The sequence below is a fragment of the Silene latifolia genome, chromosome X (assembly GCF_048544455.1).
Source record: "Silene latifolia isolate original U9 population chromosome X, ASM4854445v1, whole genome shotgun sequence".
NCBI classification, from domain to species: Eukaryota; Viridiplantae; Streptophyta; class Magnoliopsida; order Caryophyllales; family Caryophyllaceae; genus Silene; species Silene latifolia.
Genome location: NC_133537.1, coordinates 276,993,463 through 277,118,803, shown reverse-complemented (window position 1 = coordinate 277,118,803; position 125,341 = coordinate 276,993,463). Strand labels below are relative to the sequence as shown.

General features: G+C 41.2%; 3 protein-coding genes and 1 non-coding gene across 4 annotated transcripts; 3 read left to right on the top strand and 1 right to left on the bottom strand.

The window, feature by feature from the left end:
* Positions 1–20,587: 20,587 nt before the first annotated feature.
* LOC141625725 (small nucleolar RNA R71) lies at positions 20,588–20,696 on the bottom strand. The gene has a single exon (XR_012535491.1). It is a non-coding gene; the product is annotated as a small nucleolar RNA R71 (small nucleolar RNA).
* A 14,668-nt stretch (positions 20,697–35,364) lies between these two features.
* LOC141620163 (protein FAR1-RELATED SEQUENCE 5-like) lies at positions 35,365–43,973 on the top strand. The gene is made up of 3 exons (XM_074437103.1): positions 35,365–35,380; positions 35,638–36,691; positions 43,190–43,973. The coding sequence occupies exons 1-3, from the start codon at positions 35,365–35,367 to the stop codon at positions 43,971–43,973; spliced, it is 1,854 nt and encodes a 617-aa protein (XP_074293204.1).
* A 14,602-nt stretch (positions 43,974–58,575) lies between these two features.
* LOC141616798 (phospholipase A1-IIdelta-like) lies at positions 58,576–62,868 on the top strand. The gene is made up of 2 exons (XM_074433945.1): positions 58,576–59,186; positions 60,667–62,868. The coding sequence occupies exons 1-2, from the start codon at positions 58,667–58,669 to the stop codon at positions 61,395–61,397; spliced, it is 1,251 nt and encodes a 416-aa protein (XP_074290046.1). The 5' UTR covers positions 58,576–58,666; the 3' UTR covers positions 61,398–62,868.
* A 19,263-nt stretch (positions 62,869–82,131) lies between these two features.
* LOC141620161 (uncharacterized) lies at positions 82,132–84,691 on the top strand. Its single transcript, XM_074437102.1, has 4 exons — positions 82,132–82,425; positions 82,815–83,117; positions 83,505–83,942; positions 84,173–84,691. The coding sequence occupies exons 1-4, from the start codon at positions 82,132–82,134 to the stop codon at positions 84,689–84,691; spliced, it is 1,554 nt and encodes a 517-aa protein (XP_074293203.1).
* Positions 84,692–125,341: the final 40,650 nt, after the last annotated feature.

Below are 125,341 nucleotides of genomic sequence, written 5' to 3'. Positions count from 1 at the left end.
GTAAAGGAATAATCAACATCATAAATTAAGGGGAGAGTAAAGAAAGAGAAAGAGTAAAAAGAAGAATTACAGATTAAGAGATTCGGAAAAGAGAGCAAAACAAAGTAGCAGCCATTAAGAGAGGTAAAACAGTGTTTTAGAGTGTATGAGATGTAAAAATAAGTGTTTATGACCTAATCCCGACTTCCTTTATATAGGGAAGCGAGATTTTACAAACATAAACCTAATCACGGACTAACTAACCCGTGTATTAAAGCAAACTACTCGATCGGGCAACTTTATATCACTCGATCGAACAAATCCAAACTAAAACCTCTCGATCGAGGACTTTAGTTACTCGATCGAACACTATAAAAAATAAGCAATTCGATCGAGTAGAAAAAGGACTCGATCGAACAAGATTGTACTCGATCGAGTACTTTCCAGCGCACAATTCCTGCTTCGCGCACTGAGCTTCAAACGGCTGCCATTTCTTTTTTACTTGGCAAACAGGGCGTTTCCGGTGGCTTTGGAAAGCTAAGAGGACACGATTTCATCTCCAATTTGAATCAACTGAAAATCTATTGTATAACACGAGATATGGCTCTCCAAATTAGGCACTAGTAACTTGAAGTTCTTACTTTCCTCGCCTAGCTACCTTACTTCTTTGCGCATCACAATTAGTAGTTTCCAAGCTCCGACTCAACTCATATCCTAAATGCATGCATAGGGACATGTTTTAGACTTGATTATGCTCCTTTACGGATCATACCTACAAATAATACAAGAGAAACCAAAGTAGACAATTCGGGGGACATTTGTAGCTAAACACTACTAAATAAGCATAGGAATGCGTACAAATGAAGTATGAAATGTCTATATAAAATGCACGCATCAAGACTCTTGACTTGTGAATCCAGGAAATGTCGTGAGTGACTTCTAGTGTTTGGACTCACGGTGTTTGACCTTGACCTTAGACTCGAGTGTTGACTTTGACGGAGTGACATTTATGTGGTTGACTTGACTGACGGGATTGATGTCACGTGTTGATTCTAAGACGTGTTAGCCTCGAGTGTGTGAGTCAAGGTGTGGAAATGTTTAGATCCTAACTGAATTGGGGGTAGGGGGTCCAAGATGACGGTGTGACGCCTTAGGACTTGACTCAAATTTGAAAAGACCCAAAATGTAATGGAAGACGGGTTTATGATTCTGCTAGCACATAGTCGGTTTGAATTTTGATTCTAACTTAGCCCAATTGAATTTACATATTTACATTTACATGGTTTAAAAATATTTTGAATAAAACGTTTTTTGTTTTTTGGATTTTTTTTTGCGCGGGTTTTGAAATGGGTTTGAGGCCCAAAGTTTGACTCGACATTTGGACCGAGTTTCGGCTTATTTTGCACTATTTTGAAAATGTTTACATTTTGAAAAGGATTTTATTTTACAAAATTTCGTTATGGTTTCGTTTACAAAACGGTGATCACGTATATGATACAAACATATATATAGGCATTATAACGGTATGTTGAGTGCATTTAAAGGGTTTTGGCTTAAAAGATGGTTTGCCATACCAAGCAATCAAACCCTGGTCTGTGGAGAGGTCCGTGCCAAACAAGAGTAAGGTCGGTTCCTAGTCCATTTCCTCGAGTAATGAAAGCCCATGATACAAACATGAGTATGCACCATGGTATGGGTGACGTCAATCTCTATCCATCTTTAGGCCCAAATAAGAATTTGGACCGTCCAAACGGGACGATTGGTCGAATGGGTTAGGCTGGGCCTGGGGAGGTCGAATAAAACGACCTAAGAAGGTCGAGTAATGAAAACCGACAACTGTCTCATATAAATTATCCCCTAACCTTGTTCAATTTCACCCTGGGTAACACGTAAGTGTATCATCCCCAGCGGAGTCGCCAAACTGTGGACATGGGCCACGGAGGCGCTTGGGACAAGCGTTTGCATTTTGTGGAGTCGCGACCAATTTTTATGGGAAATTGGAACCGTTCGAATAGCTCGTGTCAAGTCGAGACACAATGTAGTGACATGAACACTAAGAACTCGTACCCTTAGCATTCTATGTCTAGAATGACTCTCGTGGATGCCAATGAACACGGATGTTCACAGAGATCTGGAGTAAGGGGTGAGGGTACGTATTAGGAATTCCTTTTACTGAACACCTAATCCCGCCCGCTTCGATACGGCCTCTACTAATGATTATGGAATTTATTCATATTTGATATATCGTCGATTATATGCATGCAATGCAACAAACAATAGATTATCCTAGCATGTGAATTAAACTATGTCGGTGAACAAAGAATTAGCAAACAATTGAGTCGAATTAGGAAGTTAGATTCATTACATGTGAATGGCAGATAAATAAATCATACAAGAACGATAAATAAGTAAATTATAATAAATTAATTACAATGGAATTACAATGGATAATTAAATTTGCGTCATAAACATGCCCAAAAGAGTTTTAGAAATAAAAGAAAAGAATAAATGAAATAAGGAAAATTAGAAAATTGGAAAATTGGAAAAATAAGAAAATTGAAAATTGATTTAAATAAGGAAATTAAAAGAAAATAGGAAATAAAATAGATTAGGAAAATAAAAATAAAGAAATAAAAATAAAATAGAATATATGGAAAATATGTCAGATTATGGAAAATATGTCGAATTATAGCGATAATAAGAATAATAGTTGATTAAAATCCTAATTAGAAACCCTACGTCAAAATAAAATGAGTTCAAAGGCAGAAAGCACCTCAGAACAGGCCCAACATCTGCTGCTGTGGACATGGCCCACCTGCGCGCCCAGCTCGATCTGTGGACGTGCAACGATCTTTGAAAGCCACGCTCGGCGGCGTAAAAATGCTTTTGACCGGATCGTTTTAGATCGGTCGGTTTCGTCTCGGCAAGGGTCTCGAAACGATTAGAGATGTTCGGAGTCGCCACCAAGCATTTGTGGGATGCTTGGAACCCGTTCGAATCCACTTTATACCTCGGTCAAACGAAGCACAAAGCAGGGTTTGACATAGGTACTAAAGATAAGGAGTTGTCGCTCTTTAGCATCCTATCTCTAGAATGACGCCCTGGATAAGGTCGTCCACTATCCAAAGTTTCTGAGTAAGAGGTGAAGGTACGTATTGGGAAGCCCTTTAATCAGACACCCAATCCCGCCCGCGGTAGGGCCTCTACTGATCGATCTTGGTTGGTTGAATGAAAAAGTTGATAAAACGGTTTAAACGCATGAATGCGCATCCATTGGTTTAATGTTTAAACCTAACATGTGAGAGCTTTCTATGTAGGTTGATTTAATCCAATTATCAAGTATAAGATGCGAGTTGGATTTAATGTTGATTTGCATGCAAGACGGAAATTAAACATCCATTTACCAAATTAGGTTTATGGTGCATAACGTGATCCATTTGACGGATAAAATGGTCATGAAATGTTATAAAAGTATGCAAAATAGGTTCAATTAGGGGACTAAATGTGCACAAATAATGTTCACATCAAAAAGACGGTTTGAGTTTGAGACGGCTCGGAAAACAATGTACTATTTTCCAAGATGGTTTTTGAAATTTTAAATTGTATGTTTTGAAAATCGAGTTTGAAATGTTTGAAAAGGTCTCGGGGATGGTGTATGGTCCTCGGGATCTCGAAAGTGTCTCGAGAAAAGGGTGTGTGCTTTTCTTGGGTTTTGAAAGAGCCATTGTCGGCGCGAAACGGGTTAAAATACGTGTCTAGACGCGGCGATTATAATGGCGTAAAAAGGTGTTTTGAAATGGTTGTAAAAAACCGGGTTTGAAAATCGTCATTACGACGGCCTAGGAAGGCATGTTGAAATTGTTATAAAAACCGGGTTTGAAAATCGTCATTACGACGGCCTAGAAAGGCGTGCTGAAATGGTTATAAAAATCGGGTTTGAAAATCGTCATTACTATAGCCTATAAAGGTGTGTTGAAATGGTTATAAAAACCGGGTTTGAAAATCGTCATTACGACGGCCTAGAAAGGCGTGTTGGAATGCAACGGTCGGCGAAAGACCGATGTTTGAAATGACCATTATAACGACGCAAAAGGGTGTTTTTGAAAGTTTGAAAATGACACGGAAGGACTTATGATCATATAGCACATAAGCACTCACAGTTTCATTATATTATGCATAATGTTGACACGGGTTTTGGCTTAAAAGGGTGGGTTACACACCAAGCAATCAAACCCCGATTTGCGAGAGTGATACCAATCCAAACAAAATGTGTAAGGAGGGTGCCCTAGCCTCGTGCTCGAAGGTGATGAAAGCTCTTTGACGAAACGGAAATGTGTAACGTCAACGGTATGCTTGACTCAATCGGGATTCGAAACGCAGGGATGAAAAAACTCACGCCGACGAGACGAGCTAATTGGTCGAAAAGGGTTAGGTTGTGGGCCCGGACAAGGAACCCGACCGTGGCCGTAATATTAATTAATGCATTCCAACCAAGACCTCGTTTGAGTCACACTATCTAGGGATCACAAAGACACAAGTGTCCTAGTTATCTCTAGCGGAGTCGCCAATCTGTGGACATGGCCCACCTGCGCGCCCAGCTCGATCTGTGGACGTGCAGCGGTCTTTTGAAAGCCACGCTCGAAGGCGTAAAAATGCTTTCGACCGGATCGTTTTAGATCGGTCGGTTTCATCTCGGCAAGGGTCTCGAAATGATTAAAGATGTTCGGAGTCGCCACCAAGCATTTGTGGGATGCTTGGAACCCGTTCGAATCCACTTTATACCTCGGTCAAACGAAGCACAAAGCAGGGTTTGACATAGGTACTAAAGATAAGGAATCGTCCCTCTTTAGCATCCTATCTCTAGAATGACTCTCGTACGCTCTGGATAAGGTCGTCCACTATCCAAAGTTTCTAAGTAAGAGGGGAAGGTACGTATTGGAAAGCCCTTTAATCAGACACTCAATCCCGCCCGCAGTAGGGCCTCTACGGATCGATCTTGGTTGGTTGAATGCAAAAGTTGATAAAACGGTTTAAATGCATGAATGCGCATCCATTGGTTTAAACCTAACATGTGAGAGCTTTCTATGTCGGTTGATTTAATCCAAGTATCAAGTATAATATGCGAGTTGGATTTAATGTTGATTTGCATGCAAGACGGAAATTAAACATCCATTTACCAAATTAGGTTTATGGTGCATAACGTGATCCATTTGTCTTAGTAAGGCGTTTTGCAAATACGGTGTTTGAATGAGCAAACTAGTCATCTGATCCATCCTGTATTCGGGTTAACCGAAGTCGGGATCGTCCTAGACTAGTGCTGGAAAGGGAACAGACCCTGCATCAGGCAGCAGGGAGAGGCGCGAGCCTATTGGCGATGCAAGAGGGTCTCCCCTGGTTTGAAAAATGGAAAAAAAGGAGTGGCATGTTTAGGCACGGGTCAGTCAACGATGGAAGACGTGTTATGACCATTGAAAAACGTTTATAAAACGTGTTGAAAAATGGGTATTTGGACCCGTTTTGGTTTGAAAGGGCCGTTTAGGCCGTCTTTGTGTTGATTTGAAGAACGAGACTTGAATAATCGTCATTGTTTTGGCGATATTCGATGTCGGGTTCGACTTTACAAGCTTGACATGAATAGTTTTGAAAATAATTATGAACTAATTGTATTAAGTTCATTTGAATATAATTAGTTGACATTTATCATCGTACTCGGGTTAAAATCCGACATGGTATATGGAACCAATGATGACTTTGTGTTGGTGACTAATACATTTATTTTGAAAATGTAAAGAAATGATGAAAGGCTTTAAAATACCCTTCAAAATGTAACTAAATGAAATAAAAGGTTTTAAAATACCTTTTATAATGTAATTAACCAACTATTATCACCGAAACACGGATTAAACCGTCATGGTATGAGGAACCAAGGGTTAAAAATGTTTTATGGTTGAAAACATGTAAAAATGGTTTGAAAATATTTGAAATGGTAAAACCGTTTACAAATATGAAAATGAAAATAAGGGAGATGAAGAGACCAAACACGGTTTGGACTTAAGGCTGGGCAGGGTCCTTTAGGCGCGAGCCTATCTGCTACGTAAGTAGCCTCTACCTCAACCAAAAATCCGGTTTTGGCTTATTCTTCCCATGTTTTGGACCATGTTATGCATGATTTAGCATGTTATAGTCATGAAACAAATGAAAATATGATAAAAGAATATTTTTACACCCTCTTACTTACATGCTAGGCTTATGCCGAGAAATCGACGTAAGTGTATCAACTCGTTTGGTCGGAAAACTCGGTTTAAAAACGTTTTGGTAAGTAAAAAGAGTGTTTTGTTAAATTTAGTGATGGTGTAGTGGTCGAGATGGTCGGTCAAGTGGTTTAATGCACGATGACGGTACCAAACAATGTGTAAGGCTTGTGTATACGATCGTAGGTCGTAAACACGTGTCGGATTGTGACTTAGGAAGTCGAGTTGAGAATTTTAAGGGAGAGATGAGGGGGCGGACACTCGCGTAACTCTCAAATGGTTGCATTTGAGGGGTATTTATAGGAAAATAAGTGGTTGTGTGAGTTTTGAGCGACGTGGCTACCTCGGCTGCTCAAAGAGGCGCGAGCCATGTAGCACGTCTTCGAGGTCTCTTGTCGCTTTCACACAAGTTCAATCATGATTTTTTCTATCCTAAGATTTAGATGAACATGTTTGGTACTTGACTATGTAAGATTCCGGGAAATCTTAACATAGAAGCATTTGAATGGTTTTGTTTTTTGTATTTGACTCGGTTTGACTCGTTGTTGGTGTCGGGATTTAAATTTTGAGTCGGTTTTTGGTCCAGTGTCGGCTTTGACTCTAGTTAGTGTCATTGCGACCCTGTCGTCATGCATTAAACACTCCAGGTACTTTTGGAAAGTTTTGAAATATTTTATTTTTAAAATCGTTTTATGTTTTTCGACGTAAAGTTGTACACAAACTGTCGATCAAACGCTGCGATTCCTAAGCATGTTGTAGTCCGATAATCATCGGGTGTTTGTTGGAGTCTCAGCAGATAGTGGGTATCTAAAGAGCCCCCACTTTGACTGAGGCTTGGACAGGGCGAAAGTCTAAGTAGAGCCCCCGGGTCAATCGAAGATTTGAACCTGGAGACCCAAGCGACGTCGAGGCGGCTCGAAAAGATTCAGGACAAGGACCTGCCGTCGGGAAGGGCGACACCAAGGCGACTCGAGGGTACGAGCCAGGGACCTGTCGTCGGGAACAGTTTAGAGTCTGTCGACTGTCCGTGCAGGTCATTTAAAGTCCGTTAGACTACGTACAAAGGCTCGCTAGCCATAAGAAGGAGTCATACCTGAGGCATCTTCGGTATATGTCCTTGAGTTGTGTCTTGTTTGAAGACAAAGGCTCGCCAGCTGTGGTGGAGGAGTCGTATCCGAGGCATCTTCGGGATACGTCCTCGATTTGTATTTTGTTTACGGACAAAGGCTCGCCAACTACTGTGGAGGAGTCGTACCCGAGGCATCTTCGGGATATGTCCTTGAGTTGTGTCTTGTTTGTGGACAAAGGCTCGCTAGCTGTGGTGGAGGGGTCGTATCCGAGGCATCTTTGGGATACGTCCTCGATTCGTATTTTGTTTGCGGACAAAAGCTCGCCAGCTGCTGTGGAGGAGTCGTACTCGAGGCATCTTCAGGATATGTCCTTGAGTTGCGTCTTGTTTGCAGATAAAGGCTCGCCAGCTGTGGTAGAGGAGTCGTATCCGAGGTATCTTCGGGATACGTCCTCGATTTTTATTTTGTTTGCGGACAAAGGCTCGCCAGCTGCTGTGCGTTGTAAGGCTCGCCAACCATTGTGCTTATATGAAGGGGTTGGCCAGCCGCTGTGCGTTATAAGGCTTACCAGCCACTGTCCGTATATGAAGGGGCTCGCTAGCCGCTGCGCGTTGTAAGGCTTGTTTTGAAATAGCGGGCTTCGTGAGAAAGCCCCCGACATTCCTGTGGGGGAATTTCGGTGTTTGTGTTGAACGTTTGAGGAGATAGTGGGTTTGGATCCCGCTACCTACTTGTTTGACAGATAGGGCTTGTGACGCCGTCGTGGAAATAGCGAATTTCGAATTTCACTATTATTGTTTTTGAAGTGAAATGGCGGTTTTAATCGCCGTTTGTTTGAATTTCGAAGAAATAGTGAATTTTGAATTTTCACTATTATTTTTGAAGTGGCGGTTTTAATTGTCGTCGTTTAAAATTTGAAGGAATAGTGAATTTCAAATTTTCACCATTATTTTTGAATTGAAATGACGGTCTTGGTCGCCATTTGTTTGAATTTTAGAGAAATAGTGAATTTTGAATTTTCACTATTATTTTTTTTGAAAATGAAACGGTAGTTTTGGTCGCCTTTGTTGAAGGTTGATAGTTTATGTAGGAAATTGGGCCCAAGCCCGAAATTCTGCTGGAAAAGTAAAGGGGAAGCCCCATTTAGGCGCGAGCATCTTGGCGAGGGAAGGAGGCTTCCCTTTTTTTTGTTAAAGACGCGGGAATGGGAAGCTCCCTATTCTCACTTCGTCTTCCTCACACAAACTCGAAAACCCGCGAAAAATCGCCATTGTTGGTCTTCTTGCTTGCTTGAGTTCGTGCCATTATCAACATGTCATCTCAAGGTATTTAATTCCTCTTGAATCCATTAGAATTTGTTGGTCTTTTTCATTGATTGAATTAGGGCGAAATATTACCCCCTCCAAATCGATTTGGGCATTTTTGATTGAGCCAATTTCGAGTGAAATTAATGATTGCATTAGGTTAGAGACCTGTTTAGGAGTATAGGGGTGCTTTTAGTTTGCATTTTGGTCCCCATTTCCGTCCTCTATGCTCGAAAAATGTGAGCGAGGCGAAGAAACCGTCTCATTTCACAATGTCAAGTTTATTTGCTTGAGTTATGTGCGCCACTAGGTTGTATTGTAGTCGGGGAAGACCGTGTTTGCCATTTCGGACCTTTGTTGGGTATTGTGGGCAAAATTGGAATTTTTGCCTTTTGTGACGGTCTTATGTCTGACAAAATAAGCGTCTGTTTTGGGCTTGAATTGAGTCAGTTTGCTTTGACATGGACCTTATTGGTAGTTTAGGCCGCTTTGAGACGTGGTAAAATCACGTTGCCTCGTTGTGGTCGTTTTTTGAAATTTTGACCTGTTTGCGCCGAAATTGGCGCAGAAATTGCCTTTTTGAGTTGTAGAATATATCCCATTGCATCGGGAACGTATTTTGGTTGCTGGCGGGCCTCGTGTGTGCCTTGAGGTGTCGTTTTTGTTGTTGTTGTTTTGGCTCGTCTTTTACTTGAAAAGAAGGGCGAGTCGTTTTTTGTGCGTTTTTTTGTAGATTGTTTTGTTTGGTTCGGTTTGGGCGGGATTGCCCTTGTTCTGCTTTGCAGTTTTTTTTTTTGGATTTGTCCATTTTATGCCGTCGTAATGCCGAAATTTCGGCTGACGTTCTTTGATTGTAGGAGAGTGCTCGGGACCTGTCGGGTCTATTGTTGCGACCCTAGAGGACCTGTTTGGGACAGGGCTGGTTAGTACTCCAGCAAGTGCGCCTGGCGTGACCGTGGAGGACGCTTCTGAGGAGGAGGGGCCCTCCGAGGAGGCCGTTAGGGCTTAGAGAGCCACTGAGGTTTGTGACGGACCCGTCGTTGGGGCTGTTGGTGCTGAGGGAGCAGCTGGGGCTCGGGAGGAGCCTGTTATTGAGGCTGCTCGTGTTGAGAGAGCTCAGACAGGGTCTAAGGCTGGTACCTCTGGGAGGAGGGTTACTAGGAGGAGGGCTCCTGGGCCGACCAGATGTGAGTTTCAGAACGTCGTTAGGGTCGTTGAGATGGCTCCTATCCGTCACGTGGAGTCTCGTGGTCAGAAGAGAAGGAGGGCAGAGACTGTTGAGGATGACGCTCATGTCGCGGGTTGGGAGGCTAGATAGGTTACAGCTCCGCGGGGGCTGAACCTACGGGCGGCGCCTGCTTGGGCCGAGGGCTTTGACGGTAGCCAGTTGTTGCTTCGGCTGGATAGACACATTTCCTACCGTGCGCACGAGGGCCTGGTGAGTCGTGTCACTTGATTGAACTTTCGTCATTTCTGACATTTCAGACCTGAATAGGTGTTCTGCCGTTGTTTGTTTTTGATTTCAGGAGATCGGCACCATGAGGACTTTCTCAGGCATCTCCACCTGTCTGGGTTTCTACGACGTTCTCCGAGCCGGTAAAAGGGGGTTGATAGAGAGGTCGGCCTTTGGGCCGTTGGTGGCTCCCTGGCGGGACATTCACAGGTCTTCGATTAGGTCGAACCAGTGTCTGATCCGTGCTATGTTAGATCGGTACTGGGATACGACGTCGTCGTTCCATTTGGAGCTTGGGGAGGTCGGTGTGACCTTAGAGGATTTTACCATGATATCTGGCCTTCCCTGTGGGGAGACACCTGTTGAGTTCTCGGAGACGCCGGAGAGAGTGTCTTCTCTCGCGGTTACTCGTCTGATCGGCAGTGCTTTGCTCGAGCCTTCCGACATCACTCCTTACTTGATCGCGAGCTCATACGTGAGGGATCACTTCAGGGGGAGAGCGGTGGGCTATGCTCTGGTGCCGTTGGCGAGTCCGGAGGCTGAGGCCAGAGCTGACGCGCAGGAGGCGCGGTTGTGGTTGTGGTACTTTTTGGGTACCACGTACTTTGGTGCCAAGGGTGAGCGCTTGTCGACCAAGGTGCTTCCTCTTCTTGCCGACCTCGACATTCTGGGTCAGTTTGACTGGGTTATGCCAGCTTTGGCGAGTTTCATCCGGTACTTGCACGCTGCGGTGCGCCCGGAGACGGTGGAAGATGGTAGTGCTCCTGCTTTGGTTGGTCCCGGCCTCATCTTGGGGGTACAAGCGTTTTTGTAGTTTTGAGTTTGATTTTGATTTTGGCAATTTTTGAAAAGATTGGCTGATTTGTGTTTGCTGTGTTTGGTTACAGGCTTGGTTGTATGCTTACTTCATCCCCCTGCGTCCGGGGACTACCGGTGGCGTCCCTTCGAGCTACCACGTTGTGAGGGCCTGGACGGTGGCTCGGAAGAATTCGACTAAGTCGACTTAAGAGGACTGCAGGCGTCGTGTAAACGCCCTTCGAGTTGCTGACGTAAGTTGTTGTCCCTTACTCCTCTTATTTTGTAGAAACAGATAGAGATATGATGACTAGGTAGCTTAGGAAGCCCCCAGTTAGCTGATTAGTTTTGCCTTGAGTACAGTTCGTCGGGTGGCCTTGGCAGCACTACAATGAGGTGTCGGCCGTTGTCAGGGAGCGTTTGCGGCCTCGCAGCTCCCAGCATTTGTACCTTGAGATAGCGATCGAGCCGGTTTGGTACCTGGGCGAGCGCTTAGCTTATCAGTGCTTTACTCATACTTTTGTGGTACCGGTCGATCCGCCTAGGGTGTTGTTCCAGGAGTCGACCCCCGACGAGGTTGAGGAGCACCTTCACGGTCAGGGTGGTGATGAGCTGTTGCGACGGAAGGTCGATTACGACACCTTCCGGTTGTCGAGGCTTGCCTGGTACCCGATCGAGGTATGTTTTCCTCTGTTCCGTTGTTTTCATTGCCTCTTTTGATAGGAGGATTTGTTACCTTTGATGTGGAGCCGAATTTTAGGGGATCGATGCGTTGATGAGGACTCAGCCCCCAGTTTTCCTGGCGGAGACAACCTTTCAGGGGCCGGGCGGTGAGGAGCTACAGCTGCACCTGCCAGAACCTGCGGTCGCTGAGGTGACCGACGTTGGCATGGGGTGGAGGTTGAGCGTCCTGAGGGTGAGTTCCTGATCCGAACATTCTTCTTCATTTATGTTTTGCCTTACATTGTATTGAAGGACCGTCTTGGTTGTAGGTGACGACCGCTAGTCATCAGGCTTTATGGCGGATGGCTAACCGGGGGAGGCACTTGCTGGTGACCTGGCTACGAGGGAGGCTCGGCTTGTTCACGTACTTTTTATATGTTGTTTTTGTGTATTTTTGTGTTGCATTTCACGTTTCTTAGATCTCAATGATCAGTATTGTGTTTTGCGGGGTACTGCGGATCCGGCGGAGCTTGCTCGGGTCCGGGCTGAGCTGGATGCAGCTAGGTCGATGATCAAGGCCCAGGGGTTGGGGATCACCAGTCGAGATAAGGAGTTGAGGCGTCGTGAGGACGCGTTGCGGAGCCGAGACGCGGAGATTGTCTCTCCCAGGGCTCAGTTGGCTGCGGCGAAGGAGCTTCGCGTCACGATGGAGTACGAGACGTTGGAGAGTTCTCCGGAGAGGGAGCCTGAGCAGATGGTGGTGTCTGCCTTGCCCGCGACTCCTCGTGAGACCGAGACTGGTCCGACGGAAGGTGCTGAGTAGTTGTAGTTGTTTGTCCGTGTCTTGGACTCTTGTTTGTTAATATTTACATTTTGCGTGAAGCGGTTTGTATATATGTGTTTTTGGATTGTGGTTTATTTTGTGATTTCGGCTTTTTTGTGTTGTGTTTCGGAGAAGCGCTGTTGGCTGTCAGTTCTCTTCTTGCTTCGTACTAGTTCCTGCATCGTTAATGTAGAAAACAGGCAACAGGTAGTACGTATGCATAAACGCAAACACGTAAAAAGCATTTGATTGAAAACAAAAATTAACCACGATGACTCAAAGTTAAAAATTGAAAATTGAAATTTGAAATGATATTTTGTAAATTCTGCGACAAGTCGTCACGTTTGGACTTCTCAAAAGGAATCGATTTGAAAATTTGAGCAATTAACTCGTGTCTTAAATTAAATTGCATCGAAATCGTTGAAATTGATTTGTAACTCGAAAAATTCTAACTCAAACCATCGGGGGTGAATTTTAGAATACATTTTTGCGAGTGTATTTGATTTGATTTTTGTGAGATCAAGGCTCGGATTTGTGAGTACTTGAAATTTTGAGGAAAACTGATGTCGTGTTATCAATTTTCGATTTTTTTTTGCTGGGAAAAGAGCGAAAAAGCGAAATTTTTTTTTTCGGAATTTTGACTGTCATGGAAACGATCCGTCGCGGATCGGGGCGACTAGCCCTTCCCCCTTAAAAAAAGGAAGAAAAATCTGTATGTTTAAAGCTGCATCATGGAAATCGTGTCGGATTTCGTAAAACGCGAAAACAAGGAAATCTGAGTGTGAGGAAACACAAAACGTCCTGGACCGTCCCAAAGAGGCGCGAGCATTCCGGCGAGAGGTTTGAGGTGTCAAGAGAAAACACAACTTGAAAGGGACAATTCAAGGTGGGAATCCTGAGAAGAGGCCCATAGATGCGCGAGCAGCTTGGCGATAGAAATCAGCCTCCCCTTTTTTCGGAAAAAAGGCGCTGATTGTTTTGTATAAATAGGGATGTTTGTGCTTCATTGTTTCATCATCCGAAACACAAAAAAACATCTCTAAAAAAAACTTCTTCTTCTTCCACAAAAAAATATTCATGCATGTCTTTGAGAATGCGTTGCGACAATGGTGCCGGGATTTGTCGCCTCCCGAAAAGTATCAACTCATTTGCATGGGAATTGGTCAATTGTTGGTGCTTTGTCAAGTCAAGGTGTAATCCTCATTTCTTGAAGCATGCTCTCGGTTTTGGGATTCGAAACATCATGTTTTCGTTTTCCCGAAAGGCGAAATTTGTCCTCTTGGCGAGGAAGTAGGAGCCATTGGTGGGTGGCCGGGTTGTGTTCTGGTGCTTCCTCCGGTTCGGTTGTGTTACAAGGAGAAATTACGTTCAATGTTGGGCTTGTCAAAAAACCGATTGGATGCCAATGTTTCCGAGGTGGCTAGGAGAAGGGCTCTTGCCTTTTGCCTTGTCCATGTATACCTCTTTGTTGATTTTTTGAAGAAGGAGGGGTCAAAATGCTATGGTAGCATGACCCTCATTTATGTTGTTGAGCAAATGGAGCATGGTAGAGATCCATCATGGTTGGTGCTTGGCGAGATCATCCAAGCTTTGGACAAGAAGGGTTCTTGTGGAGAAGCTCCCCCGTTTGGATATCCAAGGATCCTCCAAGTGTGGCTATTGGAGAGGCTAAGGTATGTAGAGCCTCCGGTTGATTCTTCCTCTTATTATTTCCGTCACCTTACCATGAGGAAGAATTTGTACTCGGACAGTTTTGCTTCCACCGAGCCCTATTGGGCCGCGAGATTGGCGGAGGAGGGTGGTCCTCATATCCGTTGGGTGGTGCCATGGTGGCACTTGAGGTCCTTCACGGGGTTGCCCACTTCGGGTGCTAGTCCTCGTTCTTTGATGGTGGTGGGTTTGAAAGTTGTTTCCTTCATTTATCCCGAAAGGCTCATGAGGCAAATGGGGCATCAACAAAAGGTGCCCGCTCAAGATATCCTTGTCCAAGAGAATGTTTTCCGGAACTCCGAGCTTGTGGAGGTCTTCGAAAGATGGTGGGCCACTCGACCGCTTTGGGAGGTACCAAACCCCGTTGCCACGACATGGGTGACTCCCGCTTATGTCAAATGGTCAAGAGCTCTTACCTTGAAGGAGAGGTCCAAATCCCGTAAGGACGAGGTTGTTGACTTGAAGTATCGAGAGGTTGGCAAGGCCAACCGTACCTTCTTTGAGGATTATGTTGATGGAGCTAGCCCGGATGTGATGAGGCCACCAAAGAGGAGAAGCTCGGGACCCAAAGATGTAGTGGGCTATACATGGGCTCGTTTTGGATCGAGCATGGGGTCTTGCAAAAGACCGGAGGCCCTCGCCGTTGTAGAACCGTTGAGGATCTGTTCCGAAGAGGAAGTTCATGTTAGGCGGGCTAACAAGAAAAACAAGGGGAAGATGTACCCCGAAGGAAAAGGCAAGGGTAGAATGGAAGAATGAAGACCTTCATTACCCACTTTATTATTATGTTGTATTAGTGTTGTGAGTTTTTATTATGTTGTATTAGCTATGTATTGTGTGTTTTGTGCTAGTTTTACTATGTGAGGTGTGTTAGTCGACACCTTAGCTTTGACAAGTTGTAGACTTGCCGAGCTTTATTTGTTGTTGAATTTGTAATTCCTCCCATTATTAATTAAATAAGAGGATTGCTTGTGTCAAAAGAAAATTGTGAACGCTTTTTTCTTCCATCCATTTTGTAAAGGCAATTCGGTTTGAATCGTCCTAAACATTTGCACTTAGGAAGTGGGATTTTTGTTGGAAGGTAGAAAGGCTTCTTTCTCGTATTTTGTGGGAAGGGGAATGTTTTTTCCTTTCTCTTTTTTTTGAAAGTTGATATGGGTGATTTTTTGTATGTGAGTAAACATAAAGGAGTTTTTTTTTATGGGGATGTATTTTTTTATTAGGGTATGGTTGTATCCTTCTTGTGTAAGAAAGGACTGTCTACGTATCCAACTAAAGAGGTGAAATCAAACCATGATCGTAGTTCAGGGAGTTTTTTGTAAACTTTGACTGGGTTTTGTGGTTGTATCCCTCATGTATAAGAGGGACTGCCTACGTATCCACCTGAAGAGGTGAAATCAAACCATGCTCGTAGTTCAGGGGTTTTTTTTGTTTTAGTGCAAATGGATGTTGCCTTTGACAGATCAAAGGGCATTCGAAACGGGCAAGGTGCCGCAACTTAGACTCGATAAAACATGCAATTTCAAATCAGAACACATTGAGGAACTTACCTTAAATGGGGTTAAGGTGGTCGCTAGTTGCAGAACTAGGGTGAGGTCGTTGGTTACTACGGTTCAAGGGTAGTATTTTTTGAGTTGGTCTAGGTTGGTCGGGTTTGTAAAATCCTCCCCGTCTAGGTCACTCAGTCTCACTGCGCCCCCCGAGAGTATTTTCTTGACCAGGTACGGTTCGGCCCAGTTGGTTTTGAATTTCCCCCTCGGATCGACGGGTAATGGTGCTCGAACCGACTTGAGGACCAAGTCACCTTCCTTGATGTCCCTGGGTTTAACCTTCTTGTTGAATGCCCGTTGTATATGTCGTTGGTATAGCTGGACGTTGTGTAAGGCGTTGAGCCGCCGTTCGTCTAGAAGTGTGAGTTGTTCATACCTTCGACGGGTTCATTCCGCCTGAGGAACCTGACTTTCTAGTAGGATGCGTAGAGAAGGGACCTCTAACTCTACCGGCTGAACTGCCTCCATACCATATGATAGGTAGAAGGGTGTGGCTCATGTCGGTGTTCGAATGGAGGTTCGGTATCCCCAAAGTGCGAATGGGAGTTTGCTCGGCCAATCGCGGTAGTTGTCTTGCATTTTCTTGATAATGGTGACAAGAGTTTTGTTCGCTGCCTCCACCGTTCGGTTGGTTTTGGGACGGTAGGGGGATGATCGGTGTCGTTTGATCTTGTATTTGTCCAGCAAGGCTTGTGTTTCCGCCCGGAAGTGAGAGCCTTGATCGCTGATGATTTCATGGGGTACCCTATATCTGCAGATAATATTGTTTTGGATAAACTTGGCCACCTGTTTAGCGGTCAAGACTGCATATGACTGCGCTTCTACCCATTTGGTGAAGTAGTCGATGGCGACGAGGACGAAGCAATGCCCCTTGGTGCCTATCGGGTTGACTTTCCCGATGATGTCGATGCCCCTGATTGAGAAAGGCCAGGGTGATGTCATGGTGTATAAAAGGGATTGTGGTATGTGTTGTATATTGGCGAAGATTTGGCAATTGTGGCAATGTTTGACGTAGTTACGGCAATCGGCTTCCATGGTGGTCCAGTCGTAGCCTAACCGCATGATCTTTCGGGTCAGCATCATTGCGCTCATGTGAGTGCCGCATTCTCCGTCGTGGACCTCTCCCATGACGTTTTTGGCTTTGTGATGGTCAATGCAAAGGAGGAAAATCCCTTGGGTCGTTCTTTTGTATAATTGGTCTTGGTTTATCACGAATTCTGATGCAAGTAAATGGATGGCTCTTTGTCCTCTTGGATCAGAGTTAGGAGGGAATTCGTTTTTGGTTTTGTAGTTGAGGATGGCTTGGTACCAGGGTTCATCATGGTTTTCCTCGTCGTTGTTGATGGCACAGATGTGAGCTGACTCGCTTCTTCTCTTGACACATAGGGGCATCGATGTCATGTCGTCAGGTATGTTGACGAGCGTGGCAAGTTTTGCTAGGGCATCAACAAATTGATTTTCCTCTCGTGGCAAGTGAAAGTAGTCGACTTGGTCGGTAAGAACTCGGCCTCTTGATTGATTTTTGCTCGGTAGGGAGCTAAGTTGTCGCTTCGGATTTTCCATGATCCGGACACCTGATTGATGATGAGTGAGGAATCGCCGTGGACCCTCAGTCTCTTGATGCCAAGTGTTATGGCTGCTTGTAGGCCGATGAGGAATGCTTCATATTCGGCGGCATTGTTGGTGACGGCAAAGTCTAGCTTGACTGAGATCGGAAAATGTTCCCTTTCGGGTGATATTAGAAGGATTCCTACCCTGAAGCCTCTCAGATTAGATGCGCCATCCAAGTATAGGTCCCATGCGTCGGAGTCGGCACAAAAGATGTCTTCGTCAGTAGTGACCATGTGTCGGTTGCTGGATCCTCGTGGACGGGATTTTCTGCTAGGAAATCGGCGACTGCCCTTCCCTTGATAACCTTGAGGGGTACGAACTTGAGATAAAATTCGGACAGCATGAGTGTCCATCTAGACAGCCTTCCGTTTAGTACGGGTTTTTCGAAGATGTATTTGACCGGATCCATCTTAGAATAGATGTGAACCGTGTAGCTGAGCATATAATGTCGCAGCTTCTTTGTTGACCATACTAGGGCAAGGTATGTCTTTTCCAGTTGGGTATACCTCGTCTCATACTCGATGAACTTCTTGCTGATGTAGTAGATGGCTCGTTCTTCGTCGTCGACTGTTTGTGCTAGCATAGCTCCCATGGCTGTGTCGGTGACAGTCAGGTACAGAGATAAGGGAATCCCCTGTTGCGATGGCATAAGGACATGAGGTTTGGATAGGATTTCCTTTATCCTGTCGAAGGCTCTTTGAAAGTCGTCGTCCCAATCGGTGTGATAGGAGGCGCAAAGTTTCTTGAAGATCGGTTCACAAATCATGGTGAGCTTAGCTATGAAGCGGCTGATGTATTGAACCTGACCAAGAAATCCCCGAATCTCCTTCTCGTTCTTAGGCCGAGGCATTTGCTGAAGGGCTTTGATTTTGGTTGGATCAATCTCAATGCCTCTTTTACTGACGATATGTCCCAAGAGTTTTCCGGAGATGACAACGAATGCACATTTCTGAGGATTTAGTCTCATGTTATATTTCCGCAGACGAGCGAAGAATTTCCGGAGGGCAATGATATGGCCGTTCCGTTCTTTTGATTTGACGATCATATAATCGACATATACCTCTACTTCCTTGTGCATCATATCATATGGGAGAGTGGTAGCGGTTCTTTGATAGGTAGCTTTGGCATTGATAAGATCGAAAGGCATGACCGTGTAGCAATATGTACCCCACTGTGCAGTTAATGCAGTCTTGTGCATGTCTTCCTCAGCCATTTTGATCTGGTTGTACCTAGCATACCCGTCCATGAATGATAAGAGGGCGTGCTCGGCGGTATTGTCCACCAGGATGTCAATATGTGGCAAAGGGAAATCGTCCTTTGGACTCGCCTTGTTCAGATCCCTGAAGTCGACGCAAACCCGAATTCTCCCGTCTTTCTTTGGTACAGGAACAATGTTGGCCTCCCAGTCAGAATATTCAGACACTTTGATGAAACCGGCCTTGAACTGTTTATCCAATTCTTCTTTGATTTTCAGGGCCAATTCTAGGCGCATTCGGCGCAGCTTTTGCTTCACGGGTTTAGCTCCGGCCTTAATGGGTATCCGATGTGATACGTGCATATTCTATACACTTTATCTGCGGTTTTGGCACGTATTTCCATGCATAATTGATAGCTTAAGGCTACTATTTCTCCCGAAACGGTTTACTTTGCATTTTCTATGATTTATTGTAGGAATGCGTGGAAGTAGGCTAAATCAAGCCGAGTTCGTCCTCCGGAAGCAAGTTTAAGGAAGCCAAGAAGAAGGAGGGTCGTATTCACTCACCTTGGGATGCGTGCAAAGGAGTGAAGCGTTTATTGGAAGCAACAAGGAGCTACTGCACAGCATATTCGGTCGATCGACAATGCTGTGAGGTCGATCGACCACTGGAGCTCAGTCAGAAGCTACTGTTCCGCGTAATCAGTTGATCGACCGTGCTGACCAGTCGATCGACCTGATTTCGAGCTGATAATTATTTCTCCGTGTTAGACTTTTAAAAGCCCAACTTGTAATTAACTTTGGGTATCTCTTTATCGAGAACGCAAAGAACTTTTAGGTTATGCTTTCATTCTGGAAAAAACTTAGTTTTCAGATCTAGCTTGAGACGGAAACCCTTGATTCGAATGCTTTGTCCTTGATATTCAATTAGTAAGCTTTTTATGCAATTCTTCCTCTTTCTTATTTTTCCTTGTTATTTTGATTTTTGTTTCATCAATTAATTTCAAAGAATTGAATTCTTCCCCTTCGTTTTAGTTAGATTCCATTATGTCAAATTTGTTCTTTATTATTAGTGTCGAAGTTAGAATAGTCATAATTATGCGTAGGTAATTTCTTTGATTGGGAACAAGGTGAGCCATGGTATTAAATTAGGATTGTTGTGTAGTATGAGTTCTTCCGTGTTGGTCTCGCTATCTTTTGATAGATTTCTTTGTTAGATTGAAAGATTGGTAATTTGATTTATCGTTAGATTTAGAATTTCTCTTGAGTGAAAGCTTTGATAAATTCTAGGGAATTATTAGACCGTGAGGTTATTTGAGCTTTGATCGAAAGACTAGCTTATCTTCCCTGAGACCGTATTATGAGACCTCTGCTGCTTAACTGACCTGTTATTTGCCATAGTGAACCGAAGTTCCCGATCCTCTTTTTATCTTGTTAAGAATATTCATTTTAGCAATTAGCCAGTTAATCAACCAAATTCAAAACCCCCCAATTTATTGTCACTTTCATAGACTGAAAAATAGCAAACAAAATCAACCTTGTCTCTCTGTGGTTCGACCCTTACTATCACTAGCTATAGTTTTAGTTTGGAATTATAAATTAAATTTTGGTACTAAACGACGGTATCAAATTTTGGCGCCGTTGTTGGGAGACGGTGTAATTCTATTTGCTTTATTTTAGTTTATTTTTCTTGTCTCAAGGAACTTTTGTTCCTTGAGGCCGTTGCTTACCTTTGCTTCTAGTTTTGCTTTTGCACAGTTAGAAGACAGGTTTTTGAGAGGAAGACTTGAGTACTCTCACTTTGGAAGTTATGGCTACGATATACGATAATTTTCAGCCAAAGGAGCACCACCTTCCAAAGGGGCGCCAGTTACCTACCCCTACTACCGGTAAATTCGAGTTTCGTTCCTCTTATATTGATTTAGTGGAACGGAATCAGTTCGCGGGTCTGCCAGATGAAGACCCCTTGAAACATATGGAAATTTTCACGGACTATTGCTGTTCAATACCTATACCGGAGGGGGTAACTCAAGATGAAGTAAAGGGGTTTATGTTCTTATACTCCTTGAAGGATTCGGCGCGAGATTGGTACCGCTACCTCGATAGGGTAGCAGCTGGAGTCACTGATTGGACATCTTTAGCATTAGCCTTCTACAAGAAGTACTTCCCGCTTTCAAAGACTGATGCCTTGAAGGGTAAAATCACGAGTTTTCAGCAAGGAGCCGACGAAGATTTTTGTGAAGCATGGGGACGTTTCAAACGTTTGGTCCGGGCTGTCCCTCATCATGGTTTCCAGCAATGGTATCTTTGCAACCTATTTTACAATGCTTTATATGATGATTACAAGGTCATTTTGGATGCAGCTGCTAATGGTAGGTTCCAAAATAATACCGGTCAAAGTAAAGGTTGGAACTGTAGGGTAATATCCGTATAAAACCCTTTCTATATAGGATTATAACGCAAATTTAATACGCGATTTATGGTCATAAAACGAAAATAACAAGGAAACGATAAAGATTAAGCAATAACCTCCGGTCCTAGTGCAATTCGGCAATGAGAGATCAAAGTAGATCTCCTCCTAATTGTTGCACCCAAGATTGTCCGAGAAATGCCCTTGTGCTAGAAGGAATCCTCTAATTGCCTTGCAATATTGAGAGGATTGTTTTGTGAGGTTTTGTTGGATGAGAGATCCGAATTTTGAGAGGCACTTTTCTCAAAACCCTAAATTTTTAGCAAATGAATGATTAGGTTTCAAGTGAGGAGAGAGCTCTCCTTTTGTCTCCTCTCATTCGGCCAAAACCGAGACCATCAAGGGGAAGTGGGCTTCCACTTCCTCTTGGTTTTAACTCGTGGTCCGGTCCGTTAAATTCTAAATGTATATGATGCGGTTTCATTATAAACTGTCATCGGTTATCGGATATTAAAGTATCAACTAATACCACGGATTAGTTGAATTATTAATACATGTCCGACAAAGACAATATCGTATAATTAATTCATCCAATATACATTAATCAAATATAAATCGCTTATATTTAATTTTACGAATTAACCGCTTAATTCGCCTCAGCCGTTATTATTTAATCCGTATTAAATAAAATATCTCAACATCACATTTTCGACTAATTACTAGTCAAATAACTCAGACTAACTGGTTAGTCAAATTTGGCATCTACATGACTGTATTTTCATACTGTCACATCTCTCAAACGTATCCTATAGGTGTGACTTTTAGGGACCAGTTGATCACCGCCATCTGTATGACAATAACGTCAAACTTATCTAGCAAGCCAACCGTTATTGATAAACGTGGACCAACTGATTATGATACAAAAGTATACCCTTTGATCCTTTTAGAGATTTATAAGTCCTTGCACTAACTGTAAAGGACACCAGCCCCAACAAGCTCCCACTTGTCCGTACAAGTGTATGTGCAATGACGTTATCCGCACTAACTGGAGGACACCACCTCCAACAAACTCCCACTTGTCCGTACAAGTGTATGTGCGATAACCGATTCTCATATTCATTTAAAATTTCTCCCACTCAATGTAAAACAATTTGCAGATTCGGATCCGCAAAGGTCGTATTTTACAATCGATCTGTATCTAGAGTGGTTTCCCCGACTAGAGAGTAACTTAACTGATAAAACGAATACGTATTCGAGCATGGCCATGCATTTCAGTTACAGCTCCTCGAGTGGCCCTGAGAAATATCGAGTACCTGATAAAGGCTGAATATTTCCTTCAACTCGAACTCCTTCCGATCTAAGCACAGCATGAAATGACCCAGAAACAATCTACTTGGCCCCCTGTTACGGATGACCGTGAGAAAGAAACCAAAGTCACCCAAAAACTGCCTTAGTCTCAAGAGACAGTCGATAGTCAAAAGAATCGACTCTTAGGATCACCATGGAGGTCCTATCCACGACCGGGCACCGAATGTTGTAAAACATTTAGGACTCCACGTTGATGTCACAATTGTGTCCTACGAGATATCCGTATAAATCGCCTCTGTGATTGGTCAGTCAACCTGTTGACTTATGGCTCGTTGAACCCACCATCAACCAACGTCACAAAATAATTACCTTGAGTTATCAGCTCACGTGGGTAATTAAGGACCATAAAATATAATGTTTGTTCAGTTCACTTTGTGGTGTTCAAAAATGTCGTACAAAACCACATGAAAAACAAAATATATATAAAAAATATCAAAACGATGATGTCGTATAGAGTACAAAAGAGGATGAATCTAATCCATAAAAGAGTACTACAACTTAGGAACACGTTTAATTCCCATGGAATTAACATGCCCTTCATGCTTATCTTGTAGTAATGGTTTAGTGAGAGGATCTGCTATGTTATCATCTGTAGCAATCTTTTCTATCACTACTTCCTTTTGCTCCACGTAATCTCGGATTAGATGAGCTTTCCGTTGTACATGTCTAGACTTGTTGCTAGACTTTGGCTCCTTAGCTTGGAAGATGGCACCTCTATTGTCGCAATAGATGGTGATCGGGTCATTCGAACTAGGCACTACAGATAGTCCATGTAAGAATTGACGCATCCATATCGCTTCCTTTGTGGCTTCGACGCGGCATAGTACTCGGACTCGGTCGTAGAATCTGTTTGTAACAGTTTGTTTGGAACTCTTCCAGTGATCATGCAGCGCCATTAAGAGTAAAAACGAATCCAGATTGAGATTTAGAGTCATCCCGATCCGTTTGGAAGCTAGCATCTGCGAATCCTGGGTTGCGCATAGCTTTTGTTCGCCTCCATAAGTCAATGCCCAATCTTTAGTCCTCCGTAGGTACTTAAGAATGTTCTTGATGCCATCCAATGTGATTCACCGGATGCTTTGTTGGAATCGACTTGTCATACTCAATCACGCATATGCCACGCCGGACGTGTGCATATCATGGCATACATGATTGATCCTATAGCCGAAGCATAAGGAATCCGTGTCATGCGCTCTTTCTCTTCCTGTCTCCGGTGACCGAGACTTGCTCAAATGCACCCCAGGAGCCATGGGAAGAAACCCCTTCTTGGAGTTAGTCATGCTGAATCTCTCTAGGACTTTGTCTATGTAAGACTCTGGTGAGAGATAACATCCGTCGTGATCTATCTCGATAGATACGGATGCCTAGAATTCTTTGTGCCTCTCCCAGATCTTTCATCTGGAAATGGTTTTTCAACCATACTTTCACCGAAGTTAAGAGAGGTATGTCATTCCCAATCAGGAGTATGTCATCGACATACAATATTAGGAAGACAATCTTGCTCCCACTCGACTTGATATAAAGACATGGTTCCTCGACCGATCGAGTAAATCCATTTTCTTTAATCACTTGGTCGAAGCGATGATTCCAACTCCGAGATGCTTGCTTAAGTCCATAAATGGAACGCTTAAGCTTGCACACTTTCTTAGGATGTTGTGGATCGATAAAACCTTCGGGTTGTACCATGTACAACTCTTCCTCCAAAAAGCCGTTTAAGAAGGCGGTTTTCACATCCATTTGCCAAATTTCATAGTCATGAAAGGCGGCAATCGCTAAGATAATCCGAATGGAACGCAGCATGACTACGGGTGCGAAAATTTCATCGTAGTGCAAACCTGGCACTTGGGTGAAAGCTTTAGCAACTAGTCGTGCTTTATAGATATCTTGTTGACCTTCCACAGAATGCTTTATCTTGTAAAGCCATTTGCATTGAAGGGGACGAACCTTAGCAGGTAAGTCAACAAGATCCCATACGTTGTTCTCATACATAGAGTCCATCTCGGATTGCATGGCCTCAAGCCATAGCTTTGAGTCGAAACTAGTCATGGCACCTTTATAGGTTGCGGGTTCACTACTCGTTAAGAGTAGAACGTCATCTATGTCATGTTCCTCGACCATACCAATGTATCTGTGCGGAGGAATAGAGACTCTTCCCGACCTCCTAGGTTCCTCAGAATATTCACCGCAAATGGGATTGAAGGAATTGGTTCCTCCAATGGTTGCTCGGTATTTGGTTCTGGAATCTCCGACAGGTCGAAGGTTCTATCACTCTTTGCATTCTCGAGAAATTCCTTCTCTAAGAATGTCGCACTAGCCGCAACAAAAACACGTTGTTCGGTTGGCGAATAGAAGTAATGACCAAGTGTTCCATTAGGATAACCTATAAAGTATGTCTTGACCGATCGCGGGCCGAGCTTATCCTCGTGTCTCCACTTGACATAAGCCTCGCAGCCCCAAACCCGTATAAAGGACAAGTTAGGGACCGTTCCCTTCCATAGTTCATATGGAGTCTTGTCAACAGACTTTAGACGGACTTCGGTTAAGTATTAGAGCAAAATGACAGAAGAGCATAACCCCACAATGAGTCAGGCAACACGGTGTGACTCATCATGGATCAAACCATATCAAGTAGTGTTCGATTTCTCCGTTCGGACACACCATTCAAATTGAGGTGTTCCAGGTGGAGTTAATCGTAGGGCAATCCCACGGTCCTTTAGGTGTTGATCAAACTCGTGAGAAAGATACTCGCCACCACGATCTGAACGTAGTGTTTTAATCTTTCTACCCAATAGGTTCTGTACCCTATTCTGGTATTCCTTGAATTTCTCAAAGGATTCACTTTTGTGCTTCATTAAGAAGACATAGCCATATCTACTTAAATCGTCCGTGAAAGTGATGAAATACCTATAGCCTTCTCGTGCGGTGATTGACATAGGTCCACATACATCCGTGTGTATGAGTCCTAATAGGTCGGCGATGCGCATTCCAACACCTTTGAAGGAAATACGAGTCATCTTACCGATGAGACATGATTCACACGTGCCAAATGATTGAAAATCAAAGGCCGAGATAGCTCCATTTTTAATGAGCTGTTTTACGCGTTTCTCATTAATGTGTCCCATACGGCAATGCCATAGATACGTTTGATCTTTGTCACCAACCTTTAACTTTTTATTCATTACGTGTAATATTTCGGTGGTCCGATCTAAAACATAAATTCCGTTCATGGAGACCGCCTTGCCATAAATCATATCGTGTAAAGAGAAAATGCAAGTATTATTCTCTATTACAAATGAAAAACCAAGTTTGTCAAGTGCGGCCGAAATAATGTTTTTCGAAAGACTAGGTACATAATAGCAGTCATATAATGACAACTCAAATCCGCTAGGAAGCTGGATCACATATGTCCCCTTTGAGATGGCAGCCACTCGTGCTCCATTCCCGACACGCAGTCCACCTCACCCTTTACGAGGGGTTCGATGTTTCGGAGCCCCCGCACATGATTACACAGATGAGAACCACAACCAGTATCAAGTACCTAAGTTCCGTAACTTGCGTGGTTAATCTCAATCATATGAATAAAACTAGAAGAAGAAGACATACCAACAAAGTTTAACACGACTGCCTTTTAAGTCCTCATGATAAACAGGACATGTACGCCTCCAATGCCCAGTCTTGTGGCAATGATGGCATTCCATGTTTTCATTCTTGCTCTTTGTCGCGCCTGATGAGGTGCTCGACTCACCAGGCCCACTCTTACCTGAACCCGACTTCTTAAACTTCGGTTTGCCTACTGCTAGGCCTGGCTGAACTTTGCCCTTACCCTTGCCCTTGTTTGACACAACGAGAACATCCTGTTTCATGCTCCCACTGAACTTCATGTCCTTCTCGGTGCCGTACGAGAAGGGAGTGCAGTTCGTGGGGACTTTTCTTCAAATCATTCATATAGTAATTCGCTCTAAATTGCGAAAAACCATCGTGGAGTGAGTGAAGCATGCGGTCAATAACAATGTTCTCGCTGATCTTACAATCAAAGGTCTCCAGCTTCTCGACATTCTCAATCATGCTGAGAATGTGTGGGCTAACCGGTTGGCCCATTTCGAGTCTCGCATCAAAGAAGCGAGTGGTATGCTCATAGGTCACGATTCTCGGTGCTTTCGAGAATTCCTTGGTGAGCGTGGTGAAAATCTTGTTTGCACCTTGGGCTATGAAGCGTTTCTGCAAATTGGGTTCCATTGCAAAAATGAGTACGTTTTTAATCGCACCCGCTTCCAAGGCGAAATCGTTATACTTGTCGATCTCGTTAACTCCGGTAGTGGGGCCTGGGTTTGACGGCATGGGCTCAAGCAGAAATCGAGCTTCCCGTCGCCAGCGGCAAGATTCCGTAATGCCGCCCTCCCGATCCGCGAAAGTTTGATCCATCATTCTTGATCGAGTTGACCGATTCATCCGATTCATGAAGATCCGAAGCCGGGACTCACGGTCCAATGTGGCACTTGGCATTGGGTCGTTCAAGTGACCAGCCATATTGTTATTTGCAGTTTATGTGAACGTGATCTACACTGAAAAAGAAAGAAAAACAAAAACGAAATAAGCAACTCATCGAGGTGATTTAAGTCTATTTATAATTCATTTTAATCATGTAGACTCATTGCACTTGTATAATTGATCTCCCTCAAGAATAATACAAGTGATCCCAAGACTCAATTTCGGTAAATTGATAAGCCAACTGTTTGGCTAGTTCTTCCGTAAAAGCTCTTGGTCGATAGATTTCTGGAAATCCTATCTATAGTCCACCATAATCACAGGATCGTACGAGTGACCATAGTGTTGAGATAAAATAAGTCAATCGGTTCCAACTTACCCGACGTAGAAGGGGTCATATTATGCCTACCGACGAAGAAGGGATTCATTGGAGTTTGACCTATAAAGACCGTTCTCAATTTTTGATTATACGAGGAAGATCCCATCAACTAAGTTTCAATTCATTTTAAGTGAACGAATAACTAGCAACTGCGTGAATGAATTAATTTAGATGATGGCTTAAATCGTGTGACATGAGAATGTCAAAGAAAACTAACTCGTGGCCTCTATATGTGTCAGTTTTCATGCAATTATTAGCTGGTTTGGTTTTTAGGCGGAAAATGATGCATACTATCGTTACGATAAAATAAATAAATGAATGCAATACGTAAATAAAAATTCCTAGTGTGGCCTATCCTAGTAAAAAGAACATAATACAACTTTGGAATCCACCGTTGGACCCGAAAAGCTTGTCTTGATGTTCCATCTTTGTCCATGTAGCGGGAGTGAGCATCCGGTCTCCTTCTTTAGTCTTCTCAAAATTACAATTAAAATTTACAAAATATAAACCTATTTACATTCTAAATAAAAACTGTAATTAAAAGAAATAAAGGGAGATACGAGATCTCAAAATACAACCAAGACCGTGTTCCATCATTACGGTAACACGTTCTACTAAGGCCACACTAAGTTACAACCGTTTGCAAAATAAAAAAATAAATACGTAATTAAAAGCATTCAAAATATATATAAAAACGATAAATAAAATGAATCAACTAAATTAAATTTATTCGTGACATAATTCCGTAATTATGTTAAATTTATCCAAACCACCAAAGATAATTAAAATTATGTGACAAAACCGCTTCATCAACTTAATTTTAATTCGTGATAATCCGTTACTTTAAATCGTTTTAAAGTAATTTGATTGTTCGTGGGTGAACCGTTTCACTATCAAGCGAGTGCATAATTCGTATTATGCAAAATTGGCCGAGAAAAAAAACAAAACAAATTTTTTTTTTTTTCTTTTACTGTTGGGCGTGAACAGTACCCGTAAAAAAAAATTTTTTTTTTTTTTATAAAATTGCTCATTGCCGTGAGCAAAAAGAAGGAAAAAAAAACAGCCGCTCAAAACGAGATCAAACAAGTGATCAAACAACAAAACGATTTGTAAAAACTCAATTGTAATTTAATCTAATCCGGATTAAAACAAAATTACAATTGACATGATCTTCACATATTGTTGTAATTATCGTTTAAAACAACAATTCGCAAAGAACAAAAGGAATACAAATCAGAAAATCGACAAGGATACAACCGTGTAAACTGGACACGGTTTCCTATGCAAAAACAGGCCGTGGCACATAAAAAAAAATGCCGAGACCAACATGCCACACGGTTTATCAAAAATTTTATACAAAAATTATCGATTTGATAAAAACCAATTGCGATATCACCTAATCCGTATAGAAATGAAATAGCAATTGATAGATCTCTAACATATTACAATGAATATCGATTACAAAATAATATGCAAAGATCAAATCGACAACAAAAACAAGAACATGGCACGAATTCCAAGAAAATCAGCCGTGTAAACAAAAGGACACGGTTTTCAAAGAAAAAAAAAATCGTGCAATCAAAAAAAATTCTGCCGTGTGGAATTTTGTATAAAAAAATTAATCGATCCATTTCGTTTGATGAAAAACACATAGAAAATTTACGTGGCCTCGCTCTGATACCACTTGTAGGGTAATATCCGTATAAAACCCTTTCTATATAGGATTATAACGCAAATTTAATACGCGATTTATGGTCATAAAACGAAAATAACAAGGAAACGATAAAGATTAAGCAATAACCTCCGGTCCTAGTGCAATTCAGCAATGAGAGATCAAAGTAGATCTCCTCCTAATTGTTGCACCCAAGATTGTCCGAGAAATGCCCTTGTGCTAGAAGGAATCCTCTAATTGCCTTGCAATATTGAGAGGATTGTTTTGTGAGGTTTTGTTGGATGAGAGATCCGAATTTTGAGAGGCACTTTTCTCAAAACCCTAAATTTTTAACAAATGAATGATTAGGTTTCAAGTGAGGAGAGAGCTCTCCTTTTGTCTCCTCTCATTCGGCCAAAACCGAGACCATCAAGGGGAAGTGGGCTTCCACTTCCTCTTGGTTTTAACTCGTGGTCCGGTCCGTTAAATTCTAAATGTATATGATGCGGTTTCATTATAAACTGTCATCGGTTATCGGATATTAAAGTATCAACTAATACCACGGATTAGTTGAATTATTAATACATGTCCGACAAAGACAATATCGTATAATTAATTCATCCAATATACATTAATCAAATATAAATCGCTTATATTTAATTTTACGAATTAACCGCTTAATTCGCCTCAGCCGTTATTATTTAATCCGTATTAAATATAATATCTCAACATCACATTTTGACTAATTACTAGTCAAATAACTCGGACTAACCGGTTAGTCAAATTTGGCATCTACATGACTGTATTTTCATACTGTCACATCTCTCAAACGTATCCTATAGGTGTGACTTTTAGGGACCAGTTGATCACCGCCATCTGTATGACAATAACGTCAAACTTATCTAGCAAGCCAACCGTTATTGATAAACGTGGACCAACTGATTATGATACAAAAGTATACCCTTTGATCCTTTTAGAGATTTATAAGTCCTTGCACTAATCAGTAAGGACACCAGCCCCAACAGAACACCATTGAGGAGATGGCGGTCCATAAAGCGAGTTTGGAAGTTCACGTGGAAAGTCACGAAAGCAAAGTGAAGAAATGACTGCCGTTATGACACTTATGACTTCCATTTCTACCCGTCTCGAGAAGCTCGAGACTTCAAGCTTCCAAGGAGAAAGTCGAAATTCTGTTCAAAACTCGGATGAGATCGAGAAGTTAAGAGAGATGGTCCAACTCCTTTTGGTTCAAGTGGCGAATATGGAAGCGTAGGGATTGAGTCCTCACGGAATTTTGTGAAACAATTGGAGAATATGGAGGCTAAGCAAGCCGCTAATTCTTCAAGCAAATGTGAAGGGCCGGTTGAGACGATCAATGCCATCAATCTCAGAAGTGGCCTTTCTTATGAAAGTCCCGACAAGCCAAAGGAAGACTCGGGAAATGATGAAGAAGCTCGTTTGAATTCTGATGCAAAAACGAGTCTGAATGCCAGTACTGTTGGTCGATCGACCAACATTCCCAGTCGATCGACTGAATTGTCAGACAAAATAGTTTCTGGTCAGAAACTATTCACACCTAGCACATCCATCGATCGACCAACATCCTCGATCGATCGATCGAGATACTGATGACGTTAATTACGACAGAACTGCTTCACGCCCGGCTTACTTGGTCGATCGACCACCCATACCGATCGATCGACCGATCTCCAAAGCGGATGCAAATCCGTCAACTAGTTTGCATGATTCGTCACTCATTGATGATTTGACGGGGTTTTAAACCTACGGGCCGAAGGTTACTTGATCCTACGGCCAGTGTTGCAGTCCCGTATCCGGAGCGTTTGAAGGCTACCAAGCTGGAGCGTAAGTTTGGTAAGTTTCTGGAGATGGTCCAGAATCTCGAGGTAACGGTTCCTTTCACTGATTTAATTACCCGGGTACCCTCTTACGCTAAATTTATGAAAGATATTTTGAATCGTAAGAGAAATTTTCGTGATGATGGTAATGTTGCGTTTGTGGAGGAATGTAATGCTCTTTCACAAGTTAATGTGCCACCTAAATTAAAGGACCCGGGTAGTTTTTCAATTCCTTGCACTATAGGTAACCACGTAATTGGAAAGGCCCTTTGTGACTTAGGGGCCAGTGTTAGTGTCATGCCGTATTCTATTTGCGAAAGGCTAAACATTGGTAGACTTAAGGTGACCGATATTACCGTTCAAATGGCAAATAGATCGACTGAGAGACCTATAGGTGTTCTAGAGGATGTACCCGTTCGAGTGGGTAAGTTTTTTATTCTGTCGATTTCGTTGTTTTGGACATTGCGAGAGGATAGTCGATACCTATTATTTTAGGCAGACCGTTCTTACATACAAATTGGGCCGTGATAGATGTCAAACGCGGAACCATCACCTTAGAGGTAGGGGATGACACCATTGAGTTCAGTCTTGCTCACAAGGCAACTGAACCCGCTGATGAGGATACGTGTTATTCCATTGATATTGTTGACAGGGTTGTTACTTGTAATTGGAGGGAATCCTTAGCCAAGGATCCCTTAGCTGATCTAACCCATTTAGATGAGTGTGCAGGTAATACAGTGGAGAATGCTTTGAGGAGCCAGATGCTTTGGTTGCCTCAATGGAGAGCTACGAGCTCAATGAAGAAGAAGATGAGATGCTTTTAAGCCTGGCCAACGATAACTTGGTGAACACTTGCTACACCATTGAAGCTGATTCTGTCTATGCTGTAGAGGTAAAGGTACCGGAGCGTAAGCCACTTCCTCCTAATCTTAAGTATGTTTTTCTAGATGATACGGAGCAGTACCCAGCTATTGTTAGCTCTAAGCTCAATGATGACCAGCTGTCTGCTTTGATGTGTGTACTTAAGAAAAACAGGAAGGCTTTGGGTTACTCTCTGGATGACATTAAGGGCATCAGCCCCGATGTTTGTATGCATAGGATAGAGCTGGAAGAGGGCCACAAGCCTTACAGACAGGGTCAACGCAAGTTGAACCCGAAGATGCAGGAAGTTGTTATGGCTGAGGTGATGAAACTACTTGATGCAGGTATTATTTATACAGTTGGCAACTCCAAGTGGGTTAGCCCAGTTCAGGTGGTCCCGAAGAAAGGAGGGACTACCGTGGTTAAAAATGATAAAAATGAATTAATACCAACTCGAGTAGTGACAGGGTGGCGGATGTGCATTGATTATAGACAGTTGAATGCCGCCACCAAGAAAGACCATTTCCCCCTCCCTTTTGTTGACCAAATGACTGAACGACTTGCTTCTAACAAATTTTTCTGTTTTCTAGACGGATATTCGGGTTCTTTCGGATCCCTATTCATCCGACGATCGGAGTAAGACTACTTTCACCTGTCCACAGGGTGTTTTTGCGTATCGTAGAATGCCTTTCGGATTGTGTAACGCCCCTGCTACCTTTCAGAGGTGCATGATGGGGATTTTTTCTGATTATATAGAGAATATTATGGAAGTATTCATGGATGATTTCTCAGTTTATGGCAGTGACTTTGATCGTTGTTTAGCTAACCTTGATAAAGTCATGCAGCGTTGTATAGATGTTAATCTTGTTTTAAACTGGGAAAAGTGTCAGTTTATGGTCAATGAGGGAGTTGTGTTAGGGCATCTAATTTCTGATAAAGGTATACATGTTGACAAGGCAAAGGTGCAGGTGATTGAGCAATTACCTCCTCCCGTGAATGTTAAAGGAGTGAGGAGTTTCCTTGGTCACGCTGGTTTCTACCGGCGTTTCATTAAGGATTTTTCAAAAATTGCTAAACCACTTACACAATTGCTCCTTAAGGATGTTTGTCTTTTAATTTACTTGATGAGTGCCATGTCGCTTTTAACGAGTTAAAGGAGGCCCTAGTTTCTGCGCCAATCATTCAAATTACTTTGATTGGGACCTCCCATTTGAGATCATGTGTGATGCCAGCGATTATGCGATCGGTGCGATCTTTGGGACAAATGAAAGAATAAAGCTTTGAATGCCATATACTATGCGAGCCGAACTCGGATGAGGCTCAAGTCAACTATTTCACCACCGAGAAAGAGTTTCTAGTCATTGTTTTTGCCTTAGACAAATTTCGGTCTTATTTGTTAGGTTCTAAGGTTATTGTTTATACTGACCATGCAGTGTTGAAGACTCTTTTTATTAAGAAAGATGCGAAGCCGAGGCTTTTGAGGTGGATACTCCTTTTGCAGGAGTTTGATTTGGAGATCAGAGATAAGAAAGGAGCAGAGAATGTGGTAGCTGACCACCTATCTCGTCTGCCGCTGACAGAAAGGGAGGATTTGTTGCCTATTAATGATTCTTTTCCTGATGAGAGTTTGTTAGCAATTACTACTTCAGGGTCTTATCCACCTCCGTGGTTTGCTGATTTTGCTAACTTTGCTGTGACAGGTAGGATACCACCCGAGCTTTCATGGCAGCAGAAGAAGCGGTTTGCCTATGATGCTAGACAGTATTTTTGGGATGATCCTTATGTTTTCAAGGAATGTGCAGACGGTCTCATCCGGAGATGCGTACCTCAGTGGGAGGTGAAGGATATCCTAGAGGCTTGCCACTCTTCTGCTTATGGTGGTCATCACGGTCCGTCCAGGACCGTAGCTAAGGTACTCCAATCTGGTTTCTATTGGCCAACTTTACATGCAGATTGTCGCAATTTTGTTGCTGAGTGCGATGCTTGTCAAAGATCGGGGAATATTTCCAAGAGACATGAGATGCCACAGGTAGGCATTCTTGAGGTTGAGATTTTCGATGTCTGGGGCATTGATTATCAAGGACCTTTTCCGAGCAGTCAAGGTAATAAATATATCCTCGTAGCTGTAGATTATGTATCCAAATGGGTGGAAGCTATTGCTACTCCCCATTGCGATGCAAAGGCCGTGATTAAATTGTTTAAAAAGATTATTTTCCCTCGTTTTGGTGTCCCTCGGGTTGTCATTAGCGATGGGGGAATGCATTTTAAAGAGAAACAACTTAGTGCTTTATTGACTAAATTCGGTGTCCAACATCGTAGAGGTTTGGGGTATCATCCCCAAACTAGTGGTCAGGTTGAGGTTTCTAACAGAGAATTGAAAGAAGTCTTAGCTAAAGTTGTTTCTAAATCACGGAAAGATTGGAGTCTTAAGTTAGCTGATGTCTTATGGGCTTATAGAACTGCGTTTAAAACGCCAATCGGGATGTCACCATACCGATTGATTTATGGTAAGACATGTCATTTACCTGTCGAGTTAGAGCGTAAGTCTTGGTGGGCTATTTGTGATTTGAATTTGGATCCTAACCTCTCTCATGAGAAACGCATGACACAAAATTGAATGAGCTAGAGGAATTTAGGTCTTGGGCCTATGACAATGCAAGGATCTACAAGGAGAAATCAAAGCGCTGGCACGACAAGAGAATCATCAAGCGCGAGTTCCATATTGGCTATAAGGTACTTCTCTTTAACGCTCGTATCCGTTTATTTCCTGGTAAGCTGAAATCCAGGTGGACCGGCTCCTATACGGTCACAGCTGTCACAAAGTTCGGATCAGTTGAATTTGAGACCTCTGCTGGAGAAAGGTTCAAGGTAAATGGCCAATATGTGAAGCACTATCATGGATCAGATGCATATGTTGGGAAGGTCGAGGTTTTGTACTTCGATCCGCTATCAGATGATGAAAAGTGAGGTAACAAGGTCGTGCGGGACCTCTTAAACCAGCGCTAACTGGGAGGCAACCCAGGTTGTAATTTTTTGTAACTTAGGAAATTTATTTTGTCATTTCAATTAATTTGAACTTTGAGTTTTTGTTTTACTTGTTTGTCTTTTTCTTTAATCCCCTTTAATTGGCAATTTCTTGGTTTGGGGAAAATTGTACGCCTTTGATAATTTCTGCAGGAATTTATTTTATGCAAAGTGCGTAAGTGGTACTGGATTTTTGCGAGAGAAAGACAGGAAGTTATGATGGCAAAATGAATTTTGACGAATTTAAGTCCATTTGCCAGTTCAAATAGTCGATCGACTAGGAGGTTCAGTCGATCGACTGAAGCGAGGAGAACAGAGGCTACTGTGTATAGGGAAGTGGTCGATCGGCTGGGTAAAATAGTTGATCGACCACCAAGGAGAGTCCAGAAGCTACTGCGCAGGTATTTTGGTCGATCGACCGAGCAAAGTGGTCGATCGACCACTCTGCGGGATCAGATTACAACTGAAAAAGGGGAGTTTTGCTCATTCACTTGTTCATTCTCACAAACACAAACTTTTAAGCAAACCCTATTTCTCTCCCTATTTTCGCGATTTCTCTGCATTTTCGACCTTAATCTCTTCCTTTCTTGCTTTAATCTTCAAGGTTTCTTCAAGGTAAGTCTCTAATCTCATTCCTATGCCCTATTCTCGATTTTATTGTGGTTGTTGTGCAAAACTTTCTGAATTTTGTGCTTGTGAGATGAAAAATCGATTTGGGGAAATCGAATTTTGGGTTTGATTTCTTATCATCCTTGTACTTTAATTGCTTAGTCTACTCTTTCCCCCTTGTTTTTCAACGCAAATAAGCAGTTAGGACGTGTTTTAAGCCGTTTCCCCCAATTTATTCGAAACCCTAATTCGCTTCCAGGTCTGATCTTGATTCGGGTTTCCAGAAATTGACATTGCTAAAGGGTTTTTCGTTGCTTATGGGCTGTTTTGCAGGTAACAATAATGACAAAGGGAAAAGAGCCAATGCAAGAGGGACAATCGAGCCAAAGGCCTGCTAAGCGGCCACGCGGACCACCCCTGATGATAGAATCCACTACGGATAGTCTACCTGACTATCCGCAGGTTATCTTTGCTAAACCTATTCAGCGCGCTAAATTTTCCTTCTTTGTTTCGAATTTGGTGTACGACATACCTCTGTAACATACCTTGTTTATTCTCTGATTGTTTTTTTTTACCTTTACATTATTCAGAGGTTCAATCTTGTCGTGAATCTGTTTTTACCCCAACCTGCACATCACATCCAACAGCAATACATCCACTTCAATTGAGCTACACTCCTGGTGGTAGTGAGAGATGTACTAGACTAGTTGAGGAGTCATTCACACCTAAACTGAAAATGCAGTTTGTTGACTTTGATTCAGCAATGTGTTTTTTTGTGGTATATGCAATTTCCTTTGGGTTTGAGCCAAGGCTGTATACTACAAAACGTACCCGTGGTGGTGAATTACTGAGGAAGTCTATTGTTTGTAATCGTCAAGGATACAGAGAGAATAAAAATAAACTAAAGTGTCCTGTTACAAATGTTGAGAAAGATTCTACTGTTAAGCCTTATGTTTCAAGGAATGTTAAAATTACTAGGATTGGGTGTCCAGCAATGATGAGGGTTGAAGCGACGGGGGGTGGAGGTTGTAGAGTTGATCAATTTGTTGCTTTCCATAATCACCGTCTTCTCTCTATTAACGACAAAGAGTTCCAGAAAGTTGTAAGGAAACTTTCCTGTTTCCAAAAAAAAATCATTGATAATTCAAAGTTGCAGCTGGGGGCGTCCATTAGTTTTCAGCAATGCAAAGAATATGCAGATGGTTATGCTAATGTTGGAGCAACTTTGACAGATTTTAAGAATTTTGCTAGGGATGTCAAATGTTTTATAGGGTTAAAGGATGTAACTCTCTTTGTTAATCATCTTGAAGAGCTAGCAAAAATTAAACCTGGTTTCTACTTTGCACATGAGATTGATGATCAGAAGTGTTTAAGCAGGGTGTTTTGGTCAGATGCTGAGTCTAGGAAGAACTATGCTGAGTTTGGTGATGCTGTTAGCTTTGATGCTACATACGGAACTAATAAATATGGTATTATTTTCACTCCGTTTACTGGAGTTGATCACCACAAACGGTCTGTCACATTTGCTTGTAGTTTGCTTGATCATGAGAATAAAGACTCCTTTACATGGTGTTTCAAAAAGTTTTTGGATTGTATGGGTCAAAAGGAGCCTTTATGTATCGTAACAGATCAAGATGCTGGGATGTTACTTGCTGATGCGGTCGTTTCTACACCAAAAATAAAATACCTAAGTACTACTAACAGAAGTCAGCGGTAAGTAGGGTCGATCTCCACAGGGAGGCGGTGTACTATCTATTTGTCCGTTTATCTGTCTAAATGTCACAATGCTGGGGTTTGATTGAATTAACTATACTAATGATTTAGGCAAGGGAAATGAATAAATAGTAAGAGAAAGAAGTATGCTAAGAGTCGGTCCACCGTGGCAGCTATTAGATCTATTATATCAGGAATATTAAGGCGATTAGACTATTGATAGGAAGAGCTATGGTCGTCACCTTTCGGTCCTTAAACCGCCCTAGAGCGTAAACAGCTTAACTTTCGCCCTCACTGCTATACCCTATTGTAATTAAGCAAGCCTTCCCTTCCAATCTTTCGATCTAGGTCGGGGTTAACTAGATTTATGGTCTCCTGCATGCATTCATTCGACCGGATAACAGTTAAAGTGCCTAATACAATTCCTACCGCAAGGCTAATCTATTTAATACAGTTAAAGCATCGCTACCACGGCTTCCCTAATCCTAACATACTAGGGGATTTAGCTATGCATGATAAAATAAACAAGAACAATAATAAAAGAAGAAATAAACATTAAAAAGTGAATAAGGGGAGAAGAATTACAAATTAAGCGATCCTAAATAAGAGAACAAAGTAACAGTGTATAGAGAAAAGGGAGAAAAGCAACGTGATCCCCGGATTATTGGATGATTGCAAATGACAACCCTTACTCCTATTTATAAGAAATTAGGAGTAGGATTAAACCTAATGACGGAAAATAACTAAAAAGCCCAGCCCGTCATCAATATCCACTCGATCGACCACTTAAATCACTCGATCGAGTGAACTTGACTCAGAATGTACTTCGATCGACCAAGAAGGGTGCTCGATCGAGTAAGGCTATACAGAACCGGTCGATCGAGTAGGAACACAACTCGATCGATCGATTATTCAACCTAAAACCACTCGATCGACCAAGAATGTCTTCGATCGAGTGATAATTGACTTCAAAGACTTGTATTTCTCGTTAATTTGCCTTTGACTTATCCTTTTAGTGCCCGAAACACCTTCACGCATCCCAAGACAGCAATATTTCCCGCTCCAAATCTACTCTTTCTCCAAATGCATGCAAAATGGACGGTAAATGACTTGATTTCGCTACTTTCTGGTTCATTCCTGCAATTAAGACATAATAACCCAAAGTAGCATATTCGGGGCATTTCGTAGCATAAAACCACGATAAAAGCATAGAAATACGTGCATAAAATAGGCTAAAAAGGCTATATAAAATGCACGTATCAAATCTCCCCAAACCAAACCTTTACTCGTCCCCGAGTAAACTCAAAACTAAACGCTAATGGAACGGAAAATAACTCGTAGCTAGCTACAAATGCCCGCTTAAGCCAATTTAATGCAAGCAAACTAACACTTATAGCTAACAGTCAAATGCAAACGAGTTATAGGATGTTTATAATAAAGCTGAACCGTCGACCTTGCAAGACCTTTAAAATTGGACTCTCACGGGTCACTCTTTCTCTCATGAAGCAAAGGGCGAACATATATGTAAGAGAGAAAGAAGAATAGTCGCTCACCTAAACTACGACCCACATAACATGCATGCAACTAATATGATAGACAATTCTAGCTACCGAACATACATTCCAACCAACAAGGTCCCACACAAACCCGAGGGCTTACAAAAATATGGTAAAGTGAGGCAATGGGTAAGAAAAGGCAAAACATTTATGGGAATGTGGAGGTATAGGTGATCAAGCTAGTACCTAAACAAAACCATATATCGGCATCCGATTCTAACTCAATTATGAATTAAGCACATGCCCTTCAGTTGGCATAAAATCTCACCAAACCCAACTGCAGACACTCCTCAAATGATATAAGATAGAACATAGGAGCAGAAACCGTCAACCATTTTTAAACATCTTTTTCTTTTCTTTTTCTATTTATTTTTCGGTTTCTTCATTCTTCACATCATTTTTTTTTCTTCCTTTTTTTTTTCTTTTCATTTCATTTTTTCACTTTCATTCTTTTTCACGTCTTTTTTTCCTCATCCTCCCTTTCTTCATAGATACCAACTCCGAATCAACAGAATATGCGCCAACATTTGATGCAATGAAATATATACCGCAAAACAACAATCTAAACTAGCTTGACAAGGCAGGCTAAATTTGGATGTAGCTAAGGGTCAACTGGCAAATTTGGCTAATGTGGAGTTTATGGGTAAAAATGAAAGAAAGGGAAAATGTAAGCACCTCCCTGCATGTGACACCAACCACTAACCCGAATGTATGACGACAAAAAGCAATTGAATTTCATATACGTGCAAATTGATGATACATGTTATGCAAGGAGTAACTACTCACAATCCTACATGAAACTGGTCATAAATGACACCAGTTTATACGGCTCTAATTCCTTAGAAATTATAAGTAGGTTGCCAAAATTTCAGGTCAAGTCTATTCGTTCAGCTAAATTTAACATTAACTCGTAGATATGCAAAAGACAAAGCTAAAAGATAACAGTTCAATGCAAGGCTTAAGCAAAAAGACAAATAATAGTGCAATTTCATCATGGGAATCGACCGTTCCGACTCAACCTATATGAAAAAATAAACATGAAATTTTTTTTGAATTTTAACAATTTTTCTAATTTTTATTGAAATTTTTTTTTTGAATTTTAACGAAAGTAAACAACAATGCAAACATAAAATTAAACGTGATAACTGAAATGCAGTAAAAACAATATGCAGACACAGATATGGATGCATAACCTCCCCAAACCAAACCGTACAATGCCCCTATAGTACCAAAACAAGGAAAGGAAATGCAAACTAAAAGAGAAAGAGAGTAAAAGCGGGAAACTTACAAGATAGCGCGAAATAAGGGGACCTCCCCAAACCGACCATGAAATGGGAGGTTGCTAAGGGCCCGGAAAACCGTCTCAGGAAGCTAATCCAAGTCAAATACACTCGATATCCGTCCAACAGTGGTCGATCGAGTGAGTGGGCATCCAAGAACAACTCGATCGAATGGTGATGTGGTCGATCGAGTGGTTTTGTTTCTGCAGTGGTCGATCGAAAGGATTGACTGCTCGATCGAGAAGATCTCTCAGCTAAAGTGCTCGATCGAGTAGAATGACTACTCGATCGACTGTCCTCGATGTAATTCCTGCAAAATGGAACTAAAACAGCCCGCAAACTAACAAAAACAAGCTTACTGAGATAGTTTTATGGTATAAGAACCATTTATTACAACTGAAATTGAATAAAAACAAAATAAAATCTCCGGGTTGCCTCCCGGGTAGCGCTAGCTTCAGTCAGTCCCAAATCGACCTTCTTTTTCTTCGAGCCTTCTAATTAATCACGATCAAAACAGCTCAAAGCGCGCAAAGATCAAATCATACATCTGCGCATGTGCTACACAAAAGCATAAGTAGCACAAAAGTGGAATAGCAAGGTAGGAAATAAAGATATGTAAACATTTAAGTCTAACAAATTTCCTATGGGCGCTCCTAAATTTATCCACCAAATAAAGGAGCGCGGGAGCGATTGTCAATAAAGTAGGGCTCCATTTCAGATTGACAAAATTGAGACGACAGGGATGGTGAATAATTGCTAATTTATTCGTCCACATGGGAGGGGGTAAAACATTAAAAGGAAAAACATGAATCGATTTGGCGGTACAAACAATAATAAAATTACCATTTACTACCTCAAAGTTGGTTGCTCTCCATGACGGAATCACTGACAAGGGAATGTAATACCTCATCCGTGCTAGGAGCAATTGCCGACTCACCTGTCCCTTCGTCGCCCTCGAATTTGTCCCGTAAATCTCAGCCTCAAGCGCATCCAGCTCGGCTTTGAATAAGGGGGATTCACCGTAACCGTTATCATCGTCAAAGTCGTCATCCAAATCAAGCCTAAATGACGAATTACAGCTCCCAATGGCCAAATCAGTCGATCGAGCAGAGTTATTACTCGATCGACCAATCTCTTTCCGCAATTCACTCGATCGAGTGGCAGAATCACTCGATCGAGAACTATCCTCCTGCATTCCACTCGATCGAGCAAGTTCTTCTGGAAAGTCACTCGATCGACCAATAATTGTCACTCGATCGAGTGATTCCTCCCGTCTGTACTGTTGAAATCTTCGCGTGGGGTAGTGAAATATGATAGGAACTCGTCGTCCGAGTCATAGAAGTCATCCTCATCATTGGGCAACATGGTTTCCTCAGAGAAAAACCGCTCTCAAAGAAGGTAAACCTCTTCTTCTTGCATCTCACCGCTAACCGAGCTATTTGTGACTCCAGTTCGGGGATTCGAGCGTCCATATATCTATCACTCTCTTGCATTTGTGATACAAGCATTCTCATCAAATATAGTCGACTCCGCGATCTCTTCTCTCTCCATCTCACCGCTAATTGAGCAACTGCAGACTCGAGCTCATCAAATCGCGAGACATATTCTTGCACTTGGAATGCAAGTTCCTCCATCAAGAATTTCAGCTCCGCAAGGTCTTCTTCTTGTATATCAGGGGAATCTTGTTGCGGTGGCCATTGATAGGGCGGATGTGGCGGCACAACTACAGCTGCATTGTGCTCGAGCAGAACCACATCTCCCGCGGTAAATCACCGTCTGTTCCATAAAATGGGACATCGGTGGTGGGTCAAAGGTACTCAAGCCTTCCCTTTGACTATCTTTCACCTAGAACTGTCTAGGTAGTACCTGTAAGGCCTATCAAAACAGCACTAAACAAAAGATTAAAACGGCCTCAAGGGAAAAATCCCTTGAGGCTAAAGACAGATAAAATTAAACAAATAAATAAATAGATTGCCTCCCCGGCAACGGCGCCAAAATTTGATGCGGTCGTTTCTACACCAAAAATAAAATACCTAAGTACTACTAACAGAAGTCAGCGGTAAGTAGGGTCGATCTCCACAGGGAGGCGGTGTACTATCTATTTGTCCGTTTATCTGTCTAAATGTCACAATGCTGGGGTTTGATTGAATTAACTATACTAATGATTTAGGCAAGGGAAATGAATAAATAGTAAGAGAAAGAAGTATGCTAAGAGTCGGTCCACCGTGGCAGCTATTAGATCTATTATATCAGGAATATTAAGGCGATTAGACTATTGATAGGAAGAGCTATGGTCGTCACCTTTCGGTCCTTAAACCGCCCTAGAGCGTAAACAGCTTAACTTTCGCCCTCACTGCTATACCCTATTGTAATTAAGCAAGCCTTCCCTTCCAATCTTTCGATCTAGGTCGGGGTTAACTAGATTTATGGTCTCCTGCATGCATTCATTCGACCGGATAACAGTTAAAGTGACTAATACAATTCCTACCGCAAGGCTAATCTATTTAATACAGTTAAAGCATCGCTACCACGGCTTCCCTAATCCTAACATACTAGGGGATTTAGCTATGCATGATAAAATAAACAAGAACAATAATAAAAGAAGAAATAAACATTAAAAAGTGAATAAGGGGAGAAGAATTACTGAAATTAAGCGATCCGGAAATAAGAGAACAAAGTAACAGTGTATAGAGAAAAGGGAGAAAAGCAACGTGATCCCCGGATTATTGGATGATTGCAAATGACAACCCTTACTCCTATTTATAAGAAATTAGGAGTAGGATTAAACCTAATGACGGAAAATAACTAAAAAGCCCAGCCCGTCATCAATATCCACTCGATCGACCACTTAAATCACTCGATCGAGTGAACTTGACTCAGAAATAACTCGATCGACCAAGAAGGGTGCTCGATCGAGTAAGGCTATACAGGAACTGGTCGATCGAGTAGGAACACAACTCGATCGACTGATTATTCAACCTAAAACCACTCGATCGACCAAGAATGTCTTCGATCGAGTGATAATTGACTTCAGCAGCTTGTATTTCTCGTTAATTTGCCTTTGACTTATCCTTTTAGTGCCCGAAACACCTTCACGCATCCCAAGACAGCAATATTTCCCGCTCCAAATCTACTCTTTCTCCAAATGCATGCAAAATGGACGGTAAATGACTTGATTTCGCTACTTTCTGGTTCATTCCTGCAATTAAGACATAATAACCCAAAGTAGCATATTCGGGGCATTTCGTAGCATAAAACCACGATAAAAGCATAGAAATACGTGCATAAAATAGGCTAAAAAGACTATATAAAATGCACGTATCACTTGCTATTCCAAATGTTTTTAAAACAGCCCGCCACCGTTTTTGTATGTGGCATATTATGGAAAAAGTTAGTTCTAAAGTAGGTGCAATCACATGCAAAGAGACTGATTTTCTCTCTCGTTTGCATTCGGTTGTTTGGGATTCTACTTTAGAACCAAAAGAGTTTGAAGAGAAGTGGCTTGCAGTTATGAATGACTTCAACCTTGTTGGCCATAAATGACTTTCAAGCATGTATCGTGATAAGCACCGTTGGATCCCTGCCTATTTTAGAGACATGCCAATGGGAGGGCTGTTAAGAACAACTCAGAGACCCGAGAGTTCAAATTCCTTCTATAAGCGTTATCAGACTCATTTTGGAACTTTGGTTGAATTTTGGATGCGGTTTGAAACTGCCATGGAACAACAGCGTTATTTGCAAAATGTCATGATAAGGACAAGGAGCACAGCTTTACTCACCACTGCGGTGGCTACTAAAATTGAGTTACATGCTGCATCTGTCTACACCTATAAAGTGTTTTATGATGTTCAAGTTGAATTGAAGAACACTTCTTCTTGCGGCCTTGCTGGTATGCCTGTAAATGGGGACGTTTGTGTATATGACATTAATGATGAGTTGAGATATTCTACATTCCAGGTTTCATATAATGTCGCAACACAAGAGGTTAATTGCAGTTGCAAACTTTTTGAAAGTAAAGGTTTACTTTGCAGGCATGTATTTTGGGTTTTCTTAGCTAATCTCCTTAAAAGCATTCCTTCCAAATTCATCGTTCCTCGTTGGTGTAAGGCTTCATATAGAAACCCTTTCTCAATTCTTCCTAGCAATATCATAGAGGACTGTGACCCTCCTGATGTTATCAAGATGGAGATTTCTAATGTTTGGTCAGAGTTCTATTCGACAATCGGTGTTGCAAAAAGCTTGCCTGTTGATCGCATCAAAGAATTAGCTGCTCTTTTGAAGTCTTTTAGAGAAGAATTCAGTCCTTCGTCCTCATCAGAGGTATTATCCAAGGAGAAAGAGATAGAGCAACTTTTGGGTTTTACAAGTTCTTCATAAGTGACGATCTTACCACGCAAACAAGTCAGGAACAAGGGTAGCGGCAAAAGGCTTTTGTCCAGCAGGAACGAGTCGATAGCAAAAGCACAGAAGCCTAAAAGACTTTTCGCCTGCTGCAAACAGATGGCTAACCATGACAAACGCAATTGCCCTCAAAAGGAACTAGATGATGTATTCTCTCTTACATTTTATCTAATTATCTTGCTTTTTTTTCAGATTAATTTTCATTGTTACTGTGATTAACATCATTTTACTGTTGGTTTTCTTCACAGGCAACTTCAGAAGATGATGATGCTGTTTGACTGATGCTGTTGCACTTGTGGAATTAGTGATGATCAACATGGACATTAATATAATTCAATTTTAACATTACTTTATGTTTTTTGTATTCTTCATATTTTAGGTTATAAGAAAATACAGTCCTATCAAACGATTATTATGATTTTTTGAGACATACAGTTTTATATCTACACAGTTTTTTGGAAACTATGATGCTTGCTGTAATAGTACTTGAGACAATGTCATTGTGATTCTCAATAACATCATTCTAACGTTACTATAACATATTCAAAGTGTTGCTGCAACAGACACTGTTGATTGTTTCCTTTTACTTTTCCAAGGTAATCATGCTGTTTCACTGTAATATCATCAAACTGTTACTAAAACATCATAATACAACTACTGTAACAACATTTAGAATGTCAATGTGATGATTTTGGCAGCAAAATCACTGTACTTGAGACAATGTCATTGTGATTCTCAATTACGTCATTCTAACGTTACTATAACATATTCAAAGTGTTGCTTTTAATGCACAATCGCTGATTGTTTCCTTTTACTTTTCCAAGGTAATCATGCTTTTTTCACCGTAATATCATCAAACTGTTACTAAAACATCATAATACAACTACTGTAACAACATTTAGAATGTCAATGTGATGATTTTGGCAGCAAAATCACTGTACTTGAGACAATGTCATTGTGATTCTCAATAACATCATTCTAACGTTACTATAACATATTTAAAGTGTTGCTGCAACAGACACTATTTATTTTTCATTTTTATTTTCTAGGTAATCCCGCTGTTCCACTGTAACATCATCAAACTGTTACTACAACATCATAATACAACTACTGTAACAGAAATATTAATGATGTTACTGTAACAGGCATTGTTACAATAACATCATCAACCTGTAAGTATAACATGCTAACACAATTACTGTTTTGATTGAAAATGCTCGAAGTGAACACGTGCTGGAAATGCTGGTTTAATTCACAATAACATCATTAATTCAATACTGTAACAATAAAACACAATTACCATAACAATCTGTTTTAACTACTTTAACATATGTTCTCCAGAACACATTTACAAAATGCATCAAAATGAATTAACTTCATTTCTTTCCAGCATCTCCACCTTCTACTTTTTTCTTTTTTGGATAGCCTTCTCTCCTTGCTGCTTGTTTCACTCTCCTCCCATACGTTGCAAATATTTGTGGACTTGAATGTAGCACAGGAATCTCAGTTACGTTGGGATTTGTTGCAACAAGTTCAGTGTTGTCATTGTTCTTCTCAGTCACTTCATCCCTTCTACGCTTAATTTCTATCCACATATCTTCTTTTTTACTTTTTAATGCATTCACCTTTGCAGTAACTTCAGCTCGCTTCTCATTTATGTCTGCCAAGACCAATGATGCTGCCATTTTAGCACAAAATATGCGCCTTGTAATCTTCTTGCCCAGTTGAGATTCATACGGTTCCCCCTCGTATGCAATCATGTGCATCATTAAAAAACATCCTGATTCCTAGTCAGTGGCATCATGTGTCCGCCATGGCAATTTTGTCTCAAAGATAGGGAATCCTGCTATTGCCTCTCCATCCTTCACTCCTTTACTTTCCAAGTAATCACTGAGTACACCAGCCTACATCAAACAAGACAACACTCTTTTAATTAGTCTTTTAAAACTGTCACAAAGTGTTATTTGAATATTTGAATGTGCGAATAGATATTGACACATACCACTACTCTTGTAATATTATAAACATTGCTATCCTTCCATGATTTATGAATCACGCTGTCGAGTACATCCACCCTCTTGCTTGACATGTCGACACACATGCAAAAGTAGTGTCTTTCGGGATAAAAATCAGTTCTGCCTCAAGATTTCATTCTGAGTTATCAGCTATAAACCTATCCCAACACTCATACACACTGTTAGCTTGTGTATCAACCTGTGTACCATTGGATTCTCTTTCAACCAGAGCATTGATGTCCTCCTGATATATTAATAACAAGTCAAATGAATGCACATTCATTCACAATAACAGACTTACTCAATCACTGTAACATACATGCATAATCACAAGAATAGATTAAAGATGATCGATGACTACTTACCATGTGATTTATTCCAAAAAACATAAGTGTTTTTGTGCCTTTCTCAGTGTGTGCTATGTTATTCAGTAGCATAGCCCAATATTCTACGACATTTTGATTTAGATGTACTATTGGCATCAACGTTTGTATATCTTCTCTTGTTAAACTCTTTTATGCATTATACACCACCACAGACTCTCTATGTCCAAAAAAAATTACCAGTTAACAGCTTACATGTGTAATTACATTCCCTTTTACAGTAGATAGGATTCAATTTTTAATACCTTTGATCAAATATGTAGTCATCCAGAAAGCAATAATCAGCCACTTCCTTCCTCGTAATCAATATCAATGAGAAACGCGATTTATTATTTCTCATAAATCTTGACACAAGAATAAAATTAGGTTCTGGTTCTCCGCAGATAATATATGCGCACCAATGCCATCTCGATGCTCCCTTTATTCGATCGCCTAAGACTGACATAGGTGTCTTCAGATAGTCATCACAGCTGTTCTGTTTTTTTGCTTTTGGTGTTGACCATAATCGTTCTTGTTCAAGTCCTGTTTTCAGTTCATGCAAATAATATTACTTACAAGTCGCAAAACGTTTGGAATATAACATGTATCCAAAGAGTTTCTACAAGACCCTTACTCTTTGCTTCCTCTTCAGCCTTTTTCCTACGCTGCTCAACAAGCACAGGCAGTAAAGCTTTTCTTTCAGTCTTGATTTCTTCAACCTTCTCCATCAGTTTATCTCTTGTACTATTAAGGTCACTCATCACAAGTATTGCAAATATCTCTGCCCGATATACAATCCTCGTTGTCGCATTTCCAAGGTCACAATCAAATAGCTTACCAACGTAAAACAACATGTGAAACATCATAAACACTCCACAGTCGACATTGTCATGCAATTCTGTACACTTCCACTTGAATTGCACATTTCTCATTGAAAAACTTTTAACCATTTCGCCCTTTTGAACACCATTTTCATCTAGAAATGCTCCAAACATATGGGCCTGCTTTACAATAATACACATTCAGATACTGTAAACACATTCAGATACTCAGTTCTAAGCTTACAACAATATATCAAATTGCAGTTGCAAAAGCCACTAGAAAACGTACTGTTATCATTGCCATGTCGACATACTCATTTTCTGTAAAGACCCCTCCATACTCTCTGTTGTCTAAGTAGTCAATCTTCTTGTCAATGAAATTTATACAAGCACAAAAAAAGTGCTTATTAAATATCATTGGAATGAATACCTACGAAAACATCAAGAAACAAGCTTTTTAGATATTGGCAGTCATACATTCTTATAGTTTCTTATTGAAAAAGTTTGAAACTATTTTTTCTTACCATGTCAGAATCCAAATTCAATGGACTTTTGCAACACTTGCACCATCCTCTCCATGCATTAAATATTTCTTCCACATATCCTGCCCTTTTATCATCTTCTATTGTCAATAAGCTAATGATTTGTTCCTGAAAATTGAAAGCTTAAATGTTGTCATTATGCTTACCAAAGATAAACATACTATTTCAATTACTATAACATATACATTCCTTCGAGTAACATACAATATAATTACCAGTATAACATACTTCTACAGTTACTATAACATATATAACCCTTCAGAATAACATACCATATGATTAATTCCCAAGTATAATCTGTAGGGTTCATCAGTCAGCACCCTCTTGACAATCAGTTCATTAAGCCTAATTGACCAACATTCTATGACTGATGTTGTTATCAACTCATCGACCATCATACTTTTTGCATCATCCTTTGACAGAAAGTGCAGCAATCCAAATATTGCTAATCTCACTGTAAAAAAAAAAAAAAAAAAAAAAAAAAAAAAAGGAAGTTGTAATATGCAAATGTATATCATACAAATATAGAAAATATATACGAATGTAAAAAGTTGAGTTGTATACTTACTCATTGTTGTAGTTGTGGTCAGTTAGGTAACAGTAGTCTACTACCTCCTTTCTTTGTCGAAGAAGAGGCGTCATCAACTCACTATGTTCAATCATGTACTCCGACAACAGAATTGTCTCCTCTTCTGCATGTCCACATACCAGTGAACATCCGAAATCATAATCGACTACATCCATGCATTCTTCTTCTCTATTTGTGTGTAGTAGATATGAATGCTTATCAGTTGTTCTGTCTTCGGTGGCATCTGAATCTCCATTTGCTGGTTCTTCCACGTTTGTTATAGTTGGAGTCTCTGCCATGTCTCTATACTCATTCCCATGGTCAGACTCTTAGCTGAAGTCGCTGCTGTTTGTATTCTGTGAATTCAGCAAATCCCCTTTGTCTGTTGTCCCCTCATTCAATGTTTTTTTAGCAGCAGGGTTTACGGCCTCCTTGGCTATGTTTAAAACAATCTCTTCTATGCCTTTTGCAATATTCTGTGGTGACTCGTTTGCCTTTGTAGCATTCTGTTGTTCTTCATCTAAGGACTTGTTGTATGCATTAATTAATTCTTCTCACTCTTCAAAAGAAGGTATATCAAGGCTTTGGGCATGTTTCGTCCTCTTCACCAACTCGTCCATATAAGCATGGTACACGGGATTCTTGTATAGTTGCTGAGTTTGTATTGGAGCAACTGGGGTACTCGATTCTGCATTGCTTTTATCAGGCACACCTGTTTCCGACCCTACTTTTCGCTTGAATATCTGCATACGTTCAACATTTCTTGCATGGAAAAGGTCAGAATCCCTTTTCATCTCGAGGAAGAGAAAATGAATGTCCTGTATTACATTACAAGTAAGAATTATAAGTACTACTGTTTTTTAAGTTTTCAAAAGAATTAGCATTAAAAATGATTTTTACAATAACTATTATGTTCTGAACTTACATCAATGGCCTTCTTCTTTAACTGTTCGTCTGATTCAATTCCTGGAGGCAGTTCCATTGCTACATACACTTTCCCTCTCTCAAATCCAGTTTTCTGACTCCCATCTTTTTTTCCCCTTACTTGCGAAACAGTTTCTGATTTTTGCAGACAGATTGGATATTTTGTCTTTGTCATTGTCCCATCTCCCAAGTATCCTACAGCTTTCTCATCACCAACTCTTTTCTTCAACTTTGCATCTGTCCAATGTTGTATTAATGGAAGTTCAGTTGGTTGTACTTCTCCTCTAAACTCGATTCTATGCATGTATGCCAGCATGAGGAACATAGTGCATCCGTAAAGACTCTTACTACCACCTTTAAACTCTTCCACTGCTTTAACCAATTTCTGAAACACATACTTGCACCAATCTAAATCTTTGATTTTTGCAACATGTTGGACAGCGTTAAGCAGCTTGAAATCTAGGATATGACTTGTGTTAGGTGCTAAGAATGTGCACATACTGTAGACCACAAACATCCGCTTGAAGTCATCTCCACTCTCAGTTGTTTGCTTTAACCTTTTAGATAACTGGTTCATCTTGATCATCTCTGTTGTGCCTCCTAATCCGAACCTTTGGCGCCATTGTTCTTTTAAAGGCTCCTCTGCTGACTATTTACAACGACCAATCGGTGTAAATTCCACTTCATTACCTTGCCTAGGTAACATGAAAAAGTCATGGATATCATCCTTTTTCAGAATAAACTCCTTTGTACCAGAAGCTTTGAACAGGAAGCTGTTGTGGTTGAATGCCTTTATCACCCATTTTATTATCCCCTTTGGGAATTCGGTTATTTTCAATTCTAACAGGCCCCCAAAACCAATCTCTTTAACTGCTTGTTTTTGTTCATCTGTGAGATTGTTAATAATTTCGACCAAAGTTGTTGATCGACATTTAACTACAAATTCAACAGGCCTGCAACACAAACTATACATGTTACAAAAAAGTAAATAAACAACAACAACAACAACAACAACAACAACAACAACAACAACAACAACAACAACAACAACAACAACAACAACAACAACAACAACGACGACGACGACGACGACGACGACGACGACAACGACAACGACAACGACAACAACGACAACAACAACAACAACAACAACAACAACAACAACAACAACAACAACAACAACAACAACAACAACAACAACAACAACAACAACAACAACAACAACAACAACAACAACAACAACAATTTATTCATGTAAATCAAATTACAGAAACAACAAATTCACTCACTGTAACATGCAATAATACTAATGTAATGACACATTGAATAACAAGAATGAACACATTGCTTAACAACAAATCGAATAAATATTTCTTCAGTATAACATTCCTATCCATTTCTATGACAGTTTACAGATACAATTACACATTCCACTTTCCAAATAGAAACTATAACATACATATTTCTTCAGTATAACATTCCTATCCATTTCTATGATAGTTTACAAATTAGGTTACCCGTGTAAACAACATCAACAGTTCATTAATATAACATACATAATCATTTACTAGAACTTAATGAAGAATAGAAACACTACATACTTTTGTTTCCTTTTAGGCTTTTCAGCGTGGTCAACAACGTCTTTCTCCATATTGTTTGCTTTCAATTCATTACCAACATTCTTCTTCAAAGTCACCTTTAGTTTCTTCGCATTAGTAGTAGGAACTTCATCGTCTACATCCTTGTTTTTTCTTTTCCCCTTTTTCGTTTTAGGGCTTGAATCTACTTTTTTACTCGTTTTCTTCATTATACTTCTTCGATTCCTGCATTTTTTTATTAACATTGCTTCAATTCATCATCGTGTATACAAACTACCATTGTTACATACCATTATTGAAGTAGAAAACAACAAAATAATATCACAATACTAAAATTAAAATGATAAAACTTATCACTACTACAGATACAGGCTATAACAACGGTCAAAAACCGTTGTTATATAAAAAAGCGGACGTTGTTAAAGCGTTCGTTGTAAAAGGTTTTAACAACGGTTGGTTTTCTTAAGGAAACCGTTGTGAAAAATATTAACAACGGTTTTAAGTATAAAAACCCGTTGTGGAAAGTGTGACTCAATTTTGGGGGGAAAGTTATAACAACGGGTTTGAATATACAAAACCGTTGTTATAACTAAAGACAACGGGTTGTTTGTAAATAACCGTTGTTGTTTGTTCTTAAAAAATAAAAAAAAATTAAATTAAATATTACTAGATGCATGTATAATTACGGCTCGTTAGAATTCCGATGCATGCAGAATATCCCTTAATAAATTAATTACCAACAGTTTTGAAAAAACTTATAAATGTGACTAGCTATAAATATTAAAGCATCATTTACTAACATTCATTAATTGAAACAACATGGCAATGAACCCTAATTTTATCAACAACGAAGAATGGCTTACACAAACGATTGAAGATGATGGGAAGGTTCTCGCCGGGCTTCCCGCCGATCAACACCCATTAATCAAAGCATCCCTTGAACATCAACGGAATTATTGGATTAAGAGGCGTGAAGCAGTCCGGCTTGTCAACAAAATATGAAGCCTCATCATCATCATCATCTTCATACCCTCGTCGGCCTGTTACTCGCAACTTGGCTGCAGCCAGAGATATGTTGAGTTGTACTCTTCCAACCTTATCTCCACATGCAAGTCGTGTCCTTGCATATATTCAATCTGTTATTGCAAAATATGAAGCCAATGACCCGGAAGTTAGCGGTATACCAGAGTGGCGTGATTGGTGGCGAGTTGAGAAGCGCTTTTTACGCTTAACCGGGTTGTTCCTAACTTATTATACATCTTTTGATTTCGATAATTCTTTGTAATGTATTTGGTTTAAAATTAAATGAAATGATCATTTTGAAAGTGTTGAGTTATGCTTGTTTGATTTGCTTCCATTTTTTGAACTCCATAGATCGGTCATCATCAAGATCCAGTTATTACCGCCATCATCTCAGGCATATGAACGGACAATATGGAATGAGAAGGGTTAGTAATAAGATTTGAAGCATTGAGAGATATGATGATGCTGATTATGGCACAACTTCCTAACATATATATTAATTAAAAAACAACTCAACCCACACATTGCTTAGTATAAATACATTGCATTATCTCAACTAACATGCATTTCCATTATCTCAATATATTCTCCAAACCCTAACTGCTAAAACAAACTCCAAATAAATTAACCATCTCCTTAATCTTTCAAAACAAACTCCAAACTCCAACAAAATGAATGATATCATCCTTAAGACTCTTACTATGCTCGATCCGATCAAGGACGCCAAAGAAGATGGCTTGACGGAGCAAAGAAAGAAATGGCAGCCTGACTATATGACGATATAGCGGATCTTTGAACGGAACCTAATGGTCGATAAAAACACATACATGGAAATGAAATAATTAGAAAAATAAAATAATGACGATGAAACAAACCTGATAATTACAGAACGTACGTAAAGAGACGATGAAATCAACAGTGACGGCGAGAAGATAAAGCGACGATGAGAAAGAGAGAAAGAGACGATGAGAAAGTGTGTGTTTTGTGTTTGTGTTTGGTCTTTCTTTGGGTTTGTGTTTGTGTATTAAGGTTTGTGTTTTGTGGCTGCAGCAGACTTGTGTTTGTGTGGTTTATAGTATGAAAGGTATTGACAACGGTTATTAAACAACAACCGTTGTGAAATATGTTTTAACAACGGTTGTAAAAAACACCCGTTGTTAAATAAGTTTTAACAACGGGTTTCAAAAATAACCGTTGTGAATACTTTTCACTAACTTTGTGCCAATTTTGCGCCAAATTATTAACAACGGTTGTTCATGTGTGACCCGTTGTTAAAACGAATAACAACGGTTTTTATAACCATACCCGTTGTAATTGATTTTAGTAAAATTCGTGCCATACATTCTACAACGTCTATTGTGATTTTCGTGAATAATCGTTGTTAAAGGGGCGTTGTAGTTGCCTGGATTTGTAGTAGTGTATATACACCATGAAAAGGAGATTTGAATTTCAATTATACCTATTATTGAGTGATATCAACGATTATTGTTCTTGATTTTTGAAGCAACTGATGATTTTAATTTTTTTGATTGTTATAACGGTGTATTGGTGATATTTTTTGAGGAAAACGGTTGACAGATGTTTGAAGAGGAGAGAGAAAGTAAAAAAATTGGAAATTTTGAAACATGAGTCGGATCCCATTTGTATATATATATATATATATATATATATATATATATATATATATATATATATATATATATATATATATATACGTATAATACCATACTAACTACTCATATATATACACTTACCCCTTATCCACTCATCCTAACCTTATCCACATAAAATTACATCACAATCCACCATCAAATTAGAAGAGAAAAAGAAGAGAGAAAAGAGAGAAAATGAAAATGAAGATTTTGTCCCTCCGCCTCGAGATCGTAAGGTAAAACCGTCTTAAACTTGTTTATATATTATTTAATTAATACCGTTGACCCGCCTCGACATTGGCTCACGTCTGACTGTCATTGACCACCCCTTTGACTATTGTTGACCACCTAAAACGGGTTGACCGAACTAGATCTAGGGTTTTAGGTTGTTGTGGTGTGACCGTCTTACCGTGATTGACTTGGGTTGGGGTGGTTGTGTCGTGGGTTGAGTGGAGGCCGTAGTGGAGGTCGTGGGTGGTGGTTTAAGGGGCGGCAAGTGGTGGTAAACGGGTTGTTTTTGGGAGATGTCGAGTTGTGTGTGGTTGTTGTTGATTATTATTGTTATTGTCGTATGGGTGTGGTTGGGCTCGGTTCTAGTGGTGGTCAAGGGTGCTGGGCAGGACCACGGTGTACCGTGGCTAGGTGGTGGTACGAATGGCGGTGGTGGTTTGGTGGTGTTTGAAAGGGGGGGTGGGGTGCCGTGTATGTGTGTGTGTGTGTGTGTATGTGTCGAATGGGGGTGTTGGTGGGGCGGTTGTTAGGTTGTTGTTGCCGCTGCCTTGGTCGGCCGTGGGTGGCTGTGTGGTGGCCCACGATGGTGGGCCATGGTGGTGGTATTGAGTGGTTGTTGACCTTGAGTCTTAAGACGGGTTTTGGCTAGTTTTAAGACGGGATTTGTTTATTTAATTTTGTATTTAATTTAATTAGAATTAGTGATTATCGTATTTTAATTATCTTGTTTAGGAGATGGTTTTATGAGATGGTTTAATGAGACGGATCTTACTTGTGTTGAGTAGCTTTGGAGATTTGTTAAAAGGTAGGTTTATCCTACTCAGTTTCACAGTTGTATTTATTTATTAAATGAGTCTCTTGTCATTCATTTGCATTGAGTGAGTCGTATTGCATGTTGTTGGTTATGATGACTCGAGGAGTCGGGATATTTGTGATACTGGTATTTGTGACGTGTTTGGCATGTCTGTGGTGCATTGCATATTATGTATTGTGATGACTGTATATGTTGGAGGTTGTTGTTGTTATGGAGACGTAAGACGGTTGGGAGACAGTCTTAAGCTTGAGTCGCCTCTTGGAGCTTCCCACTCCAAGACGGATGTGCACATTAATGGCTTGAGTTACGGAGGGACTCGTGTGGTTGAGACACGACGTCTGGCAGGGGATCCGGGTGGCTTCCGGACTCGGTACGTCTGGGCGTGTCCCAGTACCGGTTTGTGGTTGTTGGTATGTCTAGGCATGTCCCGGTACCAGTGTGGTTGTCGGTATGTCTGCGCGTGTCCCGGTACCGTGGAGGTGATCGTTGGATAGCGTGTCATTCATTTCATAGTCATGTTGCTTATTCACACACTTGAGTCGTGTCACACTTTATTTATTGAAACTGACGTTAGTGTGTCTGTGTAATTGTCACCTATTTCCGGAGTGGCCTGTGTCGATCCATATGATATTTCCGATCATATGAGGAGTAGGTTAAGTACAGGTTTTTCTTGTAGACGTGATCGGGATTCGGGTCGCGCTACGGACTTTGGAGTCGAGTACTTAGCCACTAGGTGGATGATATAGTCCTAGACGAGTTGTATTTCATTTATCTTTTGTTTGCGTTTATGATTTGTAATCACTAAACTTATTCATATATAATAAACGTTTCTTGATTTTATCTCTGATTTACAGCCTTGGAAAACCGAGATGGTAACATCTCCCAATTACCTTGGCCCAGTAAGAAGGGGTGTTACAATAAAGATCAACAAGGGAATTTAGAAATAGTTTTAAATGACGAAAGAATAAAGAGGTATAATAAAATAAGGTAATAACAAAATTTTTGCGAAATTTACAGCCCAGAAATTGGCACTCGGTCGAGTGCTGAGTTCACTCGGTCGAGTGCCAGTCTACTCGGTCGAGTGCCCTCTCCACTCGGTCGAGTAGCTCACTTCCAGAAATTTTCAAGTTTCTGGAAATTGGTCCACTCGGTCGAGTGGTAGGGTTCACTCGGTCGAGTGACTGATACTCGGTCAAGTACTAGCTCGCACTCGGTTAAGTGCCTCTCCATGGTTTGCAATTTCTGACTAAGAATTAATATTCTTATACTAACGACTACTTTACCAACAACTATTACAAATCACACTCTAACTGTAGCATTAATGAAATCCAATATAGATGCGGTAATAGCATTCCAAAGGACGGGGCTAGTGCCCCTCACAGACCAACACGTAACAACCACTTCCAAAACACGTTACACATTACTCTTTTTCATCCAAAATTTTCACATATTAACATGTACAAAATGAATAACTACCTCATGCAAGAATCCTATCAACTGGCTACAATACACATGCAATTTAAGGCTTTAAACTCATCATATTGAAGCACGTAACGCTCATACAATTAAATTTACTTCACATGAAACAATCCTTTATCCATATAACATATATCTCACTCAAGTGAATATTTCCATTCCATCATTTCAACTATCACACATTATCATATACCAATGAAAGGTTATATCAAGCAAAAAGAGAAATCTATAAACTCGTATCAACACATAAAACCACGTCATGCGATGACTTGCCAACTTAACATTACACACATGAAATCACACAACATTGTAATTCACGTTTCCCGACTCATAACCACTCACGTACTGACAAACCGAAACAATAGGATCTAGTTTTGAAATGAAGGATCCTTCTCACCCAAAACCGACCTCATATTATACTCACCTCGGGTTCATTTTATTAGACACTCCTAGATTCATTTTGGTTCATTGGTTTAGGTTCCAAATCGTCACTCTGATACCACTTTGTAACACCCCCTTCTTACCCGGCCAAGGTAATTGGGAGATGTTACCGTCTCAGTTTCTCGAGGGAGTGAAATCGGAATTACAATTAAGAAACTTCATTAAATAAATAACATGTCTAGTTATTACAAACATAAACTAATGAATAAATGAAATACAACTCGTTTATGACTATGTCATCTATGCTACACGACTCGACTCCGAGTCCAAGGCGTGACCCCAAATCCCGATCACGTCAACAAGCAAAACTTGTACTTAACCTGCTCCCCATATGATCGGAATATCATATGGATTGGCACAGGCCAACCCAAAAATAGGTTACATAGACACACAAACGTCAGTTTCAATAAATAAAGTGTGACACGACTCAAGTGTGTGAATATGCAACATGACTATGATAAGAATGACACGCTATCCAACGTCCACCTCCACAGTACCGGGACACGCCCACACATACCGACAACCACACTGGTACCGGAACACGCCAGACATACCAACAACCACAAACAGGTACTTGGACACGCCCAGACGTACCGGGTCCGGAAGCCAACCGGATCCCCTGCCAGACGTTGTATCTTACCCACACGAGTCTCTCCGTAACTCAAGCCATTAATGTGCACATCCCTCTTGGAGTGGGAAGCTCCAAGAGGCGATTCAAGCATAAGACGGTCTCCCAACCGCGCGTTACGTCTCCATAACAACAAGTAATCCACTATGTCGTCCGACATACAACACAATACAATAAATGCAAGATACCGTATAACATACCAATTACCGACTCATTCAATACAATTAACCAATATCATGTTATAATGCAATGACCATAAAAATACGACTCACATGACCAATTAAATATATTAAAACTGAGTAGTATTAACCTACCTTTTCGTAAGCCCCATAAGCAAATCCAAATCCAATAATAATACCGCTTCATAAAACCGTCACCTAATTAAAGTAATTAAATACGTTTAATTACTAACAAATTAAATTAAATACGAATTCGATTAATTAAAACCGTCTTAAAACTACCCAAAACCACCACCATAGCCCGCCAACGTGGCCACCTTCCCCCACCCTCGACCATGGTGGCCAACCGCTACCATAGCCACCCCAAGGCGGCAGCCACGAGGCCACCACCAGCCGCAACAACAACCAGCAACACACCATTCGACGCCCCATCTTTACACGCGAAATACCAACAAAACAGCCACCATAACGCCACCACCGTGGGCCACCTTCACGCCACCCCTGGTTATTGTGGTCAGCGACCCTAGGCGACCACCACCTTCACCCCCAAACACCAGCATCGGCGACAACAAGCCGCAACAACAACCACGACACAACCACAACACAACCCGTACACCCTCTCTTTGCCACTCGATTCCGCCACCTACAACCACCCAACCCACCAACCAAGACCACCATGGAATTCTCCTAACAACCCACGACACAACCATCCAAACCCCAGCCTGATAAGATCACGTTTTGGTGGTTAAAAATCCATCTTAAGACGGTCGCACAAAACAACCCATACACATGTATAAAACTCGGTCAAACCCAGATTTGGGTGGTCAATGGCAGTCAACGGGTGGTCAAAGACGGGTCAAGGACGGGTCAAGGTCGGGGTCTATGGTATAAATTAATTAGGATAAAGGACGGTATTACCTTACGATCTCGAGGCGGGGTGACGGAATCTCCAAATCTCCTCTTCTTCTCTTCTCCCTTATCCTTTATGTGGATTTTATGAGATTTTGTGACTGGTTAAGGGTGGATAAGTGTATATAAGGTGAGTGTAGTATGATAGGTGGATTTTATCAGATTTTGTGACTGGTTAAGGGTGGATAAGTGTATATAAGGTGAGTGTAGTATGATAGGTGGAGTGTATAAATACATGTATTATCAATTATTATTATTATCATTATTATTTATATTATTCCGTCTCATACATAATTCGTAAAAAAATACAATATAATACAATATAATATAATATATATAATTATACATAATTCGTATAAAATACAATAATTCGGATATAAAACCAAAAAATATCCTCCAAATTTCCCATTATATTGACAAACCACCTCCCCACATTCCCTTCAAAAAGTCTCCCTATCCAAACTCCCAAAGTCCTACATCTGATCTATGGCCGATCAACAAGAACTCGGACAACATCCAGACGGCCCCACATGGACCGAACTCCTAGGGTCCCACAACTGGCACAACCTCCTGGACCCACTCAACGATGAACTCCGCCACCTCATCATCCGATGTGGTGACTTATGCCAGGTCACATACGACACCTTCATCAACGACACGAACTCGTCCTACTGCGGCTGCAGCCGCTACGCTAAGTCTGATCTTCTTCATAAGACGGCTTTTCCGGGTGGGTCCGACAAGTATGACGTAGTGGGGTTTTTGTACGCGACAGCGAGGGTGAGCGTACACGAGGCCTTCCTGCTCAAGTCTATGTCAAGGGAGAAGTGGGATAGGGAGTCTAATTGGATCGGGTTTATCGCGGTATCGAATGATGCAGCTAGTGAGGAGATGGGGAGAAGGGAGATTTATGTGGCTTGGAGAGGGACTACTAGGAATTATGAGTGGATTGATGTTCTTGGTGCTAAACTTCAGTCTGCTAACCTTCTTTTACGTGACTCCAATCATCGTAAGCTCTTTATTATACATTTACTTCCTTTGTCCCAATGATTTGATTAATATATCTGGCTCAATAAATATAAAATATAAACAAATAAATGAGACTCAAGTTATATTTCATACACATGTTGACACAAGTCTCATAACACAGTATACATACGTACAAATTACAAAGTATTCCGTACTCCATAATAATCAAGGTAGGATAAAATGAATTTACTTTTAAGGCTGATGCAAGTGGAAATCACTCATTTTGCCTGAAATATCTTGTTATCAAACTAAATTTTAAATAAATGCAGAGTATAACTTTCAATTGAACATATTTATTTTGGGCTCGGTTATAACTCCATGGTATATTTTGATATCAATTGGTCTTTTTTAAGACGAATGTAACTGTTTAATATTAAAACTAGTTAAATAGAAAGGACACGCTTTTTGATAGTTCGTAGACAATATGCCTTTATTGTATCTATCATATTTAAGCTGGTTTACGTCTTAAACAAAAATTTGTAATTTAATGTATAAAATTTGTGATCCGGGTTATGAGTATATACAGATGCAACTAGGGATGGCAATGGACCGGATCTGGATAGGGTCCGATAGGATCCAGATCCATATCCGTCACGCCAACGTTGGATCTATATCCGACCCATATCCGGCGGATCCAAATTTTCCAGATCCATATCCAGATCCATTTTCAAATAAGTGGATCCATATCCAACCCACATCCACGGGGTCCGAAAAATTAGGATCCATATCCTACTCATCAAGGTCCGGATCCGCGGATCTGGATAAGGTCCAGGATCCGTTGCCATCACTAGATGCAACCTACTCATAAAAGTGATTTATTACCGTGTCTTGGACTCTGGCGCATATAAAGGTATCAGAAATAGTTCATTTGACATAGGTGATATACTATATAGGTACATGGCCAATGATAGAAGTATACAGAGTTTAGTATAATTGCTATTGCATAAAGCATAATGTTGCAATCAGCATTCAATGAAATGAATATTCGATAGCATAAAGGAATAAACTTTAAGAATATGGTGTACAGAGTTATAGGGGAAAGTCAATGTAATTGAGTTGGTGGTAGTGGTTAATTGCTAATTTTCATTTAGATGACTTTATGTAATCTTTAATCTGATTACATTTTTATGGTAAAATGTTACCATTAAAATCGAGTCACATTTAACTGTAAATGGGTCAAATATGACGTCTGAATCTTTCAACCAAAAATGATTATTTGAAGGAAGACCTTCTAGTGGTTAACAACCTTATTCATGATTTGCTGTCATCACAAATTATAGAATGAGATAGTTTCACAATTGTTACTCATGATCGAGACGGTCCCTTTATTTAAAAAAGTCATTCATTTACGTTGTTAAAATAAATCACCACTTTTTAAACTTAGAATATTTTATATATGCTTACTCCTCTGGATTGGATTTATTTTCTCTATTGTATCTACTTACGTACTTCATCAACAGATAATGGGAACCGAGACGATGATGACGACGACGATCACCACAATTCACCCAAAGTAATGAGGGGTTGGCTTACATTATACACATCCGATGATCCCAAATCTCCCTTCACTAAACTCAGCGCAAGATCCCAACTTTTAACCAAAATCAAACAATTAATCGACCAATACAAACATGAAAACCTTAGCATAACATTCACTGGCCATAGCTTGGGAGCAACATTATCAGTCGTAAGTGCCTTCGACATAGTCGAAAATCTAACGACCGAGATTCCGGTTACAGCCATTGTTTTCGGGTGCCCCAAAGTAGGTAATCAAAGCTTCAAGGAAAGATTCAATTCCCACCGAAACCTCAAAGTCCTCCACGTAAAAAATACCATTGATTTGATCCCGCATTACCCACCAGGGCTTTTGCATTATGTTCACTTAGGAGTTGAGCTCGAGATTGACACGAGGAAGTCCGATTACCTTAAGCCGTCGAGGAAGACGGACGATGTTCATAATTTGCAAGGAATGCTACATATAGTAAATGGTTGGCATGGGGTTCATAGAGAGTTTAAGCTAGTGATACCAAGGAGTATTGCATTGGTTAATAAATCATGTGATTTTCTAAAGGAAGAATGTTTGGTTCCAGGTTGTTGGTGGGTTGAGAAGAACAAAGGAATGGTTTTGAATGAGTTTGGAGATTGGGTTTTGACTAAGCCTGAGAAGGATCCCGTTCCTGAATTTGACTAAGTGTACCTTTTTTTTTTGAGGAAGAATTTGACAAAGTAAATTTGGTTGTTTTTGGAGTGGCTTGTTTGTCTTGGTAACTATGGTAAGTATCCAATTATGCCTTTTGAAGTTTTAATAAATCCGTGTGTACTGTGTGTATGTGTGGATTAGTCTCATATATTGTGTAAATGGCTGAATGAACTATTTTATACATGTAAATCACATATTATATGTAGTACTCATCTTGTGATTGACTATTAAACACACTCTCCTTATTGCACCTTTAATGATAAAACCATAATATGATGTTTAATTCATTGATAATAAGCCACATACCGATCAATTTGGATCCTTTCCATTACTTCCCCTCTCCATGTTCTCTTAACGGTCTAGATATTATACTAAAACGATCTAACGGTCACAACTGATAACTTTTAGTAATAGATGGTGTTGTGTAGAAATAATATATAAAATAAATCTATTAAAGGTAATGGAGAGGATCCCAACTCGTCAAGGACAGGGCATCCAAAGGCAATCTTGAACTTGCTGGCGGAGGTGGTCTTGTTCGCAATAAAAGAGTAAACTTCGTTTCCACTTTTGCTTTCTCGTGTGGTATCTGCACATCTGTGAAGCCCGAGCTCTTGGCGCTGGTTACGTGTTTGCAGTTCGCGAAGGATCTCAATGACCCTAAACTTTTATTACATGTGGATAATAGTACCCGTGTCTTGTCAATGATGATAACCTGACTAGTTGTAGCATACGCCCCTTAATTAACGGATGCAAATCTCTTATTCATTCGGAAGGTGATGCGTGAATTTTATATAAGGTTTTTACCTCATTTTTACACGTATTTCTGTGTTATTTACGTGGCATCTAGCTACAAATGCCCCCGAATAGTCTACTTTGGTTTGTCTTGTGTAAATTGCAGGTACAGACCAGAAATGAGCAAAATCGAGCTTAAACTTGTCCTATTTGCATGCATTTTGGAGAATAAGGAATCGGAGCCCGAAATCTTTCACTTAGAGATGCGTGAAGTAGCCTCGGAAGGTGCCAAGGAGTTCACACGTGCTAATATAGCTCGATCGACCAGTTTTGCTACACTATATGATCGATCGAATGCTTTATCCATCAAGATTCACTCGATCGAGCTTTGGTGTCGATCGAGATAGCTGTTACAAGGAATACTCGATCAAACTCCATCTTCATTCGATCGAGAGGATTTTCAAGGCTTGTCCTCGATCGAGTGGTTTCATTTCACTCGATCGAGAGACTCTATGTTTTATGCGAGTTTTGGGCTATTTTCGAGTAGGCTTTTGTAATTAGGAATATATGTATGACGGCAGGACAACTTATGTAGCTCTCTCTCTTCTCTTCCTCACTTTGATACTTTTACCTCTCTACTTCCGATACTCTTCTCTTAGAACCCTAACTTGGATTGCTTGTATTTGTTACTATTACTCCTTTCTTAATCTTAATCCATTATTGCTCTTTATTGTTTTCTCCTCTTTAATCTTTAATTGTTATCATTAATCTCTCTTTATCCTTGTTATCATGCTTAATCTTTATTGCTTATGTATTGTTGTTACCTTTTTAATGACTATGCGTAGCTAATTCACCCTTGCTAAGACATAGGGGAGCCATGATCTTAAGGAATTTGTGAATTAAGTGATTAGGTTTAATGCGAAATTGATCCATGTTGTTAATTGCTACATTTAATTGTTCTTGTCTAATTGAGTCGACGCAATTAGTTAATAAATCACGGTACACCTTGACCTAGATCGGAAGTTTAGAAAGGGTAAGACCAGTAACGAACATTAGGGCACTTTAGTGAAGGCGGAAGCTAAGTTATTAGTGTTTTAGGGCGAATTGAGACCGGAAGGAGATATTCATTACTCTGTAGATTAAACTTGCATTGACTTGAGACCTTAGATTATGTTACTTGAGAATCGTGGTGAACCGATTGTCTTAGTTGCTTTCTCTCTATTTGTTTACTTTCTACTCTTTTACTCTCTTTCTCTCTTTTGACTTTGTTAGTTTAGAACAAACAATTAAAAACCCCCAAGAACTGGTTACCTTGACGGACTTAGTTAAGCCGACATTTTCCCATCTCCCTGTGGAGATCGACCCTACTTGCCACTGACTTCTGTTGGTAGTAATAGGTATTTATTATTGGTACCTGATGACGGTATCAAATTTTGGCGCCGTTGCCGGGGAGGTGGCGTAATTTTGTTGCTTTTATTAAGTTCGTCTCTCATCTCAAGACATTTATTCCTTGAGATTGATCTCATATTTTTCCAAGTTCTTAATTAGTTTTGCAGGAAATCTGTTCTAAAAGAGAACATCGTCATACCTGCTTTGCTGTGGACTCTATTTGCTAAGATGCCGAATATCGCCAGTCATTCAGAACCTACGGTGGATTCTCTTCCTAAAGGTTTCTTGTTACCCACTACTGATTCGGGGACCTTTGGGATCCACCCATCTTATATACAGCTGGTTGAGAGAAATCTCTTCAGGGCGGTACCTGGGGAAAATCCTTGCAAGCACATAGAGCTCTTTACAGAATACTGCTCCACCATTCCTTTAGCTGTTGGGGTGACGCGGGATATAGTTAAAGGAGTCGTTTTCCCTTTCTCCTTGACTGATGATGCCCGGGAGTGGTTGAGAGATTTGGACAGGGAAGCTGCCGGTGTAACTGACTGGAATTCCCTTGCTCTAGCCTTTTATAGACGATATTTTCCCACCACAGCGCACTAATGCGCTGAGAGCTCAAATTACTGCATTTGAGCAATTACCTACTGAAGATTTGAATCGGGCTTGGACTAGGTTCAACAGGCTCGTCCGATCTGTAGACTGTACCTCATCATGGTTTTAAGCGTTGGTTCTTATGTACCCAATTCTACAATGGGTTGTATCCTGACCAGAGAGCTATTCTTGATAATGCGGCCAAGGGGAGGTTCCAGAAAAACGTAGAGGATGATCAAGGATGGCACCTTATTGAGGAAATGGCCATCCACGTTGCCGAATATGGAAATCCTCGAGGAAGTAGGTATGTAAATGAGTTGGTGGTAGCTGAAGTGGAAAGTCCTAGTGGAAGGTTAAGCAGTCCGGAGATTTTACAAGCTACGGGTGTGCGTGAACAAGTTTGTGCCATAACTGAGCTGGAGGTAGTTTGTGGTAGATGTGGTACGGAGGGGCATGACCCTATTACTTGTATGGCGGATGTAGAGCGCGTCCATACCTATCAAAAGTTCAAGCAAGGATTTCTATTCTCTAAGCTATATGAAGATTTGACAACAACAAGTACTTCTAGCCCTTCTGAACCAATACCACAACCGATTGATTCATCATCTACAGATGGAGAGCTCGCTGAATTGAAGTCACTAGTGCTAAACTTAACACTACAATTTGGCCAGAAGTCCGATAAAAGTGACAATGCTATAGTAGAATTGCGAGATCAAGTGGTGCGGCTTTCACTCACGCAAAGTCAAGTGAATTATTCACCTCCATGCGACCCGGTCAATGCCATAAATCTCCGAAGCGGTCTTACTTATGATGGACCAAAAATGTCGGAAGACGGGGCTGTGACAGCTAATAATACCCCGGATAATGATTGGGAGGAGTTAATTGACGATATCCCTGCTGAATATCATCCTGCAGCTCGATCGAGTGATCTTTCAACTCGATCGAGTGATTTATCCTCCCAAAGTACTCGATCGAACATAATACCTGCTCGATCGAGAAGTGCCCTATTTGAAGGATTCGATCGAGGAGTTAATTCCCCTCGATCGAGTAACCTGCCAGAAAATACTGTTCGATCGAGTGATTCTGGAACTCGATCGAAAGCTGCTGGAATTGAAGAACTCGATCGAGAGGTGTACATTCCTCGATCGATTAATTTTCCTGATAAAACTGTTCGATCGAGTGGTAACAATGCTCGATCGAGCACCTGTACCAGCGGAGCTTCAACGTCAAAGCCTAATTCCGCTACCGTGACATCTTCCCCTGCTGTGGAGGTGCCACGTTCTGATAAAGGTAAAGAGAAGGTCGCGGGCCCGCTTATTGCTATCAGGGTTCCTTATCCCGGACGTCTGAAAGATGCTAAGGTCGAGCGACAGTACGGTAAGTTTGTGGACGTGGTCAAGAATCTTCTGGTAACCGTCCCTTTTACTGAACTTATTACCCAGGTACCCACTTACGCAAAATTTATGAAAGACATTGTGACGCGTAAGAGGGAGCTTAGCGAATTCGAGACTGTTGCATTTATGGAAGAGTCTAGTAATTTACTTCTTAATAAGGCTCCACCTAAAATGAAAGACCCGGGTAGTTTCTCTATTACCTGTACCATAGGCAATAAAGTGATAGACAAGGCTCTTTGTGACGTAGGAGCCAGTGTCAGTGTCATGCCCTTTTCTGTCTGCAAGAAGCTTAATATGGGTCACCTTAAAATGACTAAAATTACATTATAGATGGCTGATAGATCTGTAAGACGACCCTTGGGTATCTTAGAGGACGTGCCTGTCAAAGTAGGCAAGTTCTTTATACCAGTGGACTTTGTTGTTTTAGACATAGCTGAGGATACCCGGACCCCAATTATACTAGGAAGACCATTCTTATGTACAGCTGGGGCCATTATTGATGTCAAACAAGGGCGTTTGACTCTTGCAGTAGGGGATGACGCGATCACTTTTAGTCTGCCTAGTACACTTGCTCGGCCAATGATAGAGGATACTTGTTATTCTGTTGATATTGTTAACGAGTCTGTTTATGACTTCTGGTCGGGTTCTTTATAAAGGATCCACTAGAAGCTTTGATGCTTTTCGATGAGTGTGCAGATAACCCAGATAACAATATGCTGTGTTGGATATGCTTGAAGCTGCTTTAGATGAGCGTGAACTCACCGACGCTGAAGGAGAGAGAGTGGAACAAATGATTAATACTCTTTGCGCCATAGAGTTAAAGGTACCTGAGCGTAAGTCTCTTCCTTCTCATCTTAAATATGCTTTCTTAGATGATAGAGAGCAATATCCAGTTACTATTAGTGCTAAGCTTGACGATGATCAGCTAATTGCTTTGTTAGCTGTGCTTAAGAAAAACATGAAAGCTATGGGTTATTCTTTGGATGACATCAATGGGATTAGTCCCGATATCTGTATGCACAGGATTGAGCTTGAGGAGGATCACAAACCTTGCAGACAGGGTCAGCGCCGGCCGAACCAAAAGATGCAAGATGTTGTGATGGCTGAGGTAATGAAGCTGCTTGACGCAGGTATTATCTATTCTGTTGGTCATTCTAAGTGGGTGAGTCCAGTTCAGATAGTTCCTAAGAAAGGAGGGACTACTGTGGTCAAGAATGACAAAAACGAGTTGATACCTACTAGAGTAGTAACTGGTTGGCGGATGTGTATAGACTATAGACAGCTGAATGCCGCCACAAAGAAAGATCACTTTCCCCTTCCTTTCATTGATCAAATGGTAGAAAGGTTAGCTTCTCATAAGTTTTTTCGTTATCTAGACGGATACTCAGGGTTCTTTCAGATCCCTATTAATCCAGATGATCAGAAAAAGACTACTTTTACTTGTCCTCAATGTGTTTTTGCTTATCGCAGGATACCTTTTGGTCTATGTAATGCCCCTACTACCTTTCAAAGGTGCATGATGGGAATATTTTTTGAGTATATAGAGTCTATTATGGAAGTCTTTATGGACGACTTTAGTGTCTATGGAAGTGACTTTGCTAACTGTCAGTCTAACCTTGATAAAGTGTTGCAGCGCTACATTGAGGTTAATCTTGTGCTTAATTGGGAGAAGTGCCACTTTATGGTCAACGAGGGAGTTGTCTTAGGGCACTTAGTTTCTGACAGGGGTATTGAGGTTAACAAAGCAAAGGTGCAAGTAATTCAGCAATTACCTCTTCCTGTTAATGTCAAAGGAGTGAGGAGTTTCCTTGGTCATGCTGGCTTTTATCGCCGGATTATTAAGGACTTTTCAGAAATTGCTAAACCACTTACACAGCTGTTGCTTAAGGATGCCCCCTTTGCATTTACTGATAAGTGTCTTTCTGCTTTTAACAGGTTGAAGCAGGCCTTGATTTCGGCGCCGATTATACAGCCTCCCGACTGGTATTTGCCGTTTGAGATTATGTGCGACGCTAGTGACTATGCACTAGGAGCGGTGCTAGGCCAGAGGAAAGACAAGGCTTTGAATGCAATCTACTATGCGAGCCGAACTCTGGATGAGGCTCAAGTGAAGTACACCACCACTGAGAAAGAGCTGCTAGCCGTGGTTTATGCGCTAGAAAAACTTCGTTCTTAACTGATAGGGTCAGAAGTTACTGTTTTTACTGACCATGCATCGCTGAGACACCTTCTGGCTAAGAAGGAAGCTAAACCACGGCTGTTAAGATGGATACTCCTTCTCCAGGAGTTTGATTTGTAGATCAAGGTTAAGAAGGGTGCTGAGAACGTAGTAGTTGATCATCTGTCGCGACTATCACAGCAAGAGGGAGAAGATTCTTTACCAATTGATGATTCTTTTCCCGATGATTCATTATTTGCTGTTTTGTCTTCTATTATTAACCATGACCCTTGGTATGCATATTTAGCTAATTATGTTGTTAGTGGCGCGCTGCCACCTAACCTTTTTTATCAGCAGAGGAAGCGTTTTCTCTATAACGCTAAGTAGTATTTCTGAGATGATCCTTATTTATTTAAGGAGTATGCAGACGGTTTCTACAGACGGTGTATTCCACAGTAGGAGACCAAGGCAATATTGGAGGGCTGTCATTCATCCTCTTATGGTGGTCACCACGGTCCATCGCGCACCGTGGCTAAGGTACTTCAGTCTGGTTTTTATTGGCTTACTTTGTTTGCTGATGCTAAGGTTTTTGTTTCAGCTTGTGATGCTTGCCAACGCTCCGGGAATATTTCTAAGAGACATGAGATGCCACAAAATGGTATCCTAGAGGTCGAGGTTTTTGATGTCTGGGGCATCGATTTCCAAGGACCCTTCCCGTCTAGCAAATGTAACAGGTATATCTTGGTAGTTGTAGATTATGTGTCTAAGTGGGTGGAGGCGATTGATTCACCTAATTGTGATGCCAAGACCGTGATTAAAATGTTGAAAAAGGTTATATTTCCCCGATTTGGTGTCCCTAGGGTCGTTATTAGTGATTGGGGAATGCATTTTAAAGAAAAGAAACTAACTTCTATTTTGTCTAAGGTTGGTGTCCAACACCGGCACGGTTTGGGGTATCATCCCCAAACTAGTAGGCAAGTTGAGCTCTCTGATCGAGAGATTAAAGAGATTTTAGCTAAGGTAGTTTCTAAATCATGAAAATATTGGAGTCTTAAACTGGAAGATACATTATGGGCTTATCGGACTGCCTTTAAAACACCGATTGGTGCATCACCATATCGGCTAGTTTATGGGAAGTCCTGTCATTTACTTGTTGAGTTAGAATGTAAGGCTTGTTGGGTTATTCGTGAACTTAACTTTGATCCTAAGTTGTGTGGTCAAAACCGTTTATTGCAGCTAGATGAACTGGAGGAGTTTAGGCTAAATGCCTATGATAGCTCATGCATCTACAAAGAGAAGACGAAGAGATGACACGACAAACGGATCATACCTCGAGAATTTCATGTCGGGCAGAAGGTGTTGCTGTTTAATGCCCGACTGCGCTTATTTCCTGGCAAGCTGAAGTTCAGGTGGAGTGGCCCTTATACAGTGACAGCTGTCACTAAATTTGGGTCCGTCGAGTTAGAAAGTTCTGAGGGCAATAGGTTCAAGGTAAATGGACAATATGTGAAGAATTACCATGAAGCAAATGATGCAGATAACCGAGTTGAAGTCCTGTACTTCGAAAATCCTGATGAGCCAGCTAATTGAAGCCAGAAAGGTCGTGCGGGACCTCTTAAACCTGCGCTATCTGGGAGGCAACCCGGACTATTTTGTTGTACTTTCATTTGAACTTGTTATTTCATTTTATGTTGTGTGTTTAAACTCTAAACGCTGAACTTGTGCCACTCGTGTTAGTCTTGTACTCCTTTTGTGCGATTTTGCAGGTGATTGGCTCGATCGAGTGGTTTTTTCACTCGATCGAACACTTTTGCTGGAATATCTGCTCGATCGAACAACTGATGCTTTCTATCGAATCCCTACAAATCCACACTTATCGATCGAGTACCCCATCTTATCGGTCGAGCACTTCTGGCACCTTATCTACTCGATCGAACATCTATGAACCTCTCGACCGAGTTCTGCTACCATATCTCGCCTGCTGCGATGCTACTAGGCTATACCTGACCGTCCATGTTCATGGTCGGTTTGGGGAGGTCCCTCATTTACGTTGTCTTGTAAGTTTTCTGACTCCCGTTCTCCTTTTCTCTTTAGTTTGCATTTCTTTCCCTATTTTTGGTACAATGAGGACATTGTACAGTTTGGTTTGGGGAGGTATGCATCCATATCTGTGTCTGTATGATTTGTTGCATTTCAGTTTGCACGTTTATTTATTTTCGCCTGAATTGTTGTTCTATTTCAAACTTAATAATCCAGTTTCACGTTTATTATTGCATTTAGGTTGAGTCATAACGATTAAACTTTTACGCTACTTTGAGTCCCTTTACCCTTACCTTGCATATTCTTGACATTTTGTTGGCATGGTAATGTGCATAATCTACGAGTTTTTGTTTCACTTTTATCTGAACGAATATACTTGACTCATATATTGGCAAGCTACATTTACATTCTAAGGTTAGAGCATAATAAACTGGTGACATTCATGACCGGTTTCATATAGGATGTGAGTAGTACTCTCTATAAGTCATGTAACATCAATTTGCATAAACATGAATTCAGTCTGCTTGATACCTGTATGCATTCGGTCTGTGGTTGGTGACACATGTTAGGAGCGGCAATTCCCTTTATTTCATTCTACCCATGAGCTCCACATAGCCAAATTGCCCATTTTGTCCTATATAGCTACAATCTATAATTTTGCCTACCCTAGCCGAGATAGTAATAGTAGCTGTTGGGAATGTTTCATTGCAATTTAGTTACATATCTGATTTGAGAAGTTAGTGGAAATACTGAAGAGAATGGAAAAATATGAATGAAAAAAAAAAGTTGTGAAAAATTCAAAAAGAATGTGAAAAGAAAAAAAAAAAAAAAGATTATGAAAAAATCATGAGCCAAAAGTATTATGTTGTGTTTTACGCTCCCATATTTTATTTGTATCATATGGGGAGTTAACAATTTCATGGTGGTTAGTGAGTTGTGTGCTGCAATTTAGCACTGTTTTGTTTTGATATATTGAGTATGAAGTTGGGATGTGTTTCTAATTTGGATCCGTTGTTGCTGCTAACTCCACATCTCCAGATTCATTATAGCCCCTTCTTACCCATTACCTCACTTACCCAAATGTAAGTCCTCGGTATGTGTCTTGGTCATTAGTTGGTTGGAATGCATATGTACGGTAGTAGAGACTTTATTCATGTTAGTCTGCATGCACGCTCTTATAGGTCGAGTTAAGTGAGTGTCTTTACTTCTTTTTATCTCTTACTTATATACTCACCCCGTGCCTAATTTGTGTGATGAGCGACCCGTGAGAGTCCGATATTTATGAGTCTTGCAAGGTCGATGGTTCAGTAGTTTGAAACATTGATTTAACTCGTTTGCACTTACCTATTGCCACTTTGTCAGTTGTTGCATTAACCCGGTTTGGGTGGGTGATTTGTAGCTGATGAGTTGGTCTCGTTCCGTTAGTTGTCTTTAGTTGCATTCATAGTTTGCTTGGGGACAAGCAAAGGTTTGGTTTGGGGAGATTTGATGCGTGTATTTTATATAAGGTTTTTACCTCATTTTTACACGCATTTCTGTTTTATTTACGTGGCATCTAGCTACAAATGCCTCCGAATAGTCTACTTTGGTTTGTCTTGTGTAAATTGCAGGTACAGACCAGAAAGGAGCAAAAGTGAGCCTAAACTTGTCCTATTCGCATGCATTTTGGAGAATAATGAATCGGAGCCCGGAATCTTTCCCTTAGAGATATGTGAAGTAGCCTCGGAAGGTGCCAAGGAATTCACACGTGCTAATATAGCTCGATCGACCAGTTTTGCTACACTATATGGTCGATCAAATGCTTTATCCATCAAGATTCACTCGATCGAGCTTTGCTGTTACTCAATCGAGATAGCTGTTACAAGGAATACTCGATCGATCTCCATCTTCATTCGATCGAGAGGATTTTCAAGGCTTGTCCTCGATCGAGTGGTTTCATTTCACTCGATCAAGAGACTCTGTGTTTTATGCGAGTTTTGGGCTATTTTCGAGTAGGCTTTTGTAATTAGGAATATATGTATGACGGCAGGAGAACTTATGCAACTCTCTCTCTTATCTTCCTCGCTTTGATACTTTTACCTCTCTACTTCCGATACTCTTCTCTTAGAACCCTAACTTGGATTGCTTGTATTTGGTACTATTACTCCTTTCTTAATCTTAATCCATTATTGCTCTTTATTATTTTCTCCTCTTTAATCTTTAATTGTTATCATTAATCTCTCTTTATCCTTGTTATCATGCTTAATCTTTATTGCTTATGTATTGTTGTTACCTTTTTAATGACTATGCGTAGCTAATTCACCCTTGCTAAGACATAGGGGAGCCATGATCTTAAGGAATTTGTGAATTAAATGATTAGGTTTAATGCGAAATTGATCCATATTGTTAATCGCTACATTTAATTGTTCTTGTCTAATTGAGTCGACGCAATTAGTTAATAAATCACGGTACACCTTGACCTAGATCGGAAGATTGGAAAGGGTAAGACCTGTAGCGAACATTAGGGCACTTTAGTGAGAGCGGAAGCTAAGTTATTAGTGTTTTAGGGCGAATTGAGACCGGAAGGAGATATTCATTGCTCTGTAGATTAAACTTGCATTGACCCGAGACCTTAGATTACGTTACTGGAGAATCGTGGTGAACCGATTGTCTTAGCTGCTTTCTCTCTATTTGTTTACTTTCTACACTTTTACTCTCTTTCTCTCTTTTGACCTTGTTAGTTTAGAACAAACAATTAAAAACCCCCAAGAATTGGTTACCTTGACGGACTTAGTTAAGCCGACATTTTCCCATGTCCCTGTGGAGATCGACCCTACTTGTCACTGACTTCTGTTGGTAGTAATAGGTATTTATTTTTGGTACCTGACGACGGTATCAGAAGGTTGGGAGGTGAAGATTGAGCACACCTTAGAGAGGCGAACAGAGAGCCACAAATTGATTAGCTAACTACGGAGTTTCTTCTTCGACTGAAATACTTGTTGATGATTACTCATTGTTGGCGCCTAATTTAGTTAGTGTACTAAATTTATTATTTTAAGGGTATGTGGGTCTCATAACTAAAGAATAAAGTTATTGCGCCTAAGTCAAGTTAGTCCAAGATCGAAGACAAATGGAATCCAAGAAGACCGAGAAGACCAAGAAGTCCAAAAGGTAGAACGTTGGGCTAAGGAGCATGATAAGCGCCCATATGAAGCTTAAAAAAGACTCGGCGGTTTACTAACCGCCTCCCAATAAGGAGTAGTTTGCAAGAAGCCGGATGACGCCTATATAAGGAGATATCTCATTCAAGCAAACAACAACTCAAACAACAACAACAACAACAACAACAACAACTACAACTACAACTTAGTCTATCTTTAGATTAGTCTCTTAGGCGTAGCATAATTAGCGTTAGAAGTAGAAGTAGAAGTAGCACGGCGAGCCCATCCGATCATGGTGGTAATCAACCATCTATCCTTTAGTTTTTAATTTAGCATCCACAAGTACTCTTGTGAAGACTCTAGTTGATGTTGTGTTATTGGAATCTTCTTGATATAAAAATATCGTTGGAAATTCCTGTGTTTAAGTTTGAGAACTATATCATTCATTGTTGAGCGCTAAATTATTATAAGTAATTTAGCGCTGTTTATTATATTACGCATCTACAACCGTGGCTTGAACCCTTGGATTCAAGGGTAGATCACAAAGTGTAGGAGGGTAGTTACGACCTCCAAGGTACCTTAAGGTACTAATCTTGTTTTCACACAAACAAGTTTTTGGCGACCATAGTGGGAGGATTAAGATAATTGATCCTTCTAATATATTAAATCTCATATTATAGTTGGAAATGTACTCAACTAGATCTAAATCTAGAATGAGAGAAGCGGACGATCAAAGTAAGGGACAAGATGCCCATTCTGAAAGAACATATTTATACAAAGTATCTAACAATGATTCATTGGAGATTTTCCATGAAAGGAACATGGAAAGTCCTCATTCTAGGTCTACTGCTAATGATGAATTTCTTAATGCACATGTAGAGTCTGATCACGCTAGAAGCATGTCGGATGACATAAATTATGCAAATAAGCGTTATCTACGTAAACTACATAAGAAGTATACAGGATCTTTGAATAATGTGTCGATCGAAGTTAGAAAGGCCATGAGAAATGATTTCCATGAACATTATCGGCTTCTAACTCAAGAAAATGCTAGATTTTTCACAAATATTGCGAGATCAATTGCTGAAAATCTTGAAGATAATCAATCAAGGGAATTAGTAAGGATGTTAAAAGAGATGAAAAAACTCTCAACCGCTACTAAAAGGGTTTTATCGCGCGATATCACCAAAGAGGTTATTAGCCAATTACAGCCATTGATAGATAAACATAACAGCTTAAATGAGCGGTTATGCAGATTATTGGATGATGGATTCCAAGAGATGAATGCACGGATTAACAAAGGATAACATATTAGGGGCGATCCTAGAACCATTAACATTGGTTGTAGTGAGCCTAGATCACGAAATCCTTTAACTACTCATTCAAGAGTATATGAAGCACCATATGGACCGTCTGGCGTCAGAAACCGGATATTTGAATATGGTGAATCATGAAGACATTTGGGCAATAAACAAAATGTAAATGGACATCAGCGTCGTGTGCCTGTTGATTGAGGTGTTGATTACAATGGTACTCATTCACAGGGCTAGCATTTGATGTTATTAGGATGGCGCCTAATCAAGGCGGGTTTCATACACCCAGAGCACAACCCTTAGCATGGAATGGGAAGGGGGAGGGGGGGCTTGAACCTCCATTAGGTTATCCTCCTAGGGATAACTGCGCCCAACTTCCACCGTTTATGAGCGATTAGACGGGTAATAGGTGGACCTCAGAGCCTCAGGATTTTAGATATCAGGCGCATGTTGGTAATGGTATTGGACACAATGATCCATGTTTCCATAGGCAGAACCTAGAACCTTAGCCAGGCGGGCCGTAACAATCCCTACGCCAGAGCAGGAGGGAATCCAGGCAACCCATTTTATCAATATCCCCCTGGTCAATTTCCTAATCACGGACAAGCCTATGGTGGTAATCCGATGCCATTTATGGCGCAAGTTAAACTTATGATAGAAAATTATATGAACGCCGGAAACCGAAGGAATCAAAGGATTTGTCATGAGAAACCGTATCTTGAGTGGGTGGATAGACGATATCCATATCCTCCAGGATATAAGATTCCCAATTTTACTTTATTTTATGGAGATGGGAAGTCTCCACCATGGAACATTTGACTAGATTTACTAGCCAATGTAGAGAGGCTGCAAATAATGACTATTTGAAACTAAGATTGTTTCCTAGTTCATTAACTTAAACAACATTTAGTTGGTATGTTCATTTAGCGCCGAATTACATCCCTGATTGGGAGGGATGAAAAATCAGTTCCATAATCTTTTCACTAGAATTGATCATGGGATAACCATAAGTGATGTAACAAGGATACAACAGAGGACGGGAGAACCTGTCGATGAGTATTTAACTAGATTAAGATGCTATTTGAATTTACCAGAGGGGGCATTCATAAGAATTCCTCAGGATGGTCTTGTAATTCCTTTTAGGAATTGCTTTGATGGTATCATTTTTAGAAATTTTATGGAACTAACGGAATTAGTTAGTAAATATGAGAAAGTATTGAGTGAAGAAAGTCAACAACGTCATGACGCGTTCAACTGTGTTACCATTGAAGAAGAGGATGATTTATGTGAAGTTAATATAGCAGAAATCTCAAAAGGGCCTCCTTTTCAATGTGCACCATTAGAGAAGAAAGAGGTTTCTGCTAGTAGGGACTTGAAAAATACTAAAAAGTGTCTCTACACCTTTGACATAACCAAAGGGGAAGAAATTTTTAGACACCTGCATGCGAATAACATTATTAAAATGAAAGGGAATCATAAAATTCCTTCAGCGTAGGAGGTTAAGGGAAAACCTTTCTGTTTATGACACAATGCTAGATTTCATGCTACCAATAATTGTTTTGTGTTTAGAAATGTTTTGCAGGATTTAATTGATACTGGTCAGATTTTGTTTTCAAGTGGTGACAGTGTTAAAACAGATGATGATCCGTTTTCCGTATTAATCTTCGAATGTAATATGTTTGATATCAAATCAACAATTCCAAATGGTGATTGGCAGGAGGAGAGAGCATAGCGTTTGTTTGACCATTTGGTGGATAAGCGTTTGTTGGTTTTTCCGAAAGTGGACAACGTGGAGATGATACTGGAGTTTTGTCGTGGAACCCACTTCAAACAATACTTATAAACTCAACTACTATGTAGCTAGCGATCGAGGTCGAACACGAAGATGGTGGGGTTAGATTTGGTATAAGTCTTTGCCTCATTTTAGTTTAGTCTAGCACGCAACATGTGAATGAATACTACTCTAACATACTAGGCTAGAACATGAAGTAAACACACGCACAAGCACTTAAAACAAAGAGTGGAGAAGCTAGGGTTTTCGGGTTCGTCTAGGTAGAGAGAGAGAGATACAAAGGTCTACGAGAAATAGGTCACGATAATGGTTGAGGAATTACGCCTAATTTCTTAGTCCCCTTAAGTTCGTTAACAAGTTATCACTTGGTTATGACAAACTCATTTCAATCATGACATAAAGACCATCCAATAACATGAGCACTAAGATAGGCCAAACATGTTAAGGAAAAGTTCAAACTTTCATTTAAACAATTCGACAAACACTTCATATCCATGAGAGTAAAGAGCAATTAGTCACCCAAATCAAAGTATTAAGTCAAGGAATCGAGGCTAGTTTCCTAGTCACCTTAAGCTCGCCATAAAACTTTCATACTATGTCAAACTCATCACATATATGCTATCAAACACTCTTATTACTCTCATGTAAAGAAATGTTAAGCAAAATTCAAAGAAAGGTATGAACTTTCATTCACCCATTTCATCGAACACCTTCAATGCAAGTATGTAAAGACTCGATTTTTAACCCATATTCAAATGTAAACAATTCATTATCATCCCTCATGTTTACCCAAACTCCCCCTTAAACCCTAGACATAATCTACTCAAACATGTTTAACACAAATAACACAATTAACACAATACTAACCATGCTAAACATAGTTAGTACCAAGATTCAACAAACAAAACAAGATAAGAGGAATGAAATAACTTGTAAATAAAGAGGGATTAAACTAATTAAATTAACAAACAACAATAACATGAAATTAAACATAACTAAATTAAAAAAAATTCAAACTTTAATAGAATTAACTATCAAATTAAATATGAATTAATAAATTGAAATAACAATAATAAGAGAAGGAATAAGAGAAATATACCAAACTTGAATTAAATGGGCAAATGAACATAGATCTTCAAAACCGATTACAAAAGATCAAAACTTTAAATGAAAGTAATTAACTAATTAAATCCTAAATAAACTTGAGAAGAGACAATAAATGAGATGGGTTTTATTTGAGATCTAATTTCTACCTACTGCATACTCTTTTCTATCATCAAGTTGCCCGTCTAATGTGTTGTGTGGTCTGCGTCCTTTTATATCAAAATGGGCCTCAAATGAAACGACTGTTCAACTAGGTTGCACGGACACGGCAACTTTCCAGCCCATACGTGTCGGACACCGTGTCCGTGTCGGATACGGCAAAAAACGTGTCGGACACGCCATAAACCGTGTCTCCGGTTTTATTTTAATCCAAGAAGTGTCGGACACGGTCCAATTTGCTTAGACACGGTCCGTTTTACACGGACACGCCAAATTAGCTATTCAAACAAAATCACCCAGTGATATTCACGACATCAGCATTGCACCATTTGGGTTTTCCAAATCATCTTGTTCTCTCACAATACACGTAAACACCGTCGCGACCAACAAATGACCTCCTTCGCCGTCCATGGCTCGCCGCTGGCTGGCCACTGCTCATCGGGTTTGATTTCCACTGCTCACAGGCAATCAATTTTGACCCACTTTCATTAATGAAAAGAATACCAATTATAGGGTTTTTTTAGATATAAAACATTCAGATTTAAAGAAAAAAAGGCTTAATGGGTTTGAGATCACAATTAATCAAAATAATTGTGATTTGGGGATGACGATGTAATCTGGGTAGGAGCCATGATATATTGTTAATAACGATGTGTAATTTGGGGATGACGATGGATGATGATGTTGATTATGATTTAGAGGAGGTTGATTATGATTTTTAGGGGTGATGGTGTTGGTTTGGGAAATGATTTGAGGAAGGAAGTAATAGAATATGTACGGTATAGTGGGAGATTATGAGGTTAATTGAGTATTCATGGTTAACCGTTTAAACCACATGATTCATTTTTCTTTTTTCCCTTTTTTTTTTTTTTGTATAAGGATAGACTTATAATGTTGGAGTAATCCTTTGTGGAGATTTGTAATTTTACCTCTTTGTGGTCTTTAAATGACCACATTTTAGAGATTGGTTATAATGTTCTTCAAATTCTTTTTATTTTAATATGTATATTGATTTTTTTATGTCGTGTCCGTGTCCTAAAATTTTTGGATTGCCGTGTCGCGTGTCCGTGTCGTGTCCGTGTCCCGTGTCCGTGTCCGTTTTCGTGCAACCTAGCTGTTCAAATGGAACAAAACGCAGAAAACGTTAGCAAGGTTAATGAGGGGTAGGAATGACTTTTTGCCTTTCTATTTCTTCAAAACGCAATTACTCAAGTACTCCCAATCATTCTGACGAGATCATGAAATAAGTTGAATTCAATTCACACATCAGACAATCACGCATAGCTTCGCCTTCGAAAACGGAAAAGTCAGCAACTTTGGGGTCGGGTCCGATGATGATTGAGGACAACTGGTGATTGATAGTTGTTGAACTGAGATGATTGTGGTGGTTGAATTAAGGAGGCGCGTCGACGGGTATATATTGCTACTGGTTGTGCACCATGGTGGTCGACGGAGTGTAGGACGGAGATGGGTTGCCGTCGTGGTGGATTTAGGAGAGGGGACGGACTGCTCCTGTTTGTTCTGGTGTGTGACGACAGAGAGAATGAGAAGTAGCAGGTGATTGTGGCGGTGGAAACTGGTTGAAGATGGCGGTGCTTGCTGAAATGGTGACCGCTGCTGTGGTGGTGCGATCTGGGTTTGAAGAAGATGAAGGTGGCAACGGATTTGGGTAGAGACGGAGGAGAGGCAACGACTGGTTTTTGTCGAAGTGGGTGTTTGTGGTTGCATTGGTTGATAATGGAGGTTGGTAGAGCTTTGTTGTTCAATTGGCAGTCATGGATTAGTTTATGTGTGAGTGTTGAATGAAAGTGGTGAGTTATTTGATGATGATCAGGTGGTGTTCCGGGCTGATGCTGGTTGTAGTAGTCAGAGGTAGCAAAGGGGAAACAGAGTGAATGGTGCTGGTGCTGGTACTGGTATTTGTGCAAGAACAGCAAGAAGGTGTGGTACAATGGTGATGGCAATGTGGTGGTTAGTAATGGGTTTAGAAGGATGGCAGGGAATGAAATGGGATTTGGCATGGTTAACTTCGACTTGGCTAAGGCCTTTTTGCATTGACTTGGCTTCATCCGACTACTATGATGTCGCCTTGATCCCGTATTATCTACACATTAAATTATTAAAATAATAATAATATGAATAATATATTAAAAACCCGACTCCTTATTAAATCAAACTAATACAACTAATTATTATAAATTAGTAATTAAGATGAGCTATTTAATCAAATAAGCACGCAAAATCGAGTCGGAATGAAGTATAAATGAGGTGTAAAATACGACTAAAATACTACTCATCGGGAGATGAAAGGAATTTGCAAGTGGCACATGACTGAACTTCACACCACAGATAAGTGTCAGACTTTTCGGGCCTTTGTAGCAAAATTCGTCCAGAATGGGAAAGTTACATTGCTTCCGCCTGTCGGAGAAGCTCTAGATTTAGCCAACGAAGGCAAAATCTTAGAAGCAGTAAAGGGGAAACCTAGTAGGGCTGATGAAGGGTCTGCGCCTAAATCTTATAAGGAGGTTGTGGAGGCGGATCCTAGTCATGCACGTTTGATCCAATGCAAGAAGAATTTGCAGAGGAACATGTGTTTAAGTTGTGCTGATATGCTGCACTTTGAGCTTGTTCGAACTCAAGCTATTGCAAATGATCCTAAATGGGTGTCGGCTTATGAGCGTCGGACAGTAAAAAGGATTAGAGCCCTGGAAAATGTGGGTCCCAGTAAAGGATCTAAGGGAATGCAGTCCCTTGAATTCGTCAGGAAACCTCTCAGTGATTTAAGAAATCAAATGAATGAACCTGAAGGAAAAGGTGTTCTTGTTACTAAGAGCTAAAAGAAGAAGCATGCTAAGGTATTGGCGGCGAACGCTAGGGCTAAGGTGGAGATGCAGTTAATGCAAGAGGCAATGGTAGCAGACATTCGGGTTCAGGATCAAGAAGCTGCGAAGAAGGAACATAGCACTAGTATAGAGGCTTGTGTTAATGCCATCGATAAGTTGAGCGATCATGTAATGAGTGCTGGCAAGGAATATGAGGACTTAAAGGGGCTTCTCAGAATCTGAGTTGGATTTGTTGGTGACTGATGAAGATTTACAGCCAATTCAATTTGGTACTTTGGACCCAGATACGATGGAATATATGATGGTGACTATGTTGCCAAAGGAGTTTAGCGCAAAAGGGTCATTGTCAGTAAGTTCAGATTCGTCAGGATCAGGTATTTTTGATTGTTTAATTGCAAGTAATTTCATTCGTAATGATGCTCTGGATAGGGATTTGACTGGCCAGGAAGTGAATGGTATAATTAAGGCTTTATTCGTACGCGGGGGTGTGGATAATGACCATTGTAAACCTTTATATATTAAAGTCAAATTGGAAAATCGTGTGGTTAGTAGATCCTCATTGATAATGGGGCTACCGCTAACATTGTCCCTATCGCTATTCTTCAGTTGGTTGGAAAAAACAGAAAAGGATATAACTCCTTGTAAAGTGTCCGTGACTAGTTTCGCTGGAACCACGAAATGTTGTGAGGAAAAGATATCACTGGCCATTAAAGTAGGATCGTGTACAAAAACAATGCCTTTTTATGTGGTTAGAAGTATAACTACTTATAATGTCTTGTTGGGAAGGAGTTGGTTGCATAAAACCTATATTATTCCTTCCTCATTACATCAATTATTAGTTATGTGGAATGGTAGAAAATATGAGATTATTTACTCTGATATTCCTACTGTCGAAATAAGTGTCACTAACTTAGGAAATGATTTTAAGGAACAGACATTAGATCCGCGAGTGGAAGTGCTTGATCAATGGCAAATACTAGATGTTGAAGAGCATAACTTCTTCGATAAAATTCAAGAAATTCGCATAGAAGAATTAGAGGACATTCCCGAAGAAGGTCCAGCAGTAGCAGGAGGCGCTCAGGAATTGAGCTTATTGTCATTTAATACTAGAATGTAGTAATTGCTATGTATTCTCTTTTTCTAAAATTATTGTAATGACTTTTGAATTCAATAACAATTGCAATTTAGAAAATAATGATTCTTCCATAGAAATAGTTGATGATTAATGTCCGAATAAAAATGGGCAAAGTAGTAAAAGTACATCATTAACATGGGTAGAAAGACCATGGGTAAAGAATAATGATATTAGAAAGGAATCACAAGATCCTTTAGAGGAAGTGAATTTATGAACCGAAGGAGCGTCTATATTTACATATATGAGCCAAAACTTATCATATATTGAAAAAGAGGTGATGAAAACAATTATGTTCGAATACAGAGATTGTTTCGCTCGGGAACATCATGAGATGCCTGCCGTTGATTTAAGTATCGCTAGACATCGTTTGCCGATTAAACCCGGTTGGAAACCAGTAATTCAACAGCCAAGAAGAATGTCGTCAGAAGTTATTCAGGCTGTTAAAGATGAGGTTGGTAAGCTTCTAAAAGCAAAGTTTATTCGCCCAGTGAAATATGTAGAGTGGATTGCCAATATCGTTCCAGTCATTAAGAAGAATGAGAAGAATAGAGTGTGCATTAATTTTCGAGATTTGAATAAGGTCACTCCTAAGGATGAGTACCCTATGCCTTTGGCTGATGTACTTATTGATGCCACTACAAGGCATAAGTATCTAACTTTATTGGACAGATACGATGGGTATTACCAGATAAAGATTGAGGAGAAAGACTGTTATAAGACAACGTTCAGGTGTCCTGGTTCCTTAGGAACGTTTGAATGGGCAGGGTGGTTATGCCATTCGGATTAAAGAATGCTGGTGCCACGTATTAGCGAACTATGAATTGATTTTTTATGATTTAATAGGGGATTCAATGGCCATCTAAATTGATGTTGTTGTTGTCAAATCCAATGAATTTGATGAACATTTGTTTCATCTTCGACAAGCATTTGAAAGGATGAGGAAGTTCAATCTTAAAATGAATCCTTTGAAGTGTGTTTTCGGTGTTAGCGCAGGAAATTTCCTTGGATTTTTGATTCATCAACGGGGAATTAAAATTGACAATAATAAGGCTAAAGCAGTGATAAATGCTAAACCGCCTTCAAATAAAACGGAGTTGCAACGATTCCTGGGGCAAGTAACTTATGTTAGACGATTTATTGCCAATTTAGCTGGAAAGACTAAAGTTTTCTCTCCGTTGTTGCAATTGAAAAAGGAAGATGCTTTTGTTTGGAACAACAGCCATCAAGAGGCATTTGATTAAATTAAGAAATATTTAATTAATCCACCTGTTCTAATTTCTCCAAAAAAATGAAAAACGCTTAGGCTTTATTTGTCGGCCGCCGACCAGTCAATTGGTTGCATGTTATCTCAGAAGAATGAGCAAGGCTTTGAAGAAGTAGTATTTTACTTATGCCGAGTCCTCCAAGAAACGGAGCAGTGTTATACTTATTTGGAAAAGGTGTATTTAAGTCTTATGACGCATCGGTTAAATAACGACATTATTGTATGGCTCATATTATAGAAATAGTATCAGCGATGGATGTGATGAAGCATATGTTGTCAGAACCTTTATTGAAAGGACGTTTAAGTAAATGGAGTATTCATTTACTTCAATTTGATTTGGTTTATATTCGACAGAGAGCGATGAAAGGTCAGGTATTAGTTGATTTTCTTATCGAGCACCCTTCTTTTGGTATAGAAACAAGTGATAATAATAGCGGTACTCCCTGGGAAATGTATTTTGATGGATCGTTCACCTCAAATGGCTCAGGTGTGGGTGTTGTTATTTCATCTCCTAAAGGAAGAGAATGGAAATTAACTGTAACTTTCCATGGTCAAGGTACTAATAATAAAGTGGAATATGAGACACTTATAACTGGTTTGGAGAAGTTAATCGAACTGGGCGCCCTCTATGTTCGAATTTTAGGTGATTCCCAACTTGTAATAAACCAAGTTAATGGTTTATTTAAATGTAAATCTTTACCATTGTCACAATATCTTCAGAGAGTTGAAGATTTGTTAATACATTTTAGAAGAATTGAATGCGTTCATGTGTTAAGAGCCAATTAGTTGGCTCAGTTTGCTTCTCGGTATAACTTGGAAGATTTTGATGTGTTAACGAATGTGGAGAGTTGAGAAAGGATTTTTCTTGTAAAGGAAGATACTTTTACAGCAGAAATTTGTAAGGTTGATATTTTGGAGTAACCTTTGGATTGGCGAACTGACATTTTAAGTTTTTTAAATAGTTCGTCTCAAAACGGTTTGAATCCTAAGCTTCGAAAGTAAGCCTTTGGATACTGTTTACTTGATGTCATCCTTTATAAAAAGGATCATCAAGGAGTTTTATTGAAATATTTAGGCGTTGATGATGCTTTACTCGTCATGGAAGAGGTTCATGAAGGTGTTTGTGGAGCTCATCAGTCTGGACCAAAGATGCGATGGTTGATTCATTGTCATGGTTTTTACTGGCCTTCTATTTTAGAAAATTGCGTGACATATGCAAAAGGTTGTAAGTCGTGTCAGCGATACGGTCAGGTTAGTAGGGCTCCTGCTAATGATTTAAAGCCTATTATAAAGCCATGGCCTTTCTGTTGTTGGGCAATGGATATGATTGGTGAAATTACCCTACCTTCGTCCAAAGGACATAAGTATGTAGTGGTCGTTACTGGTTACTTCACTAACTGGGTTGAAGCAAAACCTTTTAGAACTGTGAAGACACAAGATTTAGTGGACTTTTTGAAGGAGTTTACCTTTATCCGCTTTGGAGTGCCATAAAGTGTTACAGTTGACCAAGCTCTTGTATGTAATGGGCCACCTATGCAAAAATTTACTACTCAATTTGGGGTGAAACTATTAAATTCTTCTCCATATTATGCTCAGGCAAATGGACAAGCTGAATCTACGAATAAGTTGATTAAGGCTGGGATTTCTAAAATGATTTATAACAATCCTAGATCTTGGCATGACAAGTTAATTTATACGTTGTGGGCTTATAGACTATAGGGCATACTCCTTATCAGTTAATCTTTGGCCATGATGCTGTGATTCTAGCTGAGGTTATTGTAGAATCTACTCCGATTTTGTCTCAAAATTCGATGGATTTAGGTTACTATGTTGAATCTATGAATATTGCTAACTTAGATATTGAACATCTAAGAGAGCAGGCGTTTACGAATTTATTGCGGAATAAGATCAAGTCAGCCAAAACATATAATGCTAGGGTTAAGGCTAAATATTTTCTAGAAGGGGATTTAGTATGGAAAGTGATCTTGCTAGAGGGGCATAAGGATCATTTCTATGGAAAATGGTCGCCTATATGGGAAGGACCGTTTAAGGTTGATAAAGTCTTTTCAGGAAATGCGTATGGCCTGCAAAACTTTGATGGAACACAATTCAAAAGAGGCATAAATGGCAAATTTTTGAAGTTCTATCATCCCACTATTTGGGAAAAGTACGCAGCAAATATTAAAGCACAATATGCAGAGATTTGGGATAACATGGGGGCGTTACACTGATTATATAGAATCAGCCCTTAGAATGTTTGGCTTGACAAACAAAAGCCAAGAAACTTGAGATCTCGTCGTTAAGGGACTGGGAGCGCGAATTACATTGGTTCTTCATTTCGTCTAGCTGTTTCTTAATTAAGGAAACATGTTGCTGGCTTTTCTCAATCTGAGCTCGAATTAGATGGGCTTGTTGGCCAAGCGATGAAGGTAGCATTGATAGACCTTTTGACACAGCTTGGCGTTGAGCTTCTATCTCAGTGAGGGCCTTTTCCGCATCGCCTATTTTTTTATCAAGTTCCTCAATTTGGCATTCATGTTGACGCTGAGCATCGAATGTTGAGGTTACTTGAAAACAGAGGATTTGCGTAGACACAGTGTCAGCATAGAGTATTTCATGAAGATGTTCATATCTGTCAAAGTCGCCAAGCGCCGACGCTTGTAATTGACTTATCTTTTCAACATAACTCTGAACTCGTGCGTGGAAGGGAGAAGAACTTCCTGATACTTGGCATAGTTTATGGAGTTGTTGGAGTAGTTCCCTGTTGGTTGGTAGTAATGCTAAACATTCTAACTTTATAATAATGGGAAACGCTGAAGGCGAACTTATCATTTTCTCAGCCATAATTAGTGATTGCACAAGCTATGACAATGCCACCGGTGTAAGCTTCCCAAGAGTATTTTCTTGGGGGGTGCTTTCAGGAGGAGATGGCGTTTAAACCACTTCAGTCTCTTTGAAAGAGTCTTCTCCTAAAGAACGAAGAATAACTTGAAAGGTTTGGGAATCTGATGTTGATTGTTCAGGTACAACATCATCTGCAATCATGGTTACAACAAGGTCCCTTTGAATTGCCTCGCTTGAATTTGTGGCCGCATGAATGGGAGGTGATACCCTTGAAATAGCTTGAAAGCTTTGCACTTGTGGGGTTAGTATGAGTTGTTCCACAGCAACAAAGCGTTTTTCTCGAGCCAGATTGATCACCCTCCTCATAGGGGGGGGGGGGGGGGTTTGCGTTGCTTGCTTCGTTACAATGACTTGAGCACAAGGTCGTTGCTCCAATTCTTGGCTTAGAACAGTCATAGAAGAAGGGGTTATTTGACCCTAATCAACAATCTCAATCACTTGGGTGGTTGGAGCCTGGGAATTATCAGGTGCAAGATCAGTGACTTTTTGCTTTTTGGGGCTTTTCCTGGAGGTGGTTCGGCCGCCTCGTTTTGTAAGAAGGGGTTTTTCCTCAGTAGTTTCATCTGAGTTTTCTCGTTGGAGGGGTTCTTCTTCCTCTGCTTCGGCGATGGTAAGGATCACTTTCATCTTGGGAACGAAGGTTGATGAAGGAATATTGAACTTCCGTGGGAAGTCAAAAGGAATGTTAAGCTCCGGGATGGTGGGTGTTGGGGATAAAATTTACAATTTTATCAATTGACACGTGGCATGGATTAACTGGGCAGAATCATGGCGCAAGGATCGCTGACGTGGCGACAGGAGGACCACCAGATTATTTTGAAGAAACACACACAAATGATATGCGTAAAATATGGCAGGAGAAGGAGTCAAAGTAACTATTCCCTACTTTTCAGGTAACGGCTCCTGGATCCTAGGAGCCTGACCCGGAGGAGCCTGCTGCAGCCAAAACCCTAGAAGGACAACTATAAAAGGGAGGAGCATACGTTTGAAGAGAGATCATTCTCTGGCCAATTATTAAAAAGAAACACCATTGTATTTCCTTACTTGCTACGAAAATCTTGAAAGTCATAGTGAAAATAATTGGCGGGATTCCGACTCCCCCCGCGGTTGTTCCCACAACGGGTTTTCCGCGTCACCAAAATTCTTGCGTGTCATACTTTTCATTTCGTTATTTTTTACCTTTGCTCATCGATTTCTTTACTTGTTCGAAGTCACAAACGATCACTTTGACCCCCACAGATTAATATCTAACTGGTAAATTTTTACCCAAAATAATTTGGCGCCCACCGTGGGGCCTCAGTGATCAATCTCTCATAAAGTTGAAATTAAGCAGTCCGTCGTCATCATGTCCGGAGCCGCGCAAGTTCGTCCAAAGACCTAGGGGTATCCTCTCAATCTTCCTGGGGAAGATCTCTTCCAAAGAAGCGCAGATCACTCACCACATCGTCGCCCCGGTCCGATGGCCTCGTTCAAATGCCGCATCCCCCGAAAGCCATGCCACCACCTTTCAAGCCACCCCAAGCGCCTAAGGCGTCGCAAAAGACCAGCAGACACTGTTACGAGATCCAAGCAGGGAAAACAGGTCAGAGACCCGATCCAGCGATCGCATCCGGAGGAATCCATCGCCAGACCGCATCGGAGGAGTCCCAAAGAAGTCGAGCCTCATCACTGGACCCGATGCGAGTGGTATTGGAAGGAATGGATACCCTGCACCGAGCCATCGAAAGCCCGAGGAAGGACAACCAAGACCTCGGGAGCCGATCGCAATGCGACCAGTCCGGACCTCGCCACTGCGCCGCTCCACCTTCCGAGGCCCCAGTTTCAGTCACCAGCGCGGGCCCCAGGCAGATCCCATCAGAGCTGATCACTAGACTGGATCTTGAAGGAGTACCACCCAGAGGAGCCATCGAGCCCAGTGGATTAGGATTCCTGTCTTTTGATCGACCATTCAGCTTGCAGCCCAACCCCGGTAGTGCTCGTCTAATAGTCACTGAACTAACTCGCAACTTTTTGCAGAACACCCCTCCAAAGGTGGCGGGATGGAATCCAGGACCCAAAGATCGGCATGAGGAACCCAAAGAAGCGGACATTTCTCGGAGGAACCCGGGTGGGAGGAACCTCTCCTCAACATGCACCAGAGTGGCAACCAGGAACCATCATCCACGCAACACCTTTGGCAAGTCACCAGTGCATCAATTCCCGGAGGAGCCTGGTTGGGAGGTACATCTGTTGGCTCTTTTCCGCCTGTCTCTAACCCTCTTGCAGGAACAGGCAGCTTGCTGGAACAGCAATACCAGGAGTTGAGGGACCTGATGTACAGGATTCCTGGTGTAGCGCGACCCCCGGAGAAGGTAACACGAGATAGCTACGCAGATTCCCCTTTCGTGGATGACATAGCCCTTGTCGGTGTCCCAAAAGGATGCGTGCCGCCAGCCATGACGCTTTACGACGAAACCACGGATCCTCTTGACCATATCAACCACTACAAGCAAAAGATGATGGTGATCACCGCGACAGGCTCCTTGAAAGAAGCCTGTATGTGTAAAGGGTTTGGATCCACCCTGTCCGAGCAGACCTTGCAATGGTTCGTCACCGCCGAATGTAGTATAACTCGCTTCGCCGACTTAGTCAATGCCTTCCACCAGCAGGTTTGCAGCCAAAGGCACACTTTAAAAACAAACCAAATGACCAGCACGGATAGTGCAGGGACCTGAGGAGGCCACCAGAGATTTCCTGAACAGGTTCAACAAAGAAAAGGTGGCAATTCCCCGGTGCGACATAGCCACAGCCATAGAAGCTTTTCGCCAAGGGCTTCGCCAGGATTCAGACTTGTATAAAGACCTGACCAAATACCCATGCACTACCTTCGAGGAGGTGCAGACAAAGGCAATTGCAGTCATGCGGCTGGAAGAAGACTCAGGGCCCAGGAGAGCAGCTTATGGCACAGATCCGATCTCCAGAAAGGCACCTTTGGAGAAGCAGAATGAAAGAGCCAAACCCTACAGCAAACCTGTGAACAAAGTATCAGAGGGCCCAGGAGGAAAGAACAACTCAGAGCCACCTCCGAATGTAAGTGAGTATAAATTCTCGACCAATCTTGCAGGAGTACTCAAGGCCCTAAAGGAGATCCGGGGAGTCAGATGGCCCAGGAAGCGGACTGACGAGCGTCCTAACGATAAGAGAGACTCCAGTAAAAGGTGCGAGTATCATGATGACATCGGCCATGACACCGACGAATGCTACACCTTGAGAAAGGAAGTCAAATTCCAGTACGATCAAGGAAACCTGGACCACCTATTGCCAGGAGGCTCCACCAAAGTTCATTCCACTAACCAGGTTCTGCCTACTCCTCCACCTGTGTGCACTAGAATTGTGAACGTTATTACAGGAGGCTCGGAGCCATGCGGCCTAACTTATTCAAAGACCAAAAGACACGCCACACAAACCAAAGGAGATAAGCGAGTCTTCCCGCAGTCGTCACCGCCAGACCTCCCCGCATCACCTCCGATGAAACAGACGCACAAAATGCCCCGGAACAACACCACGACGCTCTGATCATCACCCTCCCCATAGGAAACTGTGAGGTACGGAAGATCCTGGTGGACACAGGAAGCTCCGTCAACCTGATTATGCTGGAAACACTGAAGGTCATGGGGTTCAGCGAGAAGGACTTAACGACGAAAGAGGTACCTCTAGTCGGTTTTAGTGGTGAAACGAAGCACTCTCTGGGAGAAATCGTCATCCCAACCTATGCCAAAGGAGTCAACAAGCAGGTAAGATACTTGGTTATCGATGGGCCCTCTACTTACAATGTGATTCTTGGCAGGCCCTGGATCCACGAAATGAAGGCGGTACCTTCAACTTACCACCAATGCCTGAAATTCCCAACGCCTTGGGGAGTGCAAGAGATACGTGGGGATCAGGAGGAAGCTAAGAATTGCTACAAGATAGCCCTAAAACCAACAGCCAGACCGCCAGCATAGCAATTACAGAGCCAGAGCATCCAGGAAGAATACGTCGAGCCACCTCAGGCAGAGCTAGACGAGATCAGCCTGGATGAGCTGCAACCAGAACGAACCATACTCATCGGGTCAGAATGCACAGGTATAGATCCAAGTATCATAACACACAAGCTGAGTGTGGACCCAAGCTATAAGCCTATCCAGCAGAAGAGGAGGAAGATTGCTCCAGAAAGGAACCAGGTCATAAACCAGGAGGTAGACAACCCGCTCGTTTCTTTGGAAAAATCGGGAAGTAAAGTACCCTAATGGCTGTCTAATGTGGTGGTAGTCCCGAAAAAGAATGGCAAATGGAGGGTTTGTGTCGATTTTACGGACCTAAATAAAGCTTGCCCTAAAGACCCGTTCCCGCTGCCGCATATAGACGCTATGGTGGATGCCACAGCAGGCCACGAAATGCTCACATTCCTGGATGCTTGGAGTGGCTACAACCAGATCAAGATGCACCCGGATGATCAAGAGAAAACAAGATTCGTGTCGAGCGAGGTATCTATTGTTATAACGTGATGCCCTTTGGTCTAAAGAATGCAGTTTCCACCTACCAAATGGTAAACACTATGTTCAAAGAGCAAATAGGCTGCACCATGGAGGTATACATCGACGACATGGTGGTGAAATCAAAGCAAGCCGCCCAAAGACGTTGAACATCCTGTCGACACTTTCAAAGACTCGAGAAAATATGAAATGAAGTCAATCCTCGAAATGCACTTTCGAGTCTCCATGGGGAAGTTCCTGGGATATATGGTCACCCAGGAGGGGGATAGAAGCCAAGACCGATCAAATCAAGGCCATACTCCACTAGAATCACCTCAAAAGCCGAAGGACGTGCAAATCGGCCGACGGACGGGTAGCCGCTTCCGAACAGGTTCATAGCAAGGTCCTCGATGATGCAGGTTATTTTATGACATCCTAAGGAAGAGCCAGAAGTTCGAGTGGACGGAGGAGCATGAGGCAGCACTCAGCGAGCTGAAACGATATCTGAGCACTCCACCACTCCTATCAAAGCCAGAACCCGAAGAGCCCTTGTCTTTGTACCTCTCGGTAACGGAGGTGGCTGTCGGTGCGATGCTAGTTCGAGAGCAAGAAGGTATACAAAGATCCAAAGATACTATGTCGGTAAGTCCCCGCTACCCGCAGAGACCAGTACACCTCACTTGAAAAACTTGTACTTGCGCTGGTCACAACCTCCTATAAGTTGCGACCTTATTTTGAATCCCATACTATCTCTGTGGTAACTAACTACCCTCTTAAGACTATAATGAGGAAACCGAGTTATCGGAAGAATGGCCAAGTGGTCCATCCACCCGAGTGGCTACGATCCGAAATTCGAACCTCGGACAAAGAATCAAGTCCCGTGCTCGCGGACTTTGTCTCCGACTTTTCCCCTTCCCTCCAGGTGCAGGCCGAGAAGGAAATCCTCACTCTGGAGGAGGACAAAGGGGAGCAGATGTGGGAGCTGAATGTGGACGGAGCTTCCAACGTAAAGGGAGCAGGAGTTGGCTTGGTCCTTAAGTCACCCCAAGGGGACCTGCTGGTCCAGGCAGTTCGATGTGAATTCAAAGCCACCAACAACGAGGCAGAATATGAAGCCTTGATCTTGGGTCTACAAATGCTCTGGACTTAAAAATCGTGCACCTCCGGTATACAAATGACTCCCAACTCATCGTGAACCATGTAAATAACTCTTATACCGCTAGGGACCCCACTATGATGGCCTACCTGGAAATAGCGCAAGCGCTGAAACTCAGGTTCCAGACTTTCAACATCAAGCAAATCCCCAGGGACCAGAACGTGGAGGCTGATGCCCTAGCTGCCCTGGGGGCAACATTCAAGTCAGGTACAATCTCTACCATACCCATCGTCCACGTACTGGAACCTGCAATATCAAAAGCAGAACAAGACAACGAAAGCACAGCAGGCTCACCACAATCATAGGGAAAAGGGGTGTTAGCAAACACCACCAGCCAGGAGGAGGCTGCAGATTGGAGAAAGCCTTATCAAGATTGGTTGCAGAATGACACACTTCCAGCAGACAAAAAAGAGGTAAGAAGCTTTAAAATACGAGCTTCCAGATTTGTGCTGATTGATGGTGTCTTGTTCAGGAAATCCCTCGCAGGACCCTACCTGAGGTGCGTGGATAAGGATGAAGCCCAGTCGTTCTACATGCTATCCACAGGTGGTGAATGTGGAAACCATGCGGGGGCGGAGCCTCGTCAACAAGGCCCTCGGCGGGGGTACTTCGGCCCACGATGCGCAAGGATGCTATGGAATACGCGAAAAATGCGATGCTGTCAAAGGCATGCGCGATCGACCACCATCCTGCGAACCTCTCGCATCCAGATTATTTCTCCCCGGCCTTTTATGAAATGGGGAATGGACATAGTGGGACCGCTGCCCAAGGCACCAGGAAACAAGGTCTACATGCTTGCCATGACGACTACTTCTCCAAATGGATAGAGGCGAGAATCATTCTCCCAAGTTACCGAGGCCAGGTGATATCTTTTATTAAACGCAACATCATCTGTAGGTTTGGTATTCCATCCGAAATAATATGCGATAATGGGTCTCGGTTTATCGGCGGTAAGAAGAAAGCATTTTGTGCTAGTTGGAACATTTCATTGCGAAGTCTACTCCCAGGAACCCTCGGTCAATGGTCAAAGCGAGTCCAAAGAATAAAATCATAGTGGAGAACCCGAGAAAGAAGCTGGAGGAAATTGGGGGTAAATGGGCGGAGGAGCTACCACTAGTCCCGTGGGCCGACAGACCACCCCTAAAGTAGCAACAGGGCAAACTCCCTTCACTGGTGTTCGGGTCAAGCGATTATCCCTTCAGAGGTTAGGGTTCCTACCCACGATACGGGTGCCTGACGAGGAGCGGAACCGGTGGAAATGGCAAGCGCTTAGACACGGTGGATGAGCTCGGAACCGGCGCCCGATCGGGATGGCCTCATACAGCGATGGTGGCCAGAGCTACAACAAAAATGTAAAGGTCGGGACCACCGCAAGTAGGAGACTTGGTCCCGAGGAAAGTTTTACTAACACTAAAACTGAGAGCGAGCAAATTTGCCTACAATTGGGAAGGACCGTACCGGTGGAAAGTATCGTTTTAAAATGGAGCCTACAGGCTCATGATAATGGAAGGGCAAATGGTCCCTAGATCGTGGAATATCATCCACCTAAAGAAGTATTACATCTAAAGCGACCAGAGCAGTCAGCAACCAGACATGCAATACGACCCCACCAGGTTCCAGGTTTTGCAAAAGTGTCCTTTTCCTTTCTAAGAGCCTCAATTTTTCAAATAGAACTTTAAAAATCCTTTTCCGAGATTCCAAATAAAACTTTTGACTTCAAGTTATCAGATTATAATTAAAATTTCAGTATGCTTTAAACAAATTACCTTAAAATCTAAGTTTTATCAACAGTACGCTTTGGGCTTATTTCAAAATTTGCCTGCTCTAGAAGATAGGAGCCTGCGAAAGATAATCTGGTGGAGTTTCTATGTCCCTACACAGAGAAGCATGGACTTATGGCTAAGTACCCACAGATCGGATGAACTAGGCTCCTGCAGTACTCAGCGTCCGTGCAAGCGAGGTTCCTCTGAATAGAGGGGCAAGTAGATCCCAGAGCCTCCAATCAACGTAAGCCGGCAACAATACAACGAAAAAGGTGCACGCACGACAAAGTAAAGGTACGCCAGAAAACGGCAGAATATTAACTAAAGCGCCTGAAACGGCAAAATATCAAAGTACGCTTCGCTCCCATGAGCAAAGCCAAAACATACCGAAAATTATCCAAAAACTAATAAAGTTTTATGCCACACAGGCCCGTAAAATAAATACGAAAATAGAAAGGAAGTCTGTTCGGAGCCTCGTCGACCCAAAGACAACACGCTCCACCTCTGCAGCAGGAGCTGGAACATTTCCAGGAGCAGGCTGAACAAAAGATTTGCCCTCTGGAACCAGGTTGTCAGCTGTGTGGGTTCCTCCCTGAACCTCTTCCTCCTCGGCAGCAGAAAAGCCGTCGTCCTCCTCCAAGGCGTCAATCTCAAAATCCGACAATATTCCCAAATCAACTTTCTCGGGAAAAGAGTCAGCAAACAGCCTTTCTTCCTCTTCCAGATCTCAAGACAGGTGCTTCCCCTCTTGAAACTCCCTGATGCAAGCAATCTTCATCTCCCTGGAAGAGCAAGCGCGGATCGGGCGGGGCCTTGGATAGATTGGCTTTCTTCTCTTTCAGGACCTTGTTCTCAGCAGTCAGAGAGTTGTTAACCTCCAGCACTTGAGCAAGCCGCTCCTCAGACTCCTTCAGGCTGATGCGCACAGAGTCAGCCTCCCCTCGAAGACCGGCCTTTTCCTTTCTCTCCTCATCCAGCTGATCAAGAAGCTCCCTTTTTTCCGTCTGCAGGAGGCATACGTCATCTTCCAGCTTAGCAAGTTTCTCCCTAATAAGGAGAGATATCTCAAATGATCGGCGCGAAAAGAAGGAAAATCCTCAATACGAAATTAAAAAAAAAAAAAAAAAAATGAAGAAAGAAGCAGGAAAAAAGATCTACCTCAAAGGCATGCTCAGCTTCCAAATCCGCCATATCTTTTAGGGGCCTCTTCTCCAGCGACGAACGAGGACCAGGAAGCAGCAAGCGTTCCAAGTAAGGCCAGTGACCAAGGGCCCTGGACCTGCCAAACCCTTCTGGGAGCTTCAAAGTCATTTCAGGGAGGGGAGCATTAGGGCCCTTGGGAGTGGAAACTTCCCTATCCTCAGGAGGCAGCGATGCAAGAGGAGTAATTTCAACAGGCACCGAGTCAGAAGAAGTAGCAGGCTTTTTCGAGCAAGCAGCCTCGGCATCCAAAGAGGACTCGTTCTTTCTCTTAGAGGCAGGCTTGAGGGCACCTCCAGTGGCCCTCTTCCTCCTCTGAGCCAATATCATTTGCAAAGTAACCTTGGGCCTAGCAGAATCTAGGAACCATAAATTTTCAGGAACCAGAAAATCAGAAAGCTGAAATGAAAAGCGAGAAATAAAGGAAGGGAAGAGGGTCATACTGCATTTACATTTCTTTTTCCTCCTCTTCCACAGCAGGGGTCGGTGCACCAGGAGAAAAACCAAGCAGGCGGTTAAAGGAACGTTTTTCAGGAGACAGACCAAAGAGCTTCGTCAAGGAAGCTACTTCGTCCGACGAAGGAACCAGACGATTCAAACCTGCACAAAAAAGCAAGTAAGGAAAGTAAGAAAGCAAAGAACAAAGGAACAAGCAGTGGAAGGTACCAAGTACCTGTGGTAGGTCTCCACTCGGAGAACAAATAATCAACTGGAGGAGGGAGAGAACTAATTTCCACGAAAATGAAACGGCGGAACCAGTCAGCGTCGTTGGGTTTTGGAGGAAAGATTATACAATGCTCCTCACTTTCCCTAACGCGCAAAGTCACTTGTCCGTGTCCCAAAGATCTCACGGTGAAAAGATGACCCAAATCCCCGAGATCAATCCCGGAATCATACAAATCATTCATAATACAAAGAGGAATCAAAGTACGCCAAGCATAAGGAGCAACTTGGCACACGGCGAGGTTGTTAAAACGAAGGAAATCTTGAATTAATTTTGGAAAAGGAAATCTTAAGCCTAGAGAAAAGGGGTAAAAGTAAAAGCAAGTCCAACCCGGCCTACGAAAATCGGCCCTCTGACCCGGAAGAGGGACATGCACCACGACATCATCAGAGAACCCAAACAATTCCTTGATCATGGCAATGTCGGCCGGATCGAATTCGGAATCGCAGGAATGAGTAGGAGTGAGAATAGAGGTAGAAGGAAACAAGTCATTAGGATTAAAATTCGGGACAGAAGAGCTAGACGACCGAGTATTTTTCCGGGCCATTGTAAAAAGAAAAGAAAGGAAGACAGAAGGTACCTGGCAAAGGGGCGTGTCTTGAGGATGAAGATGAAAGAGAGATTTTTGGGAGATGGAAAGTAAAGGTGAAGTAAAGAGGGGAGAGGTATTAAAGGAGTTTATGGGAAATAGGAAAGCAAGTGGGTGGTTGGAGAATAATGGGATGCGGCAGTTGAAGTGTCCAGGGAACTGAAAAGTCCAGTCTTGTCACGTCAATAAACTTCTGACGGCATAGGAAACTGAAATTCCCGCTCAAGCGTACTTGCCCAGGAATTTGGGGGCAATTGTTGGGGATAAAATTTACAATTTTATCAATTGACACGTGGCATGGATTAACTGGGCAGAATCATGGCGCAAGGATCGCTGACGTGGCGACAGGAGGACCACCAGATTATTTTGAAGAAACACACACAAATGATATGCGTAAAATATGGCAGGAGAAGGAGTCAAAGTAACTGTTCCCTACTTTTCAGGTAACGGCTCCTGGATCCTAGGAGCCTGACCCGGAGGAGCCTGCTGCAGCCAAAACCCTAGAAGGACAACTATAAAAGGGAGGAGCATACGTTTGAAGAGAGATCATTCTCTGGCCAATCATTAAAAAGAAACACCATTGTATTTCCTTACTTGCTACGAAAATCTTGAAAGTCATAGTGAAAATACTTGGCGGGATTCCGACTCCCCCCGCGGTTGTTCCCACAACGGGTTTTCCGCGTCACCAAAATTCTTGCGTGTCATACTTTTCATTTCGTTATTTTTTACCTTTGCTCATCGATTTCTTTACTTTTTTGAAGTCACAAACGATCACTTTGACCCCCACAGATTAATATCTAACTGGTAAATTTTTACCCAAAACAGTGGGCGCTGAATGTCTTGCCACTACGCCAATTCTGCGCTTTAACAACGGATGTATCATAACGGTTTACCAAATATAATAACGGAACATAGATCACCGTTTCCCATATATTGAAGCGCGTAATTATAAGAAACGGTTTACATTGAAAACCGTTATTAAATAAAGTACAACAATAATTCACTCGACGACCGTGTTCTAAATTATCAATGGTTTTGTAAAACCGTTATTATATTTTGTTAACGGTTTACATAAAGCCGTTATAAAATATATCTTGTAAACGGTCCTGCAACATCCGTTATCATATTTTTGTCAACAGTTTACATAAAATCGTTATAAAATATATATTGTAAATGGTCCTGCAAAATCCGTTATCATACTTTTGTCAACAGTTTACATGAAACGGTTATAAAATATATATTGTAAACGGTCCTGCAAATCCGTTATCATATTTTTGTCAACGGTTTACATAAAGCCGTTATTTATTGAAAACAAGAACGGTTTTTTATATTCGTTGTTGTATATTTGGACAACGGTCATTTTTTCAAATCAGTTAAGTTGAATGCATGCGAAAAAGTTGGAACTTTATTCAGAATTTTATGCATGCGTTATACTATTCAATTTGGACTATAAATATGCCGTCATAATGTTATAGTTGAATATCAAACATTTACTCTTTCATTCTCTCTCTAAAATATTTCCCTCAAAAAAAAAAAATATACTCCGTACCTAATAACATGGCTGGTTTACCGAAACCACAATCACGTTCTCGTTACGTCTATCGTGTTAGTTGCATTGTTCATAATCTACCTGTTCGTTATGAAAATGGAAAAGGGCGTAAATAAGGATTTTGGGTGGATGAGGTTAATGCTTCATGACTGCGGTTTCACTGCGGTTAAAAGAGTCCACCCTATGTCGACTAACAGGCAGAGTTTTCAAGGATTCTATAACACCCCATTTATTCAGGAGCCTTTAGCTAGACATCCCAAGTAAATGAGAGCGTTACCATCTCGATTCCCCGAGGTAGTGAATAGCAAAGTACAACAAACCAAAGTACTTTAAAGAAAATTTAGCAATTACATGTTTATTACATCTTAACCAAATTAAAACTTAATATAAAATAAATTACAACTCGCAGCGGAAATAAATAAAGTGAATAAAGAACTATGTGGTTTAGACTTCTAGGTAGACTGGCCGGAGTCCTCACACATCTCATAAGCTCCCAAGTCAACTATCTTAGGCACCTGCAAATCTGCTTCCCATTTATGGTTTATCACAGGTGTTCACGAATACACGGTCAACCACGAGGTTGAGTAGGAATAAACTAAACAACAATATTAATCCAATCAAAATAGTCATCCTTCAAATTCTCATCACTTCATTCGTACAACCCACTTACGTCACTGGCAGTAGCATAACCCCCTTAACACTATGCTATGCTCAACTGGCAGTACTACGTGCGTACCATGCTCACTTGGCGGTAGTAATTACTTACTATGCACAACTATCTCTGGCAGTAGTAATTACTTACTATTCACATCTGGCAGTAACGATCACTCGCTATGCACAACTGACAGTAACACCCTCCATGTTATACTCAACTGAAATCAATGCTCCATACCAAATATAACCAACAGTATATAATCAACAACAATCCAGTCATACAGCTAAGCCAACAACTTAGCATACACAAATACTCCTTCTCCAATAATAAATCTCAATATTAACATTAATCTCATCAACCATCACAATTAAATATACTTTCACTTAATAATAAAACTCGCGTTGAGTAGGAAATTCCTACCTGACAAGCAACTCCAACAAAGCTAGCAATCCAATAAAATCAACTAAAGGTATTCCTCCGTAAATCCGTCACCTAATTACAAATAACAATTATAATTACTAACTACACAATTAACACAATTATATAATTAATTATATTCTATTAATCATAACTTACTAATTATAGGTTAATTATATTAATTATATTATTACGTAAATTAATTATTATAAACCCCTCTCAACCCAAACCAACCCACATCAACCCGTGTTCCAACCCGTGGCAACACACAAAAAAAAAACCCGTCTAACAACACCAACACCTCATCCACCTGCCTCCACTACGAGCCACCACCACCTGCTGCCCAAACACTCTCCTGACACCGGCGACATAGCCGCACACGACCACCTGAACCCTACCCTAGCTACACCACCACGACACCCTCACAACAACACTACTCACGACACAACAACTCAACCCCCTATCACCACCAGCAGCCACCTATGGCCACCACCCATCACACCCCTGATACACCACGAACCACCACCACAAACCCGACCCATTAACAACACCCCAGCAACAACCCCACACCGGCAGCAACAACACAAGCATCCCTCCCCTGTTTTTGCGAAATTCCGGCAACACCCGCACCAACCACCACCTCCGACCACTCTAACACTACCACTAAGACTGACTAATCACCACGAACCCAACCAAACCTAGTTCGAGTCCAACAGGTCATGGCAAACGTGTATAAAACGGTTCCACCGTGTTAACAAATACCATGCCCTAACGCGTATTTCCGGCCAACCACCGCACGAACCACCACCCTTGACCATCCCTGACCACTGATACCATCGTTTAGTATCAAAAATAAATACCTAATACTACTAACAGAAGTCAGCGGTAAGTAGGGTCGATTTCCACAGGGAGATGGGAAAATGTCTGTTAAACTAAGTCCGTCTGAGTCACAATTTCTTGGGGGGGTTTTAAATGGTTGTTCTAAGCTAAGGGGGTCAAAGGAGAGAAATAAAGTGAGAGAAATAGATAAGAGAGTTGATAACAAACAAGCAGAGAGAAAGTAGCTAAGACAGTCGGTTCACCATGATCCTTAGGAAATATAGCCTAGGGTCTCAGGTTAATGCAAATTTGATCTACAGGGTAATGAAAAGGTCCTTCCGATCCGCTATTCGCCCTAAGACAATTCTAGCTTAACTTCCGCCCTCACTAGAATGCCCTAATGTTCGCTACAGGTCTTAACTTTTCCAATCTTCCGATCTAGGTCAAGGTGTACCGTGATTAATTACCTAATTGCGTCGACTCAAGCAGGCTAGAACATTTATATGTAGCGATTAACAACATAGATCTATTAAGCATCAAGTCTAATCACCTATTCACAATTTCCTTAAAACCATGGCTACCCTTTGTTTTAGCAAGGGAGAATTTGCTATGCATAATCATTGAATAAGCAACAACATTACATGAACTATAGGAATTCAACATAATAAAAGTAGGAAAAGAGAGAATCAACAAGAAAGATTAAAGGGAAAGTAAGCAAAAGAGCGGGCAATTGATTAAAGATTAAGAGTAGAGTAAAGAATACCGATTACAAAGAGGAAAAATCCAAAGTTAGGGTTCAAGAGCAAGAATTCTAAGAGAGTAAGAGAGAGAGAGTCAAAGGAAAGAAGAGAGGAGAAAGAGAGAGAAGAGAGTTCATATGACTGCCGTCATATCTTATTTATGGATAAAGCATTCGATCAACCATAATGAGTAGAGCTCGATCGAGTGATTCTTGATGGATAAAGCATTCGATCAACCATAATGAGTAGCAAGACTGGTCGATCGAGCTATATAAGCACGGGTGGACACCTAGGCACCTTCCAAGGCCATTTCACGCATCTCTAAGTGACAGATTCCGAGCTCCGATTCCTTGTTCTCCAAAATGCATGCGATTAGGACAAGTTTAGGCTTGATTTCGCTCCTTTTCCGGTTCATACCTACAATTAATACAAGACAAACCAAAGTAGACTATTCGGAGGAATTTGTAGCTACACGCCATGTAAATAACACAGAAATGCGTGTAAACATGAGGTAAAAACCTTATATAAAATACATGATGTGAACATTATTTGCGCACATTTAGTCCCCTAATTGAGCCTATTTTGCATACTATTATAACATTCTATGGCCATTTTATCCGTCAAAACCTTCCTATTTGCTTTTCTATCGCATTTCATATGTTTTGTAGAAAAGGAGATAATAAGGCGGAAATTCCCGTCTTTCGTGCATATTTGGAAGCTTATTGATGATATTAGATGGACTAGTATAAAGAGGAGGCAAGAATGATGACCAATGATGTAGGAATAAAGAGTATATAGAAGGGTCATAAGGTTTAAAGCAAGGAGGAAAAGCAAGGAAGCCATTCATGAAGAAAATTGCTCGGAACGCAAACCAAGAGTTGCTCCTTTGGCTCTGAAAATATGTTAGATGGAACGGCGTCGAAAAATCAAGCGATCTAGGCTTTTGAATCACTCCAATAGGAGTCCGGATGAGAAAATGACGTCCGTTTTACAATCCGAGGTCAAACAAAGAAGCTGTTCGGGAATCCGCGCGTCCCGAGACAAATCCGCCCGTCTTCCTCAGGACGCCCGTCTTCCCTACAAGACGCCCGTCTTTTGGCTGGGAAAAACAAGAAATTTCGCTGGAAGAGAATCCGCCCGATTCCCTACAATCCGCCCGATTCCCCTACCCGAATCCGCCCGTCCCGACACCAATCCGCACGGATTCCTCCACAAAGACAATTTCGTCTTCTCCAAGCTACAAAGAAAGAAGCCCTTCCTTCGAAAAATACCGGCTCCTCCTTGCTCAATCTAAAAAGTGTAATTACTATTTTAGCCTTAGTTAACCCTAATGCATCCACCTAATTTCCACTATAAATACCCCATTTGTAATAATCAAATCATCAAGTTTTATGAGATTAGAACCAAGTTTTATTAGATTAAATCAAGCTTTCTTAGATTAGATTAGGAGTAGATTAGAATAGATTAATCTCAATCTTTCCATACAAATTACACATTAATCTCTCCTTAATTATTGTTCAAGTTTATTATTCAAGTTTATTATTGGGTAATTGAAGATTATTGGGTTATTATTGGGAGATTGACAACCTTCCATCAATCATCAATTTATTCTATTATTCTTTGCATTATTATTTTGGAATCTCCATAGGTATAACTCTCTTAATCCTTGTTTTAATTATTGTTAATCTTTCTTACTTGTTCATCATGTTTTACCTTGTTAATATGATTGACAACCTTGTTAGCATGTTAAACTTGATAATGAGTGAGTAGTCTCTTAGCTAGGATTAGTGGGTAATTAAGGGAAACAAACATGGGGATTGATTCATGCTTAATCTAATATGTTCACATGATTAAATTGCTTGCTTGTTGTGATGTCAACTTTATGCACATGTTATGTTTGATGAAATGCTAAGCCTATGAATCCTTGCATTTTTACCATCTCTTATCTACTCAACTTGACTCGTAAGATATAAACCAACTCGAGTCTTATTAGACCATGCATAGAAGTTGATTAGGAGGAAAGTAAGTCGACTTGTAGGTGTTGTACAATCTAATCGATTCGGCTCCGGGACCCAACTCTTCCTAAGAACCGTAAGATATAACCCAACTCGGTTCCTCCACAACATTAATTGCTTGCAACCTTGTAAACATGTTTGTATGATCAACTCCCATGAATCCCCTATGACCCCATGATATCCTAGCACTTTTAGTCATTTGTTTACATTTCTTAGTTCATTTTTTGTTTTACTTTGTTACTCTCATTGGTTTAAAATACAACTACAAACCCCACCAATTGTGACACTAGCATAGATCGAGATAGATAGACTTAGAACCCAAAGCACACCGTCCCATGGATCGACCTCGACTTACCACTAACTAGTAGTTTGTTGAGAAATATAAATGTGTTTGATTGGGAGACCCGACGACATCACCCATCAAAATGGCGCCGTTGCCGGGGATGGTGCTATGTGATTAAGTTCTTATTTGTTTGTCTATTTTGATTTTGCTTTAACCTTGAGGAACTTGTTCCTCAAGGATTGTTTTTACCGTTTTCTTGTAGTTTACTTGTTTGTAGTTATATCTTTGTCCTAGTTATGATGATGACCGAAGGCTTGGCACATGGAGTATGTGTTGAATCTTTTGAGTATGACTACCATGGGTATGGGGAGTTTTTGGAGCAAGTTGAAATAAACCTACCTTACAACTCATACAATGAAGGTCCTAACCACTACCCCAACTTTTCTTACCAAAGCCCCCACATCCTACATCCACAACAACCACCCTCCCAAAACCCACTTTACAATCAATGCCAAATGTCATCCTACAATGAACACCCATACCACCAAATTCCCATGTACCCACAACAAGAGAATGAGCATAATCTTGACATGCAAAGTGTGGTTCTCCAAATGTTAAGGTGCCAACAAAATCTCTTCATGAAAATGCTAGAAGAGAGCCAAGCTAGGGACAATGTTCTCAAAAACATTGTTACTAATGGTGAGAAGTTGGCAAATCAAATTGCCCAAATGGAAGCCACCCAAATGCTAAATGAAGAAGAAGGGGAAAATAATGAGGGTGAAGAAGAATTTGGATGGCATTATGAAGCTACTCTTGTGAATCCCCCACCACCTCCTAAATTCATAAGTATTGAACACCCCATATTCCAACTTGTACCCAACTTTACAAACATTCATGATAGATGTGAATATGAAGATGTTACTTTTGAGGAAGGGGAGTGCTTGATTGATTATGGACCAAGAGTGGATGATGAATTGAAGCATGATGAAGTTGGGGTGGAGAGCAATGATGAATGTGAGTTAAAGGCCAATTATGAGACAAGCACTTTGTCTAAATTGTCTAATGAATTTAGCTCACACACTAGCCTTGCTTCTCCAATTTGGGATACCTATGATGATGATGATGAGGAAGACCTCCCACCACAATTTCCCTCTATAACCCATGTAGAGGAAGTGTGCTCCTCGCACTTATGGGAGTGAAGGTAAAACTTGGAAAGAAGAGGTTGATGAATTTGAACTTGCTATCTTTGGAGAATTGAGAGGCCAAGAGGAAAACTATGATGTTGGCATCTTTGATCATAGTTTGGAAGAAATTGAAGCTCTTTTCTTTGGAAATGGTTCAAGTTATAAGGAGGGTCAAGAAGAAAGTGAAGAAAATGAAAGCATGAATGACCTCAATAGTGAGAAGTTGACTCCTCCACATCTTATCCTTCAACTATCCCCTCATCAAAGAAATGAGAACTCTCCTTCTACTATTGAAGGATTGATGAATCAATGCTCTATCATCATAGAATTTGAAAGAGATGGTAAAGAGTGGAAGCCTCCGGATGAATATGGGCAATACTTCATACATTGTATTGACAAGAATCATGTGCTTGCTAGTTTGAAGCATTGTAAGAAGCCAAGTGCCAAGGGCAAAACAAATGGGAGAGTGTTCGGCAAGTTCTATTCCAAGCCAAGATGGCTAAACTACGTTTTGACATCGCCAATCTCCTATTTGTGCTTATATGAAGCCCATTCAAAAGCCTTTGACCGGTTGTTGAGAGCATTAAGCAACATGGACAACATCAATAATCATGGCAAGACGGAATGAGTTTGGTTGAGTCCTCCCTCAAACCACCATTTGTAAGATATCCTTTGCTTTCACCTTGCATTATATTTCCACTTGCATTTAGTTATTTGCATATACATTTAGCTTGCATTTGTATTATATTTCATATTGCATTTACATTAGTTAGTTCATATAGTATAAATTGCATTGTAATATATCTCACATGATTCATGTAGATAGTTGCATATAGACTAGAATTCATGCATAGTCACTAATGGCCAAACCTATTCATTTCTACACTAGAAATAGTGTTTAAATCGGTTTGGGGAGGTTTGATCATAGGTGACCATAGTTTACTAGAAATCATGCATCATATAGTATAGTTTAGATTGCATTCATTTGTTATATATGTCATATAGAATTGCACTTAGTTAGAGCATGTATTCATTCATATCATATCATTGCATTTGTACTTTATTTCCATAAAATCAAAAGACCAAAAACATGTATTTCCTTTTTTCCTACTCCTACATGTACATTGAGGACAATGTCCAAAATAAAGTGGGGGATGGGAATTTATATTCCAAAAATGCATAAAAATTGAAAAATTTCGAAAAATCACAAAAATATGTCTTTTAATTTCATAAAAACAAAAACCATAAAAATTTGAAAAATTGAAAAATCCAAAAACAAGTTCATTTCCTTTGTAGTGTAGACTTGTATATATTGTTTTGTATATATTGTGTTTGTTCATCCTTTTTCACATTGATTGACTACGCCACATCCGAGACATGAGGATATTGAAGACCGCATGGTATGATCTTTCCAATCTCCTTTTTCCTCTTTATGTTAATGACTATGTGGCTTTATTTTGATTGATGCGGTAAAAACAATGTGAACTTAGGACTTGCATTTAGTTTATATGGCATATTAGTTGGTAGAATCATTTGCATTAGGATGTTTATATGCTAGTTGCATCATGGCATGTAGTTGCATGTTAGAAAAATTTTGCGAAACCGTCTACTTGGGAAGCTTGACAAGTGTATATAGGCCCTAGTAGATTCTTTTTCTTCTTAAGACTTTGCTTGTTAGAATACTTGTAAAACACCCTAGGATGTGTCATGCTAGTATCCCTTGACCCATGGATTAAGGCCTAGTCAAGAGTACCTTGTGGTGTGATAACTTCTTGGCTACCGTTTATTCCAAGGTGACCCTTGAAACTATGCATCCATCCATCATTCATCCATGTTCTACCACACATTTTGTCATCAAAGGGAATGGGCACAAAAAGAAATCAATTTGAGTTCAATGAAATGAAAAGTGAAAGAAAGTTTGCAAAATGCATCAAAAGAAAAGAGGAGCAAAAATAGACTCCTAAAGCTTCAAAAATAAGGCACCCTCCCTACATATAGGGTGACTTTGAAAATGTTCAAAAAGAAATGCAAAGAAAACTTGAAAGTTGTCAAGTGTTGAAATGCCAAAAATCAAAAAGAAATGGCAAGAAAGTGTTCTCGAATGTTATATGCCACAAGAAATTGGGGGGGAAAACAACAACAAAGCAAACTCCCAAAGTGAAACTCAAATATCTATCGATCCCTTTATCCATTGTATCCATTTCTGTGCATGGTAGAGAGGGGACGACCCTTCTTCTTGTCTAGGCAAGAGGGGGAATTCCGCGATCCTCCAGTGTTTCTAACACCATAGGGAGTCTATTCTTGACAAAAGCATTTAACGATTGAGGACAAAGGTACCCTAGCTTGACACAACTTGGAGGTGATTTATTGGTATCCTTCTAGGCTTAGTAGGTTGAAGAAATTGCATCTATGAAGGAGTGTGTACCCTTGAATTGCTTCCCTTGTAGATAATTTCCGCCACTTAGATGAGGAAAGTGGCTATTCTTTTGTAGATGCATCCATTACTTGTTTTGTGTGCTTAATGCTTGGATGTGTCGCCATTTTGGCAAGACCCACCTTGCCTTGCAAGAAGGCATCCTACCTCATGGTTGTCTTGTTGTGAGTTGAAGGGGCGGAGTGAGACCCGCTAATTGTCTCATATCGGCTATGTTATTAGGTTAGTTTAAATAAGGTCTAGTTTTTGTCACCTCTTTACTCGGGACGAGTAAAGGTTCGGTTTGGGGATATTTGATGTGAACATTATTTGCGCACATTTAGTCCCCTAATTGAGCCTATTTTGCATACTATTATAACATTCTATGGCCATTTTATCCGTCAAAACCTTCCTATTTGCTTTTCTATCGCATTTCATATGTTTTGTAGAAAAGGAGATAATAAGGCGGAAATTCCCGTCTTTCGTGCATATTTGGAAGCTTATTGATGATATTAGATGGACTAGTATGAAGAGGAGGCAAGAATGATGACCAATGATGTAGGAATAAAGAGTATATAGAAGGGTCATAAGGTTTAAAGCAAGGAGGAAAAGCAAGGAAGCCATTCATGAAGAAAATTGCTCGGAACGCAAACCAAGAGTTACTCCTTTGGCTCTGAAAATATGTTAGATGGAACGGCGTCGAAAAATCAAGCGATCTAGGCTTTTGAATCACTCCAATAGGAGTCCGGATGAGAAAATGACGTCCGTTTTACAATCCGAGGTCAAACAAAGAAGCTGTTCGGGAATCCGCGCGTCCCGAGACAAATCCGCCCGTCTTCCTCAGGACGCCCGTCTTCCCTACAAGACGCCCGTCTTTTGGCTGGGAAAAACAAGAAATTTCGCTGGAAGAGAATCCGCCCGGATTCCCTACAATCCGCCCGGATTCCCTACAATCCGCCCGGATTCCCCTACCTGAATCCGCCCGTCCCGACACCAATCCGCACGGATTCCTCCACAGCACAATTTCGTCTTCTCCAAGCTACAAAGAAAGAAGCCCTTCCTTCGAAAAATACCGGCTCCTCCTTGCTCAATCTAAAAAGTGTAATTACTATTTTAGCCTTAGTTAACCCTAATGCATCCACCTAATTTCCACTATAAATACCCCATTTGTAATAATCAAATCATCAAGTTTTATGAGATTAGAACCAAGTTTTATTAGATTAAATCAAGCTTTCTTAGATTAGATTAGGAGTAGATTAGAATAGATTAATCTCAATCTTTCCACACAAATTACACATTAATCTCTCCTTAATTATTGTTCAAGTTTATTATTCAAGTTTATTATTGGGTAATTGAAGATTATTGGGTTATTATTGAGAGATTGACAACCTTCCATCAATCATCAATTTATTCTATTATTCTTTGCATTATTATTTTGGAATCTCCATAGGTATAACTCTCTTAATCCTTGTTTTAATTATTGTTAATCTTTCTTACTTGTTCATCATGTTTTACCTTGTTAATATGATTGACAACCTTGTTAGCATGTTAAACTTGATAATGAGTGAGTAGTCTCTTAGCTAGGATTAGTGGGTAATTAAGGGAAACAAACATGGGGATTGATTCATGCTTAATCTAATATGACCACATGATTAAATTGCTTGCTTGTTGTGATGTCAACTTTATGCACATGTTATGTTTGATGAAATGCTAAGCCTATGAATCCTTGCATTTTTACCATCTCTTATCTACTCAACTTGACTCGTAAGATATAAACCAACTCGAGTCTTGTTAGACCATGCATAGAAGTTGATTAGGAGGAAAGTAAGTCGACTTGTAGGTGTTGTACAATCTAATCGATTCGGCTCCGGGACCCAACTCTTCCTAAGAACCGTAAGATATAACCCAACTCGGTTCCTCCACAACATTAATTGCTTGCAACCTTGTAAACATGTTTGTATGATCAACTCCCATGAATTCCCTATGACCCCATGATATCCTAGCACTTTTAGTCATTTGTTTACATTTCTTAGTTCATTTTTTGTTTTACTTTGTTACTCTCATTTGTTTAAAATACAACTACAAACCCCACCAATTGTGACACTAGCATAGATCGAGATAGATAGACTTAGAACCCAAAGCACACCGTCCCATGGATCGACCTCGACTTACCACTAACTAGTAGTTTGTTGAGAAATATAAATGTGTTTGATTGGGAGACCCGACGACATCACCCATCAATACACCCATCAAATCAACTCAAACCAAACCTTTGCTTGTCCCCAAGCAAACTAAATGCAACTAACTAATGGAACGAGACCAACTCATTAGCTACAAATTATTCACCCAATCCAATTTAATGCAACAACTAACAAAGCGGCAGTAAGCAAGTGCAAACGAGTTAATACAATGTTTCAAACTACTGAACCGTCGACCTTGCAAGACTCATAAATATCAGACTCTCACGGGTCGCTCATCACACAAATTAAGCACGGGGCGAGTATATAAGTAAGAGTGATACCGTCGTTATGTACCAAAAATAAATACCTAAATATAACTAACAGAAGCTAGCGATAAGTAGGGTCGATCTCCACAGGAAGGCAAGATATCTATCTGTAAGTCCATCTATCTAGCCACAATTGGGGGTTTGAAATTTGTTTTCTAAACTACTAACGATTAAAGGCAAGAGAAATAGAGACAAGCGCGATAAAGCAAGAAAATTCGAGATAAGTAATCAGATAAAAGAGGTATGTCAGGATTTCGGTTCACCATGGCAGTTCATCGACTCGGTCATAAATAGTCTAGACAACCTACTGTGAGAAGGGCAAGGGAAAGGTCCTTCCGGTCCGCTATCCACCCTAGATTTCCACTAACTTAACTTCCATCCTCATTAGGGTAGTCTATTGTTCATATCAGGTCTGTTCATTCCAATCTTCCGATCCAGGAACGAAATTAACCAAATTAAAGTTATTTAGAAGTGTGCACTCAACTAAACATATTACAGTTATATTGCTATGGTGACAGGTTCCTACAAATAAATCATCTAGCCTAATCACAACATCGTCACTTTACTACCATGGCTCCCCTAATCCTAACATAGGGAGATTAGCTACTCATGCTTTTGAAATCAATAACAATAACAATAAACATAAGCATACCAGGAAAAGACATAATGGAGAGAATAAGATTAAGCATAAACTACACAAATCGATAACAAAAAGAATAATAGAACAAGGATTAAGAGAAACAAAGTATTGGATTACGATTAAAAGAAGTGAAAGATTACAATAAAGCAAATCCGGCGTAAAGAACAAGTAACAGTGATTAAGAGCAAAGTTCCCGAGATTAAGAGTAATTAAGAGTGTGTAGTGTTAGTTATGACCTAATGACGACTTCCTTATATAGGGAAGCGTTTTTATTAACAAAATAAACCTAACACGGATTAGTTAACCCGTGTAACATAGCAAATCACTCGATCGAGGCTTTTTATTCCCCTCGATCGAGTATTCTCCAGCAAAACCGTTTGATCGACTACTTTAGGCTCTCAATCGAACACTTCCAAATAAGCTCCTTTTGATCGAGCATAGCATCTACTCGATCGACCAACTGCAGCAGCCAAACTACTCGATCGATCATCCAAAGCTCTCGATCGAGCACCTTCTACTGAGATCAGCATCAAAACTCGTCTGGTCAGCTTCCTAAGACCCCCCCCCTCTCACGCCTCCCGAGGTACGTCTTCTGCTCTTAATCTCCGTCTCCTTAAAATGCATGCAAAGTAGGACAACTAAGGCACGATTCCACTACTTTTAGGTCCATTTCTGCAATTAAGACAAAACAAACCAAAGTAGCCAATTCAGGGCATTTTGCAATACAAAGCGATACAAATGGCATACAAATGCGTGTAAGAAGAGGCTAAAAAGTCTATATAAATTGCACGTATCAAATCTCCCCAAACCGAACCTTTACTCGTCCTCGAGTAAACTAAATGCAAACTAATGGGAACGGATATGAAAACTCAGAGCTAGCTATAACTTGTCCACTTAAACCATTTAATGCAATAAAAAACTAACAGTCATAGCCACATCGGTCAATACACAAACGAGTTGTATGATTTCTATAAATAAGCTGACCCGTCGACCTTGCAAGACCATTAAAATCAGACTCTCACGGGTCACTCTTCTCTCATGATGCAAAGGGTGAAAGTATATGTGTAAGAGAATAAGAGGAAACAGTCACTCACCTAAACTGCGACCTACATAGCATGCATGCAACAAAAATGATAGACGATTCCAAACACCGCACATACATTCCAACCAACAATGTCCTTCACAGCCGAGGGCTTACAAATGATATAGGAGAGTGAGGTTACAAGTAAGAAAAGGCAAAACAGATTATGGAAATGTAGAGGTAAAGCGTCAAGCTAGAACCTAAACAGGACCATATAAAACTATCCAATTCTCAGTTGACTAGAAATCGAACACAAGTGCCCTTTATTGGCATAAAACTCACTAACCATATACACAATCTCCTCAAAAAGATATAAATAAGAACGGAGGAGTAAGACCGTCACAAACTTCCCTTTTTTAATACGGTCTATTTTCTTTTCATTTCAACTCTTTTCATTTTTTCTCTCTTCTTTTTCTTTCTAATTCACGTCTTTTTTCTTTTTCATTTTTTTTTTCTCATTTTCCTGCCCGCGTTTCTTTCTTTTTCTACCAACTCCATATAAATGAGAATGAACCAAACTCGCAGCAATAAGGATATACCACAAAAATTACACTAAACTAGCTTGACAGGCAGGCTTAATTTGGGTGTAGCTAATGGGCCAAAAAGTTATTTTTGGTTAATGTGGAGCTAAATGGGTGAAAATGAAAGAAAGGGGGAAATTGTAAGCACATCCCTGCATGTGACACCGACCACAAACCCGAATGTATGCAAGCAAAAGGCAATCGAATCTCATTAATGTGCAAATGTGATGAACATGCTATGCAAGGAGTACTACTCTCAATTCCTACATGAACTGGTCATGAATGACACCAGCTATATGGCTCTAAAAACTCAGAAATTGTAAAATAGTTTGCCAATTTTATCAGGTCAAGTCTATACAATCAGCTATATTTTTGACATTAACTCGTAGATATGCGCATGACTAAGCTAATAAGTGCCAATTAGATGCAAGGCTTAAGTGATATGACAAGTTAAAGTGTAATTTCATCATGGAAATCTACCGTTCCGACTCAACCTATATGCAAAATGAAATGTGAATTTTTTGAATTTTGAAATTTTCTATATTTTTTTGGATTTTTGATTTATTTCGAAATAAAATACATTGCAAACAGAGAAAAAAAACGTGAATGGAAAACAAATGCAAATGCAGACTCAAAGGATGCAATACCCTCCCCAAACCAAAACGGACAACGCCCTCGTTGTCCTCCAGCATACACCAGCAGTATATATATAGGGAAAGGGATAAACAACCAATAAATGAATGAATAAAATAAATAAATAAAGAGACGAAAATAAATAAAAGAGCAAAAAGTACATACAAAATGACGAACTTCCCCAAACCAGCCAGAAAATTGGGGAAGTGAGTAGACCAACAGCTACTCGTCGCCCTCCTCCTCCTCCTCCTCCTCTATCACCACAAAGTCAGGATATCGCTTCTGCTCCCTCCTCCTCCTCTCGTCAGCTCTGGCCCTGTCCTCCTGCTCAACTGTGTCTGCCTCGCTCTCTGGCTGCGGGTACCCCTCCGCCGGGCACCGGTAGAAAGAAGGGTGTGGCCAACCATCTAGAACGGGGCGTCCTCTTCTCATGTGATACTCGTACAGAGGGAACAAGGCAAGTGCCTGATCCCGCTCCATACGAGCCTGCCTGGTGAGCAACTTAAGAAGCAAACTGTCACGGCGCCCTTGGTCGATGACCTCGGGCGCCTCAAAGGGTGGAGGAGGAACAAAATTAGCTGGGCAGATCGGCTGTGTAACAGAAGGAGTGGGGATAGGGATCGGTGTAGGCATGGGCGTGGAAGACTGCCCAGCCTCAGTTGGTGTGGATCCCTCTCCGGTCTCAGGTCTCTTCCGCTTCTTAGAAGCGGAAGCAGTGGTAGGTGGAGCGAGTGGAAGGTGGTAGAAAGGCAAAGGTGGAGGCAACCTACCCCTCACAGTGGTCAGAGGTATAAGACGGGGTAGGTCGGTGTAAGGTAAGGTCACGGACAAGGAACCACAAATCTTCCAAGTCCGCTGGTCGGAATCTAACCAAAACATTGCCAACATGGCCGGAACATTCAGGTACTTTTCCCTATCTACATGTGCCAAGTCACGGGGAAAGTCAGTGAAGATAGAACGGGCGAGGTAGGTGGCTATGCCACCACAGATAATGGTGCCCGTCTTCTTCTTCCCAACAGCATTAAACTACTGAGCTGTCAGATAAACAATGTTAAGAACAAAGGGGCCCTCGCTATCAATGTTTAAATAGCCCCCTAAAATCGACAACTCAACATTGTTAATGTTGTTAGGCTCTTTACGGCCAAAAATCGTCCCTCCAATGAGACACAAAAAGTAACGAGCCGGGGGAAGTTGAACATGAGCGAGCTTTTGCTCCTCAAAAGGAGTCTGTGCCAAGGTCCGCCAAAGCATACGTAGGACCTTCCTAGGAGGGTCCGACTCACCGTGGGAGGACAAACCTAACCTACTACCAAACTCAGCCAAGGTCCATGTCGTAGTTCGGTTAAACAACCGAAAGGAGACACAAGGGCTGTCGTGGTCTGTGGCGTAAGCGGCATCTGAAAAGGTAAAGGAGCTGAAAAAATCAAGGGTCGGCTCCGGGTAGGTCAAGGCACTCATAGTAGTCAACCCGTTCATCCCCGCCCCGTTCAACAACTCAGCAACAGGCTCGTAAATCCCCATTTTCTCAAGGGTGGGGCGACACAAAAATTTTGTAGCACTAATGTCACAGCGCTCTAAGTTATAAAAACGAGTACGATGAATCGAGTTAAGGAAACGTACCTCAGGATAGTCGGGATGCGGGTCTAAGGAGTCATCGGCACGGAACGTGGCAGTGGCACGTCCAGCAGCAGGAGTGCCTCGTTCTCGACCCCGTCCACGGCCAGCAGCACCCGAAGAAGAAGCTAGTCCAGGAACTGGGCGGGGGACTAGGGCAGACTAGAAAGCAGCTGTGACAGCGGGTGACGACACAGCAAGGGTCGCCACCAAAGAGGGAACAGTACCAGCAGTATTGGAGACAGTAGAAACGACGGTGGCAGCAGTGGTAACAGCAGGAACAACGGTGGCAGCAGCAGGGACCACTATCTCAGACAGGGATGGGGTAACAGTAGAACTAGTCGAGGGCATCGTGTTACTATCCATCCTAATCAATCAAATAAGTGTATAAATTAATCAAACAAACAATTAAACATAATTTCCCCTCATTTTTCGAAAAATTCGAAACCCTACCCCTCTAATTAAGGTCGAAAAACAACAAATTAGCAACAACAATTAAAGGAGAAAACTTACTTGATTGATAACCCACAAGAATAAGCTAAGAAATCGACAAATAGCACAAGAAATTAGTCGAATTAAATTTCGACTTCAAACAAACCCTAATTCTTCAATTAAATGGCAACAAAGACGAAATTGGAAGAGGAAATAAGGGGCTTTTGTCGAAACAAGCACAAGAAACACAATGTGGGTGGTTAAATTGGTAGAGGGGAAGAACAAATAGGAGAATTTGGGGATTTTTAGAGAGTTTTGTCAAAAATAAGGAGAGCAATAAGTTAGAATGAAATAAGAATGAAGGGAAAAAGAACTTCCTGCGTGTTAATAAGCTTATTCACTCGATCAAGTGATTTGAAACCACTCGATCGAAGTGTTTTCCCTGCAATCCTCTCGATCGAGTAAAAAGCTTCTCAATCGAGAACTCTTCCTTTTGGGCAATTCGATCGAGTGACTGAAACAGCTCGATCGAACACTTTTGCTGGGCTATCCTTTCGATCGAGTACAAAAAGTACTCGATCGAGTTGTTTTCCTTTGGCACACGTCCCAATGCAATATATCTTCCCCACCCCTGCATAAAAACACGTAGGAATACTTCCCGCAAATACCAAATCACAAAAATACGCAGTCTATATTCGGTTTTACGCTAAAGCTAACTACGCTATTATCTAAAAGTCTAAAAAGCAATTAAAATGTCTAACTGAAATTCAAAATTACAAAATGTTACAACGGGGCATTCTCCGCTCATCTTCCAAAGCACTGCAGGAGCCCAAAAGAGGGCTTCTGACTGGAGGAGGTCCCTTCAGCATCGCAGACCGTCCTCTTTGATCACCATGAGCTTGTACTCGAACTGATGGAAGGAGAATAGTTTGCGTCCACATACGCCTTCACTTTCTTCTTCCCTTTGACATTCCTATCTTTATTGGCGGCATCCCCATCACTTAATTGGACCTTCACTGTACCATGATCATCAGCATCTCCAGTATCCACTCTGTCTGTATCTACAGTAAGGAAAACAACATAATGGTCCTCCTTTTTGCTCTCAGTCTGAGGCGGAGGTGTCACTATATCAGCACAATATTCAATATTTTCAGCTGGAGAGTCTAAGTCTGGGTCAATAGAGGGTAGGGCATTGCGAGGTTGAACTTGCATACGGGCCCTACGAGCTTTGGACTGATGAAATGTCAGCTCCTCATCTCCTACCTGGAAGGTAAGGGTCTTTCCCCCGACATCAATTACTGCGCGAGCAGTAAATAAAAATGTTCGCCCTAAAATAATAGGGGTATAGGAGTCCTCGGGTATGTCTAAGACCACAAAGTCAACGGGAATAAAGAATCTCCCGATTTTCACAAGTATGTCCTCTAAGACACCTAGTGGTCGTGATATACTACGGTCGGCCATCTGAACGGTCATATTGGTACAATTAAACTTGGACAAACCCAGTCTCTTAGTGAGAGACAGAGGTAAGACACTCACGCTAGCTCCAAAGTCACATAACACATTGTCAATTAAGTGGGTCCCTATATGACATGGAATTGAAAAGCTACCCGGGTCTGATTGTTTGGGTGGTGTCTTATTCTAAACTAAGGCGGACCCTACTTCAGTCAAAGCCACCGTTTCATGGTCACTTATATGTCTCTTACGCGATAAAATCTCTTTCATAAACTTCATGTAAGAGGGTACCTGGGTAAGCAGTTCGGCGAAAGGAACATTGAGATGAAGGCTCTTCAGGATTTCAGCAAATTTCCCGAACTATTGATTGGCCTTATTGTTCTGCAATCACCTTGGAAAGGGAACCGTGATAGGAATTTCAAACCCTTTGTTTCTTTTTGCCAATGTCTCGACAGGAGCATCATATTTTCTGCTCGATCGATCTCTTTTGCCTCTCGACCGAGGTCTTTTAGCAACAACTTCATTCGATCGAGCATCATCAGCCACTCGATCGAAATCCCTTTTATCAGCATTACTCGATCGAGATTGGTTTTCACTCGATCGAGCATTTTTCTCAGCAAATTCATTCGATCGAGGCATTTCCTCCTCTCGATCGAATTCTTGATCAACAGCTTTACTCGATCGACCAACAGTTTCACTCGATCGAGTAATATTATCAGCAACTCTACTCGATCAACCACCAGAAATGAGTCGATCGAGGACTTTCTTTGGATTCAGCATAGATTCGTCCATTGACGACTGTTCATGCTCAGCAACAACAGGACTCGGGTCTGAAATGTCCTTGTTGACATTTTGGGTCCTTCATAAGAGAGACCGCTTCGCAAATTTATCAGATTAATCGTCTCATGTTGATTCTTGTCAGGTTGAGACGGTAGATGACCCGGCTTTCTTGTAGATTGGTTAGTGGCAAGTTGAGCAATTTGAGACTCGAGTGACTTAATCGCCGCATATTTTTGTTGTTCACTCCTTTGCAATTGGACAGTCAACGATTGTATCATTGACTGCAACTCAGTCATCTCACTTACCCCACTAGAAGAAGCACCTTGTTGCGGAGGTGGAAAGGATGGAGGCTTTTGAAAGCCTTGTTGAGCTTTGTGAGGAGGGACATAAGGTTGTTGCTGCTGCGGAGGAGGAGTAGGATTCAACACATTCTGACTAGTCCATCTCAAATTGGGATGGAATCCACTCTGATTGTTGTTATAGGAGCCACTTTGCCGATATTGCTGAAAGGCAAGCACTTGCTCCTTCTCAGTCAGACAGTCAACAGCAGTGTGACCGTCACTAATACAACACCTCTCACATGAAACGGCTTCTTGTCTAGTCAACAAGTGAACCGTCTGTTGATCACCAGCATGTTGCAACTCTAATTTGTCAAAGCGGGTATTCATGGCTTCCAGCTGAGCCACAAGAGCACTGTTGTCAATAGAATTAACTGTTTGAATACCTTCTCTCGGGTTCCCATACTCAGCGCAATGGGTAGCCATCTCTTCTATAATACCCCATCCCTTGTCATCATCATTGTTCTTCTGAAATCGCCCATTAGATGAGGCGTCCAAGATAGCACGGTGGTCATCATACAACCCATTATAGAACTAGTTGCATAGGAACCACTAATCAAAAGCATGATGAGGAAGAGACCTCACCAACTTCTTGAAACGGCACCAAGCTTCATACAAGTTTTCATCCGGTGTCTGCTTGAAACTTGTAATTTTCCCTCTCAGCTGATTAGTTCGTTGTGGAGGAAAATATGTTTTATAGAAAGCAAGGGCCAAACCCTCCCAGTGCTGCAGTTTTGTCAAGATCAGTGAGCCATTCACGGGCTCCATCGGTCAAAGAAAAAGGAAATAGGACCTCCTTAATCTTATCCTGGGTCACTCCCTTAGTGGCGGGAATGGTAGAGCAATAATCAGTGAAAACCTCCATATGTTTACGCGGATCTTCACCCGCCACGCCTCGGAACAGGTTTCGTTCGACCAGGTTAATGTAGGACGGCCGGATGTCGAAAGTGTTTCCGTCCTCGGTCGTAAGCTTGAAAACTTTAGGGATTGAGGCAGCTGTGGGCTCTGAGTGACTCGCGATATTAGGCATTTTCACCGGATTTACGGCAGAAATAGATTTGTTTTCTTCACAAGACGAGTCTTCTGCAAATAGAAAATGTTCTAGCTCAGGTTCAAAAGTTCTCAAGGCTTCCTTTTGAATCTTCCTCTACAGTCTTTGTCTAATGCGAAAGGTCCTTTCTGGCTCAGGATCAGTTGGAACTAACTAAGGCCTGTTAGACCTGGGCATAAACAGCACTGGAGAAAATAAGTGAGAACTGTCTCAAGGAATAAAAATTCCCTGAGACCGAGAAAGATAAACGAAACAAAGAACAGACGAATAGGCTATTGCCTCCCCAGCAACGGCGCCAAAATTTGATACGGTCGTTATGTACCAAAAATAAATACCTAAATATAACTAACAGAAGCTAGCGATAAGTAGGGTCGATCTCCACAGGGAGGCAAGATATCTATCTGTAAGTCCGTCTATCTAGTCACAATTGCGGGTTTTAAAATTTGTTTTCTAAACTACTAAAGATTAAAGGCAAGAGAAATAGAGACAAGCGCGATAAAGCAAGAAAATTCGAGATAAGTAATCAAATAAAAGAGGTATGTCAGGATTTCGGTTCACCATGGCAGTTCATCGACTCAGTCATAAATAGTCTAGACAATCTACTGTGAGAAGGGCAAGGGAAAGGTCCTTCCGGTCCGCTATCCACTCTAGATTTCAACTAACTTGACTTCCGTCCTCATTAGGGTAGTCTACTGTTCATAGCAGGCCTGTTCATTCCAATCTTCCGATCCAGGAATGAAATTAACCAAATTAAAGTTATTTAGAAGCGTGCACTCAACTAAACATATTACAGTTATATTGCTATGGTGACAAGTTCTCACAAATAAATCATCTAGCCTATTCACAACATCGTCACTTTACTACCATGGCTCCCCTAATCCTAACATAGGGAGATTAGCTACTCATGCTTTTGAAATCAATAACAATAACAATAAACATAAGCATACTAAGAAAAGACATAATAAGGAGAATAAGATTAAGCATAAACTATACAAATCGATAACAAAAGAATAATAGAACAAGGATTAAGAGAAACAAAGTATTGGATTAAGATTAAAAGAAGTGAAAGATTACAATAAAGCAAATCCGGCGTAAAGAACAAGTAACAGTGATTAAGAGCAAAGTTACCGTGATTAAGAGTAATTAAGAGTGTGTAGTGTTAGTTATGACCTAATGACGACTTCCTTATATAAGGAAGCGTTTTTATTAACAAAATAAACGTAACACGGATTAGTTAACCCCTGTAACATAGAAAATCACCCGATCAAGGATTTTTATTCCCCTCGATCGATTATTCTCCTGCAAAACCGTTAGATTGAGCACTTTAGGCTCTCGATCGAACACTTCCAAATAAGCTCCTTTCGATCGAGCATAGCATCTACTCGATCGACCAACTGCAGCAGCCAAACTACTCGATCGACCATCCAAAGCTCTCGATCGAGCACCTTCTACTGAGATCAGCATCAAAACTCGTCTGGTCAGCTTACTAAGACCCCCCTTCACGCTTCCTGAGGTACGTCTTATGCTCGAAATCTCCATCTCCCTAAAATGCATGCAAAGTAGGACGACTAAGACACGATTCCACTACTTTTAGGTCCATTTCTACAATTAAGACAAAACAAACCAAAGTAGCCAATTCGGGGCATTTTGCAATACAAAACGATACAAATGGCATAGAAATACGTGCAATAAGAGGTTAAAAATTCTATATAAATTGCACGTTTCAAAGAGATAGAAAGAAGTAAAGACACTCACCTAACTCGACCTATAAGAACATGCATGCAGTCTAACATGAATAAAGTCTCTACAACCGTACATATGCATTCCAACCAACTAATGACCATGACACATGCCGAAGACTTATATCTGGGTAAGTGAGTTAATGGGTAAGAAGGGGCTAAAATGAATTTGGAGATGTGGAGTTATTAGCTAAGCTAGCAACAACAGATCCAAATTAGAAACACTTCCCAACTTCATACTCAATATAATAATGCAAACAGTGCTAATTTGCAGCAAATAACTCACTATCACCATAATGTCGTCAACTCCCCATAAGATACAAATATAACATGGGAGCGTAAATCACAACATAATATGTTTTTGGCTCATGATTTTTCGTAATCTTTCTTTTCTTTTTTTTTTTTTCAATTTCTCTTTTCTTTTCAACTTTTCACAACATTTTTCTTTTCATTGTTTTTATTCCTTTCAACATTTCCACCAACTTCTCAAAACAGATATAGCCCTATTGCAATGGAACATTCCTAACAACTACTGATTACTAGCTCGGCTAGGGTAGGCAAAATTATAGACTGTAGCTATAAAGGGATTCGCCTCTCCCAACATGTGTCACCAACCACAGACCGAATGCATACGGGTACTAAGTAGACTGAATTCATGTTTATGCAATTTGATGTTACATGCCTTATAGAGAGTACTTGTAACACCCGTATACTCCAAGTGCCTTACCAGGACCACCCAGGTATAAAGATGTTACCATCTCGGTTCCCCGGGGCAATGATAATCATAAGACAATAACGAAACAACATTTAAATAGTATAACTTTAGTGAATAAGATACAATCCAAAACCAAATACCAAAATACGGTTACATGTTCTCAAAACCAACTGTCTACTCAACTAAATGAAATGTTTAACAACTACTCAGGCTACAGCGGAAGACTCTATCATCTGAAAGTGGCACATCCCAGCTATCCCATGTAACTCGACTCATACCTGCTCAACAACTGCTCACCATCCCCGAATGGATCACCACGATTTTAAAACAATAAACGGGTCGATACTAATCACACAATTTATATAATCCAACACCACAGTAAACAAACAGCTCAATCATTACAGATATACTCCGAACTCCATTCCCAACTCCACAATACTGACTACACACTAAAGTGTGTAGCCCTTCCAGAGTGCCCATCGCAACAGGTCACTCCACGCCGCCAGTGGGGGACCGCAGCCGTTCCCAACTAATCCCCGCTCATCTCCGTCGAGCGATAAACCCAAATTCCTTAATGTGCACATCCCTTCTGTGGCGGGTTCCACAGAAGGCGAATAACGGGCGTGAAGCCACTCCCGCAAGTGACTCCACTCGGCCCAGGGACGCGCCCAAAGAACACAGACAGATACAATCAATCACAACTACTATCAACAACCAAATCCAACAACTGTCACAATACGAGTATGATAATATTCAACAATCACAAAACACCAACAACGCATTATGGGACTAATACTGAGTAGGGAAACCCTACCTGGAAAGCAACACAATCAGACGATCTCAACAGCTGATATCAAAAGGCCTCTTCTACGAATCCTCCTCCTAACATACAATCATACAATTACTACCAATCAAGAAACACGACAAAACCCCCAAATCCCCAAATTAGGGTTTAACTAACTTTAACGAATTACGATAAAAACAGTACGTAGATCTTACCCTCGACACAAGGATCACAAAGGTATAAAGAAAGGTAAAATCCGACCTTCCAAGCTCCGGGATTTGCCAATAATGCGATTGATGCGAAGAACGTAGATTGTTTTCTCTTTGAAAGTAATTAGGTTTGTAAAAGTGTCTTAAGAAAGTGACGGAAGTAATTATATATTAAATCGCATTATTAACAAAACCCGACAAATCATCCCCCCGTAAACCGGCTACTCGATCGAGTAGCTGACATACTCGATCGAGTGCCTCCTACTCGATCGAGTATGATGGTTACTCGATCGAGTTCCCAACAGGTCAGAAACTGTTTTAAAACGCAACACACCCTTACTCGACAGAGTAAGGCCCACTCGATAGAGTACCCAGAGACTCATAAAACCGTAGTATTACAGTCTTCCCTCCTTAAAAAGAACTTCGTCCCCGAAGTTCAAGCCACAACAAAACAAAGACACACACTACAACACTCCCGACTAACCAACCAAAACAAAACTCAACATAAAGCATGTTACTAACCCAAACTCAACCCGACTCAACCACAACAAACATACCGACACAACATAAAAAGGTATAAAAGCTCTTAAAAACTCTTCGCGATCATCTCCTACCCCCCTAAAAGAAACAAGGTTACGTCTCCGTAACCATACATACCTGATCAAAAAGGAAAGAGTAACGCTCTCTCATGGCCTCCTCTGCCTCCCATGTAGCTTCCTCAGACTCGTGGTTAGACCAAAGGATCTTAAGCAAAACTGTCTCACCACTCCTAGTCTTCCTAACCTTCCGGTCAAGAATCTGCTTAGGTACCTCAAGATATGACAAAGACTCATCTAGCTCTAAGCTCTCTGCCTCTAACACATATGACGGATCACTCACATACTTCCGCAGCTGAGATACATGAAACACATTATGCACTCTCTCTAACGCAGCTGGTAAAGCCAGACGATATGCAACCTCTCCAACCCGCTCTAAGATCTCATAAGGCTCTATGAACTTCTGACTCAGCTTACCTTTCTTCCCAAATCTCATAACCCCACGCATAGGAGACACTTTCAGAAGAACCTTATCCCCAACCTGAAACTCTATATCCCGGCGATGTAGATCTGCATAACTCTTTTGCCTATCCTGAGCCGCTCTCATCCTTTCCCTGATCATCTTAATCTGCTCAACCATCTCATGCACCATCTCCGGTCCTAAAACCACTGCCTCAGCACTGTCGTCCCAACAAATCGGACTCTTACATCTCCTCCCATATAAGGCCTCGAACGATGCCATACCAATACTAGTGTGATAGCTGTTGTTGTAAGAAAACTCTATCAAATCCAACCTTTGTTCCCAGCTACCACCAAAGTCCATCACACAAGCTCACAACATATCCTCAAGAGTCTTGATCGTTCTCTCGATCGACCACCGTCTGTCATGAGGATGAAATGTCGTACTCATCTTCAAAGTTGTTCCCAAAGATTCCTGCAACTCTTTCCAAAACCTTGAGATAAATCTCGCGTCTCTGTCAGATACTATGTCCTTAGGAACTCCATGTAACTTTAGCACATTCTTCCGATAAGCCATAGCTAATTGTGTTTTAGTCCATTTGTCTTTCATTGGCACAAAGTGAGCTGACTTGGTCAGTCGATCCACTATTACCCATATCATGTTGTTACCCTGTTGACTCTTTGGCAAACCCACGATAAAATCCATAGAAATGGATTCCCACTTCCACCCAGGTACCTCAAAAGACTGAATCTTACCTTGTGGTCGTCGCTGTTCCCCTTTAACTCTCTGGCATGTCAAACAACGGGCCACAAACTCAGCTGTTTCTTTGTTCATCCCAGGCCACCAGAACGGGTTCTTTAAATCCTTGTACAGCTTGTCACCACCTGGATGTACTGAATATGATGTACAATGTGCCTCTGTCATGATTGTCTTTTTCAGCTCCTCATCATTAGGGACACACCACCTCCCATCAAACCTCAGACTACCATTTGTATGAACAGAGAATCGAGACACTGTCCCTTTCTCTACTCCAGCTCTCCACTCAACCATCTTAGGATCCAACGCCTGTTTACCTCGAATATCATCATAAAGACCAGGCTGCACTGTCATATCTCCCAAGGCATCCCCTCTCTGCATCATATGTATCCCAAACCTCCCCACCTCATCTCTCAACCTCATCAAAGATAAAGCTGTACACAAAGAATGTACACTCTTCCTACTCAAAGCATCTGCAACGACATTGGCTTTCCCTTCATGGTAGATAATATCCATGTCATAATCGCCAATCAACTCCATCCACCTCCGCTGTCTCATGTTCAACTCCTTTTGATTGAAGATGTACTTGAGACTCTTGTGATCCGAAAATACCTTAAAGGTCGCCCTATAAAGGTAATGTCTCCAAATCTTAAGAGAAAACACCACTGCACCCAACTCTAGATCATGTGTAGGATAGTTCTCCTCATAAGGCTTCAATTGCCTAGAAGCATAGGCAATCACTTTACCGTTCTGCATCAACACACATCCCAACCCATTCTTTGAGGCATCTGTATAAACCTCAAAGTTCTCGATCCCTTCAGGCAATGCTAATATAGGAGCTGTGGTCAAACGCTCCTTTAATGTTTGGAACGCCGTCTCACAACTCTCATCCCAACGAAACCTGTTCTCTTTCCTCATCAACGCTGTCATAGGTCTAGCAATCTTGGAGAAATCTTTCACGAACCGTCTGTAGTATCCAGCTAAACCCAAGAAACTCCTGATCTCAGCAACATTCTTTGGTGCTTCCCACTTTGTCACTGCCTCAATCTTTGCCGGATCCACAGCTACCCCATCCTTAGAGATCACATGCCCCAGAAAAGCAACTCTCTCTAACCAGAACTCACACTTGGACAGCTTAGCATATAACTCATGCTCCCTCCAGTCCGCAACACAATCCTCAGATGCTCCTCATGCTCCTCCTTAGTCTTGGAGTAGACTAAGATGTCATCGATAAACACCACCACAAACTTGTCCAAAAACTGCCTCAAGATTCTGTTCATCAAGTCCATAAACACAAATGGTGCATTAGATAACCCGAACGGCATCACCACATACTCATAATGGCCATACCTCGACCTGAAAGCTGTCTTTGGTATGTCCACCTCTCTAATATTCACCTGATGGTACACCGACCTCAAATCAATCTTGGAAAAGACTGATGCACCACTCAACTGATCAAACAGGTCATCTATCCTTGGCAAAGGATACTTGTTCTTCACCGTCACTCGGTTCAGCTCCCTATAGTCTATGCACAACCTCAAGCTCCCATCGTTCTTCTTCACAAAAAGAACTGGTGCTCCCCACGGCGATACACTAGGTCTAATGTATCCCTTCTCTATCAGATCATCTAACTGTTTCCTGAGCTCCTCCATCTCTTTAGGACCCATCCGGTACGGTGCCTTAGAGATTGGCCCCGTCCCCGGTTTTAACTCAACCGTGAAATCTATCTCCCTCTTCGGTGGCAACCCCAAAATCTCCTCTGGAAAGACATCTGCAAACTCACTCACCACTGGTATCTGATCAACTGCCGAACTCTCTATCCGGTCATCTCTCACATGGCACAAGATCAAAGGGCATCCCTTCCTCAGATAGGACTTCAAGGTCACAGCTGCAATCAACTTAACTTTGGGTTTGACCACAAACCCACGATAAGACACACTAACACCCTTAGGACCTCTCAAAGACACTTTCTTTTGATGACAGTCTATCTTAGCTTTATACTTTCCCAACCAATCCATCCCGACTATCATCTGAAAACCATCAAAAGGAAACTCTAGCAAGTCTACAGGTATATCAACTTGCCCAACTATCATAGTTACATCCTTATACAACCTCCCACATGATACAGACTCGCCCGAAGGTATAAAAACTTTCTCACTTACAGACTCATATACACTCAAACCCAACCGTTTAACACGACTCGAAGATACAAACGACTGAGACGCCCCCGAATAAAAAAAAACAAAGGTATGAATACCGTTAACAAGAAAAGTACCAGTGATAACATGTGCATCGTCCTCAGCTGCTTTCTTATCCATCATGAACAGCTTTCCACTGGTCTTCTGTCCACCTCCCTGGACAGTACTGGCTGATGTGGTCGGTTTAGCACCCGACTCCTGATTGTTGTTGTTGTTCGTAGCTGGTTTCTGATAGGAATTAACGCCATTGCGGTTACCTCCACCCTGATAGCTCTGACTTCCCCGGTTAGACCATGACCCAGACGGTCTATTGCTCACATAACTCTGTGCCGGCCCCTGAGAATAGCTCCCCTGAGCCGATCTCTGAAAAGCTCCAGGTAAACTCGTACACTCATGCCTCTTGTGGCTTACACCGCCACAGCCATAGCAAGTCATCCCCTAACTACCACTACCACTCATACGGCCACGCCCAAAGGAAGCCCCAGCACTGAACCCTGACCCAGAAGAAAATGCTCTAGCCTGATTGTGGTTGCCTTTCTTGTGGCTAGATTGGCCACCACCTTCACTCTCAGCCTTTCTTTTCTCAACTACTCTCTCCTGAGCCATCTCCACCAACCTTTCAGCTCTACGAGCCCTCTCATAAGCTTCCTTAACATCATTAAAGACTCCCACGGGTAACTTATCCATGATCTTAGGGATCAACCCCCTCTCAAATCTCAGCGCTAGGTTCTCCTCACTCAAACCCATGTCCTCAGCATACCTCGACTTCTCATTAAACTGCTTGTAGTACTCAGCAACTGACATATCAGATGTCATCCTAAACCCATCAAACTCCTCCCTCAGCTTACTCCTCACATTCTCAGGTACAAACTCTTTCCTCATAGCCCTACGAAACTCTTCCCAAGGTATAGCAGGTAAGCCCTGCTTCGTATACATCTCTCTAGCACTCACTTTCACCTTGTCCCACCACTCACCAACTGCTTCCCTCAAGTATAACGTAGCTTGTTATACTCTCATCTCATCAGGACAGTGTACAAGGTCTAGTATGTTCTCCATCTCACGATGCCAGTTGTCAAGAAGATTAGGCTCCCCGGTCCCCTTGTACTCTTTTGGGTTAAACCTCGTTATATGAAGGCTGATCTTAGAGTGATCAACCTCCTTATCCTTTCCCACTCTCTTTAGGGCCTCCGTAAGAGCATCTTGATGCTCCAACATCTTAACTACATCGTCGATGTTCATGTTCTCAGCTCTCGCATACAAAGCGTTTCTCTTGGGCGGCATCTTGAAACTATATAACAAAGGGTAGATATAAACATACGCACTATAACCCCAAACATGAAAACAGACTGCCCAGAACACACTCGATCGAGTGCCTAAACCTACTCGATCGAGTAGAGGCTACTCGATCGAGTGCCCACCATACTCGATCGAGTGGCCCGACATCAGACCCAAAACAGACCTTCTGATCTCTAACATACTCGACCGAGTAGCACAGCCACTCGATCGAGTGACCCCCTACTCGATCGAGTGCC

Excerpts from the sequence above, each read along its gene's own strand:
- LOC141620161 (XM_074437102.1), top strand. The coding sequence starts at position 82,132 with ATGAGGAAGTTCAATCTTAAAATGAATCCTTTGAAGTGTGTTTTCGGT. Across the intron at positions 82,426-82,814 it reads GGAACAACAGCCATCAAGAG|AGAGCGATGAAAGGTCAGGT; the intron begins GCATTTGATTAA and ends TATATTCGACAG. Across the intron at positions 83,118-83,504 it reads TTTTAGGTGATTCCCAACTT|GATCATCAAGGAGTTTTATT; the intron begins GTAATAAACCAA and ends CTTTATAAAAAG.
- LOC141616798 (XM_074433945.1), top strand. The coding sequence starts at position 58,667 with ATGGCCGATCAACAAGAACTCGGACAACATCCAGACGGCCCCACATGG. Across the intron at positions 59,187-60,666 it reads TTTACGTGACTCCAATCATC|ATAATGGGAACCGAGACGAT; the intron begins GTAAGCTCTTTA and ends CTTCATCAACAG.
- LOC141620163 (XM_074437103.1), top strand. Across the intron at positions 36,692-43,189 it reads ACAGATCAAGATGCTGGGAT|AGACATGCCAATGGGAGGGC; the intron begins GTTACTTGCTGA and ends TGCCTATTTTAG.